The sequence below is a fragment of the Myotis nattereri genome (assembly GCF_964212035.1).
Source record: "Myotis nattereri genome assembly, chromosome: 8".
Taxonomy (NCBI): Eukaryota; Metazoa; Chordata; class Mammalia; order Chiroptera; family Vespertilionidae; genus Myotis; species Myotis nattereri.
In genome coordinates this window covers 69,863,222-70,007,400 of record NC_138083.1, presented here as the reverse complement: position 1 = coordinate 70,007,400, position 144,179 = coordinate 69,863,222, and the positions used below count along the sequence as shown (strand labels likewise).

General features: G+C 42.6%; 4 protein-coding genes across 4 annotated transcripts in view; 3 read left to right on the top strand and 1 right to left on the bottom strand.

Annotated features, from left to right (window-relative positions):
- Nucleotides 1-3,806, top strand: part of YWHAB (tyrosine 3-monooxygenase/tryptophan 5-monooxygenase activation protein beta) — a 21,773-nt gene extending 17,967 nt beyond the window's left edge. Inside the window, exons 4-6 of the mRNA XM_081097898.1 lie at nucleotides 351-514; nucleotides 1,498-1,593; nucleotides 1,908-3,806. Of these exons, the coding sequence (XP_080954024.1) occupies nucleotides 351-514; nucleotides 1,498-1,593; nucleotides 1,908-1,964 (317 nt within the window). The 3' untranslated portion in view covers nucleotides 1,965-3,806. The remainder of the gene's footprint in view (nucleotides 1-350; nucleotides 515-1,497; nucleotides 1,594-1,907) is intronic.
- Nucleotides 3,807-5,296: 1,490 nt separating this feature from the next.
- On the top strand, nucleotides 5,297-27,116 carry PABPC1L (poly(A) binding protein cytoplasmic 1 like; the record flags this gene model as incomplete). Its single annotated transcript, XM_081096569.1, has 14 exons — nucleotides 5,297-5,489; nucleotides 7,814-8,007; nucleotides 11,715-11,830; nucleotides 13,880-14,019; nucleotides 14,169-14,263; nucleotides 17,207-17,353; nucleotides 17,596-17,691; nucleotides 20,820-21,089; nucleotides 22,072-22,156; nucleotides 23,089-23,226; nucleotides 23,737-23,843; nucleotides 24,914-25,007; nucleotides 26,512-26,642; nucleotides 27,039-27,116. 14 exons carry the CDS (start codon nucleotides 5,297-5,299, stop codon nucleotides 27,114-27,116), a joined length of 1,884 nt encoding a protein of 627 aa, XP_080952695.1.
- Nucleotides 27,117-29,452: 2,336 nt separating this feature from the next.
- TOMM34 (translocase of outer mitochondrial membrane 34) lies at nucleotides 29,453-47,351 on the bottom strand. Its single transcript, XM_081096923.1, has 7 exons — nucleotides 46,185-47,351; nucleotides 41,701-41,800; nucleotides 40,437-40,589; nucleotides 36,545-36,705; nucleotides 33,397-33,541; nucleotides 30,651-30,777; nucleotides 29,453-30,389 (listed from the first exon to the last, which is right to left on the bottom strand). Exons 1-7 carry the CDS (start codon nucleotides 46,309-46,311, stop codon nucleotides 30,285-30,287), a joined length of 918 nt encoding a protein of 305 aa, XP_080953049.1. The 5' UTR covers nucleotides 46,312-47,351; the 3' UTR covers nucleotides 29,453-30,284.
- A 3,668-nt stretch (nucleotides 47,352-51,019) lies between these two features.
- On the top strand, nucleotides 51,020-138,001 carry STK4 (serine/threonine kinase 4). The gene is made up of 11 exons (XM_081097892.1): nucleotides 51,020-51,135; nucleotides 57,454-57,534; nucleotides 63,803-63,931; nucleotides 66,280-66,394; nucleotides 69,638-69,802; nucleotides 70,951-71,118; nucleotides 73,436-73,573; nucleotides 76,205-76,333; nucleotides 76,941-77,127; nucleotides 96,782-96,939; nucleotides 133,982-138,001. Exons 1-11 carry the CDS (start codon nucleotides 51,101-51,103, stop codon nucleotides 134,138-134,140), a joined length of 1,464 nt encoding a protein of 487 aa, XP_080954018.1. The 5' UTR covers nucleotides 51,020-51,100; the 3' UTR covers nucleotides 134,141-138,001.
- The last annotated feature ends 6,178 nt before the right edge of the window (nucleotides 138,002-144,179 follow it).

Sequence of the window (144,179 nt, the reverse complement as noted above, 5' to 3'; positions counted from 1 at the left end):
ACTTCAAGCCACACACCTACTGAATAAGAGCTGGTAATTCAAGTTTGGGTTCAAAGTCCATGACCTTTCCACTAGAGCATATTTTTTATGTTCTATCTTGTTAAAGGTTATTTCTGTATTTCTTACTGCCTTAGTGGGCTTTGTCATGCTTGTTTTTGTTTCCCCCCAAAGCATTTCATGTAGTACTTAACTTAGAACAAACATTTAGCAAATGATGGTTAATCAAATGGTGGCGTCACTGACCATTTAATCCAGCCTAGTTTGGTAAAATAATTTGATAGTTGTCCAGTATGTGATGCAGCCTCTGAAAGAACCCAACCTTTTAATATTTTTTTTTATCTTTCTTTTAGCCACTGTGTCGAACTCTCAGCAGGCTTACCAGGAAGCATTTGAAATTAGTAAGAAAGAAATGCAGCCTACACACCCCATTCGACTTGGCCTGGCACTGAATTTCTCAGTGTTTTACTACGAGATTCTGAACTCTCCTGAAAAGGCTTGCAGCCTGGCGAAAACGGTGAGAAGGGCCCTCTGGTTTCTGATCATAGTAAAACAGTGCTGTTCTTACTTATTTCCTGAATATAACTCATTGTCTTGGACTATTTTCATAAAATACATACTTAAGTATATATTTTATGAAATAAATTCAGACCTACTTTTTGATTTCTTCTTAACACCTGCTATTTTGTGTTTTATTTTTGTTGTTTAATTAGTATTTGAGGGTGGGGTTATGGAAAAGTCAGAGTGAAGGTAGTTTGTTTTTCTTGCCAAGCTTTGGGTTGTAGAATTTGGAAAAGTGCGTGAAGTGAATTCTCAAAGTTCCATTGCATAATTGAATCAAAGTTCGTGGTGTGAATTTCTGTTCTCCCTTGATCCCTTGTATCCAGACCTTTTGAGTTGTAGTGTTTTTTGTTTTGTTTTTGGTTTGGGGTTTTTTTTTTGTTGTTGTTTTGTTTGTTTTCTTAAAGGATTACTAGAAATGTCTTTGGTAATTAAAAAATTACATGAATTTGGCCCTGGCCGGTTTGGCTCAGTGGATAGAGCGTTGACCTGCAGACTGAAGGGTCCCAGGTTCGATTCCGGTCAAGGGCATGTACCTTGGTTGCGGGCACATCCCCAGTGGGGGTTGTGCAGGAGGCAGCTGATCGATGTTTCTCTCGCATCGATGTTTCTAGCTCTCTATCCCTCTCCCTTCCTCTCTGTAAAAAATCAATAAAATATATAAAAATAAATAAATAAAAAATTACTTGAATTTGCCTAGAATGAATTCTGTATTAACAGTGATACCTGCTGACTTATCTAAGAATTTTTGTCATTGTTGGTGCTTTATAAGCATTCATTATATGTTTGCTGAAACCGTTAGCAAACAAGGTAATAATGGCCTAGGTTCTCCCAAAGTGCTGGACAGGCTAAATTATATTCCTTTGTTAGCAGGAAAAAATTGGACTAAATGTGCTCCAGAGAACCTGTGATTTCGTTGCTAAAGACTCTTTGTTGTAGGCATTTGATGAAGCAATTGCTGAATTGGATACACTGAATGAAGAGTCGTACAAAGACAGCACGCTGATCATGCAGTTGCTTAGGGACAATCTCACTGTAAGTACTACTGGTTTCAGTGACTGCTTTTGGAGGGTTCATGGTCTACTCACCCACCTCATAATTCACTATTGCCCAAGACCCAAGAGAGTTTTGTACCTTGTAAGTATAGTTAATATTTTAAAGTGTTAAATTGGTTCAATTTAAGTGTTGAATGAGTACTAAAGTTTTGACCTTTTTAGTCATCACTGTTGGCACTCATACAGGAAGAATTTTAAACAGTCGAGGGAAAGATAAGGTGCTACAGATGGGAAACCGCTGAGAGTACATTTTAGTAGCCCTGCTTTGATCATAACTCTGTTTTTCTCTTGCAGCTGTGGACGTCGGAAAACCAGGGAGATGAAGGAGATGCTGGGGAGGGAGAGAACTAATGTGTGTTGTGCTCCGTGATCTGTTCAGTGTCACTCTGTACCCTCCAAATATATCCCTTTGTGCGATAAAAAAAAAAAAAAAGAATCGTACATTGACTTTTCGATTTTTCACAGCCTCAGCCTAGCAAAAATGGTCCATGGGATAAACAGCTGGTATTTGTATCTTAAACTCAAATTGGTCACGTAAATGCCACGGCATTCTGAAGTTTTGATTTTTAACATTGACAGGATTACTGTGTGTTTAATTTTTTAAAAAACTGAACACTGTGATTATGGGGTTTTGTAACTAAGCAGAACTCTTACTGGTAGAAAAAATAGACCTGAATTATCTGTAACTTTTGGGAAAGTTTAAACAGTCACTGAAATACTGCTCCATTGTACAGTTGTACAGAAAGTTGTAGTGATTATATTGTGATGCTGGGACTTGGAGTGAGATACCTGCCATTTCGCATTCGAGTTTAATGGCAATTCACAGTAATTAGCCTGTTCAGGGCTTATAGACACTTGACCAGTTGGGGCTCTTGCCACTCAAAAGTTCATGACCAGTGTCTTCCTCTGAGGAAACTCGAAGTCGAAAATTGAAATTCTTTGTGGCAGTTAACTGGGTTATGACACCATGAGAAGGTCCAGTGCTCATACAACACACCTGACTAAAACCCCTGTCCTACAACAATGTGACTGATTTGCAACTTGTGCTTCAGTCGTGGAATCTTATTTTCCTTGTAACCATGAGCTAAAGAAGAAAGCAAGCCGTGTATCTTATGAATGGCCTTATCTGTCTCCTGGGTAATAACTTTATGAATAATGTTCTGCAGAGATTGCCTTTCACATGAGGAGTGCTCAGTCTTTGGGTTCTTCCTAGCTCCGGGCTTTTAAATTTTGAAATCTAAGCGTTCTTTCCCACTGTCTTTTTGACTGTTGACTTCTTTTTTTTCCTCTTCCTTTTTAAGTTTCTGTCCTGCTGCTTTACCTTTTCTTTTCTTTTTGAAGTTTATCTTTATTTTTCTTTTGTTCACAGTTTAATACTATATGGACAGGGATAGGAGGCCTGGAGGGGGTGAGAAGGGAAATTGGTGAGCACTTTGGTGAGCAGACCTTGTTTCAGTCAAGAAGAGCTTCCAGCACCGTAGCTCTGTCTTCCTCCAGTTTTCAGCACAGTTGTTCTTCCGTCACACCAAGATCTGAATCAAAAAGTATTTTTAAATATCCATGACTCCTCCCTGTATTGACAGCCAGCCCTGATAATGCTTGTTGGTACCTGATCTCCCAACTGTACTCATCCAGCCAAGTTCACAGACGTGTTTAAACAAGACCCTCTGATGCAGGAAAGTTGCATGGTCACTGCATTGGGGAGAATCCAGAATACCCAGGCCTACCAGTCTCACAGTATCCCCCCTCTCTTTAACATTCCACATAGCTGTAGTATCCATCTGTTTGTCCATCTGCTGAAATGAGAAAAGAAACCTTCATGCACTGATGAAAACAAACCAAAAAAAAAAAAAAAATCCCTCCTTTCTAGCTGAACAAAAATGTGCAGTTAAATACTTGGCGCTTGAAAATGCAGTAGTGAACGTGGAACGAGCCTGTCTGTATATCTGGTAGCTCTTTCTTGCTTTGTTTTTCCTTACCAGTATTCTGCCTCACGTTTGCTTCTGTGATGGTTATATTGCCTAGCAAGCACACCCGTGGTTGTGAAAATAGTATAGTAAAAAAAGAAAAATCCCCGGTTATTGATGTACTAGATTTGTGTATGTCTTCTAAACAGTTCTAGTTTCCACCTTACACGGAATAATCAGGAAACGTGTAAAAATTCAAAAGTGAAATAAAAAATTTTATCAGTTAGTTGCCTGTGTATTGATGTGTGGCACCATTTCTATCACTACCAGAATTAGCTAACTTTTTTTTATCACGCTCATTGTAGGCTCTACTCTTTCTTTAAAAGTAGGCAACAGCTTTATGTCATCCTTTAGAACTTGAAGTCAAGGTGTTGTCAAAGGAAAGAAATTACCATTAATACAAAGCCTACCCACCTTATATAAACCACTTTAGGTCTTTGGGAGCTTCTAAAATTTGGTGATGCCAGTGGATTTTGCATCCCATTCAAGTCTCTTCCCCCCTTCTCCCCCCTCCCCCTCCTTTTTTTTTTTTAAACCCTGAGATGTAACCAAGACAGTGAGACGGTTACATAAGGCCTGGTCATCTCCAAAGTAATAGTCTGTCATCTGTCTCAACACTATGGTAGCCAGCAGCTCTGTGTATCCTTATGGGGTTTCCCACAAGGAGAGGAAAATGATTGGGAGGAGGGAGTAATTTCTAGCCCAAGATTAGAATTGATTGGTGCCTTCTTGCTGCTGTTGGCTGGGCAGTCAGACCAGCTCCTGCCCCTGGTTCTGGAGCTGTTCCACCCACCTTTCAGAGACACACCCAGCCAAAGGTCAGTGGGACCTGCTTTGTTGCAGCAGGGAAATCTGAAGGGTCCGCCCCTCCTAGAGGCCAGGTGAAGTACTGTCCCACATGGATTGGAATTCTTCCGAAATGACTACCGCACAGATCGAATCTGCAAACTCAAGATTGCTGGAAGGGTCTTGCTGCTCCGCTTGGGACCACCGCCCTAACTGCATCGGGACCTCACTGCTCCTTAGAGTAACTTGGTGAGCCTTCCTAGCGGTGTGCAGGTGGAATGGATCCTTAATGAGAAAGAGGTGGGCAGGGAATATCCCAGGGAAAGGTCTATGCAAACTACATAGGAGGCAATGTCGAAGAACGCCTTAGTGGTCTCGAATTCCCACATGGAGCCTTCAGGCCCAAGTCACAAAGCTGGTTCCAGAGGGTGGGGCTAGATTGGGCTGCCTTGAGAAAAAGACTTTCAGCTGGCTAGGTACACGCCTTTGAAAATAGCCGGGCATCCCGCTCCAAAATGCTCTTGTTTGTAATGCAAACAGGATGTACGGTCTCCTTTAATCCTTACGAAGCGGGAGTTTACAAAGACAGGAATCGGGCCCAAAAAGGCAATAACATTGGGGATTACAACTCAGGTTCAGGCCCTCCCAGAGAGCTCAGCTCCACCGCGTCTACAGCCCCACCCCAGGCCAGGTGAGGGCTCTCCCGCCTCCGGAGGCTTCTAGAACGCTGAGGGGTCCCAGGTGGGGCCCTAAGAGGGGAGGGGCCGGAGCGTGGGTGATTGGCACGCGGGCGCCGAAGGGTGGTAAAAGAAGGGGCGGCCGCGCAGGGACGGAGAGTCCCTTGCTTCCTGCGCGCCCGCCGCCGCCGAGGTTCCCGCCCGAGAGACGCACGCGGGGCGCGGGGGCCGGCACCTCGTCCCCCCGCCCACCATGAGCGCCAGCGGCCCGGGCTTCCCGCTGGCCTCGCTCTACGTGGGCGACCTGCACCCTGACGTGACCGAGGCTATGCTGTACGAGAAGTTCTCGCTTGCCGGGCCCATCCTGTCCATCCGCGTGTGCCGCGACGTGGCCACCCGCCGCTCGCTGGGCTATGCCTACATCAACTTCCAGCAGCCGGCCGACGGTGAGCCGGGGGATGGGGACGGACGGACTGGCGCACGGTGCACCCACGGCATCTCGGCCGTCCGCTCTGCCATCTCTGCTCCTGCAGCTTCAGTTTTGCAGCCAGGGAAACGGGTCCAGAGAGCCCCCTGAGGCCCTGAGCAGGAGCTAGCGATTAGTGTGTGCCTACTGTGTGTTTTCCTGGTGCTCCAGTTTGTAGAGGGGAGACATTAAGGCCGAGTGGAAACATCCAAGGGCTTTAGGGCCAGGCAACCGTAGGATTAGGAAGCCAGCAGCTGTGTGACTTTGAGCAAATTACTCAACCATTCTGATCTTCCCTTGCCTTTCTGAAAAATGGGGAGCGGACCTGCTTGATAGAGGGGTTGGGAGGAGGAGAAAATTCAAAGCACCTGGTGAGGACGATGTGGGAGGCGACATAGGTAACGAGTAGGGAAGCCAGGGGAGCTGGGTGGGGCTCGGGCTCTCCCGGCTGCTGACACCAGGTCTGCACCAGGCGCTTTTCCCTTGGCAAGCCCAGAAAAACCGCCTCCACCTTAGGCTCCACAACCCGTTTCTCAGAGCTGATGGGATTGATTAGCGCTTGCGGGGTGGGTGTGCCCACACCTCTGGTGAGAGTTTAAGAGCCCCGGTTTTGTTCAAGTTTTTCCACTAGGGTGTGAGCTTGAGCAAAAGTTCACACTTGACACTTCATCTGTGAAATGGGAGCTAAGGCTTGGAAGGAAAACTGTCTATGAAGGCTCTCCAGTTACAGCGGTTCTCAATCTGTGGGTCGCGACCCCTTTGGCGGTTGAACGACCCTTTCACAGGGGTCGCCTAAGACCATCCTGCATATCAGATATTTACATGACGATTCATAACAGTAGCAACATTACAGTTATGAAGTAGCAACGAAAATTATTTTATGGTTGGGTCACAACATGAGGAACTGTATTTAAAGGGCCAGAAGGTTTGAGAACCACTGCATGGGCTCAATAAGTGTAACCTAAGAAAAAAAAAAGTAACCAGCATTCAGGTGCAAGACTCCAGAAACAACCCAAAAAGGCTTACTCTGCGTCTGCTGGGTGGATGGGGAGGTTCCCCTCCAGCTGGGGGTTTGCTGGGGTGGTTCAGCCTGTTTCCCAGGGGATGACTGAGCTGGATTCCCAGGGGACTTCTCCTTTGCTCTGCTTTCCCCACCCACTGCCATTTCCAGCTTTCTCCAAGTTCTGCACACCTGACCTTTGGCCAGACTTCATAGATGGGGGAGCTGAGCTCCAGAGAGAAGGGGTTTAGCCCTGGGTGTTCATTGGTAGAACTCGATGGAAAAACCAGACTCCACTGAGTTCTGCACAGTTCCTGTCCATGCCTCTGAAGGTAGAGGAATCCTTTAAGGAGGGGACAGCATGTTACCGGGCAGAGGTAAAGGCCATAGCAGTCCAAGAGGACAGGCATAGGCTGCTGTTTTCAGACACACTGCCTTTTGCCAACCATCTGTTTTGTGCCAGGTGCTAAGGACAAGGCACCTCGCATACCTTTTTAAAAATATATATATATTTCTTTATTGATTTCAGAGAAGAAGGGAGAGGGAGAGATAGAAACATCAATGATGAGAGAGAATCACTGATTGGCTTCCTCCTGCACGCCCCCTAGTGGGGATCGAGCCCACAACCCTGGCATGTGCCTTTTGCCGGAATCAAACCCAGGACCTCCCAGTCCGCAGGCTGACGCTGTGTCCACTGAGCCAACCCGGCTAGGGCGGCACCTTGCATACCTTATTTAATTTTCAGCCTGTCCAACAACCTAGAGGTAGGTGTGAAAGGGTGGTTAATATCATCATCATCATCATCATCATCACTACTTTTTGAGGCAGAAACCAGCTCAGAGAGGTGATGTTTGCTTCCCCCAACATCCTACTACTTGGGATCAAATCTCAACTCTGCTGCTCAGCACCTCTGAGCTTGAATTTCCTCTGAGTGCTGCCGCCACCGTTTGTCACAGAGGCCCTCCTTTACATTTTTATCTACTCGGTGTGCTTTAGAGACCACAGTAGACCTGGCTCTGCCACTGATCTTTCCCCTTTCTGAATCTCAGTTTTCCCTTCTGTAAAATGGGGGTAGAAATCCATGCTCACAGGGCTATAGTGAGGAGTTGAATGAGATGCTAAAAAGTGGGAGGAGTTCCATACACTAACTCTTATCCCTCCTGAGCCTTCAGGCTCTATCTCCAGTGAGACCCAGACACTGGCTCTTTTTTTTTTTTTTTGGAAGGAGGCTCCCAATTACCAGTAAGCATCTGAGGGCTCAGGGAGTCCCTTAACTTGCTCCTTTCTCTTCTCCTTCTGTCCAGCGGAGCTGGCACTGGATACAATGAACTTTGAGGTTATCAAAGGCCAACCCATTCGCATCATGTGGTCCCAGCGAGACCCAGGACTTCGAAAGTCGGGTGTGGGCAACATCTTCATCAAGAACCTGGAGGAGTCCATTGACAACAAGGCCTTATATGATACCTTCTCCACCTTTGGAAACATCCTGTCTTGCAAGGTTGGTGTGCCCTCTTGAGGGGGTCTGGGTCGAGTACCTGTGTGGTAGAGGTATTCCAAGCAGCACCTCACTTTATAGTATATGAGGTCTTTTCAGTTAAGCTCTAAGTTCAGCAAGGACCGGAATGGAAGTAATGCTTTCAGTTTCATCTTCACATACCTATCAGAGGCCGCCTGTGTTTCAGTCTGCTCTTGCTGTGTAACCACCCCAAAGCTGAGTCACTGTCAGCAGCCATTACTTAGCTTATAATTCTGCAGGTGGTGATTTGGGCTGAGCTCAGCTGAACAGGTCTGGCCTTGGCTGGGCTCCTTCACGTGCCTACGGAGAGCTGGGTGGCTCTGCTTCTAGGCAGTGGTTGGCTGTTCGCTGGCACACCTCAGCTTTCCTCCCTATGGTCTTTCATCCTCCAGCAGGCTAGCCCGTGGCAATGGCGGGGGCCTGGAAGACAGAGTGGAAGCTCACCAGGCCTCTTGCGATCTAAGCTTGGAACTGGCACACAGTCACTTCCAATGCATTCTATTTGCCAAGCAAGTCACAAGACCCGATTCAGAGAGGACATAGAAATTATAGGACAACGAGTGTGGCTATAGGAAGGCCGTTAATTGAGGTCATCATTGCAATCAATGGCCACATCTTGTTTTTAAGATTTCTCTTATAATAGAGTGGAAGTTCCATAAGAGTAATGGTCTTGTTTTTATTTACCTTTGTATCCTGGTACCTAGAATAAGATTGGCACATAGTAGATGGCTCAATAAATATTTAGTTCCATTTTCCCCAGTCAGCTGACACTTTAAGAGTTTAAGAATTTCCTGAAAGAGTCAAATGGGAGTTCCATTTTTAACTTTAATAGGAAACGCCATACTGTTTTCCACAGTGGCTGCACCAGTCTGCATTCCCACCAGCAGTGGACTAGGGTTCCCTTTTCTCTACATCGCCAACACTGTTGATTTGTTGTTGATAGCCATTCTGACAGGTGTGAGGTGATACCTCATTGTTGTTTTAATTTGCATCTCTCAGATGATTAGTGACTTGGAGCATTTTTTCATATGTCTCTTGCCTTCTGTATGTCCACTTTGGAGAAGTATCTATTTAGGTCCTTTGCCCATTTTTGAATTGGGTTGTTTGTCTTCCTTTGGTTAAGTTGTATGAGTTCCTTATATATTTTGGAAATTAACTCTTTAATCAGATGTATCCTTGGCAAATATATTCTCCCATGCAATGGACTCTCTTTTCATTTTGTTGATGTTTCTTTTGCTGTGCAGAAACTTTTTATTTTGATGTAGTACCATTTGTTTATTTTCTCCTTGGTTTCCTTTGTCCTAGGAGATGTATTGGTAAATATATTGCTACAAGAGATGTCTGAGATTTTACTGCCTATGGTTTCTTCTTCTAGGATTTTTATGGTTTCATGACTTACAGTTAAGTCCTTTATCCGTTTTGAGTTTATTCTTGTGTATGGTGTAAGTTGGTGGTCTAGTTTCATTTTTTCTTTTTTGCATGTACCTGTCCATTTCCCAACACCATTTATTGAAGAGACAGTCTTGACTCCATTGCATGCTCTTGCCTCCTTTGTCAAATATTAATTGAGCATAATGGCTTGCATCAATATCTGGAGTCTCTGTTCTGTTCCACTGATCTATATGCCTGTTCTTGTGCCAGTATAGGCTGTTTTGAATACAGTAGCCTTGTAGTATAACTTGATATCTGGTATTGTGATTCTTCCAACACCAATCAGAAAGAATGTATGCACCCCATGTTCATAGCAGCATAATTTACAATAGCCAAGATTTGGAAACAGCCTAAGTGCCCATCAGCAGATGAGTGAATAAAAAAGCTGTGGTACATCTACACAATGGAATACTACACGGCGGTAAGAAAGAAGGAACTCTTACCATTTGCAACAGCATGGATGGACCTGGAGAGTATTATGCTAAGGGAAATAACTCAGTCAGAGAAAGATAAGTGTCACATGGTCTCACTCATATGTGGAATCTAATGAAGAAAATAAACTGATGAACAAAATAGATCTAGAGACATAGAAACAGGGAACAGACTGATGAATTTCAGCGGGAAGGCAGAGATGGGTGGGCAGAGGTTAACCAGGGGGAATTTATATGCATATATGCATAGCCGATGGACACAGACAATAGTGTGGTGAAGGCCTGGGAGGGGTGGGTTCAGGGAGGAGGGGATCAATGGGGGGGAAAAAACACAAAGGGGACATCTGTAATACTTTCAACAATAAAGATAAATTTTTAAAAATTGATCATAAATAATAATACCAAAAAAAAAGAATTTCTTGAAAGGGTTCTTATGGTTACTACAACAAGGTAAGTATGCAATACCCTTAGCAGGTATTTGGCCCCAAAACGGGGACCCAGTCAACGTGGTTGAATTTGAAAGGAAGCTGGGGCTTGAATTGAAAGTGGGGGACCCTGTTTGGGGCTGGAGAGTGGAGGAGGGTATGCTGGGCCTAGATTTGGACGAATACTAGTGCAGGGCCAATTAACACATTGTATGCGGGAAACGTATTTATACGTTTTTTATAGACTAGCGGTAGAATGCGGGTAACGTATAAATACGTAAACTAAAGTTATCATAATTTTACTGAATGTTGCCATTTGCGCGAAAAATTAGCAAAAATGGCCTGTGCCACCTGTTAGCACGCGATGAAAACTACTCGCAAACAATGTGTTAAAGAGCCTCAAATGTCAAGTTGATCTAGTTCTGTGGACAGCTGGAGCTACTGGAAGTGAGGTCCCAATGGGACACCGTCACAGTTCCATTTTAGAGAAAGCATCCCAGGGGTCAGCATGCAAGTTGGGTTGGGAGGCTGGGGTGGTCATCTAGGCAAAGGCCACTTCATTGAGCTGGGGCACCGGCTGCAGGGTGGGTGGAGCTAGGGACACCCTGAAATGGGCATTAGTGGCCTTCGTGCAAGTTCAACCAGAGGGATGGGAACTACATGACCTGAGGATTTTTCCCATTCTCAAGCTCTGTCCTTCTCATTTGAGTCAGGGGGCTCACGAAATAGAGGTAGGATGTTTGTGGGTCTTTTACAAAATTAAAACAAGTCTGTTGTTGAAACAGTACATAATTGATGAAGTTTAAACAATGTGAAAAGGAATGAAGTGGAAAAGAAGGCTCCATCCCTTTCAACCCTAGTCCCCAGAAATAACCATTATTAACAGTTTTCTGTGTTTCTGTTTAAAATTTTCCCTGTGTAGATGCTCACTTTCACCCAATTGGGCTTGATTTCCTCCCTGCTTAATGATATACCCTCCACATCACTCTGCGGCAGCCATATAATCTACCATGTTCTCCTCAGCTGCACACTAGCACGAATGTACTGTAACTTATGTAGCCAATCGCCTCTTGATGGATACTCAAGAGGTTTTTCTAAGTTGCTGTTAGAAACAGGGATGCAGGAATAGGAGATTGAATCTGATCCTCTTGCCCATTACCTTAGGAAGATAATTAAAAACTTGTCTGTGGTATAGAAGACCTGCGTTCAATTTGAGGACGGTACTGTGTGAGCTTAAGCAAGTGGATCAACCCCTCTGAGCTTTAGTTTCCCACCTCTAGAATGGAGTTGTTGTGTGACATAGAACTGTCTGTCACAGTCACAGAGCGAGCGCTCAGATATTAGCTGTTCTACCGGAACCCCCTGTTGGATGCTCTTCTTGTTCTTTTTCTCTGTGGCCCAGGTGGTGTGTGATGACCACGGCTCCCGAGGCTTTGGCTTTGTCCATTTTGAGACCCGTGAGGCTGCGCAGCAGGCCATCAGCACCATGAATGGGATGCTGCTGAATAACCGCAAAGTGTGAGTGGCTGGCAGAGGGGTGGACCGAAGCCGGAGGGACAGAGTCATAGCATCACCAACTGGGGACCCATGCTCCCCACCACCATCTAAGGCAGCGGTTCTCAACCTGTGGGTCGCGACCCCTTTGGCGGTCGAACGACCCATTCACAGGGGTCGCCCAAGACCATCCTGCATATCAGATATTTACATTACGATTCATAACAGTAGCAACATTACAGTTATGAAGTAGCAACGAAAATAATTTTATGGTTGGGTCGCAACATGAGGAACTGTATTGAAAGGGCCAGAAGGTTGAGAACCACTGATCTAAGGGCACCAGGCACTGAGCAGCAGCCGGTATTCTTCCTGGCAGTGTGACCTCGGAAGAGGGGCTTAAGCTCTCAAGGACTCCCTTTCCTCCAGTAAGAATGGGACTGCTGATACGTGCTTAGAGGATTTTTCTGAGGAGTCAATGAAGTGATGACTCTGAAGGAATGGCCAGATCATCAATGGACTCGGCCTTCTCAGCATGCCTGTGCATTTTTTTCTTAAGCCTTTTGTGTTATTTCATGGGATTTTGGGATGGGTGGGAAAGTAGGCATATGCTTAGCCGGCCATCTTCATACATATCAGTTTGGCATCATCCCCACTTCACAGATGGGAAAATTGAGATGCAGATGCTGGAGAGAATCTCTTCTGGCAGTGCCCCTCCCCCAGTTTTGCTTCTGTGCTTCTGAAGGCTCAGCCCCATGCTCAGTACTATGGAGCGATGGTGGCTTTGAGCTGGGAGATGCCTGGAGAGTCACTCTGTCCAGGGTTTCCCAGGGGAAGCTTCTGTCAACTGAACAGTGGTGGGCTTTTCCCAGAAGGATGTTATTCTGTTAGCTACCATGTGTCCAGGTTTACCTTTGCCACTCAGTTTTCTTCAAGTGTTAGTGCCAGCTACAACTTGTTTGTGCTAAACGTGCTATAGATACTATCAAATTTTCTTATGCTTGGTTTTGTTTTGTATTTTTCTTTTATTAAAGAATATGCTTTGCCCTAACCGGCTTGGCTCAGTGGATAGAGCGTCAGCCTGCAGACTCAAGGGTCCCAGGTTCGATTCCGGTCAAGGGCATGTACCTGGGTTGCGGGCACATCCCCAGTAGGGGGCGTGCAGGAGGCAGCTGGTTGGTGTTTCTCGCTGATCGATGTTTCTAACTCTCTGTCCCTCTCCCTTCCTCTCTGTGGAAAATCAATAAAATATATTTTTTAAAAAAGAATATGGTTTCATTGATTTTAGAGAGAGAGGAAGGGGGGAGAGAGAGAGAAACATTAATCAGCTGCCTCCTGCATGCCCCCTACTGGAGCCTGCAACCTGGGCATGTACCCTGACCGGGTAATTGAACGGTTGACCTCTTGGTGCATGGGACAAACGCTCACCCAACTGAGCCAACTGGCCACAGCAGTTTTTGTTGGTTTGTTTGTTTTCTTAATCTACGATACTTTCCTAGGTGTGTTGACATGAACTTGGAGATTACAATTTTTAAAGTGAATATTGTATTTAAGTTATTTCAGTTTCCCCACAGCAGCACTAGCATGGATTATGTCTGGTTCTCCCACTACTGTTTCCCCAGTGTACGTGGTAAATGAATGAGCAAATCCCTGTGGTGTGAGTTTGATCCCCAGTTTTACAGGAATGAGCACTGAGACTCAGAGAGGTTAAGGAACTTGCCCAGGGTCGCACAGCTAGGCAGCTGCAGAGTGAGGATTCAAGTGTGACTCCCAAGTTCATGCTCTTATCTCCTGTACACTCAGCTGCCTGGTGTCTGGTAGGACTTCCCTGTGCATTTGCCACAAGAATTAAGTCTTCTTAACCTTATGCTGGAACATGGAATCTCAGCTGCAGAAGGTGGTCAGGCCTTGGGTATATTCTAAGTAGTATTGCCCTGCCCAGTCTTCTGATGAGGGGATCAGAGGCCAGAAGCTGGTAGCAATTGGCTCCAGTGACCCAGGGTTGTGGGATGGGCTGGGATGGAGGTGGGGGTGGCTGGTGGCTGGCAGCTGCCTACCCTGTGGGTGTGTCCACAGCTTCGTCAGCCACTTCAAGTCCCGACAGGAGCGGGAGGCTGAGCTGGGGGTTCGGGCCATGGAGTTCACCAACGTCTATGTGAAGAACCTGCAAATGGACATAGATGAGCAGGGCCTGGAGGAGCTCTTCTCCCAGTTTGGTGAGTGTGTTTCCCGAGGGAGTTTGGGGTCCCTTTCTCTTCAGGCTGGGAGGAAAGGCCCTCCTGGGCTTTCTGGAGACTTGTGGGAGGAAAGGGGAACACCTTGGGGCTTCCGAAACTCCCCTTTGAGCCAGGTTGGTCCTTCCCAGGGAAGACGCTGAGTGTGAAGGTGATGAGGGATGACAGCGGCCACTCCCGAGGCTTTGGCTTTGTCAACTTTGAGAAGCATGAGGAAGCCCAGAAGGTAGGAGCCTGCCTCCCCATCGCCCTGCTTCATGGAGAAGGTGCTGGGCCAGGACTAGGAAGAAGGGAGGTCGGGAGCAGAGGGCTCCGGCTGCCTGTGGAAGGAAAGGTCACATGAGCCAGGGCCCTTCCTGCCTGCGCTGAAGGCAGAAGGCTTCAGCCTCCTCCGGGACTTCCAAGCCATGTGGCTGCTTATTTTATAGGTTCTTGCTGCACAAGAGGTAGAAGGGGCCTTCGAGACAGCCACTACCCTCTTCTTGAATTGATTGGGGGATTGAGGCAGGGAGGGAAGTGCTATGCTATTTCTTGCTTCCAGGCCTTCGTAAATGCTGTTTTCTCACACTTGCCTTTTCCTGCAATTTAGACCAGTGCTGTCCAATAAAAATGTAACGTGAGCCATATATGCAATTTAAAATTCTCCGGTAGATTAAAAAAAACAATTTCCAATAGCCACATTAAAAAGGGTAAAAAAAGAAACTGTGAAATTAGTAATATATTTTATTCAACATAAACATTTTCAAATGATCACCACGTCAATGAGCATTTAATATAAAAACTGAGATTTTTTTTTTATATCCCCTTTTTTGTACTTAATTCTTTGAAATCTGGTACCTCCAGCACAATTCAGACCAGCCATATTTCAAGTGCTTAGTAGCTGCATGTGGCTACTGAGTACCTTATGGGACAGCATAGCTTTAGGCGATTTAGTGCCTGTCCTTTGGGTCTCATACTTTCCCTCCTTCACGAAGCTGCCTCTTCCTGTTATTGCTTGTGATACCTTCTGTCTCTCTCCATTAGTAGTACATGAACAGAACGGAGAGTGTAGTCCTAGCTGGTTTGGCTCAGTGAATAGAGCATCAGCCTGCGGACTGAAGGTCCCGGATTCGATTCAAGTACATGCCCGGGTTGCTGGCTCGATCCCTATTAGGGAGCATGCAGGAGACAGCCAATCAATGATTCTCTCTCATCATTGATGTTTCTGTCTCTCTCTCCCTCTCTGAAATCAATAAACATATATTAAAAAAAGAAGAAAAAAAGAATGGAGAGCAGAGGCTGGCTCTGATTTCACCATTAAATCTCTAGTATTGTAGCTGTCAGTAGCTACCAGATACATATTTGCTGAGTGAATGAATGGTACAAGGTCATACAATGACAAAGCTGGAATAACAATGTTATATTTGGCCTCCCAAAAAGCTCTTTATGACCAACCATAAAGCTCTTCCCATGGTTGCTGCCCCTTTAAGATTACCGGACATGGAAGAGCTCAGCTCAGGGTGGATTCTGGCTGGAGACCTGGACCCTGGTGCCATCTCGATAACAGCCTCCTCTCACTGAGCACTTAGCACGGGCCAGGCACTGTGCGAGGGGTTTTGCATACATTCTCATCTCCCCCCACTAATATGGGCTCTGCTGTTATTATTAGGTTTCATGGGTTGTATTAGGTTCCACTGGGTTAGAATAAACTCTTTCTGACTCTGAAGTTTTGTTCTTAAGTAAATGGTTCCTTTGAAAGGTAACTTCTTGTGTGTCCTTGGACAAGTCCCACCCTCTCTCTAGGTTTTGTTTTCCCCAATTGTAAAATGACAAGTGGGAGTAGATGGATGAAGCTGCAGGGGTCCATTAACTCCAAGGTCTTAGAGAGTTTGGTAATGACTTTTAAGACTGCTGTAGAACAGATAGTTCCTGGGTCCACCATGTATATTTACATATATTTGCACATTTAGGCAGGAAAGCAAAAGTCATCATTATGTGGAAGTATTTACTAATGAACGGACCACTGCAAAAGTCAGTTCCCTTCAACATTTCTCTTCACTAACACCATTATCTCATCCTAACTATTGAGCCAGTACACACATAAGTCTGCCTTTTGCAGATTTTTGCAGATAAGTCCATGCAAATTCAGGTCAGTATAAATGGATTGCAGAGAGAAGTTGCATATCTCACAAAAGATGTAGAGCTTCATGCAATCAAAGCCACTAACAAGTTAGGGTCTGGTAAGCTTAGGCCAGTTAACTGAAGAAAAGCAAAATCAACAGGGCTAAGACACCAGTGTTTCTATTTATTTATTTTTTAATATATTTTATTGATTTTTTTACAGAGAGGAAGTGAGAGGGATAGAGAGTTAGAAACATCGATGAGAGAGAAGCATCGATCAGCTGCCTCCTGCACATCCCCCACTGGGGGTGTGCCTGCAACCAAGGTACATGCCCTTGACCGGAATCGAACCTGGGACCATTCAGTCTGCAGGCCGACGCTCTATCCAGTGAGCCAAACCAGCCATGCTCACTTGATTTTTAGATTCACTTGTTGATAGATGTGTATTTGTTGTTCATAATTTTTATCTTTACCTTTTTCTTCTTCCTCTTCTTAAAGAATACCTTTCAGCATTTCATATAATACTGGTTTGGTGGTGATGAACTCCTTTAGTTTTTTCTTATCTGTGAAGCTCTTTATCTGACCTTCAATTCTGAATGATAGCTTTGCTGGGTAAAGTAATCTCGGTTGTAACCAGTGTTTCTAAAACAAAAGTTCTCATAATTAGCAAAAGGATTCTTTATGCTGCGAAATCCAACATGAAGTAAAAGATATTGATTATGCTCTCATGCCATTTTGAAAGAATTATGCTTGCTGCTTTGCTTTTAAAAAATCCGTGTGTAGGTAGTTATAAACTGATTGTCAAATATGGGAAACTGCAAATTTCCCTTTTTAAAATAGAGTCAGAAGAAAATTTTAAAAAATCTACAGTTTACTCTGAAATTTTGTCCCATGTTTTTAAAAAGTGGATGGCCTTTATCCTGGTACTAATGATTCTCAGCTGACAAGGCCAGCCTGGTTGGCAGGTGGTCCCTTCTAAACCCGGGAGGTGGGACTAGAGGCCATGGCTAAGGCCAGGGCCTCATCGGGGGTGGTTCCCAAGCACTGTCGCTCCATCTTCTCTGCACAGGCTGTGATGGACATGAACGGGAAGGAGGTGAGAGGACAGCTGCTCTATGTGGGCCGTGCCCAGAAGTGGGCGGAGCGGCAGAATGAGCTTAAGCGAAAGTTCCAGCAGATGAAGCAGATGAAGCAGGACCGGCTGAGCCATTACCAGGTGAGGGCCCTGAATGTGAGTCCTTCCTCTAGCAACCCCACCCACGTCCAGGAACTAGGCTTTAGGGATTGTGGGGGCTCCAGCTTCCAGGTGAGGGGCATGCTGTGTGATTGGTGGGGTACGTGGGTATTGTGCGGGGCTGGGAACAGGAGGCTTGGAGACCAGGGCTTCCACTGCCCCCCACACAAGTCAATCAGGAGCGTGGGGAGGAAGGCATATCTAGCAGTGTCCTTTCCTCCCAGGGCGTGAACCTGTATGTGAAGAACCTGGATGACTCCATTGATAATGAGAGGCTGAGGAAAGAGTTCTCTCCCTACGGCGTGATCACCAGTGCCAAGGTGAGGGCTGTGGGTGCCCACAGTGGACAGATAGCCTCCCCCTCCCAGGCTCTCACTCCCCACACACCCCTTCTTCCTCCCATGGCCTTCAGGGAGTTGGTACGGAGCCACACCTTTTGGATTTTGGGGCCATGTCTGACCCCATTGGAGCTTGTCTGCACTGGAGGGAAAGAGGATGATAACACAGTCCCAGTCACACAGCTGGTCTTATTGGGGCCCACTGAAACCTTGGTTCATTCAACAAGCATTTATTGAGTGCCTACTATATGCCAGATTCCAGAAATTCATGTCTTAGCATTTCCATTGACTTTGTTGTCTGGTCTTGAACAGTGATATACCCCTTCTGAGCCTCAGTTTCTCCATCTGAAAAATGAGAGGGTTGGGCTGCTATATCATTCTTTATCTATTCTTCATTAATTAAACATTATTAGCACCTGAGGTGTGATGATTGGCTGTTCTACTCAGTAGCTCTGTGACCTTGAGCAAATGTCTTCTGAGTCTCATCTATAAGATGAAGGAGTTGGGCTCACTGGATGCTTCTTCAATGCTGACGGCTCATTAAAATCCCCTAGGGCAGTGGTTCTCAACCTTGGCTGCACATTAGAATCACCTGGGAATCTTTTTAAAATCCTGATTTCTGGGCCTCATCCTCCGGAAATTCTATTTCTTTGTTACTAATGTTGTGGCCCCACCCCATAACAAAGAAACAATTTCCGGAGGATGAGGCCCAGAAATCAGGATTTTAAAAAGATTCCCAGGTGATTCTAATGTGTAGCCAAGGTTGAGAACCACTGCCCTAGGGAGCTCCTAAATACAGACACCTAAGAGAAATTGCATGTAGATTCTGAGGGTAGGGGCTGGGCATTTTATTTATTTTCTTTAAATATGTTTATTGATTTTAGAGAGGAAGGGAGAGGGATAGAGAGATAGAAACATTGATAAGAGAGTAACATGGATCAGCTGCCTTCTGCACACGCCCCCCTACTGGGGATCGAGCCTACCACTCGGGCATGTACCCTGACCAGGAATTGAACCGTGACCTCTTGGTTCCTAGGTTGATGCTCAACCACTGAGCAACACCAGCCAGGCTCTGAGAGTAATTTTAAATGCATAAAGGAAAATTCATAGGATTACAAAAACAATTATATTGAAATAATTATCAAAATACTAAGGTGACAGCAGTATGTGCTTCTTTATGAATGTATCAAACTATAAGATCTAGTGGAGTAGCAATTAGCATAAAAGATATTTGAGATCAGCAATAACGAAAATGAAAATATTTTTTCTTCCCACAAAAGTCACATTTTTTGTTCTTACATTCAAAATAGAAGGAAAGGCTAATATGAAAATACAGATGCCATTTTTCCCCCGTTCGAGTTTACAGACCCCCTGAATCCCATCCATTCACCTCCCTGTGGATCTGTGAACTCTCAGGTCAAGGCAGGTAGCAAAGTACAGTTGGAAAATCACTGATGTAGAGAATGGGCTCTAATAGAGCAGATTCAAAAAATTATCTCAATTCTGTTGCTCATGGAGTAGGTGAGCAGGGCCAGTGTCTTGACCCTAAAAAAGATTAAGAACCCTAAATGTAATGTGGATTGGATCCTGGAAGAGGAAAAGAATATTAGCAGTAAAACTAGTGAAATCCAAATGAAATGTCCAGTTTAGTTAATAGCATTGTAGCTTATGTAGTTGATAGTATTGCACCAATGTTACTATGGTAGTTTTGACGAATGTGACATGTTAACATGGGGAGGCAAGCTCAGTGAAAGAATTACAGCAACTCTGTACTATTTTTGAGACTTTTCTATAAATATAAAGATATTCCAAAATAGAAAGTTATTTTAGTTAAAAGGTTAAGAACCTCTTCCCCAGATGTTGAAAGAACTTGGCTCAGGGCCTTGTGGAGGCAATGGGGTTTTACTGGATGGTACATTGGCTGAATGTGTGACCCATTGGCTGGGTGACCCTGGACAAGTCACTCTCTCTCTTTTTTTTTAATGGTAAAAAGGGCTTTTATTTCTACTAAAAAGATAATTAACAGGTTAAAGCACCAGAAGTAGAAATTCAAATTATTTTCATGTTCCTTACAATTCTCTTTATTGGAGTCTCTAGGAAATATAGCTGTTAAGAGCACCCTTTTGATGTCCATAATTCACAAGTGAAGTTGTATGAGTAGTTAGGAAAACCCAGCCCTAGCCAATTTTGCTCAGTGGATAGAACATTGGCCTGCAGACTGAAAGGTCCCGGGTTCGATTCTGGTCAAGGGCACATGCCTGGGTTGTGGGCTCAATCCCCAGTAGGGAGTGTGCAGGAGGCAGCTGATCAATGATTCTCATCATTGATGTTTCTATCTCTTTTTCTCCATCTCCCTTCCTCTCTGAAATCAATAAAAATATATTTAAAAAAGAAAGAAAGAAGAAAAACCCAAGAAGTGGTCGAAATGCAGATTGTTTTCATCATAGTGACCTCAATGGAAATATTTAAGATGGTGGCCCTGGCTGAAGAACCAGCCCTAGTCTTAGATTCTTAGCAAACTCTAGACCCGTGGTCGGCAAACCGTGGCTTGCGAGCCACATGCGGCTCTTTGGCCCCTTCAGTGTGGCCACAAAGTTTCAATCACACTGTACGTGGTATTTTGTGGAAGAGCCATACTCAAGGGGCCGCAGTTTGCCCACCACTGCCCTAGACTATCATCTCACTTCATGATAGCCCCTCTGAGGATGGTATATACATTTAATTAAGCCAGCTTCCCACCACAGCCTAAGAAAATCTTTCAGAAAGAAAATTGAGAGAGAGGAATATATTCTGAAATGCAGCTCTTCTCCCTAATTCTGTGAATGGTCTGTGCACTATGAGTAGCTGTCAGTCAGCAAGTAGACTGGTCTCACATCTGTCACTCTTGAGCCCCACTTTCCTCACCTATAAAGTGGGAGTCATAGTGAAGTGAGGAGTGTCAAGTATCTGGCATGTGGTGGGCCTCAGTGAATGTGGGGTGACAGGACACCCCGATAGTAAGTTTCTGCTGGCCCTGCTCAGGCCAGGCTGGGCCCCAGGGGAGGAGGGGAACTGGCCCTAGGAGTCTTCCTTCCCCTCCCCCAGCAGCCCTTGTCTTGTCTTGCTTTTAGGTGATGACAGAGGGTGGCCACAGCAAAGGGTTTGGCTTTGTGTGTTTTTCCTCTCCAGAAGAGGCAACGAAGGCCGTGACAGAGATGAACGGGTGCATCCTGGGTACCAAGCCACTGTACGTGGCGCTGGCTCAGCGCAAAGATGAGCGGAAGGCTATCTTGACCAACCAGTTCATGCAGCAGCGCCTCTCCAACGTGTGGGCCCTGGGTGGCCCCCTCTTGGGCTCTTTCCAGCAGCCCGTGAGCTACTTCCTGCCCACCGTGCCCCAGGTGAGGGCCTGCCTGCAACCTGACAGCCAGGAGGAGCAGGAAGAGAGCTTCAAGGCAAACATAGTTCCCCGCCTGCTTCTGCCTGAAACAACAGGTGGTTTTCACCCCATTTCTAAAAGGGCTGATGAAAACCCTTCTCTAAGAGTGCCGCTGTCAAACAGAGCTTCCATGTGGGGGAGAGATTTGTGAATGGTATGCTAAAAAGATCCTTTGGTCCAATTTAAGTTTGGGAACTACTGCAGTAAACAAAGGAAGCATAGGTTTCTTTACACATGCATTGCTTTTCCCTACTGTGCCCTTCTGACTTCCCAAACTGACAGAGTGGGTAGCCCTCCCCCACCTTGAGTGGCTGTTTTTGCAGCGTGCCTGCTACCATCTCTGAGGGGCCTGGTTTGGGAAAGGAGCTCAAAGGAAGTAGAAGGTTTTAGCCACTAGAGCAGGGGTGGGCAAACTTTTTGACTCGAGGGCCACAATGGGTTCTTAAACTGGACCGGAGGGCCGGAACAAAAGCATGGATGGAGTGTTTGTGTGAACTAATATAAATTCAAAGTAAACATCATTACATAAAAGGGTACGGTCTTTTATTTCAATAGTTTTATTCATTTCAAACGGGCCAGATCCGGCCAGCGGGCCGTAGTTTGCCCACGGCTGCACTAGAGGCTCCTAGAATGGGGACATTCCTGCTCCTGTTAGCAACTGCTTAAGCCGGCACAAGTTTCAGCAGGACGTGTCACCATTTTATCCAGGTCATTGGGCCAGTGTCTCTGATAAGAGGAGGACTGAACGTGAGATCTTGCCCCAAAGAGTTGAGGGATAATGGCCATCCCAAAATGGGAAGCAGGCCTTCATCCCAGCTTTGTGGGTCTTTACTAACCAGCCCCCTGGGGGGACAGTGGAGCTCCTGCGGTGACATCCTTGGGGGGATGCAGTTTCTCACTCTCCTGCTGCAGCCCCCTCACCTGGGTCTTCTTCTCCCACACAGCCTCCAGCCCAGGCTGCGTGCTATGGCTCTGGCCCACCTGTCCAGCCTGCCCCCAGGTGGACGGCCCAGCCACCTAGACCCTTGAGTGAGTGATCCAGCCCCTCCCAACCATGAGTGTGGGACCCGTGGGGTAGTGTGTAACATAGTGGTTAAAGAACACGAGTTTGGGGGTCAAGCCTGGCTCTGTCACTTCCTAGAGTGTTCTTCGGGGTGAGTAACTTCCCCCGGAGCCTCAGTTTCCGCTTCCGAATGTGGGCCTGCATGAGATACGTGTGTGCGCACCAAGCACAGGGCTGACCCCGTGAAAGGCTCGCATTCTCTTCAGTCAGTTCGCACTATCTACAGTCTGGTTTGTGGCCGAAAATTCTTGCGAAGCTGAGAAATGAAACTCCTTTGGCCGCGTGGCTGATGAATGGCTCTTCTCTAAGAGTAAAGGTCACCTGATTTGAAACTGCCTAGGGCAGTGGTTCTCAACCTTCCTAATGCTGCGACCCTTTAATACAGTTCCTCATGTTGTGGTGACCCCCAACCATAAAATTATTGTCGTTGCTACTTCATAACTGTCATTTTGCTACTGTTATGAATCGTAATGTAAATATCTGATATGCAGGATGTATTTTCATTGTTACAAATTGAACATAAAGCAGTGATTAATCACAAAAACAATATGTAATTATATATGTGTTTTTCGATGGTCTTAGGCGACCCCTGTGAAAGGGTCGTTCGACCCCCAAAGGGGTCGCAACCCACAGGTTGAGAACGGCTGGCCTAGGGGGATGAAGAGTGTGATCATGATGCCTGTGCCTCTGAGGGCTCTGGGGAGATGGGAATTGAGTTGTAATAGGAAATTGCCACACACCCTCCCTGGAGTTCGGGGTCTGCCTGAGGCGAATTCACTCATCTTTCTGCTGTGAATGTTCTGGTTCCCCTTCCTCACCCTGGCACCGTCAGGGGGTGGTGTGCTGCTCTGATGAATAATCCCCCTTCCTGCCAACCTTTCTCTTTCCATGTTCTCAGTACCACAAGCCCCCTGCTCTCCAGCTGCCTCAGTGGCCTGGCCACCAGCCACGTCTCAGCACTCCCCGACCCACATCAGCAGTGTCAAGAAGGCCTCTACCCAGGAGCCACCCCAGGTGTCCTACACCCAAACAGTGGGTGAGTGTGGGCGGGGCCAGAGGAGTGGGTGTGCAGGGGGCTGGGGCTGGGGCAGGAGCTTGGTGCTGGGTTGGCACTAGTGGGGGTTGGAACCAGCCTCCACGGTGACCTTGCCCTTCACCCTTGGAGAGCAGGGCTGACTGAGGCTGTATAGCACAGTAGTGAGTGTGGACTCCAGAGTGGTGCAGGCCCAGTTCCCGGGGTTCACGTACTCTGTGGCCTTGCTAACTATTATCGGATTGCCTCATCTTTAAAATGGGGATGAAGACAGTTTTCCCCTTTTGTTGTGTGAGTGAATGAGATCCTAAGTGCCGGGGCTTAGCACCAGATCTGAACTTAGTAGGTTCACAGCAACAGCTATGAACAAGGGCACAGATTTTGACTATAGGCAAGCACCTGTGGCAGATGTTTGTGTGTCTGTGTGCTGGGGGTTCTACATGAACGCTCGTCTTTAGGCCTTATCGCTGCAGGTTGCTGCCAGGCCCTAAGGTCCCTGCTTATTTCTTACAGCCAACATTGGTACCCAGACCTCTGGCCTTGGTGAGGCAGGATGCTCTATGCCAAGTGGGCCTCTCCTGACACAGAGATATTCCTTGGAGACACCCAACACCCATGAGGTAAGGCTGACCCAGTTGCTCTCTGAATCTGGGCTCCGGGGTCGGGTGGGGGTGGGGGAGGGGCTGCTAGAACCTTGGCTAAGACATTGACCCTCTCTGGACCTTTTCTTGGCTTATAAAGTTTCGTTTATTAGCAATGTACGATCAAAAAGTGATTACCCTTACTAACAGGAGGGAAAGGGCCAGGACTGCATTTTATTAGTTATGATTTGCTTTGCCTGGGTTATTACCAAAATTAATTTGGATTCCCCTAGTACTTATGTGTTGAGCAGCAAGGATGTGATTAATCAAAACAGAACTGAAGCCCTGACTGGTTTGGCTCAGTGGATAGAGCATTGGCCTGCGGACTGAAGGGTCCCAGGTTCGATTCCGGTCAAGGGCATGTACCTGGGTTGCAGGCAAATCCCCAGTTGGGGGTGTGCAGAAGGCAGCTGATCGATGTTTCTCTCTCATCGATGTTTCTAACTCTCTATCCCTCTCCCTTCCTCTCTGTAAAAAATCAATAAAACATATTAAAAAAAAAAACAGAACTGAAAATATCTCCTGTCATTATAAGTTTAAAGGCTGTTTATTTATCTCCCTGTACCCCCCCCCCCCAAAAAAAGTCTCAAACTCAGCATTTTCTTCTATCTAGAATTTCACTGTGTATGCTTGGAACTGTTTCTTGCAAAGTGAACACGAGTAGTCTTTAAAGAGCAAATGCTTTTAATGTGGTCAAGATGTGAAAGGTCAGAAGTATGGTAGAAATACGGCCATAAAAGCTACTGGGTCCAAAGTTCTTTTATTGGGCACAAAGTGATTAGTAAGGTGTGGCTTCGTTTGGCAACATGGACTAGGGGCCTTTAGAGGTTCCTAGCACAGTGGAAAACATCTGCGTCAGAGTGTAACTTTGCCGTTCAGTCCACCATGCCCTTGTTGGGGACTCTGTCCCACCCAATTGTCCATGCCTTGCCCCTGCTCCCCTCTTCCAGAGCCTTCCTGGAGGCCTGTGCTCGCCTGACAGGGTGAAATATTTTGAGGCCTTGCCCATCCGTGGTAGTTAAGGCATGTGTCCCCGGCACCGTGTGCAGGTCCAGGAGCCTGCTGTGTGCATCCCCGGACAGGAACCCCTGACCGTGTCCATGCTGGCCGCAGCACCACTGCACAAGCAAAAGCAGATGATAGGTGAGTGGCTGGTTCCCCTGCTCTGGGGCAGAGGAGGGGGGCTGGGATCTGGCTAGCCTGGTGGGGAACACCGAGTGGAGGTCAGACATGAGGACAGCATCTAGCTTTGTCGCTGACCAACCTGCTGGGTGACCTTGCCCGAGTTGGGTCTGTAATCCAGGCCCCGTTCTCTCATCTTAAAACACTGGTCAAGTGAGATGTTCCTGGGGTGTCTTCAGCTTTGCTGTACTTGACTTTGACTTAGGCTAGGAGAGACCCCAGGTGTGGGGAGGTCAGGGGTCAGGTTTTGGGTTTCTGCTAGGACATGGCCCCTAAGGTGGGTGTTGCAGTTCCTCACGCCTCCCCTGACTGGGAAGAAGTTGTCGCCAGATTTCATCAGCTTCCCCAGCGGCGCCCATGACAGGAGGTGGTAAATAAATGTGCATTGGGAAAATGGACCACCATTCCCTGTCTTCCCCACTGGGTCCTGACTTCCTGGGCAATTCATCCCGTGTCTGTGACAGGCCCTCCTCAAGGGCGCCACGAACTGTTGAATGAACGAACAAGCTTGCTAGTGGTTGGCAGGTTCTTTTCTTCCAGTCCACCAAGCTCTCCTAACTCTTCTCTGTAGGCCCCCACTGCCACCACCCCATTGTTTCCTCAGCTCACTTGGCATTTTGCCACTTTATTACCTATACCTCCAAGAAAAAGTCTCAGTGGGTTTAATGGAGGCAGAAGGCTCTATGAGCAGTTCCTTGTAGACATCTTCGCTTTCATCATGGGAAGATCTCTCCCATTCGCACTCAAGGCACCCCAGCACCCCAGCCTGGCTAGACCCTCCACATATTGCCAAAAGGGCTGACCACCACCACTAGGCCCTGTCACTATAAGTATCTGATGGTGGAAGGTGATTTATCCGGTGTATTTGCCCCCCCTCTCCCTCAAAAAAGTCAGGTTCAACATGACCATATCCTGTCTAGAATCTTAGTGGGGACACTTGGAACTATTTCCTGCAAAGTGAACAAGAGTAGTCTTTAAAGTGCACCCACCTTTGTATCAGACCCCATGCAACTACTTTATATCTAGCGTCGAATATGATGCTGCAGACTGACCTCCAAAGTGGGTTTGCTATGCCCGCTTCATTTGGGAAAGAGGCTGCTGCTCACCAGGTTAAGTAAGAGGACAGTCTGGAACAGGGGTCCTCAAACTTTTTAAACGGGGGGCCAGTTCACTGTCCCTCAGACCGTTGGAGGGCCGGACTATTGTTTAAAAAAAAACTATGAACAAATTCCTATGCACACTGCACATATCTTATTTTGAAGTAAAAAAACAAAATGGGAACAAATACAATATTTGTATTTGCATGTGGCCCGCGGGCCGTAGTTTGAGGACCCCTGGTCTGGAAGGAGCAGTTCAGGGACAGCCACCCAGATGCCTCACTGCTCCATTCCACAATACCGCCCCTGGGATGCTGGGATATCAGCCAGGTGTGTGTTCATAAGCCATCAGAGGCTGTTCCATTCAGGTGAGCGTCTCTACCCCCTTATCTACAATGTCCACACCCAGCTGGCGGGCAAGATCACAGGCATGCTGCTGGAGATCGACAACTCAGAACTGCTGTACATGCTGGAGTCTCCAGAGTCCCTCAATGCCAAGGTGGGCTGGGGCCTGGGTGGCAGAGAGCCCTGAGGGCAGGAGGAGAGCTAAGGTGTCTGCTAGATGAGCCAGCAGGCTGCTGCTTGGACAGATGAAGTTTATCTTCTTGCTAACACCTGTGGAATCTGAGTGGGTTAGAATCATAGATGATTCTCTGCAGCTCCATAGGCAAGGTTTTGGCACAAAGAGCTGTGTTCTGGGTCACGATTTCCCCAGCTGTCCAGCAGTGTACATCTGTCTTGAGAAGGTGACTATGGGTTTCTGTCCTGGAAGCTGGCAAGCAGCAGTCAGATGAGGGCTCTGCAGAAATGCTGGGGAGGGAGGGACCTGGGGAGGTCAGGGCTCTCCTGGGACCCTGCTAGGGCAGCTGCACTAAGTCCCTCCCACTGTCTACAGGTAGAAGAGGCTTTGGCAGTGCTTCATACAGGCTCACCAGACCATGGAGGAAGAGCAGATGAAAGTGAATGTAATTGAAACCAGGTGGGTGGGTGGGGTTGAGAGGAATGGTGACAGACGTAGCTGAACCCAGAAGCACTAAGGAACTGGGCAGGGACTGGCTGGCTTTCACAAAGTCCCTGAGAACCACATTGTGACACTGCTGTCTAGGGGAAGCTGTGAGGATCAAAGGAGAGGACAAGCCGTGTGACTGGAATGGGTGCGGACTATCAAAGGGGAGGAGGTGTTCTCTCGCTAGCTGCCCCGCCTCACCTTACTCATAGTAGGCCTGGCTTCCCCTGGCACTGCCTGGCTCCATTCTGCCTGCCTGAAGGCCTGGCTTGGTATAGCCCCTGTTCTTAGTCGAAGACCAGGTGTCTGCCATACTTGAGAAACATTTAATTTTACTTTTTTGTTCTCAGAAAATGGAATCCTCACTCCCTTGGCTGACAAGAGAACAGCGTTCCTGCTCTTGGCTCTAAGGCCCTGTGAACCATAACTTATTTCCTAGCTGGGCTGTATCTGTACCTGAGCTCTGCATGTGGAACAAAGGCTGGTCACCACGCCAGCCCATTACCTTTTTTTTTTTTTTTAGTTTATTGGGGTGACACTGGTTAACAAAGTTATAGAGGTTTCAGGGGCACAATTCTACAGCACATCATCTGTTCACCACCCCAAGTCTCTGTCCATCACCATTTATCCCCAAAATACCCTGCTACACCTTCCCCAATCCACTACTCCCCCTCCCCGCCCCATTGCCATTGCTTTGTGCATTAAAAGTGCTGCAAACTGGTTTGTCTCCCAGGAGGCCTTCTTGGGTGAGGGAGGTGGGGCAGAGCAAAGGGGAGGCTTGATTGGGCTGGTTTTGGTTGCAAGGAACAGAAACCGGGACGAGTGCTGAAGTACACCGAGGGTGTGGACAGCAGCACGGAACTGCTGGGCATGGGGCAGCAGCTACCACCCACCACTGTGCAGTGGATGGATAATCGGTTGTCATCACGCAGCACTGAGAAGTTAAAGCTACAGGTGCCCACACCTGGATGCCTGGCTTGAATACCTGCAATGCAGGGAAACGCCCTGAAAGCAGCAACTGCTTCTAGGCTCTGGACCAAGGGATGGTGTAACATAGAGAACCCTTGTGGAAATGCCTTAGGCTACCTTCTGGTCACCATTTTCCTCCTCTGGTCACCATTTTCCTCCCCTGTAGGGAGGGAAAAGCTTCTTGAGGTTGTAATGGTCTCAGCTGCTATGTTTTCATTAGTAAATCCAGATACTTGCCTTCTAGACCTCAAGAAGAGAAAGTCAGTCAGTCATGACTGGATGTCACCACTAAACCTGCCTCAAATCAGGTAAGAGGCATGCCTGCTTAAGAGGGGGCAGTAAGAGGGTACAGCTCCCCACTTTGAAATGGTCCCCTGGCCATGGCGTTGGTGAACTCTAAAACCCGCTTCGGCTCGAAGGCCGGTTGCTCAGCAGACGCCTCCCAGAGGTTGGAAGCAGCGTGCTCACACTGCTCAGCACTGAGTGACGGGCGAAGGGATGAGGAAAACCCTGTCTGCTCTGTTTTATGGAATCATCAAACTGCTACTCCGTTAAGAGGGAGACAATTGAACTAAGTAAGACACAGGCCAGGAAAGGGAGGCAGCCTAGTTCTGGCTGGCTGCTGGAGCACTCTCCACCCTCCTATCCCGGCTGTGCTTTGTGAACCGGAGTGGCACTGTCTGGTCTCTGTGCTCCCAATGAGGACCTTAACCCTCCCCTCTTCACCAGCTAAACTCCCACCTTAGAACTCAATTCAAACTTACTTCCCCAGGGATCCCTTTCCCTGAGGTCCCATCTCCCTTCAGGCAGGGAAAGTACTGTGTAATGACTTCTCTAAAATGTGTAAGTTGGCCGTAGTTTTACACTTGTTCCTGGGATCTGATTAATTTCTCACTGTCCCACTAGACCAGTGGTTCTCAACCTTCTGGCCCTTTAAATGCAGTTCCTCATGTTGTGACCCAACCATAAAATTATTTTCGTTGCTACTTCATAACTGTCATGTTGCTACTATTATGAATCGTCATGTAAATATCTGATATGCAGGATGGTCTTAGGCGACCCCTGTGAAAGGGTCGTTCGACCGCCAAAGGGGTCGCGACCACAGGTTGAGAACCGCTGCACTAGACTGTCAGCCCTCTGAGACCAGGGACCGTGTCTACTCATTCATGGTTTCCCCAGTAATATGGGGCCTGGTCCAGGCAGACATTTCAGTGAATGATTTGTTCAATGATTAGCTGAATGCTAATCGAACAGTGGTAGCTTTTATTGTTGTTATTGCAAAATTTTCAGCACAAAGCTGAAAAAGCATAAATGAAAGTACAACAGACATTTTTGTAGAAGAAAAATGTTTAATGTAATCGTTTAAACGCACAGTTCAACAAAACCGAGTCAGTTCAGTTCAAATTAACTTCGTATAACAAAGAAATAAGAAGCCTGGAGAGCCACTGTTGGGGTCAAAAGTCCCTGCTCAGAACAGGAGGACACTGACTTCAAGGAGGCCTTTCTTCCCATCCACCTTTAGGAGGGCTGGCCACCTCTGGGCTCTTGACACAACTTAGGCACCTCCATGCAAGCAGCAGCACAGCGCCCCAGACAGAGCCACCCAAGGGTCAGGCTTCTGCCTCCCTACCAAAGTGGGGCCTGGCCAAAAAGGGCTGGAACTCCAAACACAGAGGGCTATGTTAGGACAGGGCAGGCTGGCAGCCCTGGAGAACCAGCTCAACAGGCTGCTTTAGGTGTTTCTAGTCCTGTGGCCAAGGTTTTTTAGTCCCATGGCCCCCTTCCATACCCGAGGCTTAGTTTGCTCTTGAGCCACAGTGAGGTGGGCTGGTGACGCGCATAGGGCAGCACTCAGTCTGGAGCATGCTCGGGGCAGGGCCAGGCCCAGTAGTTTGCTGATGAGGACCTGTTACGATCCGCTAGCTGTCCAGGCAGGGGATGGAGAACAGGGCTTCGGCACAGCAGGGGACCTTTCCAGCAAAACAATGTCTGGTTTTTGCTACACTGAGCTTAATTTGAACAAAGCCTCTTAAGGGGTCGGAGGCTACTACTGCTTTGTAGGGCAGAGGGAGGGCGCTTCAGAGCTCACTTGGGGGCATGCTGGGTCCCAGAAGCAGACACAGAGGAAGGCATCCGGTGGAGGTTTCCTGCTGCCCTTTTGGAATTTTAGTTTAACTTCTGGTTAACTTCTTGCTGCAACTTCTGTGCAGGGACATTCTTAGGCTCAATTTTCAGGAGACTGTTGATGTCTGCAAAGCTGGATTTATAGTCCTAATAAAAGAGAGAAGGAAGGGTGTGGGGATGGCGCCATGACTGAGGTGAGATCAAGCGGGGGGAGGGGGGAGGCGCGGGAGGGACGGGACAGCTGCTGAGACAGAGAGGCTTTTCAAACCCCAGCACACAGGTCTGACAGGAGCTGCCTGGGCCCCCGGATGAGCAGGGACGTAGCAGATACCAACTCGCCTTGACCACAATCGGGAAGGTCCACCGCAGGCACAGATGCCCGTAGCTTAGCTGAGGAGGACTTCTTACCTTGAGCGCCTTATAGGCTTGAGCCCGCCTGTAAAATGCCTTCACGTTCTTCCCATCCAGCTTGAGGGCTTCCGTGCAGTCCTTCACCGCTTCCTTGTACTGCTTCAGGGCCAAATGGCAGAGCGCTCTGACAGGGAAGACCGTTCCGAGGTGTCAGTCACTTCCAGGGGCCACCCAGCCCGGAGGTAGTTTGAGGAGTGATCTTGATTCACTGAACACCTACTCTGTGCTGCTTAGTTTACATGTTCTTCAATCCTCACACCAACCCAGCCCCTTCCACAGGTGACAACGCTGGCTCAGCGGTGAAGCGCCTGCTCAAGGTTCTCCCACTACTGAGGGGCAGACCTGGGACTCAACCTGGGTTCCCCGGCCTCCAGACCCCAGCCTCTCTGAGCTCTAGCATTTTGTCTACCTCACATTCCCATACTGTGCTCTTTTAAGCAAAGAAAAGGTTTCCCGAAACCTTCCCCCTGACAGACTAAAAAGTTACCTGCCTTAAAACAAAAATACTGGGTTTTAATTAATGATACGTATGCTGATGTGTTAGGGGCGAGACAGAAAGGTGTCTGCGACTTTGAAATGCGTCAAAAATAACATGGGTCAGTAGATGGCTAAATAGTGATAAAGCAAATATAACAAAATGTTAATTTAGATGACAGGAATATGGGTGTTCAATGAAAAATCCTTCAACTGATACTTAGAAAATGTTCAAAATAAAGGGAAAAAGTCATGTGCATCCATCCAAGTCACTCTGCACCTATGGGGGGAAAGTGTGTTTATCTTTCTCACTCAATTCTAGTCCTTTTCTCCAAAGACAGTCACTGAAAACGGATGTCTGGGAGCTCAGTGTGGAAGTCCATCCATTCCACCATTGGTCTGAATGGGTACAAAGTAGTCACTTAGTTGGTATACCTAATTTTTTTTCCCATTACAAAGCAGTCTTGAAGATAACATGAGTGAGTGAAAAGGAACCCAAGCTTTGGAGTTACAAAGACCTGGCTTCAGTCACAACTCTACCATGGATGAGTTGTTTAACTTTGTGCTTGTTAATTCATCTTTCCACACTTGTTTTCTCAGATAAAATGGGACCACGACCTAAGCTGAAGAATTGTTGTGAGGAGGAAATGAGTCTCTGGAGGTCCATGCAGGGGTTGGCCAGCGGTTGGGGCCAGGTACCTGAGTGGTGATATCCACTTAGGTATCAACTGTGCTAAGAGAACTGAAGTGAACCAAACAGCACTTAGGTGATGCACACAGGGCATATGCATGAGGTGGGGCATTGAAATGATGTCCAGGATGTGGTATAATTTCAGTCACAATGGATGGAAAATTCAATTTTGTATAGTTATCAGTCCTCTAAGTTAAATCGATAGATTAAATGTAATCCCAAACAAAAACACAAGATACTCTTGGGAATTTGTCAAAATGATCCTATGGTTTAGCTAGAAGAACAAATCTGGGAAAATAGCCAGGGCTGCTCGGATTGAGAAGGATGAGGAAGAGACCAGCCTACAAGATATTACAAAGCAACAGTAATTAAAACTGTGACACAGACACATGTGCATGAAAATGGGTTGCTAGAGGTCTCCAGCAACATGAGGTGAGCAAGGCCAGAGAAAGAGGAGTTAGGAGATGCTGCAGCCCTCTTTTTCAGGTTGGCCTGGCGGACTGAGGCACCCTTGTTCCAATCAGCCAGAAAAACCACAGGTCCAAAATTTAAGCTTTCAGTTTTAAAGTTCTTTTTTCAATTCATTAGGCAGTAAACCCTGGCCTGAACCGACATGAGGCTAATCTTTTTTTTTTTTTGGTTAATCCTCACCCGAGGATATTTTTTCCATTGATCTTTTAGAGAGAGTGGAAGAAAGAGGGAAAGACAGAGAAACACATCTATTAGTTGCTTCCTGCACAAGCCCCGACCAGGGCCTGGCCGGGGAGGAGCCTGCAGCCAAGGTACATGTCCTTGACTGGAATTGAACCCGGGACCCTTTGGTCCTCAGGCCGATGCTGTATCCACTGAGCCAAACTGGTTAGGGCAAGGCTAGTCTTTCTTTATACCACCACATGTGAATGTGGAATTTCCTTATGTTTCACTGCAGAAATGCTAACAATTAACTTCACAAGCTGCCCCTGACCCTAAATGGTATGTGATTCAGTATATGGACCACATTACCTTACTAAGTCTGAAGCACAGATTTGGATAAGGAAGGGTGAGCCTATAGTAGATACAAGATCTTTGAACTGAAGAGTAACATGTGGTACAGTTGCAGGATCTTCTTCAGCACTAGAGTCTCACCCCTCAGGTTAGCCTGGACCTGTCTCTCACTCCCAGGCCAGGCAATAATTACTCCATATCCTGGGTTCTGCCTTGTGCTCTCAGGGCCAAAGTTTCTAATAGGAGGGCTTTGGAGAAGCCATGGGGTGGGAGCAGGGAAGGTGGAAAGGCTACATGACTAGCGTTGAGGTTGTCTGTGTAGCAAGATATCGTAAATGAAAATCCTGGGGAGGGAGGTTAACAAAGCCCACGTTCCCCTTTGGCATCACTCAGTTTCTATCCTTTCAAGAGAGTGAATGCCACTAACAATGCCTGCCTCATGGTGACCAAAATGAGTGTGAATGCATCTTCTGAGCTGTGACATACTGACTAAACGCCAGGGAAGAAGAGCCCCCCCCACAGTCCAAGAGAAGATTGTGGAACGGAATAGCCAATGTCCTGAAATCCCCAGGCCAGCAGCTGTGGGGAAGGTACCTGTTGCTGTACGTGGTGGTCTCCAGGTTACTATACGAGAGGCTTTCACTGTACTTCTCAATAGCTTTCTTATGGTTTCCCTTCTTTACAAGCTCATTGCCTTCTTCCTTCAGAACTCTGGCTCTCTCCACATCCCCAGAAGGCACTAGGTAAAAATTCAGAAGAGGGAAAAACCATGGAGCAGGTGCCAGACTGAGATCAGCGAGGTCTCTTCGGCATCGTCTCTTCTAGGTCGTCCACAACCCTCCCAGAGGTTTCCTAGGCTGCTGTAAAGCGTCCTTCCTGAGCAATGATTCCCCCCGTCAATGGCTTCTGGGAAATTAGTTTTTCATTCAGAAAAGGTTGAGGACTCCTGATATAAACATACTTATACAAGCACATGATAAAAGCACCTTGGGTTCTAGCCTTGGCACTGCCACTTGGCAGCTGGAAGATCTTGTGTGACCTACCATCTCTGTTGGATCTAAATTTCCTCAGCAATATGATGGGGGCAACACCTACTCTACACGGGACTACTGTCGGGAGGAAATCTGAGACTACACGAGAAAGTGCAGAACCCCCTAGAACTTAAAGCAGGAGAATAATTAAAAATTTAAACAAGCATCTGGTAAAGAAAGGGTGTAGCTCCCAGGCTTTCAGAAAGAGGAAGAGGAGTGCTATTCCTCATTGTTTTGGTCTGAGCCTCACGTAACATCTGCCCCAGCTTTCAAGGAGAAATAGGAGAAAGTGAAACCCATGCTGCTCAGCCTGGCCTCCAGGCCTGAATTAACTGTTCCAGCCCCAACTACTATATCACCTGCTTTTTTAATTTTTAAAAACTATCTTTATAAAATAATATATATGACAAGGGTAACGTTTTGGGAGTAAAACCAATACCCTCACCTTAATTAAGAAACAGCATTTACGGGGACCTTTGAAGCCCTATGGGCCCTTCCTCAAGACAGTTCACCCCTGGAGAAAACCATTATCCCCACTTCTGTGTGTCCTTCCCTTTTTTAGTTTTTGGTAGTTTACTATATACAATAGTATTTATAAACTATTTGTTGTTTGTTTTTAAATTTATGTAAAAGAACAAATAATTGTATGTATTCTTCTATAACCTTGTTTTCTTTTTCCCCTTTTCAAAATTATATTCTTTAAAAATATATATATTTCATTGATTTCTTTTTTTTACACAGAGGAAGGGAGAGGGATAGAGAGTTAGAAACATCGATGAGAGAGAAATATCGATCAGCTGCCTCCTACACACCTCCTACTGGGGATGTGCCCGCAACCAAGGTACACGCCCTTGACCGGAATCGAACCTGGGACCTTTCAGAACACAGGCCGACGCTGAGCCAAACTGTTAGGGCCAAAATTATATTCTTGAGATTGATCTGTGCTGATGCATATACCTATAGTAGTTTATCAATTCTCACTGTTGCAATACAATTGGTTTTCCATTTTCCTATTTATGGAGACCTGTGTTATTTCCAGTTTGTTTTTTGCTATTACAAACATTCTGCTGTGAACATTCTTAAACATGTCTCCTTGTGCATATGTGCTTGAGTTTCTCTAAAAGTAGAGCCTGTAGGCTGCAATGTACACACAGCTTCAGCTTTCTCCCAGCTCTGCAACACACTACATGCTAGTCTTGCTTACTCCCGCTGTTCACAGTTACACCGCATGCATTCCTCTCTAACTCTCCACTGTCTCTGCCAAGAATTCCTGTCCCTTCTCCCTTTCCCACCTGAAGAACTCACCCTTTAAGGCCTGGCTCAACCTGTCACCTCCTACTGCCACCTCCTCCATGAGCCTTTTCCCAACCCTCCTCCAAACACAGGTCAATTCCGATTTTTAACTCCCCGAATACTAAAGACTCTTAAGTACTTGTTCTTACTCTTATATTTTAAAATGCTATCTCAGTCTCATTACACTGAGAGCTTCTGAGGGCCAATGCTGCCATCCTGTGTCACACTGCTGAGCACAGGGCCTGGGACACACATGGCTCAGTGACTCTGAAAGAATGAAACAAATGGTAGGTGCACTGAAGCCACCTAGTTCACTAGCACCCCACACTTTCATCCTAGGGAAGAGTGGGGAACAGTGAACAGGCTCCCACAAAACAGACCAAATGCTGCCTATGGCCACATAGGTTTCCTCCTGGAAGGCGACAACTGCTACCATCCACGCAAGGCTCCAGCCTGACCCCTTCTGCACGGCTTCTCCTCCACACCCAGCTGCTGAGCTGGGATGATTCCCGTGGAGCATTATCAGAGCGCCCGTGAGCCCCGCCTGAAGCAAGGCCTCTTCCTTTATAGTCGAGGTGGACACTCTCCCGTGCAGGGATACCTGCCTTTGGCCTCCCTCCTCTTACTTCTTCTCCCCACAGACTCACACAGTGCTCATGTTCCTGGGGAAGCAGAGCCCTCTAGCTGTGGCGGTGGGGCCCTCTAGCTTACGGCTGAGCTCATCTCAAAATCTCAGCCCTCAGTCACAGACACTAGTTCAGGGAATGGCCTGTACCAAACAGGCTGGAATAAACAGAGAAAATGTGAGTTAGAGATTCGGGGGGAAAGAAACTCTCCCAGAAAAAAAGTTTTTCTCTCCCTCTGGGTCGTGAGGCGTGGTATAAGGATGTGAGACCAGGAGCTGTCATAGCTATTTTATTGTGAAGTGGGAAGCCCATCCGAAGACAAACCTGACTACACCAAAGAAGAAAGTTGAGAGAAGTACAGAGAAATGGGATCAGAGCCCGATAATGTAGTGAGCTGCTGGGCGAACCTTGCCTGAACCTGAACTCTGGATTTTTCAATTATATGAGCCAGTAAAATCTGTTATTTTTACCATGGTACGTTTTCTATTCTTGTAACCAAAGCATCCAATATGATACATCCCAACTGCTGCCAGAATAGAGAAGGGAACCAACGCTGTATACCTATGTGCCAGGCTAGGAGCTCAACATGCCTTCTATCACTTAATCCCTGCAACGGGAGAGGTTTTCTCACAACCCTCCTTGAAGAGTTGAGACAGCCTCTAAGAGGTTAATACTTTTTTGTTTTAATATTATTTTTATAACTCAGCTTAAACAAGGCCAATTTTTATAGGATTACTCTAAAGAAAGTGGCTACAGGAAAATTGCAAAATTGAGCAGAAAGTCACAGCTTACCTCTGCTCTTGGCAGCTGTGGTTTCTTTGGATTTGCCTTTAGGTGTCTCTTTGTGATATTCTGAATCCCACCTCTTCTGAGCTGAAATAGGCACCAAGGGGATAGAGGGCAGTTTCAGGCGCCACTCCGGCCCAAGTGAGTCCATGAGAGCTCTGGTCATTCTGGAAACAAAAGCAGGATTACAGGGAGGTTTCCGGCTGGGTTAGATGTTCCTCCTCTCCTAAACCCAGAGGAGGGGTATGAGAGTCAGAGTTATCATCTTCCCTCGATAACTCTTTATACCCTGACATGCAGCAGGAGAGGAACATGAGTGCCACCCACAAAAGTCGTCTCAGTTTAGCCACCATGACGTTCCCTCCCTGCCTGGCCCTCGTTTGGTCAGACCAAAGTGGTGACCTTTTGTTGCCTGGTAAGGGTACTTAAACGTACCTTAACCCAAAAGCACCACACATTCCCTAAGGAAGGAGCATGTTTTATATTTTTTAACGGATTATAAAGTGATGCAAGCACCTGATTTTGGATTTATGCTCAGAGATTTTTTAAAATGAAAATCTTATGTCATTCTCAAATTTTAAAATCCTTCTGTCTTTTTCATTTCCCTAGGGCAGTGGTCGGCAAACTGCGGCTCGTGAGCCACATGCGGCTCTTTGGCCCCTTGAGTGTGGCTCTTCCACAAAATACCGACTTCTGTGCATGGGCCACGAAGTTTCAATCGCACTGTATGTGCAGGCCTGCACGTGGTATTTTGTAGAAGAGCCACACTCAAGAGGCCAAAGAGCCGCATGTGGCTCGCCAGCTGCAGTTTGCTAACCACTGCCCTAGGGTAGTGGTTCTCAACCTTCTGGCCCTTTAAATACAGTTCCTCATGTTGTGACCCAACCATAAAATTATTTTCATTGCTACTTCATAACTGTAATGTTGCTACTGTTATGAATCGTAATGTAAATATCTGACATGCAGGATGGTCTTAGGCGATCCCTGTGAAAGGGTCGCTCGACCGCCAAAGGGGTCGCAACCCACAGGTTGAGAACCGCTGCCCTAGGGCCTGATATCTGGTCCCCTCTCACCTCTCCCTCTTTATTAGTTGCCACATTCACTCTTTAAAAAAAAATATATATATATATATTTTTATTGATTTTAGAGAGGGAGTGGGAGAAACATCAATGATGAGAGAGAATCATTGATTGGCTATCTCCTGTACGCCCCCTACTGAGCATCGACCTGCCCTTTATGGGAACTGAACCTGGGACCCTTCAGTTGGCAGGCCAAGGCTCTATCCACTGAGCCAAACCAACTAGGGTGCCACATTCCCTCTTATGTTTAAGCTTCTGCACACGGCTGTCCTCTTCCTGGAACAATCTCTTCCACTTCCCAGTCCCGTACCCACCTTCTAGGCCAGTTAACTTGCTCAAAATGCTGCTCAGTGACCATGTCCAATTTGTCAACTGTACTGTAGCACCTAGCATATCATTACCTGGCACCCATCAAGATTTAAGAAGTGTGTGTTCAATGAGTGAATACAGCCAACTGTATGCCTTTTCTGCTTTTACAACCACATTCCTGTAATACTACGATGAAAACAATACAATGATATCACTGCAAATTCATGGTCTCTATTTTTTTGTTCAGCAGCTATTTTAATCCTCTCATCTCTTCCACTCTGCTCCCTAACCCTCCCCCTCCAAATACAAACATACCTGCCCGGTACCCAACCTTCCTATGTCTCTCTTGTCACAACAGAAGAGCTGACAAGGCCAACCCCTCCACCTAAGCTCTGGACCCCATTTCTTCCTGCCACACTCAGCCAGCATCTCCCTCTTCTGATCTTCATGTTTCTTTCTGCTGACTCCAACTACCAGCATTTAACTCTTTCCTCACTTAATACAACCCCCCTGGACAGCCCTCTGCCATTGCAGCTACACTCCTCTGCCGCCTCACAGCCAGACTTCTTGAACCCACTGCCATCTGATCCCTTTGAAACGCTTCTACCAGAATCACCAGTGACTTCATTCCTCAGCCCTTCGTCTACTTGAGCTCACCGAAACACCTGACACGAGTGACAGCTTCATCCTCTGGAAATACTCTTTCCCTTGTGACACTTAATGCTTCAAGTTTCCCCCCACTGCTCCAGCTGCTACTCTTCTGTAAGTCCCTGAAACGCAAGAATTTCTCAAAGCTCCAACCTCTTCTTCCTACATACTTGCTGTGTTCTTTTCCCCGACAACCTCAATTCACCTCTACACTGGCCTCAAACCTGAAGGTGTGTGGTCTGTATTTTTCTCCTTTGCTCCAAATCCATATAAACACCCACTGCCTTCCTTACCTCTCTAGTCTCATGTCCCACAATCATCTCCAACTCAACTTGTCAACCCCCTAGGGCAGTGATGGCGAACCTTTTGAGCTCGGCGTGTCAGCATTTTGAAAAACCCTAACTTAACTCTGGTGCCGTGTCACATACAGAAATTTTTTGATATTTGCAACCATAGTAAAACAAAGATTTATTTTTTTGATATTTATTTTATATATTTAAATGCCATTTAACAAAGAAAAATCAACCAAAAAAATGAGTTCGCGTGTCACCTCTGATACGCGTGTCATAGGTTCACCACCACTGCCCTAGTGTCTCTTCTATTTTTCCCTTCTCACCACCCCAACCACCAAAACTTGGTGAAATACTCCCTAAATGTCCTCTGAATGGTCCCACTGCCTCCACCATCTCTTCTGCATTAGTGCATGCCCCTTCCCAGGCTGTTCTTCCATGTAATCCTTCCACATGACAGCCAGTGAGCTTCTCTCTCAAACCTGCTCATTTTGCTCCCCTGCTTAAGGCCCTTTCACGATGCCTCACTGTGCTCGGGTTATGCCCAAGCTCCTGAACACCAAGCTCTTTGTGACCTGGCCTCATCACCCATCCACGCAGCACCATGTGAAATGGACTTCTCACGGGTTCTGTAGGACATCAGACTCACCCACTCTTGCATAGGCTGCCCTTTCTCCTTGCTGGCCTTTGGCCCCAGAGCTCTACTCATCTCTGCCTCAGCTCACCTCCTCTGGAAACCCACTCTGGCCTCCCCCTGGCTGGCTAGGGGCCTCATTTCTGCTCCTACCGCACCTGTGCTGCCTCGTCCCGTGTAGTGTGCTGGCCTATTACTGATAGGTTTTCTCCATGAGACCAGGAGCTCTCACCGGGCAGGAAGAGGTATGTCTTGGGCATCAGCCCAGGCCCTAATGCAAAGTCTGGCACACAAGTGGCAGAATTTGTTGAATGATAGAAATAAGAAAAGGTAGAGAGAAAACAAGTCAAGCCAGACATGACACCCAGATATACACCATGAAGTCCTAAAAAGGGTTTTCTCTGAGTGTGGTATCTGGCTTTCTAGCAGCCCATGCAAAGAAGGGCAACGTGATCAATCACGCCAATGAGGACATCCATGAAATGTCAATGGCTGAGAGGCCTTGTGAAGGGGCCGTAGTACAATATATTGAACCATATCCGCAAGCAATATCCCTATAGCCTTGTGTCTGAGCTGCCTGTGCTTGGGTCTTACTTTCCCCACTCTAGTTAGCTCTTTGAAGCAAGTGGTGTTTGTATCTCTTTTTCCTGCGGAACCTGGCACAACACCTTCAATAGAGCTCAACAAATTACTACTATGTGAATGAACTGAAGCACCTAGGCAAAAACAAACAAAACAAAATCCAATTCATCAATCCTGACTCCTTAACACCTGCCAAATATGATAGCAAATTCTCCTTCCACACTTCCCAATAAGGTCATTAGGAATTTCTAAGCCTATCCCAAAGGGATCCTGTAAGATGAGCAAAGTGACAGTTCCAAGCTAATGACAGAGGGCCCGCAGTTCCAGAGGAAATGCCTGAGGTGACCCAGGCTCACCTGTTGACGCCTTCCAAGGCTGACATCACGCTGTCATCAATTTGCAGCACAGTCTTGTAGTCCACGTAGGCCAGGGGATACTTCTCCAGAGCCTCATAGGCCGAAGCTCGCCGCAGCAACGGCTTCATGCTGAAGGGAACCAAGGCCAGTGCTCTAGAGCAGGAGGCAGAGATGTCATCTGGCTGCTAAGTCACCAGGGCTCCCCCCACAGCCCGCCCAGGCAGGCTCAGCTACAGTATTCTGTAATATAGGGGGTCATTTCTGGCAGAGACACTACTAAAAATGTCAAACCTTACAAGAGGGACTTTCCAACTTAGACTGAAGTAGGGAAAGGAAAGTGAGCAGACTGCCACTGATACTGTGAAAGCTGTATGCACGTGCATCAATTTTCATAGCTGCAATCCTCCCAAAATCAAGAACAAGAACAAGTACTTTGTACCTTTCATGCTTCTATGTGTTTCCAAAGAATGGTGGCCTGATGGGAATACCACAGAGGCTTTGGAGTCAGATGGAGTGGTGTTTGAATTCTACCTCTACCATTAACCATGTGATCCCAGGCAAATCACTTTACCACCTCAATTCTCTGCAGCCCAGTTCTAGCCTGGGAAGGATGGTAAATTTAACCCACAGAATGACCGTAAGTGCTCTAAGAAGGAAACTTAGCACAGGCTACATGAGCACGCTCACCTCTCTCATCTATCACCCAGGCATGGATCTAAGGCAATGTCACAGGATATCAGATCTAAGAACACATTAAGGTATGCATCCTAGTTTAGCGATGGTGAAAGAGGCAACACCAGATTTGCCTGAAGAAGAAAGAAGTATGAAAAATTGTTTCATGTCCTCTACACCTGGTCATTGATGAATACCATTTTCTCCTTTCTTCTTGCTTCTTTCCCAGCTATCTATTAACCTCTCTCTATCTCTCTCTACCTTCCTCTCTCACATATATCCATCCCAGAATAAACCTGGGCAAGCCACTAACTAGTCTACAACTCTGCCTCAACTCCAGATCCCAAATCTCACAAAGGCCCACCTGGAAGTGCCCACCCTACTCCTTTCAGAGCAGCAGAGCCAAGATTTCAAAGATACAAGACAGGGGCCACAGAGATCAAATATTCTCAGTGACCTGGGGACAGTGACACTTCCTAGTATCTATCACAGATGTAACTGGCAGGATCAGTCAAAGAAGAAATAGGCCAGAAAAACCCCGCTTCCTCTTCTGAGCCCCTCAGGCACCCCAAAGTTTCCCTGGACTGCTTACGAAGTGCAATCTTTGATGCAATCTCTGCAGTTCCCATCCTTCAAGTGGCATGCTGCTCGGTTGGAGTAGAGAACACTTTCTTCTTTATAGTCCAAAGAACCTGCCCAGGTGGAAACAGAAAACATGAGATTAACCATTTGGGAAATGGATGCCTAGGGACACAAGGTGCATTTCACACACTGAGCTCTCTGGGCTTTGGTAAAAGGGAGCAGAAATGACTGTAACCTGATCAGGCTTGCTGGTCTGATAGGCTGGCAAGTTCACCATTAGCACTTGGCAGCGAGAACGCCAAGCATCTTATTCACTCATGCCAGCACTAAACTTGGTACCAGGCAAAAAATGAACATGAGATAGCTAGCTTCTGCCTCAGAGAAATCTATACTGGTGTGTGTGTGTGTGTTAATTTTATTATAAAAGACATGTAAACATACAGATCTTACAACATGGAAATCCACACCTGAAACCTGTATGTTCATGTTGACCAATGCCACCCCAATAAATTTAATAAAGCCATGGTTCCCCTACCCAAAAAAGAAAACATGTAAATCATACGAAGAAAAATAAAAGGAAAAGATAAAAGACAGACTAATTCTACCTGCTCAAATCAGACAGGACTTTGCTAGGGGAAAATCCCCTGGGTCTGGAGGACTAGGGAGAACTTAATCGGGGAAGGACTCAAGCTCCCCATGGGGAGGAGATTTATCAGACATTTCTCTACGGGCAGTCCTCACCTTCAGGAATCTCAGAAGCTCATGTCCTTTACTGTGGCCACAATAATTTTCAGTTTTAAAAGTAGTTTTTCATCCACTGCATACCCACTAACTAGCATGGGCCGTAGTGAAAAAAAAAAAATAAAAAGGAAACTATTACGTGTTGACCCAGTAATTCCACTCCCAGGTATATACCCAAAATAACTGAAAACAAGTTCTCTTTTAAAAATTGTAAAACATACAGAAAACAGTATAACAGATACTCAGTATCCATCACTAGACCCAGCATATATATTTGTTTCCAACCTTAAAAAATTTTTTATATGGTTAACGCTCCACTCATCCCCATCCCTTCCCCTTTGTTCTGTCCCCAGAACCCTAGGTGTCAGCACAATCCTGAAGTTGGTATGTAACATTCTCATCCATGTTTGTCTATCTTTATGATCTATGTAATAACAGCTAAGTTATTTTATATCTCTCAAAGCTTTTCCTAAGTGGCACTCTATTGTCTATCCTTATGCAGCTTGCTTTTTTCTCTAAGTATGCTACCATATTGATGCATATCTTCCACTCAATACCAACAATAACAAATAACATAATAACTTTTTTTCTTATTTTTCCAGGCCCTGAATGAGACAGCAGTGTACAGAGATAAGTAAAATATATCCTTGCCCTTAAGACCGTACAAGCACTCAAGACCTGTAATCCATCTCAAGTCCCCAGAACATGGGTGCTCAGAAGCAGCAGTGGTGTGGTGGCAAGGGCATCAGAACCTGCAATCCAGCCTGTGATACTGCACAAGTCACTCCCTCCCTCTGATATGTGCTCACCTATCACATGAAGATGTCACTTCACACGCTTACTGGAAGGGTTCACTGTGTTAGGTTGATCCCTGGTTTTCTTTTCAAACAGAAAAACTAGTTAGAGAAATCAAGGGATTTGCCCATAGATTACCTAGAAATGGGTAAGAACCAGACTTTGATCTCCTACTAAATCTAGATACCATGCCAGCTCTTCTAGGGACCCAGAATGAAGCCATACAAAAGCACATGCTATTCCAGGCAGGGTAGGGTAGGGTAGAATGAAAGAAAATGGCAGAAGTATCAATATCTCAGATTATTCAGCGACCTCAAGTGAGGCTGAGAGGAGCAGGTGGGTCTAAAAAGGAGTGTTCTAGAACAAAAGAAGGGGGCAAGAGTGGTTTGAAACTGCAAAAGTTCAAACAAAAAAAAAGACTACAATTTGCACAGGATTTGGGGAGAAGTCTAGCAAAATGATTAAAAACTTGGACTTGGGAATCAGATAGACCCATATTAAAATCCTGCCTATGACATGTCTTCATTGTATAATCCTGGGTCAGGCAATTTAACTCTTCTGGGCTCCTCATCTATGACGTGTCTTTTTTTAAATTTTTTATTGCCAGATGGCAGAATTGTATGGTTTTATTAACACAAATACAATGTGTACACATCTGTCTATTCATTTTCTTTGCTGAGCAGTCTGGCATGGGGATTGGCAGCTGGGCTGCTTTCCCACAATGGGTTTACGGTTCTTTGAGGAGACACTGTGAGCAATCTCAGCGCAGTAAGATTTGTTGCACATCAGCAGCACTTTAAGCTCCTTGACATTGTGGACCAGAAATTCCAAAATCCACTGGGCAGCACGTGCCTTGATTTCTTGTTGCTTCCATAACCAATGCTGGGCATCAAGGTCTGGCCCTTGAACCTTCTGCACACTCTGTTGTCCATTAGTGCCTCTGGGTTTCTGCCAGTTCTGCTTAATTTTGACATAATTGGTCTGACTGGTGTCGGATTAACTTCGTGATCCTCTTTTTGACGGTCCTGGGTTTCACAGGGGGTCTGTGCGGAGTAGGAGATGGCTGTAACCTCCATAGGTGCCGAGGAAGAATATAAAGTGTCTTAGTCATAGGTTAGTATAAAGATATAAAGGGATAATGTCTACAATGTCTACCACACAGTAAATCACTCAACAATGCCAGCCAAAAAAATGAGAAAGAGAAAAGGCAAAGGGAAATGGGTACACAGAAAAGGGATTCCAATGAGGGCTCCTTGGTAAGATACTTGGAAGAAGAGGTTTTGGGCAAAGGGCTGTTGACATGAGCTGGAGTCTAGGAGAACTCCTAAGAATACGCTACTCCTCTGTTTAAAACTCTCTGAATAAAACCCAAACTCCTTACCATGACCTATTGCGTAAAATGTCTACACAATAAGGTTCTGCCTGTCCAACTGACCTCACCTTACTTCTCCCTCCACCAGCTCAGTAGGCTTTGGCTCCTGGGACACACACCATGCTTCTTCGCCTAGGTGCTTTTGTACAGGCATACCTCAGCGAAATTGTGGGTTCAGCTCCAGACCACCACAATAAAGCAAGGAGTAATCTTTTTGTTGGTGGAGGATCTTGTCTGCCACTTGTAAAAAATCACAACATCTGTGAAATACAATATGACGGTGCATGCCTTAATTACAGTTCCTTCCACCTGAAATGCTCAGCACCCAAAACTTTGCACCTGGCTTCTCATCCTTCAGATGTCCCCTCAAATGTCACCTCTTCAAAGCTGTCCTTGGTCCCCCATTGTAATGGAGCTCCCTACTCAACTCTATCACATCACCATATTTGTCTTCTACGTACCCCTACTTGTTACTGGACAAGTCTTATTTACTAGCTTGCGATCCACCCCTCCCCCCAAAACAGGAATGTATGATGGTTGAGAGAAAGGGCCTTGTCTGTCTTATTAGACACTCAGTACATACAGGTGCTCAACAAGTAAGAATTTAATTGAAGAATAAATGGTGAAGGAGAAGGAGAGTTGAGCTATATACCTGCAGGGGTCAGAATGAGGCCTGAATAACAGGATGGGAGCCAATAGGACACTTAAAAAGCAGGCAACTCACACCTATCAGGATGGCCACTATCATCAAAAGAACAGAAAGGAAGTGCTGGTTAGGATGCTGACGGTTGGAACCATTACGCACTGTTGATGGGAATGTAAATGGTGCAGAAAGTATGGGAAACAAAACTACTATATGTGATCCAGCAATCTCACTTCTGGGTATATATGCAAAAGAATTCAAAGCAGGATCTTGAAGATTCAAACAAACAAAAAAGTGGGATAGCCTTACCATGGAATATTATGCAGCTTCAAAAAAAGAAGGAAATCCTGCCACAGACTACAAATGGATTATAATGTCCTTGAGGACGTTATGCTAAGGGAAATGAGAGTCCTAAAAGACAAATACCGTATGATCTCACTTTTCCAAATATCTGAAGTAGTTAAAATCAGAGATACAGAAAGTGGAAAGGTATACCAAGGGCTGAGGGAGGGGGATTAGCGTTCAGTGGGTATTGAGTTGCGGTGCTGCAAGATGAGAAAGTCCTGGCGATCTGTTGCACAACCATGTGAATAATATTCCACTTCACAGTATTCTTAAAAGTGACTAAGACGGTAAACTTAATGTTTTTACCATAACCAAAAAGTGGTAAAAGAACCTATTGCTATGAAAATATGTTTCTGACCTGTCATCAAGTGGAAAAGAACCAGTAATAAAACCACGTGACTTTTTTTCCCCCGCGGAGGAAGGGCCAAGGAAGTTTCTCGCAGGACGCCCACGCGGGGAACGGGCGGGGGGCTGGTGGGCGGTCGGCCTCGGGGAATGGAAGCCCCAGGGCGGCAGGGACGGAGCGGGCTCTGGGTAGCGGGGGCCGGGGGGCCGGGCGAGCAGCAGCCCCGGCGGAGGAAGCGGGGCCAGCGTGTACCTTGCTCCTGCATCACCCGCAGCGCGCGGCTGTAGAGCGAGGCGGCCTCGGAGAACTGGCCGTTGCGGAAGCTCTGGTTGCCGGCGGCGCGCAGCCGCTCCGCAGAGTCTGAGAGTTTGGGGGCCATCCTGGGGTCCCGCGGCAAGTGGCTGGCGCCTCCGTTCCCGCCGCCGAGGCTTGCGGAACGGCGTCCGGGGGAAACACCGGCTGCGAGCGCTGGGTCCACGGGTAACCTGGCCGGGAGGGGGCGGGCCCGAGCGGGCGGAGGCGCGGCCTGCGCGAACCGGTGGCCCGCGGAGCCGCCCTCTGCGCAGGCGCATGCTCAGTGCGGGGCTAACGTTGCCGAAGCGCGCTCCGCCTCGAGCTGTGCGGGGCCCCTGGGTTGCTAGGACGCCACGCGTGAAACCGTGCAAGAGGCCAGGTCCCTGCTCACACGCGCTTACACGCTAGGGGGCCCTGACAGGCAGTTAATCCAGGAGCGAACGAAGAGGAAAATCCCACGGTATTATTAGTGCTGGAAGGAAAACACGAATGCATAGAAAGGGGCCAGGTGGAAACTGTCTTCCATAGGGGGTAGGTAGGGGAAGGCATCTCAGGGACTAGTAATGGAGCTGAGACCTGAGAATATGCAGGCAGGCAGAGGGATAGCGAGAGTAAAGGCCCTGAGGCTGGAAGCTAACTGGCACCTGGTGCTTTAGGGACACAATAAATAAATGCACCGAGAAGTTGATAAGATCTTCCGCTGAGGGAAACCAGCTTATCTTCAGCCTCGTCTGACCTAATGTCCCACTTACTACTCAGAAAATGTTGAACTGCTTGTTGCTACCTGCACACAGTAAGCTGTTCCGCTTGCGCCCTAACCTTTGGGTATGCTCTCTTCTCCTGGAATTTTTCCCCCACTTTTTCTTTTGCTTTATCCTGACTCAACCTATAATCAACTCAAATACTAGTATCTCCTCTGAAACCCTTTCCTGAATACTCCTCCCCTCTTCCATTATGTCCCTCCTCTGCTCCTCTTCCTCCTGAGGTGTACCCCTAATTTAGCACTTGGTACTCCGATTGCCCGCTTACAGGTTTTTTGGTGTTTTTTTTTTCAAAGACTTTGAATTCTTTAAAGGTAGGAAGTCTTTGTCTCCCCAACCTAATAGAACCTGGCACCCAACATGCACTTAGGAAGTTTGTTGACAAAGACCTGGTCTCTGTCCTCAGGAATCTAGTTATAATTATTTGTTTAAATTCTTAACCCACACCAGACTGTGAACTTTCTGAGGGTTAGGTGGCTGTTCCAGCTGAATCCTCAGCCCAGCTGAGGCCCATAAAAGAGGAAAGAATGAGCACATAATGTGGAGGGGAAACCAGATGAGACACATACAGCTGGCCATCTACTCAACATACCCATTTTTGTTTCCGGAGTCTAAATTTTGCCAGAGATTCTCCTGTCCCAGGAAATGATTCAAGATTTCTCTAAACTGTTAACCAAAGGTCATCACTGCCAATTGAACACCAACAGAAGTCCCCAATTTGAGGGGTGGTAAAGGGGGAGGGGGGACCCACGGAACATCTTCAGTGAAAACTGCTCAGTTGTGAAACATCTCAATGGTGAGGTGGGCTGGGCATGAGGCAGCTCTGGTGCTATGGCTCTGGCCAAGTAAATGCAGCACTCACGAGAAACCAAAAGCCATCCTCAGGGTGGAAGCTGGATTTTTATAGAGAAGAGTGGCCACCCTCAGCCACTGATTGGCCCATTTCTATGCAAATAAGGACTCCAAATCCTCACTGTATGAGTGGTCCCAATAGCACTATCCTAACTGGTCAGAATGGAGCTACTCTGATTAGTCAATAAAGATACAAATGAGTACAGAGCTGTGCAGCTCCTATTGGTAGAAATTCGATCCCAGGAATTCCTTTATAAGGGTCAGCTCAGCTAGAACACAGTGCAGTAGGCAGGCAGTTCATGCGTTCTCTGAAGCATGGCATGAGAGACCCCTATTTAGCACCAGCTGCTAGGCTCTATAAATTTGAGCCCAATTAGCCACCAGGAGCCCTTCTTAACAGGCACAGAATTAACATTACCAACAACAATAATCTCATTCTCTTTTGCCAGTGATTGAGAATGTGATCTGACCTGACCAATGTGAGGTAAGAGGATGTCTGCTGGGTGCTCATGGGACAGTTTTGTATTTTTTCTTGAAGAGAGAGACAGGACTTCGATATAGCCTTTTTGCTCTTTTTTCTGCTTTGGGTAGTGTTGATGTGGTTGCCATTCTGAGGTTTTTCTGTGTGTGTTTTTTAACTCCTTGTGGGAGTTTTTATTTATTTATTTTTGTTGTTAATCCTCACTCGAGGATATTTTTCCATTGATTTTTAGAGAGTGGAAGGGAGGGGAAGAGACAGAGAGAGAAAAACATCCATGTTAAAGAGACACATCCATTGGTTGCCTCCCGCACACATCTGACCCGGGCCAGGGATGGAGCCTGCAACCAAGGTACCGGAATTGAACCCGGGCTCTTCAGTTCACTAAGCCAAACTGGCTAGGGCTGTGGTAGCCATTTTGTAAGCAATAAATGCACAAATAGGAAAAGCCAAGGTGCTATGTAGGACGAATTTGACATTGTTGAGCCACTGAATCAACCCAGAATTAATAAACAACAAATGCCATGGTTCCTTACGTCACCATTTTGATGATTGGTGTTGTGTTTTGGTTTCTTTTTAAGTTGCTTGTAGCTGGATATATTCTAAATGGTATACTACACAAATACACTTGTGGCAAATTGTAGTTTTCAAAAATGGACAAAACAGTATTTCCACTCCTCCTTGCCCTTCCATAAACTTGCAACTCCCCCATCAAGAGATAGAATCTGTGTCTGCTCTCCTTGAAATTGGGTGGGCCTTTGGGGTCCCATCAACAGTGGAAAAGACATTCTGTACCTTCCAAAGCTAATGTCTATCTTCTGGAAAAATCCTGGGGAGGGGCCAAAGGAGGGATGTTTGGTATTATGTATTGATAAATTTACTTTATTTTTAAACATGTTTACTGAGTACCTATGCATCTAGAGCAGCGGTTCTCAACCTGTGGGTCGAGGCCCCTTTGGGGGTCAAACGACCCTTTCACAGGGGTCGCCTAAAACCATCGGGAAACACATATATAATTACATATTGTTTTTGTGATTAATCACTATGCTTTAATTATGTTCAATTTGTAACAATGAGATTGGGGGTCACCACAACATGAGGAACTGTATTAAAGGGTCGCGGCATTAGGAAGGTTGAGAACCGCTGATCTAGAGGGATGAGTATGTAGGCAGAATGGAAGATTAGATCTTTCAAGGAGGAAAAACCCCAGTGGGCAGCAGGGTCTGAACATAAGGTAAAGTCAAGCCGTATAGGAAAAGTGCTAGGGGATTTCAGAGGACTGAAAATTGGCTTCTTGCAGGAGGGACCTGTGAAGGCTTCCTGAACTTTGTAGGAACTCTCCTTGATCTCAACTTCCTCAGGGCTCCCACTGCCATTTGTACAGATTTCTAACAGACCAAACTGACAAATAAAATGTGAATTTTCTGGAGTCAGGATAGTCTTGGGTTAAAATCTTTGCTCTCACTAGCTTCCTAACCTATAAACTGGGGATAATAACTCTTACTTCATAGTATTGTTTTAAGGATCAAGTGACAATCTAGGATTATAGACGGTCCTCTGTAAATGTTTTCCTCCTGTGTCAGGATAATGGCTCCATTATCCCATTTTTAGAATATGGGGTGCCATATCTGGGTAGCCCTCAAAGTGGTTTGCTCAGGTGTTAAGTTTCATAGATGGCATAGGGGAAAAACAGGACAATTAGCAACAACGAAAGGTTACTCTGGGTAAGCTGCTCCTGTAACTATCCCCATGGTAAATTGGGTGGCATCTGTCTTTTTCCTAACACTCATTGATGGTGGTGGCAACTGAAGATGTACCCATGGCAATAGTTTAAACTGGAGTTCAGAGAGGAAAGGAAGCTTTCTGACTCTGATGTTCAATTAGTGGGTACATATCAGTGGTTGTCAGTTTGGTGGTGCAGGCTCCAGAATCAGACTTTACATCCCTAAACCTGCATTATTAGCTCTCTGCTCTTCATCTCTGTGGCCTTGGGAGAGTAATATTACCATACTTACAGAGTTGATCGGAGTGTTAAATGAGTTAATATTAATAAAGCACTGAGAAGGTAGTAAGCACTGTGTTAAATAACACAAAAAACTGAGGATAACGTCACAGGCTTGATATAACGATTAAAGGAGGTAATACATGAAAGCGAGTACATAGCAAGCGCTTCATAAACATTAGGTATTTTTATGTCTGCCAAGTGACTCGAAGGTGAGGCAGTTGAAAGGGGTAGGACAGTTTGCAGGCTGCGGCTCGGTGGCATGCAAGGACTGGGTATGCAGGCCCAGCCTCCATCTGGAAGAACGCAACCCGGCAAGAAAGCTAGAAAGCCACCAATACCTCCAGGAGTCCCTGGAGCAGCGCTTCCCGGGAATCGCGTACGACGTGGCTTGTTAAGAATCCGCAGTTCCTATCAAGCCGGCGCTTCGCAGGAAGTCCCGGCATGTCCGTCTGAGAAAAGAGGGGTCGCGATTGAGGCAGAGATGGGTTCCAGGCCCGGGGACCCACTGTCTTGGGCAAACAGCGTCGCAACGAGACATCTTCGAGTCCCGAGCCAGGCTTAAGCCGCTCAGGACAAGCGCCTCTACTGTTCTGGGTCCACGCCCCTGCGCACCACGTGACGCCGGCCGTCCTCGCGGCCCCGCCCAGCTCCCCCGCGCCGCGCACCGCTTCCGGTGTGGGCGGAAAGCGGAAGTGTGGGAGGGTCTGCGGGGCGGGCTCTGGGAGGTCCTGGGGGAGGATGGAGCACTGAGCGGGTCAGGGCGGCTGCCGGCAGCGCCATGGAGACGGTGCAGCTGAGGAACCCGCCGCGCCGGTGAGGGGCCGCTGGCTGAGAGGGAGGGGGTGGGGGAGGGAGAAGCGGGGGCTGGCGGAGGAGAGACAGCCGTGTGCGAGCCCCCGGGGGCCGGGACCCGCGGGGCGTGGCGACCCGATGGGGCACCTGCTGAATGGGGGACCTCCGGCGGATGGGGCTCCCGAGGGCAGCACGCAAGGAGGGGATCAACGTGGGGCTGGTTAGGGAGAGCACTTGCTGAGGGGACGTTCTGGGGCGATGCTAAAGGGAGCAACTGCTGAGGGACCTGGAGACAAGTTAGGGAGAACACCTGCTCAGGGGGTGGGGGTGGAGGAGGTGCTATCGGGGAGGCCAGCTTAGCAGGGACTCGCCGGGATGCGGGGAATGCTGGAGGAAGATGAGGTCTTATGAGGGGTCCGTCCAAGGGGGATCCGGACGAGCAGAGAGGAGGGCGGGGTGGACTCCGCGGGAGGGAGTCCCACCCGAGAGGCGCCGTGCGGGGCGGATCTGGTGAGGGGGAAGCTTTGCTCCGAAGGGGTACCGTGAAGGGGTGAAGGGGTGAAGGTCTGGCCAGGGAAGGCTTCGAGGAGGATGGCATTTAGGAAGACGATCCTGGTAGGGTCCTCACTCTGTCATGGTGATGGCATCTTTCATTCCTGATATCCAGTGTTTTATTCGCCTCACGCCCCCCACAGCCCCTCAGAACCCAGTGTTGGGAGGTAGATAAGGAAACAGAATATTTTCAAGATGGGGGCACGTGGAGGCCTAGATTAAGATCTGAGGCACAGTCCTGTGAGTTTCCTTCTTTGCTCGAGGTCTGGGTCACTGGGCCCTGTCCGGGCCTCTATTGTGTTGTGAGTTTCAGCTCCAGATCCCACAGCTACCTGGAATTGTTTTAGGCCAGGCTCAGGAAGGTGGCGGAGCCTGGGAAAGCTGCCCTCCGGGTTGGCTGCAGTGGTAGCATGGATTTGCTCTGTGGACCCCAGGGTCTTAAGTCAGTCACTCTGCCGCGTCTGGAGAAAAGGAGACGGTAGCGACGGAGGGAGTCGTGCTTCTCTGAGGTGCAGCATAGCTCGCGGCTGCTTCACAGCGACTCTGACTTCCTGCGGCCGAGTGAGCACTGCAGTAGGAAGTGTTGAGTGTGTGGGAGTGTGGGGCAATGGAGAGGTGAAGGGAGGGGGTTGGCAGCCCGGGCTGCGCACTCGGGGTTTGTTTTTGAAGTGCACAAACTGCAGGAGGCAAATAGCCGGTTCGTAATTCGCCCCGCTGCGATGTGCCGAGACCGAAATAATAATGGTTATGACACGCATAGAGCACTTACTGAATGCCAGACCCTGTTTTTTGGGCGCTTTCTTGGTCTCCTGTTGAACCATATGAAATTGCTGACCTCTGGCCATTTTTGACCTATAAAAATGGTAATTCTGTGTTACTCAATTTATTATGGACCCATGTGGCCCTCACCACAGTTCTCTGTGGTGGCTATTTCTGTGTCTGTTTTACAGGTGATAACACCGAGGCACAGAGAGGTTAGTCCTGTGTTGGAGGTCCCACAGTTAGTACGTGGCGGAGCGGGAGTGTTAATCCAGGCGGTGTGGTCCAGAGCCCGTGCTCGGACTGCCTCACTCCGATGCCTCTCTGGAAATACCCCTGTTTCACAGGGCCTCCCGGGTATCAGCAAGATCTGCAGTCGCACGTAGTGATTTGGTTATAAAGGTACACTGGTTACATTTTTTTTTCCTGAAACATGTTCCAAGTCTTCGGTTTAATTGAAAGACGATTAGGTATCTGAGTTTTTTTTCTACCTTTGCCTTATGCTGTGTAATCTTGGGCAAAAGAGTAAGCCTTTTTGTTTTTTGACACTCCTGCACCTTTTGGATTTTAAAAAATGTATGAAATGTGCAAGAAAAGAGCATCGAAGGGCTGAATTTTCACATGACTGGTGCTTTCCTGCTCTCATAACTAGTGAAGTGCCTTCTTTGCAGCAGATTAACTTTATCATCATTTGTACTAGTTTGTTAGGGCTGCCATGTCAGTTTCACAGACTGGGTGACTTCGACAACAGAAATTCATTTTCTCATAGTTTTAGAGGCTGGAAGCCTGAGATCAAGGCATCTGCAGGGTTGTTCCTTTTGAGGCCTGTCTCCTTGGTTTGTCGATCGCTGTCTCCCTTCTATGGCTTCATATCGTCTTCCCTTTGTGCCCATCTGTGTCCTCATCTACTCTCATAAGGACACTAGGCATGTTGTATTAGGGCCCACCCAGATGACCTGATTTTACATTAATTACCTCTTTAAAGGCCCTGTCTCCAAACACAGGTACTTCAACATATGAATTTGAGGGGTGGGGGAACACATTACTTTTATTATCATTAAAAACTTCATCAATTTATCTTATTTATTTGTTGCAACCCATCCACATTGAATACTGTGTGGAAAGAGGCATGGGTGTACATAAATAAAATGAACCTTATTGGAGTTCTAAGATGGGAGAAAGAAGTTTGAGATTTAGCCAGACCTGTAAGTAACTACTTCATAAACACCCTTATTTGGGTTGGAAAGGTGCAGGGGTCTTTTCAGAGGTTCAGTCTGTATGTGTTTCTAGCAATCCCAATGTAGGAAATGCTCTTTGTGCTCGTGAGTTAGACATTTGTGTGTGACTGAGTGATGATAGATTAAAGCTGATGGTTTTATGTAGGAGGTTGATTGGTAAAGTGAGTTGCCATTAGGGAATAGTGTGGCGGAAGGTGTAGAGTGCATTTCTGGGATGCTTGCCATGCACGTGGCTATGTGACTTAGGAGAAGAGCATCTGCTGGTATTTGGTCCATGGAGGCTGTGTTGGCCACGCCTGTTGGTTTCTGAGTAAGCTGTGAAACTACCTAAGACCTGGGCAAATCCCAGCTGAGAGAGCTGAATCATCAGAGTTGGGCTATTATGGTTATGGTACTTCTTCCATGAAGACGCATGGTGTAAAATATCATTAAGTCACTTGTCAAAAGATGTTTCATAGAAATCCTATTTGTTAATAATCCAGTAATACTTCTCGGGGTGAAATTCTGTGTGGGTGTTTTTGCTGTTGTAAATCCTCACCTGAGGATATTTTTCCCATTGATTTTTAGAGAGAGTGGAAGGGAGGGGGAGCCAGAAGGGGGGGGGGGGGGGAGAAACACCAATGTGATGTGAAACATATTGATTGGTTAGGGCTGGGGATAGATTTAAACAGTGTTCTCAACCTTCTGGCCCTTTAAATACAGTTCCTCATGTTGTGACCCAACCATAAAATTATTTTCATTGCTACTTCATAACTGTAATGTTGCTACTGTTATGAATCGTCATGTAAATATCTGATATGCAGGATGGTCTTAGGCGACCCTGTGAAAGGGTCGTTCGACCCCCAAAGGGGTCGCGACCCACAGGTTGAGAACCGCTGGGACAGAGCCTGCAACCCTTCTGTGTGTGGGCCAATGCTGTAACCACTGAACAGCACTAGCCAGGACGTGAAATTCTATTTTATTTTGAAAACTCACAAAGACTGCTGATAAAGGGTTATGATTCCCATCATTACATTCGTTAATCCATTTAGCAAGTGTTTGTTGACCACCTCTGGGTTATCAGGCATCAGTGATATAAAGAACCCTTAAGCCGGAACCAAAAACAAACAGAAGAGCACTTAGATTGTTTTTAAAAAGTATCTGAGCAGTCATGTAAAGTTTGACTTGTCAAAGTATTATCAGAGGCTTGCAGCTGTCTCTCTCGTGGCCGCAGCAGTTTCCTTTGTTATGCCGTGGTCTCCCTGTAGTTGAAATAGTGAGTTTAGTTTTTTGTTAACCACAAAGTCAACTTCCAAGGAACACATTTGATCTTCCTTTATATAAGCTGTTTATAAAACTTTAATTATACTTGAGGAATGAGGTATTGTCCATTGTTTATATAGTTACAAAAAAGTCCCCTGATTTATGAGATGTCATTCTAACTTCTGAGTTCATAGGATTTCACTTCTGCCCTGGCCAGTGTGGCTCAGTTGCTTTAGCCTTGTCCCATGTACCGAAGGACCTCGGGTTGGATTCCCAGTCAGGGCGCATACTCGGGTTGCGGGTTCCATCCCCAGTTGGGGTGCATACAGAAGGCCGATCGATGTTTCTCAAATCGATGTTTCTCTCTCAAATCAATAAAAAACATTTAAGAAAAAGAAATTTTACTTCTGAAGTTTAAGAGGAGTTTCACTTCAGCCCTTGATGTTTGGAAGCTGGGAGTTTTTAATGATGTCATTGGAATTTAATTTTTAGGAACTTTTGTTTTTCAAAGGTCACCATGGTCATTTTGTTATGTTAACTTTCAAGTTATGATAATTATTGACTTGGAGTAAAACTCCATTTCTCTAGTACATAGTCTTTGATATTTAGAAAATCCTATTAGATTTTTCTTTTTAGATCAGTGTTTATTGGTAGATCCACTTGATATGTCTATAGTTTTGTTATCTTCTGGTTTTGCTATTTTTCTCTAGGAAGTTACACATTTGTGTGTGTGTGTGTGTGTGTGTGTTTAAAATTCAAGTTTTTTTTTTGTGTGTGTGTGTGAGTGTAAAAATTGGTATTGTTCAGCTAGTTTAAACCTTTTCTTTACAAAGAAATCACCAGTGTGACTACTTCTATATTTCACCATTTCCTGAGCTCTCTTTTCTTTGTTGTCTTTTGTAGTTTCAGGAAGTCATTGTGTAGAAGATATACACAGGCACACAGATATTCCTTAGCAAGCTCCTTCTTTAAGCCTGTTAATACTTTTCAGAGGTCTCGGAGTTTAAAATAATATTATTAATTTATAACCTCCCTTGTGTGTTATGGTTGTTTGGCATAGACAGAAAAATCTGAATTATCTGGAAGTTGTAAGCAACCATATCTCTTTGATTTTTGGGGACTAGTCAGAGGTACATGACTACTTGTGGGAGAGTTTTTATGATACTGTTTGACACTCTCAGCTGCCTAGGTATATTTTATATTTCACTTTTGATCATGTCTAAGCATATACTTTCTACTTCCTGTTCCTGTGATACCTGTAAAATCTTTGTGTTTCAACAAAATTATCAACAACTTGTTAATGGTGGGCAAGGATCTTCTATGTATTCCTTAGTCTCCAATTTTAAGACCATGTTTCAATTCATAGTTAACTTTACATTAAACCTCTTTTCTGAAGAGATAGTTATACCATTTTAATTCATGGGATATTCAGATTTAAATGAGTTAATTATAAAGGTTACATCCAATGCTTGAATCTACTCTATAGCATTTCAGCCACATGATTTATTTTCTGTTTAAAGCTTCCAGTGATGCGGATCTAGGAATTACTTAAGGCCGTCTAAACCACTTTAGAACTACTGTGTTTTTTTTTTTTAATCCTCACTGAAGGAGTGAGGATATTTTTTAGAGAGAGTGGAAGGGAGGTGGGAAGGGTGAGGTGGGAGAGAGAGAGAGAGAGAGAGAGAGAGAGAGAGAGAGAGAGACTGACTCCTGTACGCACCCCGACTGGGGCTGGGAATCAAACCTGTAACCCAGGTATGTGACCTTGACTGGGAATCACGCCAGTGACCCTTCAATGTGTGGGCCGATGTTCTAACCCATGGGCAACACGGGCCAGGGCTATAACTACTCTTGTTACAAAATTCTTACACCTGTTGGACTGAAGTTAGCCTCTTGGTAGCTCTCCACCACCTTGTCCTGCTTTTGCTCATCAGGATGACCCAGGACACATGTTATACTTCCGTAGGACAGTCCTTCGGCTTCCCTTAAAAGTCTCTTAGTTTACTTTTGTTGTTGTTTACTAGTGAAGACTTAATAGAGGAATTCCTAAGATGCTAATTTTGTATTTCTTTTTTTAAAAAATGTATTTTTATTGATTTCAGAGAGGAAGGGAAGGAGAGATAGAAACATCAATGATGAGATAGAATCATTGATTGGCTGCCCTCTTCACGCCCCACACTGGGGATCAAGCCCACAACCCGGGCATGTGCCCTGACCCGGAATCAAACCAGGCACATTGTTTATTTTAAAATTAGCATCTTAGCCCCAGCTGGCGTGGCTCAGTGGTTGAGCCTCGACGTATGAGCCAGGAGGTCACAGTTCAATTCCTGGTCGGGGCACATCCTTGGGTTGTGGGCTCAATCCCCAGTAGGGGCTGTGCAGGAGGCAGCTGATCAATGATTATCTCTCAGCATTGATGTTTCTATCTCTCCCTCTCCTTCCCTCTCTGAAATCAATAAAAATATATTAAAAAAATAAAAAAATGTATTTTGTGTTCTAGTTGCTAACAAGTAAAATGTGTTTTGTGTTTATATTTCTTCAATCACAGGCAGCTGAAAAAGTTGGATGAAGATAGTTTAACTAAACAGCCAGAAGAAGTGTTTGATGTCTTAGAGAAACTTGGAGAAGGGTGAGTATATAGAAAATACAGGTAGATGCCAGTCATTTTCTTCCCCCAGCAACAAAAGGATATGAACCTTTCTTATGGCAATATTTTGCAAACCTAAGGAGTAGAAAGGGGGATGATGCATATTGGCACTGCTCTGGGTGGGGTGGGAGGTAAATTTACATCTTGAAATGCCCTTTCTCTCTTTCCTCAGTCACTTTTCTAGAAAGATTTAGTGATTCTGGTCTTTTTAACACCAAGGACATGTATTGGTTTTTTTGTTTTGTTTTTGTTTTTTACTTTTGTAGAATCCATGGTTTGCATGATTTTTATCTATTTAACAGCACTAATTAGTTTATACTTTATTTAAAATTTTTTGTCAGACATTTTAATTTGTAGTTCATGACTTCTAATTGATATGTAGTAATTTGTTTCAATTTAAAAAAGGAATTCAGCATTATAGTTAGTGCAACATTGTGAAATATAGTAACTAGATCAAGAACTATTACTAGTTTTATGACTTCCTAAGAGATCCAAAATCCCAGGTTTGGTACCAGTGGACTTCCTGAAACACAGATTTTTGAATGAGTTTATAATATACTGGTGACATGATATTTAGTAATAGTAGTGGCCATTATTGACTTTCATGATACATAAAGGCTACATCATAATTTTTTTGTACTTTTACATATCCTTTTCATTCTTGTGTGTGTGCTTATTTATTCTCCTGTAATTAAAGAACATTAAAATATTAGGGATACCCTTTCTTAAGTTTTTGTTGTTAATTTTTAAATAGGTAAGTAATTCTTATTCAAAAATCAAAAAGCATAAAAGTGTACACAGTGAAAAAAATTTGCCCCCTACCTCTATCTCTCCACATCCCAGAAGCAACCAGTGTAACAGTATTTTATGTATACTTCAGAAATAGTTTGTATATATAAGCAAATAAGTGTGTGTGTGTGTGTGTGTGTGTGTGTGTGTGTGTGTTTTAAGTCTCTTACAAGTACTGGTTTAAGAGAAGAACTGAAATGTTAACTTTAAAAAATGTCTATTGTCTATTTACTGTAGATTCTGATTTTAAGTGTCTGTTGTTTAATTACTATATACTCTTTAAAATCAGGTCTTATATGTCATTAAATTATTTTGGGGTTTAGTGTCATTTATGCCTAATAGAGTTCAAGTAGAGACCCGGTGCATGAAAACTCATATGCTGGAGAGGGGGGGTCCCTCAGCCCTACCTGCCCCCTCTCACAGTCCAGGAGCCCTCAGGGGCAGGAGGCGACCTGGTGATCAGGGGAAGGCGATGCCCCATCACATCTCTGCTGCTGCCAATGCCTGCAGCACAAGTGTCTGCCGGCCCTGGGGGGCTGAGGGGACTGGGGGACTCCGGAGGCAGGGGCCCCGGCAGGGCTGAGGGGACTGGGTGCCGCCATCTTGTGGCTGTGGACACCACCATCTTTGAGGGTGGGGCAGTAATTAGCATATTCCCTCCTTATTGGCTGTGGGCGCCATTATCTTTATCTTTGAGATGGCATGATGGTCAATTAGCATATTCCTCTTTATTATATAGATAGGATAATCACGTTAAACCCTATCCTGGATTACATGGAATAGGTTTTTCATGGATTACCTCCTTGTAAAAAGCATTAGTCATCATCTTTTTGTAAGTTGGAAAAATACTCTTTGGAATCCAGCACGAAATTCAGCAGAGAAGGAAAGCAAAAGATGATACCATCTGTGCTGCTAAAGACAAGTTGCAAGATAAATCTGAAGACTGCAAGTTGACTTTGCAGCATGAAAGGTATGGGAAACAACTGCCCTCTACATCTCCTGCCTGCCTTTTTCAGCTTTAGCTTGGCGTCCTTGCTATTTTCCTCAAAGAAATGAATCTGAGGCCCTTAATCTAACAACGATCACAGGTTATGCTTTGAATAAGATAAAGCGTGCTAGGCATAACTGACTATGTAACTAACTTGTTTCTTTCATTTTTTAATAGAAGTGTGTTACAGCAATAAGGGTATAGACTTTGAAGTCAGACAGACCTGTGTTAAAACCCTTGCTCTGCTGTTTATTAGTCATAATAAACGAATGAGCTTGGGAAAATTGCTTAATATTTTGAAGCTTCACAAGCCTCAGCTATAATATGGGGATATTAGTATCTCTCTCTTAGGGTTGAATATTACATGAGATAATGGGGGTAAAGTACTTAGTACAGTGCTTGTAACATAGTAAGTGCTCAGTAAGTGGGCAACTAGTATTTTATTTTTAACTGTATCAACTGAAGCATTTTCAAATTTTCTCATGTCAAATTAAAATTAAATCTTAGGTCTTCAAGTATATTTAGGTGTTCTTTAAGGGAGCTGTGTCTGGATTGATTTGGTTTGGAGAATATGAAAAGAAAACTACAGACAGAAGATAATGTAAGGGAAAACTAAGCTAATTATGATTATTTTTAATTGTGTTTTAGACCCATGAACATCCTCATCGATGGAAATTTTCCTATAAAAATATTACCAGGGATAAAACAAATAATGCTTCAAGTCTTTCTTCCCACATTATTCTTCCCACAAATGCTTGAATTTCTGTCATTATGGCTGAAAGAACCTGATCAAGCCTCATTTAATCAGCAAAATCCTGAAGGAAGATCTTAACTGCACTGTCTTCTCAACACAAACTGCCATGCCATCCTTAAACTGTTCTGGAAAACGAATGGATTGCAAAGTCGCACTGACATGTGCCTTGTGAAATGAACTCTGGCTAAAGGACAGCTTTGTATTCTATGGCCTGCAGTCAGTCTGCATTTTAAGGAAATTGTGTGGATCTGTGGACAGTGGAGCCAAAGCTCCAGACCAGGATGCCTGGACAGCACTTGGAAAGTGCTTTGAATTAGAGCCTAGTGTTTTTCCCCTCCTATTTTACTTAATGGTGTATAGAGTGATTCATAAAAACATCTTGCCTGTGGTTTCATAGCTAGTGAGTGGTAATGTTAAGACTTGCACCTGGTTAATTTGCCCTCAAATATTTCTGTTTTTCTACATTGATCCTTGCCTTGTATGGCTTATGGGAAACGCGTGCTTCCCACCATCATTGCCAGTTAAAATTCACTTAGTTTCTGTTGGAGGCAATCAGGTCTTAAGGGCCTTGCCTGTAAGTGAGCATGATTGCTTACTGGTAAGCCTTCTAAATCCTCTTTAGATCACTGTAAGTGCAGTATGTAGAATTAGGTATCTTAATTGCTCATGTGAACTGTCAGAGTTTTCTTTGCTATCAAGATGGCATAGGGAAGCATGGAGAGTATTTTGGTCAACATTACTGAATGAGTATGTGGAGCTCTCCTTTTCATTTTAAATACATAAGAATAATGAGTGAAAATTGATTTTTTAAATATTAGGATACATAGACAGCTATGGATCTGTGATAGAAAAGGTATCTGAAACAGTAAGAAAGGGATAAAGCATGTCTGTCCTTGACAGAGATTGCAGGTGGGCTTTCTACATGAAGTTATGGGCTGTGACAAGCTCTGCATCTATGAACTAAATCTGAAATAAATTTGTGTATCATATGTGGACTAGAGAAAAAGGGGAGATGCTGGTCTGATGATAGGAACTGGGCCTGGACTGCATTCAGGTCTGGTCTCTTCAGGGGAAAAACCCTCAAACTTCTAATATGAGATCTGGTTTAAATTGTACAGCCTGGATGACTGGCTGAGGGAACTATGAAACCATCATGGAGTGCTCATGACAGTGAGCATTATATAGAGAAAAATCATTCAAGATAAAAGGAAACTCATACAAAGAAATCCACTGCCATGATATAATCAGCAGACCTAACAAATGGGAGAATTCACACCCAAAGAAGTAGAAATAATGGAGCAGTCTGGAAAGAGATTTAACATGTTTGTTTATGATTTTCAAAAAGATAAAAGGAGGGAATGACATCCTTAAAAGAATACCAGATTATTAATATGAACAGTAAGCCAGCCCCATGAATAATAAGAAGTTGGGAATCTTGACAATGAAAACTACAATTATTGAAGTTCTAAAGGCCTAATAAATTGGATAAACAGTAAACTAGAGAAGCTGAAAAGAGAATTTGTGAATTGGAAGAGAGAAGTGGGACCAATCACAAAATGCAGGACAGAGAAATACAGTGTTAGAAATCAAGAGGACAGCATGGATTGAGGAAGTCTAATACAGGTCCAAGAGGAATTCTAGAAGGATATATAAGAAGAGATAAAGAGGAAATAAAGAGATAATGCTGAGAATTCTCCAGACTTGAAGAAAGATATGTGCTTTCAGATTGAAGAAGTTTATGAGATGCCAAATAAATCAACTGCTAGTAAAATTGTAGAATGGTAAAGATGAAGAGGAAATCTTAAAAGCTACAAAGAGATTACTTGTGAAAAAAACGATAATCTGGTGATAGCTGACTTCTGAACAACAATAGAAACTGGAAAATTGCAGTAAAAATGCTGAGGGAAAGCTATTATAAAAGAAGAATTCTGTGTCCAGCAAAAGTCATTCCAGAATGAAGGTGAAATAAAGGCATTTTCACACAGATGGGAATTAGCATATCAAGAATAACTTTGGCTGAAAGTAACAGAATACCCCACTAACAGTGGCTAACCAATAAGGGCATTTAATAACTAAGTATAATAAATCTGGGAGTGAAAGATTCCAGAATGGTTAATTGGCTTGAATAATGGTTTAGCATTTGTGTAATTCTCATAATCTCAAGATGACCACATTAGTTTCAAGCATCATGCCTCACATGACAGTAACCAAAGCAGAAAGGAAATAGCAAGTAAAAATGGGCCTTGGGTGCTTCTCTCTTACCTGGGAAGAAAGTCTTAACCCAGAAACCCTTCAGCAGAATTCCCCTCAAATTTCATTGGTTAGCCCTAGGTCATTGGCTGAGGAAATAGGATTACTGTGACTGGCTTTATCCCCTGGGAAAAGGAGTGCACCACCCTAACAAATCAGAGGATTACCTTAGCAAGGAAGAAGGGTCTTCTCCACATGGTCAGTGGTTGCTTTACTCTTGAGGGGAAAAAAAAGCTTATGTAACATTTAAGGATCACTATAGTAGTTTTGTCAATGTAAAGGTTTCTGATGGAGTAGAAATTTTTTATATGCTCCGCATAGATTTTTAAAAACAAACACATTGAAATGAATATTGAGTACCATTTTGGCAACTTAGAGCACTCAGCTATTTTGACCTTTTCTCACCAAGACATTATGAAGAAGCAGGTATATTTGGGAAATGGGAAAGACAGTTTACTCACTATTTCACTTACAGCCATCAGAATTTCAATGAAGCTATAATCTATTTAAGGTGATGATGGCATGTAATTTAACCATTACAATTGTCTTGTAAAGTAGTTGGTGTTGTCATTTTACAGATGAGAAAATTGAGGCACAACAGGATGAAAAATTAAAACTATGTCTGTAAATGTGGTGGTGGTAGGACTAGGTCTTTAGATTCTAAATCTAATACTCTTAGCCTCCAAATTGAATGGATATACATATATATACTTTTTATTTTCATAATAAGCTCTTAAGAAATGATAGAGTAAAAGGCAAAAAGAATAGTTATGTGCTCTGTTCACCTGATACTAGCATTTAAAGAGACTTAGACCTTTAATTCATTTCCATAGTGTTTTAAGTTTTATTGCAAGTAAGAGGAACAAGGAATGAAAAACTCAGTACTAGAGTGAGCACAAGGAAACAAAGACCTCCAGTTTGTGACCCAGTATAATAGATGTAGAGCGTAGAGCGAGCTAAGGCTTTGTATTCAGTCACAACTGGATTCAAATTCTGGACTGACCAGTTAATTATCACTTATGTGTGACCTTGGCCTAGTCATGTAGTACCTCTGAGCCTTTTCACATTTACCTGTGTAATAGGGATAATGTGTGTGTGTGTGTGTGTGTGTGTGTGTGTGTGTGGATGAACTGAGATGATTCACAGTTTTCGCCAGACATCAGACATGAAATGGTAGATACTATAATAATTTCATACTAACACATTTAGTACAATTTAAATGTCAAGTTTTAAGATGCCATTTTATGCATTTTATGGTAGTTTTCTTAATGGCAATGCCCCCCCCCCCCCCGCCCTGTCTTCCCCCCTCCCCCAAACATACTTTAGCTATCTCAATTTTGCAGGTAGAGCTAAGTATACATATATTAGGTACTTCGGCATATAAATTAGAACTGAAAGTTGCTTATGATTTACCACATTTATCTCTTGGCTTGTGACTTTAATAAATGTTCTCCTTCCTCCAATTATAGGTCCTATGGCAGCGTATACAAAGCTATTCATAAAGAGACAGGCCAGATCGTGGCTATTAAGCAAGTTCCTGTGGAATCCGACCTGCAGGAGATAATCAAAGAAATCTCTATAATGCAGCAATGTGACAGGTAAAGAAAGACATGTGGTATTAACTCTGGAGAGAATATGGTTTTGAATTTGCTGTGATCGTTTAAATAGTTTGATGCCTAGAGTTGCATTTACTTAGATGTTTTACAGAAGGGAGCGCTTAATGGAATTACTATGCATGTGTTTGTTTGTTTTCCAGAAAAAAAATATAATGAAAAAGTTTGTGTTTTTGTAGCTAAACTTTTATAGTTTCTATTTCGGCATAGTTTTCTGTTTTGTTTTTTCAGTAAGCCCTTTTCAAAACTAGGAAGAAGAGGCGAAGCGGGAGAAGGTGGTGCTAGCTTTTTTTTTTTTTTTTTTTTAATAATCTCTTACTTCCTATTGAGAAAACATTTCTCCAGAGACAGTTAAGAAGAGATAATTCAATGCTTTTTAGCTTTAGAAACCTTAGGATATACATATAGATATGTTAAAAGAGAGTACTTATTTCTGTCTTATTGGTCCTTTCTTTATATCTTTAAGAAATTATTCAAGCTAAGAGTAGCTAAATTTGTTATTTTTGAGGAACTAAGATTTGTCAAATGCTATAGCAGGAAGTCAAGCCAACAGGCGACCGCAGAAAAGCACGTGGTTTGCTCTGAAATTCCGTGACAACATGGGTGTTCACAGTGATGGAGCAGGCTTCCCCAGTACTGCTTAGATTTGAGAGAAACCCAAACTTAGGGGCAATGCCAGCTCTAGGGAGGTAAAAGGGGAAAGAGAAAGTCTTGCACTTGAAGCTGCATTCATTCTTCCAAAGCTCTTTTGGTCAACAGATCAACTTGGTACTCCTCCCCGCCCCCCCCCCCCTTTTTTTTTTTTGGTAAAGCTTCAACATTAGGACAGGGGGAGCTACCTGCGAGGAAATTTGCCCTGGAGCCCTCAAGTCTCACAGACTTGTGAATGCAGTCATATCTCTTCTCCCTCCCTCTCTTTCTTTTATTCTTTATACACTGGTGGTTACATGAGATAAAAACCTCATATTTCTTGATTGTCTTGACCAGAGTAAGTTAGCAGGGTTGCTTTTCCTCCTCCATAAGATATATTATGGGAGCTCTTTCCAGTTGACAAATTGACACTTTGCCACTTTTGAGCGACTACGCAGCTGTGTTCCAAACAGGGTATACAAATGTCTGTAATTAGAGAAGTGGTATTTTGAAGAGCCTGCTCTGTGCTAAGTACTGTAAGGAATACAAAGAAATACAGGGCCAAGTTCTCACCCTCTGGGAGTAGACTGGACAGGCCAGGCATATAAATGTACAGAAAATCTAGCTGAAAATACAAGATGTATAGAACATATTCCAACAGGAAGTACCTGACAGTAATTGCCTCGTAGAGGCTGTAAATACCATAGGAATTTAGGGAGGTGTGAGCAAGTGTGGTTATATGTACCTTAACAGACTTATTCATCCATGTCTTCATTAATATTCACTTATGTGGGGGTTTTCCTGCTGTCCTTGTCATTGGCATATTTCCCAAGGATGAAGGGCTTGAAATCCTGAGAGTTAATGAAGCCCAGTTGGTTTTAGCATCTTCAGTTATTATGCAACATTACTTAACCCTGATAATAATCTAGCCAGTTAAAGCTGGTAGCTCTCAGATGGCAAATTATTTCGTTGTAATGGAATGTTTGATTTTTCTCTGAAATTCCTTGTTTGGAATCTCTCTTCAGACTTGAAACTCCAAATTTGTTCTTTAAAATAGATTGTAGTGGGTTTTTGTTTTTTCCCCCCAAACTACATGTGACATCTAGGAAAATTTCAAATAAAAAGAAGAAGATAAAATCACTTTTTCCTTTGGAGAAATAATCATTGTTAAATACTACTTGGTATACATATCCTTCCATATCTCTTTTTGGAGTTTCACTATACTTATTATCATGTAATTGCCCGTGTGTGTGTGTGTGTGTGTGTGTGTGTGTGTGTGTGTGAGAGAGAGAGAGAGAGAGAGAGAGAGAGAGAGAGAGAGAACAGGAAATCTCATATTATCAAGTATTCTGTAACTAAACTCCCTAATGTTGGACATTTAGATGGTATCTAAATTATCAGTTTTATAAACAGTACTACGATGGTAATCATTTCTTTTGTAATATCAGTAATATTTTTTTAGAATGAATTATAGACTTAGAAATGCTGGGTTAAAGGACCCATACATTTTTTTCCACTTTTGTTACTTATTGCCCTCCAAAAAAGTTATACTAGTTTACATTCTTATCAGGAGGGTGCCCATTTTAACCATAAATATGAATACTTGCTCTTTTGAGCAGAGAAATTTTCAGGTGTTTAACAGCATGAATTAATAGAGATGTTTGAAGGTTTTCCACTAACCTATATTGTCTCTCTCTCTCTAGCCCTCATGTAGTCAAATATTATGGCAGTTATTTTAAGAACACAGACTTGTGGATCGTTATGGAGTACTGTGGGGCTGGTTCTGTATCTGATATCATTCGATTACGAAATAAAACAGTAAGTTTTCTTCTAGAATAATGCCACTGAGCTAGTCTCTTATGCCATCTTCGTTTTTCTGCCTTTTGGTGTGCTCTCCTACTACCATATCTAGAGAGATGACTGTTAGATTTTTCCCCTTTCCATGTTTTCCCCCCCTCTTTGCTCTTTAATGTCTCTTAAATGTGGCAGTTTTGACAACATTCCAATCCAGTGATATTTACATGCTTTGCTTATTTCATACTGAGATAAAACTGACTAGTGCTTAAACAATAAATTTTAAATGTTTCAATTTGGAGTTAGTTTTCTTCTCCTACCCATAATGTTCACAGATTAACTTCCTTTGCATCCTATTAATAAGAGAATACTTTCTGTGAAAGATTATTTGCTATTACTGTGATTACATGATACTCACTAGGCACAAATGGTTATTGAGGACTTGAAATATGGCTTGTCTGATTTGAAATGTGTTGTAAGTATTAAATACACACCAGATTTGGAAGAATTATTACAAAAAATAATGTAAAAAGTATATAATTTTTTATATTGAACTAATGTTGGAATGATAATATTTTGGACATGTATGGTTAAGTAAAATGTATTATCAAAATTAATTTTGCTTGTTCTTTTCTTTTTTTTTTTAAATATGTATTTTATTGATTTTTTACAGAGAGGAAGGTAGAGGGATAGAGAGTTAGAAACATCGATGAGAGAGAAACATCGATCAGCTGCCTCCTGCACATCTCCTAATGGGGATGTGCCCGCAACCCAGGTACACGCCCTTGACCGGAATCGAACCTGGGACCCTTCAGTCCGCAGGCCGACGCTCTATCCACTGAGCCAAACCGGTTTCGGCAGTTATTTTCTTTTTTAAATGTGGCTACTCGAAAATTAAAAGTTGTATTTGTGGCTCACATATATTTTTTTGGGGCAGCGCTACCATAGTGATTAGTTCAGCTGTTTAGAGTAAGGGGTCAGGAAACAAATGACAAGCTTTGTCCTCTGGCCACAGAAGGTACCCCAAACTCCAGCTTGCTTCCTTGCCAATAGTGTTTGCTTGGACATTAGTGCAAGCTCTATCATTTACTAGCTCTGTGACCTTTGGCACAAATTACTTAATTTGTGCTTCAGCTTCATCATCTATAAAATGGTGATGATAATAATAGTACACACTTCATTTGTTAATTGTAAGGATTAAATGAGATTACAAAAATAGTGGCTAGTATAGAATAAATGCTTAGTAATTGTTAGCTATTTTTAATGTTATTAGCATAGTGCCTGGCTCATAATAGATGCTCCTTAAATATTTATTGATGGGTTGATAGTGTAGTAGTTACTGGATTCTAACATACCTTATATCATTTCATTTTCATGACACTCTTGAAGAAAGGTGATATTTTTATTTCAGCATTATCACCATCTGACATATTATGCATTCTTTGTATATCTATTTATGTGATGTCTTCCCTATTGGAAACATACCCTGCATTTAGATTGAGAAACAGAGACTTAGAGAAGCTTGGTAACTAGATTAAGTCACAGCTAAAAAAGTAGAGCCAAGACTGAAAGTTAGGTCTTTCTATTCCAAAGTCCCATATTTTTTGCACCACCGTATACTCCCTTCTGAATGTGAGTTGTTTGTCATAAGGGGAACTGAGTGAGAACTTGTGGGTTGATTTTGTTTAGAACTCAGACTGATCAGATAAGTGTTTATCATTCAAGAAATACTTTTTTCAGGACCCTACTGTGTGTCAGGTAGCTTTCTTGGTGCTGGGGATATAGTAGTAAACAGATCAAAGGCATTTTTAAATGCAGAGTACGTTTCCAATAGGGAAGACATTACATAAATAGGTATGCAAACAATGTATAATGTGTCAGATGGTGACAATGCTGCATTGACCAATAAGGCAGGATAAAGGAATAGAGAATGAATCATCTAGGAATGGAGGGAGCTAGGGAAGGCCTCTCTGGTTTTCTGATGAGGTGACATCAGAGACAGAGAGTGCAGTAAGGGAGCAAGTCATACAGAAATCTAGATGAAGAGCATTGTAGACAGAGAGAGCAGCAGGTCAGAAAGCCCAGAAGTGGGAGTGTGCTCAGAGCGTTTGAGGAACATCAAGGTAGCCTGGATGGCTTAGACAGAATGAGCAAGGTAGAGAGAGTGGTAGAAGATGAAGGTAGCTGGGAACCAGCTCATGTAAGACCTTGGTGAGGACTGGCTTTGGAGTGACTGAGGAAGCCATTGGGGTTTTGAGCAGATCTGGCTTACATCTTCATTCTCTATTCCTTTATCCTGCCTTATTGGTCAATGCAGCATTATCACCATCTGACATATTATGCATTCTTTGTATATCTATTTATGTGATGTCTTCCCTATTGGAAACATACCTTGCATTTAAAAATGTCTTTGATCTGTTTACTACTGTATCCCCAGCACCAAGAAAGTCACCTGACACACAGTAGGGTCCTGAAAAAAGTATTTCTTGAATGATGAACACTTATCTGATCAGTCCGAGTTCTAAACAAAATCAACCCACAAGTTCTCACTTAGTTCCCCTTATGACAAACAACTCACTCAGAAGGGAGTATACTGTGGCACAGAAAATATGGGATTTTGGAATAGAAAGACCTAGCTTTTAGTCTTGGCTCTACTTATTTTGAAGTGTGACTTAACCTAATTATCAGACTTTCTGGCTTCTGTGTGGAAAGTACATTGCAGAGGGTCAAGGGCAGAAGCAATGAGACTGGTTAGGAAATTATTAGAATACTTCAGGTAGGACTTGATGGTGGCTTGGACCAGGATGATTACAGAGGATACGTTTGGATATATTTTGAAGACAGAGAAAAGCCAAGAATGGCCTTAAGGTTTTGGGGCAGAACAACTGAAAGAATGAAATTGCCTTTTACTGAGAGAGAGGAGACTGGGAAGAGTAGAATAGGTTGGGTGAGTGGTAAGGAGAGGGGTAGGGTAGTGGCAGAAATAAAGAATTTGAGTTTGATATATTATGCTTATGATACTTGTTAGGTATTCATTGGACATGTTGTGTAGGCAGATATATGAATCGTATTTGGGAAGAGATCTGGGCTGGAAATACAACTTTGGGAGTTGTTAGTGTAGCAGTGGCATTGCTGTCAAATGCTGTTTGCAGGCTGAATAAGATCTTATATTTGTATTCTAGGAAAGGAGTTTGGATCTTTTTTTTTTTTCCTTTTTCAAATGTCCTGATGTAAACTAAAGGATTTTGATTTCTCATTCTTTTTTAGTTAACAGAAGATGAAATAGCTACAATATTACAATCAACGCTTAAGGGACTGGAATACCTTCATTTTATGAGAAAAATACACCGAGATATAAAGGCAGGAAATATTTTGCTAAATACAGAAGGACATGCAAAACTTGCAGATTTTGGGGTAGCAGGTCAACTTACAGTAAGTAAAACTGTTACTTGTTGCTCTGGCCAGTGTTGCTGAGTGGTTAGAGTGTTGGCCTATGCACCAAAGGATTGCGGGTTCAATTCCTGATCAAGGGCATGACCTGGATTGCAGATTCAACCCCCAGCCCAGGTGTGGGGCGAGTACAGGAGGCAACCAATCTATGTATCTCTTTCACATTAATGCTGGCAGGGGAGGGTTGTTAGAGGCGATCAGGCCAGCAGGGCAGGGCAGTTGGGGGCGATCAGGCCAGCAGGGGAGGGCAGTTGGATGTGACTAGGCCAGCAGGGGAGAGCAGTTGGGGGCCATCAGGCCGGCAGGGGAGGGCAGCTATTGTCAACATTAGTTTTTAGTAATCTTTAATTTTTGTCTATCTTATTTTAGGGTTTTTATTGATTGACTGGAGGCCTGGTGCATGAAATTCATGCACTGGGGGCAGGGGTTTCCCTCAGCCCAGCCTGCACCCTCTCCAATCTGGGACCCCTTGGGGGATGCCCGACTGCCGGTTTAGGCCTAAACCGGCAGTCTGACATCCCTTTCACAATCCGGGACTACTGTTTCCCAACCACTCGCCCACCTGCCTTCCTGATTGCCCCTAACCGCTTCTGCCTGCCAGCCTGATCACCCCCTAACCACACCCCTGCCAGCCTGATCGATGCCTAACTGCTCCCCTGCCGGCCCGGTTGCCCCCTACTGCCCTCCCCTGCCTGCCTGGTCTCCCCTAACTGCCATCCCCTGCAGGCCTGGTCCTCCTCAACTGCCCTCCCTACCATGAAAGCCTGGCCATCCCCAACTGCCATCCCTGCAGGCCTGGTCCCCCCCCCCCCCAACTGCCCTCCCCTGCAGGCCTGATTGCCCACAACTGCCCTCCCCTGCTGGCCATCTTGTGGCAGCCATCTTGTGCAATGGTGTGACTGCCTATTTGCATATTACCTCTTTATTACAAAGGATTATTTTTTGTGTTTTAGTAACTGAGGATCTATTATGTCTCTAGGCCATTTGAATTCTTTTGTGACTTGCTTGGTCATGCCTTGAGTGTGGTTTTTATATGTATTTCAGGTGTAAGACAGTCCTTATTGCTGGAAAAGTCTTTTTTTCTTCATAGTTTTGATGCTTAGTGTTGATCTCTCTCCTTGCTATTTTAGGATACTATGGCCAAGCGAAATACAGTCATAGGAACACCATTTTGGATGGCTCCAGAAGTGATTCAGGAAATTGGGTACAACTGTGTGGCAGACATCTGGTCATTGGGAATAACTGCCATAGAAATGGCTGAAGGGAAGCCCCCATATGCCGATATCCATCCAATGAGGGTAAGGAAATGGATGGGAAACCAGTGGAGTGGTTAGTTACTGGTCATCATTAGAAAGTTTGTTAAATGACTTACTTGGTTAGGTACCAAATGACAAATGAATTAATGATATGTTATTAAATGTTAGTCTGGACTCCAGATGATACACTTCCACTAGTTGTAGTCTCTAATTACTTAAAGTATAATTTATCCCTCTTCATTCCAGAGGCCGTATCGATAGCCTTAGGCAGGACATAGGCCATGGAAATGCGTGGTGTGACTTGTGCAATGTATATTTTTTTATTTTAGCTGCTCACATTTTAATATAACATTAACTGGCACTTCTCTGTTATACAGGGCATGGGCTTTCCACTTCATCAGTCTCCACAGTTCCCTGTCTACCACGTATCAGTTGTCACATACTGCAGTGTTTTCTCTAACGTTTGTCTTTAGTACAGTTTGTCTTATAGTAAGATTTGTTGGATAGAAATGGTAAGAGGAAAGCAAACTATTTTTTTTGAACGCCTGTCACTAATACCCAGCCTGGTTCATGTGTTGTCTTATTCCTGCCTGGCTCTTGCAGGTATTTAAATTTGTAAGTTTTGGTTTGTAGATCACCACCCTCCTTCATCTGGAGCAGTGGTTCTCAACCTTCCTAATGCCGCGACCCTGTAATACAGTTCCTCATGCTGTGGTGACCCCAACCGTAAAATTATTTTCGTTCCTACTTCATAACTGTAATGTTGCTACTGTTATGAATTGTAATGTAAATATCTGATATGCAGGATGTATTTGCATTGTTACAAATTGAACATAATTAAAGCATAGTGATTAATCACAAAAACAATATGTAATTATATATTCAATATGTGTTTTCCGATGGTTTTCGGTGACCCTTGTGGAAGGGTTGTTCGACCCCCAAAGGGGTCGCGACCCACAGGTTGAGAACCGCTGATCTGGAGGCTCTGTACTCGCCACCCTCCATCTACTTCCAGAGCAGTGATGGCGAACCTTTTGAGCTCGGCGTGTCAGCATTTTGAAAAACCCTAACTTAACTCTGGTGCCGTGTCACATGTAGAAATTGTTTGATATTTGCAACCATAGTAAAACAAAAATTTATATTTTTGATATTTATTTTATATATTTAAATGGCATTTAACAAAGAAAAATCAACCAAAACAATGAGTGTCCTAGGTTCGCCATCACTGTTCTAGTGTGTTAAGGACCCATAGATTTACTCTCCACCAAAACACCCTGAGGGGCTTCTGGGCTTTACCACCACCACCCACAGGACCCCTCACCACAGCACTGTTATCAGACCATCACCCTTCCTCGGGCTTTATAGTCTTTATACCTCCCAACCCAGCTCCTTCTCCTCTCTGATTAATTAGTTCGTCTATTGAAAGACTTAACAGTTTTTAAAAAAGTATTCATGGGCCCCAAGATAAGTTCCCCTCTCTTTGGGAGGTGCAGACGTGGGGAAGGGTAGGATTATTTACTGGTTATATTTTTAGATTTAAAGACTATAATTTAAGCTGATTATTGCAAAGAGTTTTTTTTTTGTGTGTGTGTGTTTTTAACTGTGGCTCTTTTAGTGGAAACTCAATTAACTGCAATGTAGTAAGCCAATTTTTTGTTGTTGTTGTTAAGTCTGTTGAATTGGTTTGGTTTGAAAGGGAATGACTCCCTTATGATTTTGGAGACTTCTGAGTTTATGGTCTCCTTGCAGTAACTAGTTATAGCCAGTGATGGTGGTACCTTTAGGAAGGAGGGAAATTTGACAGCTCTGCAGAGGCTTTATCTTTAGGCTATTGATGCTCTTAGGTCTTGCCTTTTCACTTTGAAAGGCAATGTACTGTGGTTAACAAAAATTTTAAAAAGCTTGGTTCGGACTGGCCAGCGTAACTCAGTTGGTTAGGAGTCGTCCTGTGCACCAAAAGGTTGCTGGCTCATTTCCTGGTCAGGACACATGCCTGGGTTGCAGGCTCGATCCCCAGTACATCAGTGTTTCTCTCTCTGCCTTTCCCTTGCTCTCTCTCTAAAAATCAATTTTTTAAAAAATATATTTTAAAAAAGTTTGGTGGATATTGTGAGGTTTGGGGGACAAGGATAATATGAAAGAGGGAGAAGGTGAGGGCAGGAAGGGGGAAGGAGAGAGTGATTTATATCAAGTTCTTTAATTGTCAGACTTCTTACTTTGAATACTTAGACTTTTGTTGGAATTTGGGTGGGCTCTTTAGTGGATAAAAGAAAAATCATTTTATCAAACTTCAAATGTATTTCCAGTTACATTTTAATTGAAGCATCACTTTTATTTTACTTTTTTTTTTTTTAACCAGGCAATCTTTATGATTCCTACCAACCCTCCTCCCACATTCCGAAAGCCAGAACTATGGTCAGATAGCTTCATGGATTTTGTGAAGCAGTGTCTTGTAAAGAGCCCTGAACATAGAGCCACAGCCACTCAACTCCTACAGGTATGAATCACCCTGAGGTGCTCCCTCTGTATTTCATTCTCATGCTAACCAAAAGATGCTTTTAACCCACCTACACCTGTGTGGAGATGGTCACAAAATATAAGACATTTCCTGCTTGTCAGTAGGTTTGGTCCTAACTGAGTCAAAAAGACATAGAAAAGAATGTTAAGTCATTGAACAAGACAATATGGCAAGAAAATATAGGGCTCTATGGGATTAGAGAATGGGAATTGACATTTAGTGAGCACCTGAAGATTACATGACATAATATGTATAACTTTGAACAATGCTTTACACATATTACAGATAGTACGATATGGATTTGACAAATACTTGCTGTTATTATTAGCTGGGCCAATAGTTTTCAACCATATCAGTCCCCATATATACAGGGTATTCAAAAAATGTATACACACTTTAACAGCTGATAGCTTAATTTTGAAAATGGAATGGTTTTTAATAAACACTGCCTTTATAATTATTCAAAGTGTATACATTTTTTGGGACAACCTATATATATGTACTTTTTTAACACTCATTACTCTTCTGGAATGAAACTCATAGATAATAAACCTGTTTATGCCCATAATTTTAAAAGAATCAATATAATGTTTATGATATAATGGAGACATATAAAGATAATAATTTATAATAAAATAACATAGTTATCAATATAGAAATGCTCCAGCCTTTCTCAGCTTACAGGCATAATGAAATAGTTAGAGACCTGTACCTAACATCATGAAAGAATTTAGATGTAAGAGCAGTAATAAGAACAGAAACCATTCCATTCACGATATACAGGAATATGAATGGGTGGGCACTTGCATAAAACAATGGTAAGTAATAGCAGGCCAGACTTATTTGTATATGATACGAGGCGGGAAATTATCTTATAAGCTTTCCAATTGGAAAGAACAGCAAATATGATATTCTTGCAAATGAGCTGGGTCTTGTTTCTAAGTGTAGTGGCAAATTCTTCTCCTGCCTGGCTGGGGTTCTGATAAAGTTTTATGGAAAAGATATCTCCTGTGTTATGAGCCCACCACATGTTGAGGCATACTTTCAATCTATAGAGTACTTGGAGACCATATCCTTTCATGGGTGGTGGGGAATAGAGAAGGGATTAAAAAGAGAAACATTGGGGACAATATCAGAGTAAGTTTGGAAAAACAACAGACAACCCCCCCCCCCCCAAAAAAAAGAATTTCCACATGTAACTTTCACATGTAGAAAGATAGATTTCACATAGATTTCTTTTTTTAAAAAAACCTTTATTATTGAAAGTATGTCCCCGTTTATCCCCCATGGATCCCTTCTAGCCCCACCTTCACCACCCTATTGTCTGTGTCCATGGGTTATGCATATATGCATATAAGTTCTTTGCTTGATCTCTTCCCACCCATCCACCCACCTTTCACAGAGATTTCTTACAATTGTACTATAAACAACAAATATGTAAGATGGTATTAATATTTATTTGTTTTATTTTTTAAAAATTAAATGCATTGGGTGGCATTGATTAATAGGATCATATAGGTTTCAAGTGTACATTTCTATGATATAAGATCTGTATACTGTGTGTCCACTACCCAAAGTCAAACCATCTTCTGTCACCATATATTAGACCCCGTTCACCCCCTCTCTATTCTCTTCCCTCTGGTAACCACCACACTGTTGTCTGTGTCCATGAGTTCCAGTTTTATATCCTACATATGAATGAAATCATATGTTTTTTAGCTTTTTCTGACTGACTTATTTCACTTAGAATAATACTCTCAAGGTCTGTCCATGTTGTTGCAAATGGCAGTATTTTGTCTTTTCTTATGGCTGAGTTTTCCGTAGTAGATATGTACTACACCTTCTTTATCCAATCCTCTATCGAAGGACACTTTGGTTGTTGATATTAATATTAAAAAACTTCATTTTTATAAATGGAATTCAGCAATATCCCTGTGTTTCAAGTGTCTTTGTGACGAATTTTAGTATTTCTGCAGTAACTACACTTTTACATTAAATTTGTTTTTACCTAAATAAATAGTTGGAAATGCTGTAGTACACTGAATAGGAAGAACAAGCAGGATGAGTAAATTATTCAGTAATTTCTAAACAATGTCTTTATTCCATTTAAACCTCTACTCCAAACTTACCTCCCAAATTACTAGACCTTTTGCTTATCTCTGGAAAAAGTTTTCAGTATTATTTATCAGGGTGTACATGTACTCGGAGACATTGAAAGGTGTGCAGAATGTGCTACAGTGTGTTGTGCCAGAGGTTCCACTTTGCAGGATTGTGGTGTCCCTGTCCTCCCGTGCTGTTTGTGTTCTTCAGACATTGTAACTAGAAGCTCCCAACATTACAAAATTTTCTCCAGGAGGTTGAGAATCTCTAGATCTGACAGAGAGAGGGCGGCGCAGTTTTAGCCAGGCCAAAAAGTGGGGGCAAAGCCTGACTATGCATTTGCTCGGTTATAAAGTGAGTGTGGGCTAGCTGTTGTCCAAAGCAAAAAGAGAAAGATTAGATTCAGCGACTGATTCAACAAATACTATCAAGTACCTGCTGTGTGCCAGGCACTGTTTTGGCACTGGTGCTTATAAACTGTCCCCAGCGTTTGTCACTTTCTTGCTTAAGCACCCATTTGTCAAGAGCGCCAAAGGAGTGTCGATACTACGGGACTTAATTAATGAAGCCATGGATGTGAAACTGAAACGCCAGGAAGCCCAGCAGCGGGAGGTGGACCACGAGGATGAAGAAAACTCGGTGAGTGGCAGGCCTGGCTTTGGGCCTCGGGCATTAATGCTCGTTATTTCATGACTGCTAAGCCAGGTAAGACGTGTAGATGTTGGATCAGCCTGGAGCTGGAGACTCTTCTTACAGGACTCTGTCCTGTCCTGGACCAAGGCTTGCTTCATCTGTGCGTGCTCTTCTCATAGTGCTTCCTAAGACACTTACACATTTCATCTGTTATTCAGCGCACCTTTTTATTCTGCAAAGAGAATGCTCAGGTCTGAGGCTTGGTTTTTCTGTGTCCTTTTGGGGAACCTAGGATTCATACTAAATATGTAGATTTTACACTTATAGACTCCCTCACAACCCTGAGATTCCAAGGGTGTGCATAGATCTTTAGATATATGTTGCAAAACTCTATTAAGAAGGGGAGAAGAAGGGAGTCCTTTAGATACACTACTCTCACTTGGGTAAATTTATGTTCTTTGGTTAAATAAGAGTGTTCCCAGTTCTACAAAGTGGGTTTAGAATCTGAGTAAGTGTCAAATCCAGAAATATTTGCACCAAGATGAGTAATAGTAATTCAGAAAACTCACTTTTGCTCAAATTAGCTCCAATTTGAGAGTCTGTTCTTTTACAGGAGGAGGATGAATTGGATTCTGGCACCATGGTTCGAGCAGCAGGTGATGAGATGGGCACTGTCCGAGTAGCCAGCACCATGAGTGATGGAGCCAATACTATGATTGAGCACGACGGAACATTGCTGTCACAGCTGGGCACCATGGTGATCAATGCAGAGGATGAGGAAGAGGAAGGAACTATGAAAAGTAAGGCTCTGATCAGATACAGTAACTTCTCGGGCAGACCGCATACATTCCCGAGAAGACAGGCTCACGTGGTCCACTCAGGCTCAGCCTTGAGGCCTCATATTGCTGCAGCCAAAGGAGTAGGAACATGGGGGTTGTGGTGAGGGCACGGGTTGGGGAAGGGGAAAGCTGGCATGTGAGTCAGAGGCAAGAAAGCATCAGTGGCCATTCTCTCATTGAATGATGTCATTTCCCTCCTTTTCCTGAATCTGTGGAGGCAAGCACATGCATTGATCTGATGCATAATTCTGAGCTATTGAAATTCTGAGCTGTAGACTGTATATATCTTATCTTTTTTTTCATTATACTCTGTGTGTCTAACCCAGGTTTACCAATACTCAGCCAATCTATTCCGAATGACTGTACACACTTAAAAGTCCTGTCAAATCCCTTTGAGTTTAAGCCCATCTCTACTTCTTATCCCACTGATCCTTTTTTGCCTGAGGCTTGACACCTGAGCTCAGCTCCCATCAGAATGCCATCCTCTCCTACCTTCTTTAGTTATTTCCTTCTCCTTACTCTGCATTACAGACCAAGTCACAGAAGAAAGGAATTTGAGAGTGTAAAATGCTAGTAATTTAGTTATGTAAGTACAATTTAGCCTAAACTTTGCATAGGTTTAAAGCAGTAAGTCTCTTCATCTTTTCTTCATCATCTTTTTTTTTTTTTATTCCTCTAAATCAGGGATTAGCAAACTATGGTCCACATCCAAAATGTGGCATGCCACCTGGTTTTGATAAAGTTTTATTGGAACATAGCCATGTCCATTCACTTACATAGTGTCTATGACTGCTTTCGTGCTATAGAAGCAGAGTTGAGTATTGGTGACTAAGACCACGGGGCTCCCAAATCCTGTAATTTTTGCTGTCCGGCTCTTTACAGACCGAAAAAGTTCTCTAACCCCTCCCCTAGACCTTCTGTTTGTGATTGATTAATTCATTTAATAAATTTTTCTCCAGTGCCTATCGTATCCCAGGTACTTTGTAGATGCTAAAAATGCAACAGGAAATGAAGAAACAGACCCTGCCCTGAAGGAACTCATTGTCTAGTGTGGGGGACAGACCGTTAATTATACTTCAGTCCATGAAATGAGTTCTAAAATAGAGGTAATATAGGGTGTTGTCGAAGCAGAGTGGGAGAATATTTAGTATAGACTGCGGATTACTGAAGAATTCCTGGAGGAAAAAGGCAAGCTGGTTGGCAAGTGAGTAGTGTGGGTTGGAGATGGTCCAGCGAAGGGAACAATGCTCACAAATTCGAGGAGGCAAGAGAAAGGCTAGTGAGTTCAGGGGAACTGCAGCTGGTCTATTGTGGCTGAGACAGTTGCAGGGCTGTGTGGTTCTTAGGGATTTCTCTCTATGTTTCACCTTTCAGGTATTTGTATTTATAACCAACCCCTTGGGGTTTTCTTTCTTTCTTTTTTTATTTCAGAGAGGAAGGGAGAGGGATAGAGAGATAGAAACATAAATGATGAGAGAGAATCATTGATTGGCTGCCTCTTACATGCCCCCCACTGGGGATCAAGTCTGCAGCTGGGCATGTGCCCTGACTGGGAATCGAATCGTGACCTCCAGGTGATGCTCAACCACTGAGCCATGCTGGCCGGGCAACCCTTTGTTTTTGAAGGGAAAAGGTTTTCTGTTTGTGTGTTTGTTTTGTTTTGGGGCCACGGCTTGCTCATCATCTGTGTTTGACCTCTGACCAGAACCACACAGATAGGAAAGAGTAGTAAAACTATTAGTGGATATGTAACTCATATAACTTTTCTGGAATGTAGTATGTATCGAGAATTTGAAAAGTTCAAACCTTTGACTCAGTAAATTTCACTTCTAGGACTCTGGTCCAAGAAAATAATTGAAGATATAAGCAAATTATATTCAAGAACTTTTTCAAATATGTTACTTAAAGTTGTAAAAAAAAAAAAAGGCTAGATTAATTTAAATGTTTAGTAGAAAATGGTTAGTCAAATAAACTATGATACAACCATAGGATGGAATACTACACCATACAAAAATATTAAAAATCCTGTTTTGGGGGAAATATTTAGAAGGAATCGCCCAGACAGTGTGGCTCAGTGGTTGAGTGTTGACCTATGAACCAGGAGGTCATGGTTCAATTCCCTGTCAGGTCACATGCCCAGGTTTTAGGCTCACTCCCCAGTAAGGGGGCTTGCTGGAGGCAGCTGATCAATGATTCTCTTTCATCATTGCTGTTTCTATCTCTCCCTCTTTCTCTCTGAAATCAATAAAAATATATTTAAAAAGGAAAAAGAAGGTAACAAAATTTTAGCATGACCCAGTTTTACCAGAGTAAAAAAAAATAAATTAACATGTTAATATGTGCATAGAAAAATGACTGAAAAAAACCCCTGACTGAATAAAAAAGCTGGAGAGAAATAAACCAAATATTAAAAGTACTGTTGCTCAGTGTTTGAGCGTTAAGTCACGGTTTGATCCCCAGTAGGGAGTGTGTAGGAGGCAGCCAATCGATTCTCTCTCATAATTGATGTTCCTATCTGTCTCTCCCTTTCCCTTCCTCTTGCTGAAATCAATAAAAACATATATTTTTAAAGTAGCTATGATTGGTAATAGGATTATAGGTCTTTAAATTTTTCTTCCAAAATTTTTTCTAGCATTTATCAGAAAAATAAAAAACCATCAAAAATACTTCTGATATCATGGTGTCCTCTAAATTAGGACTTTGAACTATGATTGCCTTAAGAATCCTTATCCTCCCTTCTTCCTCCCCTCACTGCTTTTTATGGCCTTAAAATGGATATTTACAGAGTGACATTTGTCACTCCCTGCTAGTCTCTTTAATGTTTTATCCCCTAAACTCAAGGTAGAAGCACTCTAGATATATTGTGCGTGGCGTTACATAGATTGTCAAGTGAATGCTATGAACTAAATTTAGTTTTTTCTTTTTTCTAAGTAGCCATGTGACTTGTTAGGAAGGTGGTTTTTTTGTAGTAATAAGCTGCTGACTCTCTAGTTCTTTTCTTTGACTCTGAGTGCCATATCTTCTTCTTGTTAGAAGGGCTTTAATTATGCACATGATTATAATCACTGTGTAATATATCCAGGCTGACCCATTAATATGTGTTGTGCATGCACGGGTTATGGAAAATCTGCCTTTTTTAATGTAAAGAATTAATTTTGTTCCAAATGTAATTTTCATATTTCAAGTGCTAATTAATTCAGTGGGTTGTTGTGCAGTTTCTGAGCTTGGATAGTTTCAGCATGCCTAATGAGAAAATGCATCTTTATTATAGTCATGATGAAAAAAACATTAAAGCCTCAACAGCACAGCTGAGTGATATTAAATATACTTAGTTCACAAACAATCTGCTGCAGGCTTTATAATACAGTTTTTGAGTCACAAGTTTGACAGATTTACCAATTATTTTGAGATCTTTGCCTCTTACTATTTTAGGAGTTATTTAAACTTTCATTATGGAAAATTGAAAACATGCACAATTACATAGAATAATATCATGACTCCAATGGACCTGTTGCCCCGTTTCAAAAATGATTAACTCATTGTCCATCATATTTTAGGCTCCCTTTCCCAAGGAAAATAACAAGCTGAATTAACTTACAGCAAATCTCAAGCATCATATCATACCTTCAGAACTGATTTTTAAACATTTAAATGAGTCTTTTTGACTAAGCCTGACCCAGATACTATCTGTGTTATGTTGGATAATTCACTTTCCTTGTATGAACTTCAGTGCCCTAATCAATAAAATTTTAATTTTATTATTATTATTTTATTCATTTTAAAATTTTTATTGAACTTATTGGGGTGACATTGGTAATAAAATTATATAGGTTTTAGGTGTGCACTAATACCTATTGTAGATTGTGTATTGTATTGTGTGTTAGAAACATCGATGAGAGAGAAACATTGATCAGCTGCCTCCTGCACACCCCCAATTGGGGATGTGCCCACAACCAAGGTACATGCCCTTGACCAGAACCGAACCCGGACCCTTCAGTCTGCAGGCTGACACTCTATCCACTGAGCCAAACCGGTCAGGGCTTTCCTTGTCTTTTATAGCTCTAATAGTCCACATGTTTATAAAAATCATATCACTCATGGCTAATAGGTAGCATCCTTGTTGGGGCCCTTAGGGGTAGTTTTCTCCAGAGCAGTCTTTAGATTATTTCTCATTTCTGCAGTATGCTTGTGGTACAGCCCAGGAATTATATTTCTAGAAGTTGACTCTTTCCATCCCTAAGCCATTCCTAAGCCATGTCCTTGAGTCTTGGCTCCTACTTTTATGCTGGGAATTGAGTTCTACCTCGATGTGTTTTGGCTCCTGTCTTTATCCCAATTCTTATTCTCACATCAGTATTCAAACTAGTTGGTTTGGCTTTACCAATGGGCCACCTTGCTTGTGCCATCTGCAGACTTTCCTGTCTTGGGTTTAAACATTACTGTGGTTTTTTTTGTTGTTGTTTTTAAATCTTGAGTTTCTATGTGTTTGGAGCAGGAGGGTAGGCCTCTCACGCTTCAGCTCTTTCAGTCATCTTGACCTGTCTACAGCAATATTTCTGTAGTTTCTCTATAAGGGAACAGGTTCAGAGAGGTTATTTGCTCATGGTCACATGGCAGGAAGTGGTAGAGCTGGGAACTGAAAGAACTCCAGAGTGTATGCTTCTTTCTGCTAAACTCCTGATTTGTTTTGGAAGCCTACTCTAACATTAATGGGCATTAGACCCGTAATATACAACTCACCAAAATTCATGGTCAGACTGTTGCTGGCTTCTGGATTCCAGAAATACTTATTTTTAGAAAGAATTATTATACATAAATTATTTATTATACTCAGGAGGATAGACATTATAACTTAATAATAATCTGTAATACCTTGGCATGTGATATATATCAGGCTCTGTGCTTAATTCTTTATAAGCATTTCACATTTATTTTAATCATTACAACCGTGCTGTGTGGTAAATATAGCCATCTAGCATCCCCACCATCACCACCCCTGATTTTGTGGTAACAGAAACTAAATTGCAGAGTGGTTAAGTTACTTGCTCATGATTACATAGTGAGTAATAGAAGAGCCAAGACTTCATGCGAGATGTGTTTGATTTCAAAATTCATACTCTTAATCATTATATTATACTGCTTCTCAGCAGAGCCCCTTAAGCTGTTGAGGGGCAGGACTAAGACTCATGTTATAGGTCCTAAGTTGGGAAGCCTCAGCCTACATGAATATATGTCTCTTGCTGGGTATTTGAATAACAGGCTACTCTACATGTTTCCCCAGGATTTCCAGAAGCAAAAGGTGGATGATTTTCAAAGGGGGTCTGCCTCTGTTGATAGGTTAATGATATTGTTACATGAGGGAGTATATTTGGTTGTAGAGATCTGAGTCTATAGTAAAGAATCAGAATGTAGTTGGAAGGAAGAAATTAGAGTGAGGTGAGATTTGATTGCTTTATAAGATACCTCCAGAGCACCTGTAATAACCATATTGGTAAACCATGGCCCACACTACTTTTGAAAACACATGTCTGGATAAAATATCAGTTTGGGGATTTTGGGAGGCTTCTGCTATTTGTTTATGTAACTGGGTTTTTTTCATAAGGGCTATAGAAGAAATTTGTCCCTAAGAACCCAGGGACATATTCCTGAAGTGACATGAGAGGTTCTGTGAGTGTTGGGATTCTTGTACTTCCTTTGACCATCAGAGGGAGCTCTGTAATAGGTTATGAGTTTATAACGTGTTCCCATTTGTGTTCATACGTCTCCTTTCTATGGTAGGGTTTCTTCAAGATTAGCACCATTATTTATTTTAAATAACCACAGCAACGCTAGGGCAATGTCTTTTATTTAGGTAGGAGTTTGGATACCTCCCTCATACATGGCAAAGTTCAAATAAGACTGAAACCAGCCTAAATCTGTCAAAATAGTTTAAACTTTTCTTCTCTCTTCCCGGATTTCTCAGAATTCTTAACCAGAATTGATGTCCTCTATATGTATCATGTTACCATGCGTATAGTTTTGAAACTATTATCAGCTAAAATGGCCCTAACCAAGTAATTGAATACATTTTAAAAATAAAATTTCAAATTCTTGTGCAGAACTGACTGATATGTATCAAAATAAATATTAATAATGACAACTTATAGCTTTTGTTTCCTAGCCTCTTTGGTTTTCATCTAATTTACTTCTGTGTTGCCTATACAACAATCTAATGAGTTCTTTGAGAATAGCCTTTTTTTTTAACTGATTTGCCATAGTTCTTTATGTTAGATATTAATTTTTTATTCTAGAGCAATTGCCACATTAATCTCTTTGAGATAGAATTTTAAAGCATAGTGGCATAATTAAGTTAGGATAGTTCAGAAGCATGTTTTAGGCAAGTTACTGTGATGATATTATGTGGTAAAAACATTCTATATTGATAGTTCTGCAGAAAGTCCTACGTCTCATGAAGACTCCTATTGTTGCTCTGAGTCTCCTCATGTTAAAACCAAAGTCCAGGCTCTTGTTGAAGTGATTTTATTTCACCACCATCCATCAGATACTAATTTTGGAGCTGCATAAAATGGAAATTCTTGAATCACAGCCTATTTTCTTTCCACCTGCAGTTGTTTGAAGGGGATTGTTATAACATTGCCTCCCTTGTGTGTTATCTGTCTCTTTCTCTCAGACTCAGATGATAGCATTTTGCAAGGATGAAAAATAGAACATACAGGACTACAGGTATTTTAACACTTCTTTTACCACAATAGGCTTACTGTCCAATTTCTGATCCCCAGGATGTTTAAAACTATCATCAGAATATTAAGTGTTCATGTATCCTTGCCACTCACAGTCAGCATCATAGGGGAGTTTCAGATAGCAATAGTGTAGTTGTACCTACCAAAGCTTAACTTAAAACATTTAGTTTTGTTAGAATCATATCTGTGAGTAAGAGCAAGAGAAAGACAAAGGAGTAGTGGAAAGGACAGTAATTTGTGGAATTAGTAATTTAGTTTGAAACTTGGCCCAGAGCCTGATGGACTAGGTCAGCTTGGGCAAGTTATTTCCCTTTCTTGAGCCTCAGTTTCCCAGTCTGAAAAAGTGGGTCATAAGAGTTCCTACTTTGTAGGGTTGTGAAGATGATACAAGATAATATATGTAACATATTTAGCATGTAAATGCTTAAAAATGGTCGGTACTTTATTAATTATATGAATCTTTTCATGTTTGACAGTGGTGTTTTTATTGGACCCAGATTTTCCTTCAACCAGTGCTACTTTTCAGCATCCTGATTCCTTTCTTCTTGCTAGTTAGGCTTTTAGTTTTCACTCTTGGTATTATTGATGTTTTGTAAATGCTACCTCTGTGTCTGAACTCTGGCATGAAAATGTGTGATCTAAACGAAGGTCACTTGTCAGTTTCAGTAATGTTTTAAAAAATGTGCTGAGAAGGGAGAGGGAAAGACAGTGTGTGTGTGTGTGTGTGTGTAATTTCTTGTAAATAAGATGATAGGTGTTCTGAGGATCTGTTAAATTACTCAAAATACAAGATGGTAGATTTTAAAGAAGGCTAGACTTTGGATCCACAAGAACCTTTCTTTGTAGAGTTTCAAATTCTTATCTTAATACTGTGGAATGTATTAGTGACTGGAATTTTTTCCATTCCTGAAAGATAGTCACTGTGGTTCACTGGACATTTACCGAAAGCTCCCTCCTGGGTGAGAGTTACAATAGAAGAGCAGACATCTTGGTCCTTAGGCTTTTCTCACAGTTGCACAAATAACTCAGGGTCATTGTGCCAGAGTGACTAGATCCTAATTGTTTGTGCAGTTTTCCTAATTGTGTCCAGATGTTGGGCCCACTTTTTATCTTTGGAAACCATTCACATACTTGATTCTTTTGGAATGAGCCAAAAAGCACAGACTCTTGGTGCCTGAAAATTCATTCAAAACACCCTGCCAGACCACATGTTAGGATATGAAAGTACCAGATTTCAGGGTAACATGGGCGAAAAGCTTAAGACCTATATTTGGGGGACGATAAGGTGTTCCATCATAGTAGTTAAGTTGGTGAAAGGCGAACCAAGAGAGGGCAGTAGTGTGATAGTAATGAAGAGCAAAGGAAAATGAGTGCCAAAAAATATACTTTGACTCTTATGCCTAATAGGCAGATAAATCAATTTCATTCAGTTAGGGCAGTGGTCGGCAAACTGCGGCCCCTTGAGTGTGGCTCTTCCACAAAATGCCACGTGCAGGCGCGCATGCACAGTGCGATTGAAACTTCGTGGCCACACTCAAGGGGCCAAAGAGCCGCATGTGGCTTGCGAGCCACAGTTTGCCAACCACTTAGTTAGGGGAATATATTTCTTTGCTCTAAGCTCTTTTGACCTGCTTACTCCTTATTGAGCTGGAAAATGGAGATGCATTTTGATAAATTTAAATTAATTTATAAACAGAAAGTAGATGATTCTCTTAAGTGTTTATGTTCTAAAAAATATCGCTTGAAATCAGTATTTGTTAAAAATAATTACTTAATACCAAGCAAGAAGTGTTTATTAGGTAGTCACTGTGTGTCACTACTGTATACTGTACAAATACCAAATGAGACATTTACTGCTAATGAGGAATTTATAGGTACAAGGGGAAGATGGCAGTTGTTATAACCATTATCTAATATTTATGGAGAGCCTACTGTACTATACCTGTTCTAATTCCTTGTGTGGATGAAGTCCCATCTAGATCAGTGGTTCTCAACCTGCCTAATGCCGCGACCCTTTAATACAGTTCCTCATGTTGTGGTGACCCCCAACCATAAAATTATTGTCGTTGCTACTTCATAACTGTAATTTTGCTACTGTTATGAATCATAATGTAAATATCTGATATGCAGGATGTATTTTCATTGTTACAAATTGAACATAATTAAAGCATAGTGATTAATCACAAAAACAATATGTAATTATATATGTGTTTTCCGATGGTCTTAGGTGACCCCTGTGAAAGGGTTGTTTGACCCCCAAAGGGGTTGTGACCCACAGGTTGAGAACCACTGATCTAGATGTTTCAAATAGTGCTCTTTGATGATGATACATCTTAGTTAAGGCTGGAGGACCCTACATATGAAGGTAATATAATCTTGGGCCAAATGCTGGGTAGGTAGAATAGCAAAGTGTTAAAGGAGTTGTAAGAAGGAAAGTAAAGACTTGGATATACAGAAAGGTTAAGGGAGGATATTCCAGGCAGGCGCAATATCAGAAAGGTAGAAAAAAAATTGAATATTTTGTGGGGCTGAAGTGGATGTTGGCTGGATATTGGAGAACATTGAATGCCACGGTAAGGAGTTCAAACTTGATTCTGTTAGTAATAGTGTAGTATAAGGACATTTTGATTAGAAAAGTGATATTAAAAAAAGAAAAAGAGAAGTGATGTAACAAAGCCATTGGTTTTTTTTTAGAAGAGTTGGATGATTTGGAACTTGAAAAGACCAGAAAAGGCAAGACAAACTAGGAAATTGTTAAAATAACAATGATATGGATTATTCTCACCTGTAAGCCTTTTGTATGTTTTCAGATGTGCTGCCTCTATCCCTTTAGTTAGTGACAGTTTGAAATTTGGATTTAGATCTCTAAATACATATATGACAGCTTACCAGACTTAACCATAATAGCACCATTATCCAGAAGTCAAGTCAGATTACAGAAGGGCACTTCCCAAAGCTGGTTAACTGGAAGAGTTATTTCAGTTGGGCTCCAGATAATTTTATAACTTGTGATTCCAGTAATTCTTCGTGGTTTCAAAGAACATTCAAAGGAACATTTATGGCCACACACAGAAACTTGAAGAATAACTTGTATAATTAAATGAGTTAATAAATGTAGGTTCCCAGTAACAAAACCAAAACCGAAAACCACACACATATAATAAATGTTAGATGAAAAACAAAACAAGTGACCTTATTATAAGGCATATTATTCCAAGAAAGAAAAAAAAGTTTTGAGGGATTACTCAAGTTTTTTTTCTTGCAAATATTCATGTGTGAAACTGAGGAGAAAATGTGGACTCTGTCCAGTTTTCTAGTTTAAAACATTTAATTACTATTAAGATAGAAGAAGAGTTATTACTGTAGAAATTAAGGAGAGAGTAGGTTGACCATTGTGGTTTTCTTAGTGACAGTCTTAAAAATGAATGTTCAAAGTGGAAGGGCATAAAGTTTAATGTCTAGCAGATGGTTGTTCCAAAGGAAAAGATGGGCTTCAGACTTTGGCCAACCTCCCTCCCAGTTATGATGAACTTGGCACTGTGTTCAGATGAATCCAGAAATAAAAGTGGTGGTAGAGGAAAGAGGTCTTCTACTATATATCAATTGAGCCATCCTATCCTATATAATAAAAGCCTAATATGCTAAGTGTCCGGTCGGCCATTTAACCAGTCAAAGTGTAATATGCTAATGATATGCTAAGGCCACTCAACTGCTCGCTATGATGTGCATTGACCACTAGGGGGCAGACAGTTGACTGGTTGACAAGTCACTATGACGTGCACAGACCACCAGGGGGCAGAGGCTCCAACCGGTAGGTTAGCTTGCTGCTGGGGTCCGGCCAATCGGGACTGAGCAAGATGGGCCAGATATGCCCTGGAACCCTCCCGCGGTCCCTCCCCAGCTGGCCAACCTCCTGCGGCCCTCCCTGGCCCTGATTGTGCACCAGTGGGGTCCCTTGGCCTGGCCTACGCCCTCTTGCAATCTGGGCTAAGGGACACCCCCCCTCCCCCCCAGAGTGCACCAATTTCATGTGCCGGGCCTCTAGTTGATATATAATTTGCATACTATATACTTTACTCATTTAAAGTGTGCAATTCAGGGACTGTTTATGCCATTGCTTTTAATTTAGAATTTTGTTTAAAATGAAGAGAATATACTTTCACTAATTTCTCCTACTGAGCCAACAGAAGGTCTTAAATAAATACACATCTTCACAATCATGAGGTTGCTGATGTAGCATTCAGGACTTTCTTTTAAGTCAGTGAGTATAAGGAGATCTGCAATATTAAAAGTGTTATAAATGGTTACTCAGTACAGTGTGTAGCCTCAGTCCATCCAGGATGACTCTACCCAATTTTGACATCATGCTATGGATAAATATACACTGGAAAATAAACTAAAGAACCACAGTTTATCTTATACTTTTGTAAACAATATTTTATAGATAACTGTTCAGTTTTTCCCAAAAGGCTGATACATTTCAATATTTTGATTACATCCATGTTATTTTTGAGTTGGCAGAGGTAACCTAACCAACTACCATTATGTTTTGGTATTAGGGGATATACATTACAGTAAAGTTATTGAAATGCAAAAATGAAAGAAAATAAAACATGCAATTCAGTAGTTTTCAGTGTATTTAAAGCGTTGTGCAACCAATACCATAATCTAGTTTTAAAATTTTTATTATTTTCAAATTGAGACGTAATTCACATATCATAGAATTCACCATTTTAAAGTTACAATTCTGTGGATTTTAGTGTATTAACAAGGTTGTGCAACCATAACCACTGTTGAATTCCAGACATTTTCATCACCCCCAAAAGAAACCACAATCCTGTTAGCAGTCACCCCCCACCCCCTCCTCTATCCTCAAGCAACCATTAATTTGCTTTCTGTGTCTATGGCTTTGCCTGTTCTGGCATTTTATATAAATGAAATCACACAAAATATGGCCTTTGTGTCTGGCCTCTTTCACTAAGTTTAATGTTTTCAAGGTACATCATTCCTTTTTATGACTGAATGATATTCCATTGTATGTCCAGATACTCTATTTTGTTTGCAATCTAATTTTAGAACATTTTGATCACTCCAAAAAGGAAATTCATATCCCACCTACTCACCCCAACCTCATAGCGATAGGTAACCACTAACCTTCTTTCTGTCTCTACAGATTTGCTTATTCTGAACATTTGACAAAAAATAGAATTATAGAATATGTGATCTTTTGTGTCTGGCTTCTTTCTGAACATTTTACCATAATGTTTTTGAGGTTCATCCATGTTGTATCATGTATCAGTATTTCATTTCATTTTATTGCTGAATAATATTCCATTGTGTGGATATACCACATTTTATTTATTCATTCATCAGTTGATTCATCTGGGTCTTTCTGCTTTTACATAGCATTTTTTTCAAAGGAAAATAAATATAGCCTACAGTTACTTATGAATTCACCCCTTTGTCTGTGAGCTTAGACAGATCGTCCATTTAGCTCGACAGAAGCTGCTTACAAAGAAACATGGGCCAGTCCTAATATAGGAATTCATGCATTTCCTGCATCAGATAAAAGAATCCCAGCAAGACATGGCTATTTTCAAAGCTTGACTTTTCTGCTCTCCCTATGGCTTCAGGTTTCTGGTATTATCATTCAACCGAACGTCTTCATTTCCTGGGATACACCTGAAAAAATGCCCCGGCTCACATTGGAGCACAAAGCCCAGCAGCCAGCTGAAGCCCTGGGGACAGCATTGCCTTTAACCAGCTTGGAATGATTCGCTTGCGCTTGCAGTACTGACAGGCTGTTGTCTAGCACATTTGATCTTCTAGCTCAGAAGTGCTGAAAGAAAAGTTCAAAGATAAGGTTACTGGGAAAATTCCACTCCCCTGCTCTTTCTACACTCAATTTAATGGCAGTTCTGACAGGTCAGGAATTTTCATTTTGGTTTTAGAGAACTTACAATATGAGAGGGAGTGAACTAGGCTTAAAACCTGATGATGAGGGTTTAAGGATATTCTATCCTCGATGGCAAATTTCTCACCTATAAGGTGGCAATAACAATATATACCTCAAAAGACTTGAGAATTAAGTGAAATAGTACATTGTCTAGCACTCGGTAGGTGCCTAATAAGTGCACATTTTCTTTCCTCCTATTTACTTACATGGTGGTCATGAAGTTATGATGAGACCATCATGTGAAAGCAAATGTCCCCATATTCTCATGTAAACAGTGATAGAAATTAGACAAATGATTATACTCTAGCTTAATAGACACATTCCTTTTATTTTTAAGCCAAGTTTTATTTATTTAATTTTAAAGATTTTTTAAAATTGATTTTTGACAGAAAGAGAGAGAGAGAAAGAGGGAGAGAGAGAAACATCGATGTGAGAGTGAAACAGTGGCCTTCTGCACTCTCCCTGCCAGGGATCAAACTGGTAACCCATGCATGTGCCCTGACCAGGAATCAAACTGGCAACCTTTTGGTGCATGGGACAACGCCCAGTCAATTGAGCCATACTGGCCAGAGCATTTATACCATGTTTTAGAATTGAACCACAGAAAAACTATCTTTAGTGTTTCATCCTGGTTTAAAGATCTGAATTTCTAAATCCACCAGTATTGTGACTGAAAGGTATTAATGAAGCATCATAGAAGTACATAGTAATAATTATACGATTTTTATTGTTAGATATGGTGCTTTCTTAATAAAGTGTTTTTATGGGTTTTTTTGTAATAGTTTCACAAAACATATTTAAATTACCTGTTATTTCTACCCAGAAGTTGTCATTTTTATTGATGAACTTTTATCAGTTATTTGGGTGCATATGTAAAGATGGGTGGATAAACAGACATGAAATGACAGAAGTAATGAGGAGAGGTTGGTGTGCGATATATGCAACTTACTCTTAAACATCGAGCTGTATTTTCTAAGGAAGGAGATAATTATGTGTGTGTGAATTTCCTAAAAAAGAGAATATTCTCTCTCTCTTTTTTTTGTTGTTAATCCTCACTTCAGGATATTTTTTCCTTTGATTTTTAGAGAGAGTGGATGGGAGGGAGGATGGGAGGACAGGAGCAGGGAGAGAGAGAGAGAAGGTAGGAGGGAGGGAGGGAGGGAGGGAGGGAGAGAGAGACATCAATGTGAAAAAGATTGGGACTGGGATGGAACCTGCAATCCAGGTACATGCTCTTGACTGGGAGTTGAACCTGAGACCCTTTCAGTTCATGGGCTGATGCTCTAACCATTGAGCACACTGTCCAAGCAGGATATTCTCTGTTGTTACCATTATGCAGTTGTTGAGTGGCCATTTTTCTAAAGAGCTCTCTCTTCTCCCCTTAAACTTCTTCACTTTCAGATTATTATTCTGAGCTCATGAATTCTTTTTTTTTATTGTTTAAAGTATTACATGTCTCCTTTTCCCCCTGATTAACACCCCCCCCCGGCCACTCCCACCCCTGAGGGCAAGCCCCCACCATCCCAGTGTCTGTGTCCATTGGTCATGCTAATATGCATGCATACAAGTCCTTTGGTTCATCTCTAACCCCCCCCCCCCCCCCAGCCTTCTCCCTGAGGTTGGACGGTCTGCTCAGTGCCACCTTGTCTCTGGATCCATTTTAATTCATCAGTTTATGTTGATCATTATATCCCACATATGAGTGAGATCATGTGATATTTATCTTTCTCCGACTGGCTTATTTCGCTTAGCATAATGCTCTCTAGTTCCATCCATGCTGTTGCAAATGGTAAAAAATTCCTTCTTTTTTATAGCAGCGTAGTATTCCACTGTGTAGATGTACCACAGTTTTTTAATCTACTCATCTGCTGATGGGCACTTAGCCTGTTTCCAAATTTTAGCTATGGTAAATTGTGCTGCTATGAACATTGGGGTGCATATATCCTTTCTGATTGGTGTTTCTGGTTTCTTGGGATATAGTCCTAGAAGTGGGATCACTGAGTCAAATGGGAGTTCCATTTTTAACTTTTTGAGGAAACTCCATACTGTTTTCCACAGTGGCTGCACCAGTCTGCATTCCCACCAGCAGTGAAGGAGGGTTCCTTTTTCTCCACATACTAGCCAGCACTTGTCGTTTGTTGATTTGTTGATGATAGCCATCCTGACAGGTGTGAGATGGTAACTCATTATCATTTTGGTTTGCATCTTTCTGATGATTAGTGACTTTGAGCATGTTTTCATATGCTTTTTGGTCCTCTGAATGTCCTCTTTTGAAAAGTGTCTACTTAGGTCCTTTGCCCATTTTTTGATTGGATTGTTTATCTTCCTTTTGTTAAGTTGTGTGAGTTCCCTATAAATTTTGGAGATTAAACCCTTATCTGAAATAGCATTGGCAAATATGTTCTCCCATGCAGTGGGCTTTCTTGTTGTTTTGTTGATGGTTTCTTTTGCTGTGCAGAGCTTTTTATTTTGATGTAGTCCCATTTGTTTATTTTCTCCTTAGTTTCCATTGCCCTAGGAGCTGTATCGGTAAAGATATTGCTACGACATATGTCTGCTATTTGGCTGCTACGGAGTCTTATAGGATTTTTATGGTATCCCGTCCTACATTTAAGTCCTTTAACCATTTTGAGTTTGTTTTTGTGTATGGTATAAGTTGGTGATCTAGTTTCATTTTTTTGCATGTATCTGCCAATTTTCCCAACACCATTTATTGAAGAGACTGTCTTGACTCCATTGTATGCTCTCACTCCTTTGTCAAATATTAATTGAGCATAATGGCTTGGGTCTATTTTTGGTTCTCTGTTCTGTTCCATTAATCTATATATCTGTTCTTGTGCCAGTACCAGGCAGTTTTGAGAACCGTGGCTTTGTAATATAGCTTGATATCTGGTGTTTCATGAATTCTTTTTATTCAGTTTAATCTTTTTGATGCTTACTCAAAGTGTCCCAAAATTTACCAGTTGAGCCTCTGAAGGTGGGTCCTGTCTTCTGTTGATATGTCCCCATCAGTTTTTTAATATTTGCTTGTTTTTCTTGACACAAAAAAATGTCCAGGCCCATTTTATATTTTTTCTGCCCTAAACCTGGAATTAGCTATTTCTCTTAAGTAGCCTTAGTTCCTTAGAGTGGGGAATGGTCTTTAGAAACCCAGATCTGAGCCGTAGGTTTGCTCATTGGTAGCAGGGTGTTGTTGCTTCAAAGCCTTTAATGAAAAAAGCACAGTATATACTTTTTAAAGTAAATTATGAGTTTATGTTAATATTTGCAGTTCAAATATAACACCAAAGGATTCTTCTGTACCTTCCCCTGTTTCATATTTAGATGTTTAGATATTGCCTGATCTCCTTTGTAGGGCTTATACTATTTTGCACTAATTCAGCAGTATGGGAAAGTGGGTATCCCTGAACCCTTACCAATAAATAGACAGTTGTCAAACTTTTGAATTTTTTAAATCTGAAATGTAAGCAATTGCATCTCTAAGTAGTTTTGATTTGTGTTTTTTTTTAAATATTTTTTTATTGATTTTTTTTTACAGAGAGGAAGGGAGAGGGATAGAGAGTTAGAAACATCGATGAGAGAGAAACATCGATCAGCTGCCTCCTGCACACCCCCTACTGGGGATGTGCCCGCAACCAAGGTATAAGCCCTTGACCAGAATCGAACCTGGGACCCTTCAGTCCGCCAGCCGACGCTCTATCCACTGAGCCAAACCGGTTAGGGCTTGATTTGTTTTTCTTATTATGAGTGAACCTAAGAATTTTTTTTTCATGTTTAAGGACTAATGTGTACACACTATCTTTTTAGGTCTTCAGCACCCCCACCTCCACCCCCACCACCTGACCCCACCCCCCCTTTTTTGTCTTCTCTTTCTTGATTTTTCAGAATTCTTTATGTATTTAAGAGCTTATCTGCCTAATATATAAATACCTCTTAAATAAAAATTAAAAAAAGAAAATTCTTTTAAAAAAGTATGATGTTTGTTGCAAATATTTTCTTCTATTTACCATTTGTCTTGGCTTACCGTGTATGTGTGCTTATTCATTTTTTAATTTGTGATGTTTTCTTAACACACAAGATTTTCATCTATCCAGTTTTTATTGCATCTATGTTTCTGCCATAGTTAGAAAGCCTTTCCCACACCCAGATTTTAAGTGTACTCATATGTGCTTTCTTCTAGTTCTTATGGTTTCCATTTTTACAATTAGAGCTCTTCTCCATTTGGAGTTTTCCTAGTTTAAGGCATGAGGTGTAGATCCAATTTAATCTTTTTTTCCAAATAACTATCCCGTTGCATGGATAGCTTTGTGGGCTTTCTATTTTGTTTCCAGACTTTCTGTTCTCTTCAGCTGGTCAAGTATCTAGGAAGGAGAGTAAACTGAATACCTCATATGTCAGCAGTTGCTTGGCTTAGGGAGCCTCTATAAACACTCCTTTTTGATGTGTAAGGGTTATGTGTAGGCTTGCTGCAGAGTTAGTGCTCCCAGAGGAAGGGGACCTATCAGAAGGACTTAGCTTCCTGACTTGTCAGCAAATCCCAAACACCCCAATTTTTACATGTTTTATTTTGTTATAGTTCCTTCAGAACTATCTTATGAAGTAATACATTAAATTTAACTTAAAAATTAAACTTTAAGCATGAAAACCCTTAACACCATACCTAGAGCAAACAAAACACACACTTAGCACATAATCATTGACTGGTCTTAGCAAATATTGTGTTTAATTCCTAATAAGTGAGGAGGCAACAAACAGTGAAGTAAGCTATTGGCAACATCTGGAAGTGGGCAAATCTGGGATTGGCTGCTGTTCAATTTAGCAATGGATATAGTGAGTAAGTGACAAATGTCTGAGAGGTAGTCAGGGTGCTGGCTTGAAACTGGACTAGACAAGGTCCGGAGATAAGATTGCAGGATTGCAGAGAAGGAAGGTGCCAGAAGAGAAACACTTGCTGTTCTTTGTTTTCTAGATGCCTCCTCCATCATCATCTTCTCCTTCTCCTTCTCCTTCTCCTTCTCCTTCCCCTTCCCCTTCCCCTTCCCCTCCTCCTCCTCCTCCTTCTCCTTCTCCTTTACCTCCTTCTCCTTTACCTTCCCCTCCTCCTCCTCCTCCTCCTCCTCCTCCTCCTCCTCCTCCTCCTCCTCCTCCTCCTCCTCCTCCTGTAAATGTTAATTTATTGGAATGCTATTTGGATATTACAGAACCATGATAGGAAATAGGATAAAACCAAGATATCTTTTCTTTAAATTGTATTTTTCAATTGTAGTTTATATTCAATATTAGTTTCAGGTGTACAGCAACAGGGGTGGGCAAACTTTTTGACTCGAGGGCAATGGGTTCTTAAACTGGACCGGAGGGCCGGAACAAAAGCATGGATGGAGTGTTTGTGTGAACTAATATAAATTCAAAGTAAACATCATTACATAAAAGGGTACGGTCTTTTTTTTTTTTTTAGTTTTATTCATTTCAAACGGGCCGGATCCGGCCCGCGGGCTGTAGTTTGCCCACGGCTGGCATAGTAGTTAGACATTTATGTAACTTAAGGAGTGCTCCCCCAATATTTCTAGTGCCCATCTGGCACCATACATAGCCCATCCACTTCTTAAAGCTCTGAACCTTCTGCTCTTTCTTTCTGGTTACTGGGGAGAGGGCTATATGTTCATGGAAAGCACTAAAGAAAAACTGCACAAAGCCACTTCAACATATGAAATAGGTACATTGAGCTAGCTAGGTTTTTAAGTCATGCCAAGTAAGATTATTCTTTTTGCTATTGTCACTTATTGTAACTAGTAACTGCTGTCTGCTGCTGCTCTCATACATAACTGTCCTGATCTGTAACTGCTGATGCTTTTCTTAGGGATAGTTTGAGGCCCAACCTAAGAATGTCCTCCCTCACCAGCCCAACTTGCGAGATTTCCCCATCTTCTGGGCAGATGTAACTCTTATGAGCCGTTCTATCTATTTAATACGTAATAGTACGTATCCTGTATTATTTTCTTAAAAAAAAAAAAAAGGTTTAAAAGAACTTGTATGGTGTCAGATACTAGATTTATCAGGGATTTAACTTATCACTTCATAAGTTATATAAATGTATAATCACTGGGTTATATACTTGAAGCTAATATAATATATGTAACCTGTAATTGAGAAATAAAAAATTATTTAAAATAAAATAAAAATGTTTAAAAGAAGTAAATAAAATCACCTACAATCCTATCAGAGACAAATCTTATTAACATTTTGGTATATTTTCTTTCAGTCTTTTTATTTTCTCTCCTGTGTATGTGATTTTACAGAATTTATATCATACTGTAATATAATATTGTATCTCATTTTCACCCTTAACTTTATCATAAACCATTTGTAAATGGTATTTTAAAAGTTACATAATATTTCATGGTGTGGATTGTGATTTATTTATACTTTCTTTTTCAGGCATATTTTTCTCATTAGTCCAGTTGGGATTATGAAGGGAAGTCACCCTACTGAATCACTCCCCCTTTCCTACTGTAGTGCTTGTAGAGAATATTGTGTATGTAGGTGATTCATAAATATTTTGCTTGCTCCTCTGTTTTCAGTCTAATATTACGGTGAATATTTGCTATAGGGGACCCAAAAATATTATATGCAGCTTACTCAAAGTTATTGTATCACCCAAGTCTTTCCACCTAGAAAAAGGGACACTGATGAGATCTTTGCATGTATTTTAAGGGCCTGTGAATCTTTTGCAATTGTATGAGAAATATTTTCAGTGAACATTTGTGCACTTTCCTGCAGTTTTCATTAGACTGTTAAAGAAGTCTTTAACCAGAAACCACAGATCCAGAAGCTGGAACCCATCTGGATGGAGATAGATCTATTTATTAAACTTATCTGAACTCTAAGACATATTTCACCTTTTCTTTTTCTTGGTTTTCAGGAAGGGATGAGACCATGCAGCCTGCAAAACCATCTTTCCTTGAATACTTTGAACAAAAAGAAAAGGAAAATCAGATCAACAGCTTTGGCAAGAGTGTGCCTGGCCCACTGAAGAACTCTTCAGATTGGAAAGTACCACAGGATGGAGACTATGAGTTTGTAAGTAGTGTTAGAAGTAAGTGGTTATGCTTGCTGGAGAAAGCAGTTTGAAGTATCACACATCCAGTTCTGTCATTTCACTGAAAGAGCCTGAGCATTTCCCTGTGCGATCCAAGTCTCCTCTAACCACCCCTGGAAGCAGCTCTGGGCCTCATGAGTTTGAGACAACAACATTTTGACTGACATTTGAGTAGTTCTGGCTCTCCCAGTTAGCGGCATCTTTTTCACTTTAAAAATCCTTTATTCACTTGCCATTTTTCTTTTGTTGAGTTTGAAATTGGTAATGGTAAGAGAAACATTCAGCCATCAAATGAAAATGCGCAGTCTTTAATAGTTTACTTGAGATTGTGAGGTTTTATTTAAGGATTAGCCTAGAGGGCAGTTAATGCTGCTTGTAATGTCTTTGTTGTTTTGCTAACCATTATCCTAATTTTAGGCTCTCTGAGAGGATTATTCTGAATTTTGCCCATGGATGATTATTAAGTTGTTCCGAAGTTTCTTATGAAAAACTGGGTGTGTTTTATTCTTTCTCTGCTGTGGAACATTCTCCTGCAGCCACAGACACTTGTTAAAGTTCACAGAGATTTAATGAGTAGAGGCAATAAAAAAATTGGGGGAAGGAGGAAAAGCAAACTAAGGAATGTGCATTCCTTTTCTGAATATTTGTAGAAAACAATTTTTTCTTTAAGAATATTTAATTTTTACTTTTTAAAATTTTTACATTCTTAAATTCTGTTGTTGATTATAAGAGCTTAGCTTAAGCGTGCTATTTGGATTCTGAGAGACCTTTCTAGTCCTGGCTTTCCACTGTCCTACTCACTGGCTTAGAGGAAATGATGTCATTCTTCCATAACATAATTTCTACTTTTGTGGAGTAGAAATGTCATAGTTGTATAGCTAATGATAGAGATCTTTTGAGGACCAGAATAACCCACCTGAGGTTATTCAACTGATTAGTTACTGAGCCCATGTTAGAACCCAGCTTCATTTGTTTTATAATCTGTGTTCATTTATTCATCATCTACTATGCATTATCATCTGTCATTTTTTTGTTCACTCATTTATTTATTAGTTTTTTGAGTATCAATGTATGCTTGACACTTTTTTAGGAATATAGTAATGCTAGAACAGCCAAAAATCCATCCCTCATAAAGGTTTCATTATAGAAGATGGGAAATAAGGAAGTAAAATATTTAGTGTGTTAGATAGTGGTAAATGTAAAAAAAAAAAAAAAATACAGGGTGTCCCCAAAAATGAAATCAATATATATTTCAAAGAGGAAGAGAGGTAGAAACTTCAGTGATGAGAGAGAATCATTGACCGGCTGCCTCCTGCACTCCCCACACTGGGGATCGAGCCTGCAACCCAGGCATGTGCTCTGAACGGGAATCAAACCGTGACCTCTTGGTTCATAGGTCCGCGCTCAACCACTGAACTATGCCGGCTGGGCATGTTTACATACACTAACAGCTCAATTGATGTTTCTTTCTTTTCAAAATTTGAATTAATAATTATTCAAAATGTGTATCTATTCTTTTGGGACACCCTGTTTAAAGCAGGAAAGGGAGATTAGTGGGGTAGGGTGTGAAGAGAGAAAGAGGGAGAATAGCAATTTAAAATAAAGAGTTAAGGAAGTTCTCAGGCCGAACCCCCAACACAATGAATCAAAATCTCTGGAGACAGGTAGTACCCAGTAATCTGTTTCAACCTGACTTATGCATGATTCTGATCCACTAAATTCATATGGGGTTTTCTTTCTTTCTAATTAGGTGCTTTAGACATTCAAAGATAAGATTGTTTATATTTTATTAATATTGCATGATTTTAAAATTTTCTTTTTACTGCCCTATTGAGCTTCCTGTACTCTTAGTAGAGGTATCAAATAGGAAAATGCGGATTTGTAAGTGACATCTGGCAAAGAAAGAACAAGCCCATTGAGTGAGGAAAGTATTCTGAATAATCTCACTATGTTTAGAGAAGGGCATCTGTCAGACTAGCTGACATGTTTCCCTCAACAGTCTCTACAGAGACTCTCAGTTTCCTGGCAGGCACTATTTAATTATGGAAAAGATATTCTCTTTCTTCCTGGGAAGGCAATTGCTATTTTGAATTGAACTTTTTGCCCAAAATGGCAAACAAGGAATAATCCAATCAAGAATGGCAGGATGTAATGCTGACAGAAATCTTTATATTTTCATCTGAAACTCAATACTTGTTGCAGTTCTAAAATGAAATTGCCTCATTTGCCAAGTTAAAAATGCAGCATAGATTTCCTTTAATGTTTAAAGGTCCCGGGTTCGATTCCGGTCAAGGGCACATGCCCAGGTTGTGGGCTTGATCCCCAGTAGGGGACGTGCGGGAGGCAGCCAATCAGTGATTCTCTCTTGTCATTAATGTTTCTATCTCTCTCTCCCTCTCCCTTTTTATTGATTGAAATCAATAAAAATATTTTTTTAAAAAAGACATGTAAAATTAAGAGTCATTATCTTTGAGGAGAGGAATTTTAGTTGTTTTTACAGCAAGAATGTATGACTGTATTAGCATATTACTTGCTTAAATTTTTAAAAAAGAGTGACACATGTTTTTTAAATTCTTAGATTTTCCTCGTTTTAGTCTAGAGTTAGTCAGAGTGTCTGCAGATCTAGATGAACCACAGTACTTTTCCGTGTTATTAACTTTGCGAGTATTGTTGATTATTAGTTCTTGGTATCCTCGGATTTTGGAGTAAGTTTCCTATTTATTCAAATGAAGTTGTTTCCAGTTTTCTTATGACTTATTCTCTAATAAGAGTTGCTAGTAGCTAGCCCCCACATATTAATTCAGTTTAGTCACTGAAGTCCTCATGTGTGCTTTGTATGAATAGGCAGGATTGCAAGGTCCTTGACAGCTGGGATTTTATTATATTCATCTTTGTGTTCCTAACACCTAGTAGCAATTGCCTAGCTTAAGGTCAGCACACTGTTTTCACTTAAACTCAGACAGTAAATCTCTGAAGTAAATCAACAAATGCAATCACTGCTCTGAGAGAGTTCATGATGTAGCAGAAAATGTAATAAATTAGTTTTGGTACACTGTGCTAATAACAATAGCTTATATTTATTGAGCATTTACAATGTGCGAGGCATTGGTCTAAGTCCTTTATGCATATAACTCAATCCTCACAACTATCCCACGAAGAAAGTAATGTTATTATTGCCATTTTAGGATGAGAAAACTTGAGGGTTAAAGGGAGTAGGTAATGATTAAGTTTATACAGATAATAAGTGGCGCAGCAGGGATCTGAACCAAAGCAGTTGGCTCCAGAGCCCATCCTCTTAACCACCTATGACCTCTCTCTAGGCCAGCGGTTCTCAACCTGTGGGTCGTGAACAATGAAAATACATCCTGCATATCAGATATTTACATTACGATTCATAACAGTAGCAAAATTACAGTTATGAAGTAGCAACGAAAATAATTTTATGGTTGGGGGTCACCACAACATGAGGAACTGTATTAAAGGGAGTCTAGGCTATTCTGGCAGATTCTGTTCATAAAGTGCATATAAAAAGTGCAGTAGGAGGCCAGAAGAGGGAACAAGAACCCCAGGGAAAGCATCAGGAAGTCTCATTTGAAGGGTATTTTGAAAGATGACTAGAAATTCTCGAGCTAGAGAAGGAGGGAAAGGGCATTCTGGGCAGAGAGGGAAGTGTGACTGTGGAGGCGTTGAAGAATGTGGAATGCCAGGAATTACTGAGAAACTATATTTGGAGCATGTGGGCGTGGGTAGGTGTGTGAGGAAGGGGGGCAGAGGGACTGAGGGAGAGACCTTCAGGTGAAATAAGTGAGTGCCCCAGTGTGCCCTTATTTTTACTGGAAACATACAGGACTTGTTTTAGATTTTTTCTTGGTGAGTCAGAGAAATTAAAAATAGAATTCTAATGAAGCACAAAGGGCTAATAACCTAAAGATCTCTCTGAAGTTGTGTGATAATGGCCCATGAGGCTATAAAACCATTAAAATGTTAATTCAAAATTAATTTGATAAAAGAACCTGAACAAGATTGATTGATTGGATTCCCTGGGTAGTTATAAAGTTATAAACCACTTATAGCTTTTTGTGGTAAGGAAGGATAAATTTTATCCCTGAGTTTTCCCCAGGAGGCTGATAGTCCCTGATTTTATGTAACTTTATCTTAACCATCCTTTTCTAGATTGGGGCTCCAAATATGATGGTGATGTAGAGATTCCTTTGGGTTTTTATAAAGAAGTTTTACTGAATTATTAGGACATAAGTCAATTACTTTTTTTTTTAGGTTGTACTTTTTGCTTTTGATTATACACTTTAGAAATTAGACATTTGGTGGGAGGTGAGATTATTATTAACTTATTTATAAATTAAAATCATGATTGCTGCAGGTGCAGAGATTCTTCATTTATTCATGTTTAAATTAAATATTCTTAAGGATGCAACTTTATGTTTTGTGGGAACCCAGGTATCTATAACTTGAAATTTTTACCATCCATCTTTTAGAAACAAAAGAAACATTCCCAAACATTGTCTTTGAATTTATGGTCCACATTTTTCAAAATGAATTTTTAAAAATTAGTGTATATCCTTAAATATCCCAGCCTCCATTGGTCAGGTAGAACTTAATGAAGTTTCCACTACTCAACAATAACAATCATCAACTCATGACTAATCCTCCACTTCTAATATTCCCACCACTTGATTATTCTGGAAAAAAAATCTCTGGCATATTTCACTTTTAAGTAATTCCATATGTATCTGTAAAGATCTCTTTAAAAACCATAACCACAATATCTCTATTAGACCTTTAAAAATGAAGAATAATGATTCTTGCCCAGTTGGTGTGGCTCAGGGATTGAGCGTCGATCCATGAACCAAGAGGTCATTGGTTTGATTCCCTGTCAGGGCACATGCTTGGGTTTCTAACTCAATCCCTGGTAGAAGGGAGCTGATCCGTGATGTTTCTCTCTCATCAGTGTTTCCATCTCTCTACCTCTCTTCCTTCCTCTCTCTCAAAATCAATTAAAAAAAAACAAAAGAATGATTCTTTAATGCCATAAAATACCTACAATGTCAGTGTTCAATTTTCCCCAGTCATCTCATACTTTTTTTTTTTTACAGTTTGTTTGAATTAGCTCTATGCTGTAACCAACTGAGCTAACCAGCCAACCTAGTTTGTTTGAATTAGGGTCCAAGTAAAATTCATACATTCAGCCAATAGATAGATCTCTTAAATTGCTTTTGATGTGTAGGTCTCACACTTCATGCCCTGCACACATACCCACTTTTTGATATCATTGAAGAAATCAGTTCTCCCCTAATGTTTCCCACACTCTGGATACTGCTAATTGCATCTAAGTGGTCTGTTTAATATGTTTTTTAAAATTTCTTTTAGATTTACAATTTGATCTAGAATAGAAGTTCTCAGGACCCCTTCACGCTTTTAAATGTTATTAAGGACCCCAGCAATTTTTGTGTATGTAGGTTATATCTATTGATATCTACTGCATTAGAAATTAAAACAGAAATTTTTAGAATTTTATTAATTCATTTAAAAATAATAAACTTGTTATACACTAATATATAGAACATATTTTAAGAATAACCATATCTCCCCAAATAAAAAGAAATAAGTGTGAAAAATGACATTATTTACATTTTTTTTCAATTTGTATTTTTTAACACATGACAGCTAGATTGTCATATCGCATTTTACATTTGATCTATTGTAACACATTTTGGTTGAAGTATATGTAGAAAGTCTGACCTAAGAAATATAATTGGCCCTAGCCAGTTTGGCTCAGTGGATAGAGCGTCGGCCTGCAGACTGAAGGGTCCCAGGTTCAATTCTGGCCAAGGGCACATGCCCGGGTTGCGGGGCTCGATCCCCAGTAAGGGGGCATGCAGGAGGCAGCCAATCAATGATTCTCTGTCCTCATTGATGTTTCTATCTCTCTATCCCTCTCCCTTCTTCTCTGAAACCAATAAAAATATATTTTTTAAAAAAGAAATGTAATTGGGTAAGGGAGGAGTATTTTAATAGCCTTTTCAGATAATTGTGGATATTCTTCTTTGAGGCTACACTGAACTTGAACTGGTAGTTTCCTAAAGATTAGTTGCAATCTAGAATCTAAAACTACATCAATGAGCTTTTCTTATTCTTAATATTAAAATCTATTCATCTGTCTTGAAATTTTTTTAATTTAAATATAGTTGGTGCCGAAACCGGTTTGGCTCAGTGGATAGAGTGTCGGCCTGCGGACTGAAGAGTCCCAGGTTCGATTCTGGTCAGGGGCATGTACCTGGGTTGCGGGCACATCCCCAGTAGGAGATGTGCAGGAGGCAGCTGATCGATGTTTCTCTCTCATCGATGTTTCTAATTCTCTATCTCTCTCCCTTCCTCTCTGTAAAAAATCAATAAATTATATTTTTTTAAAAATAAATAAATATAGTTGGTATACTATATTATGTTATATTATTTTCATGTGTACAATATAGTGATTAGACATTTTTATACCTTACAGTGTGATCACCCCACTAATTCTAGTAATCATCTGTCACCATGCAACATTGTCATAATAATATTAACTCTATTATTATATTATTATGTTACATTAAATCACATCTTCTTTATCCATTTATCGATGGACATTTAGGTTGTTTCCATATGTTGGCTATCCTGTATAATAAAACTCTAATAATTCAAATTGACCGAATGGTGGAACTACCACGAGAATGACTGGTCGCTATCATGCGCACTGACCAACAGGGGGCAGACATTCAACACAGGAGCTGCCCCCTGGTGGTCAGTGCGCTCCCACAGGGGGAGTGCCACTCAGCCAGAAGCTGGGCTCACGGCCGGCAAGTGCAGCGGTGGTGGCAGGAGCCTCTCCCGCCTCTGCTGCAGGCAGGCAGTAAGGAGTGAGGGCGCCCAGGCTGTGAGAACCCCGGACTGCGAGAGGGCACAGGCCGGTCTGAGGGACCTCCTCCCACAAATGCATGAATTTTGTGCACCGGACCTCTAGTTGTAAATAATGTGGCAATGAACATAGGACTGCATATATCTTTTTGAATTTGTGTTTTCATTTTCTTTGAATTAATACCCAGAAGTGGAATTACTGGGTCATATGGTGCATCTATTTTTAGTTTTTTGAGGGATCTCCACTCTACTTTCTATAGTGGCTCCACCAATTTGCAGTCCCACCAACAGTGCACAAGGATTCCCTTTTCTAAACATCCTTACCAACACATTTCTTGTTGACTTTTTGATAATAGCCTTTCTGGTTAGTGTGAAGTAGTACCTCATTGTGGTTTTGATTTTCATGTCTTACACTTTGAATGAACTTTTACTCAAACATGATTTTGTAATATTATGCATTGGCCATTTGGAAAATATTGGTTCTCTAAGTTACCTAGATCTTCTAAATGTTGGCCTACTTTATTGTACAATACTAGAGGCCCAGTGCACGAATTTGTGCATGGGTGGGGTCCAGCCCATCCTAATGGGGGGGAGGGGGGAGGAGGCGAGGCCAGCCAGGGCCAGCCAGGGGGAGGGGCTGCGGGTGGTTGGCCAACCGGCCCCATCCCCTGGTCCAACTCCCCGTTGAACTCCTGGTTGAACTCCGATTCAAGGGAGGGGACAATTTGAATATTAGCCTTTTATTATATAGGATTAAAAACAATCACATTCCTTGAAATTACCACCAATCTTATCAGAAAATTTTCTAAGTGTCTGAGTGAAGCTCAAGCTCATAAAAGTGGAATTCCAAAATTCTAATTTTTGTTTGAAAGTTTGAATTTTATCACTGGCAACTCAGTTGTTTTTCTTGAAGTGACAGCTCACCTCAATTAGTTCATTTTTGTGAAAATGCCTGCCAAATACTCAAGTGTGAATAACCACAATCTGCCAGTCATTCTTTCAAGTAAAAATGGTGTTCCATGAAAAAAGTGGCTAGTTTATCTTACAGCTCATTTGCACAAGGGCTTTGTCTTAAGACAGCCTTCGTATTTCAGTTTGCAGCAGAAGCACTTTATGCAGACTTCCTATTTCATCACAGATACTGTTAAAAAGACATATACTCAAAGGTCGAACTTGAATAAAATTAATACTTTTTTACTACTTCATCAAGAACATTTCTAAGGGAATTTGTTGTTGTTATTATTATTTTTTAAATATATTTTATTGATTTTTTACAGAGAAGAAGGTAGAGGGGTAGAGAGTTAGAAACATTGATGAGAGAGAAACATCAATCAGCTGCCTCCTGCAGGGAGGGATGGTTCCCTACCATCCCCACTGGGGATGTGCCCGCAACCAAGATACAGGCCCTTGACCAGAATCGAACCTGGGACCCTTCAGTCCGCAGACCAACACTCTATCCACTGAGCCAAACCGGTTAGGGCTGTTGTTATTATTTTTAATGGAGCCTGTGGTCGTGAGGAATGAAGTAGCTGCAAGTACCTTGGTGCCACTTCTTGGTTCATACTGAGGGGCTACCCACTATTGCTTTTGTGCCATCAAGGTAAATGTCAGCACAATAGAAAAAGCAAGTAAAGTCTTAGTAATAATGTGAAAATAGTTGGATCTCATGAGTTCTTTAAGAAGGCATCAAGGATTTCCCAGGGGTTCGTAGGCCACACCTTGAGAATTGCTGATTTAGAAGCTTGATCAGACTCAGGTTCAACTCTTTGGCAAGAATATTTCATAGGTGGTATGTGTACTTTCATCAGGAGTTTCAAAATATCTGGATACATACTCATCTCTTTTTCTGTAATGAGGATCATTGCCTACATGCATTATTTTGTTAGAGGTTATAAAATGGTGATGTTTGATCACTCTCCATTTACCAACTGAAATACTTTAATAGTGAAGCACTTCATTAATTATGTAGATATCACATGTAATATATAGGGAAAACAGAGTATACATATTTAATTTTTCCCCTTTATTTACCAGTTAAAATAATGGGTTGGTTCCCTACCATCCTCCAAGGATAACCACTGATTTTGTTTTTATCATTAGGAATTAATGGATTTAAAAATATTTGGTGCATTTCGATCCTTGCAGTTAGATTTAACTCCAGAAGTTTTTTTATAACTTCTTCTTCTTCTTCTTTTTTTTAATATATATATAATGAGATGCTCCCGGCTCATCTTGCTCATTTCCTGTTTCAAACCCGGAAACAGCCTTTTTTTTTCTTTCTCTCTCTTTTTTTTTTTTTTAAGCATTATTGAGATAGCATTGACATATAACATACAAGTTTAAGGTGTGCAACATGATGACTTGATACATGTATATTCTGAGAAATGATTACCACAGTAAGGTTAGTTAATACCTCCATCCCCTCACATAATTACCTTTTGTGTGTGGTGATAACTTTTAAGATCTGCTCTCTTAACAACTTTGAAGTATGTAATACAGTGTTGTTAATTATAGTCATCATGCTAACATTAGATCCCCATAAGTTATTTATCTTATAGCTGGGAATGTGTACCCTTTGTCTACCATCTCTCCATTTCCCCACCCCCAGTGTCTGGCAACCACCATTTTACTCTGTATTACTTTGAGGTTGTAGAAACAGCCCTTTTTTTATTTTTTTTTTATTTTTTTTTTAAATATATTTTATTGATTTTTTACAGAGAGGAAGGGAGAAAGATAGAGAGTTAGAAACATCGATGAGAGAGAAACATCGATCAGCTGCCTCCTGCACATCCCCCACTGGGGATATGCCTGCAACCCAGGCACACGCCCTTGACCGGAATCGAACCCGGGACCCTTCAGTCCGCAGGCCGACGCTCTATCCACTGAGCCAAACCGGTTTCTGCCCTTTTTTTATTTTTAGAGGAATTCTGGTTCTTTTATGGGAAATGGTACTTAGAGACCACAGTCTGGGTACAAGGTGTACTCACAATAGTTAGGTCATTTTTTTAGGCCTTTTCAATGTATGTTTATGACAGAAACTTAGGTTTATTACGAACTCATGAGTTCTGATGCTATTTCTAGTACAGGTTGAATATCATAGGGTTTCTACTTAACCACATTGATCCTACATTCATAACTCCTTTCCCTCATAACTCCTTTCCCTCATAAGTCACTTTCCAGGAACACCAGTATAATTATTCATTTGCTTTATATCCCACAATAAAAATGTTAGCATCATAATCACAATACCAACACTTCCACCAACAAAAATTACTAAAAACAATTTCAGATTTGTATTGCAATTCTCTTCATCCTTAGGCCATATCCCAGTTGAGATGTACAGTCCAATTACTGTATGTTAAAGTCACTTGAAATAATTTCTATGTATGTGGTTATGCCAAAGACATAATATGCACATAATTTTTTTGTTTCACTTGCTGTTTTTAGTTATTGCTTTTATTACTCTACTTTATAATTCTATAAACTATGTATGGTTCCAAGGCAGACTTAGCTTCTGTCCCTATTCTTTCTACTCTATCTCCTCCCTCTTTTTTTTGTTGTTACATTTTGGTTTTATTCACACACACCAACATACAAATACATGTATATTCGTACTCCCATTTTTAACTAAGGAACAGTATACCAGTACTATACTCACTTCACTCTACCTTTCTGTTTTCACTTAACTTTATATCCTAGAAATCTCTCCGTAGCAGTACAAAGAGATAGTCCTCATCGTGTACGGTAGTTTATTCAGCTAGTCCTCTGATGATATGTTGTTTGTAGTGGTTTTAAAGTTGATCTCTTCATAAACTTATTTGTAACTAGAGAGTGAAACTTTTATAGTTGTTACCTTTGCTTTTTAAGGTTATGCTTCAGCTTTTTAGTTTTGAGAAGCAAGTTAAGCCTGTAGAGCTTTTTAATCTTTCTTTTTTTGTTGTAGTTAATGCTGCTGATGGTGATGATGATGAGCAATGAGTAGATTTAGTCAGCGGTATCTCTCTGCCACAGGCTGGTGGTGTTTATATAAACTAAATAGACTAATTTAGTCCTAACACCTGTGTCACAGAAGCGTGACTCATCACTCTCCCTGTTAGATGCCCCAGGTACCAAAATGCTGCCAGGACAGGATTAAGGAGGAAGGACTTCCCTGCAGGCCCGGAATTCCTAATTGCTGTAATCAGAACCCAAAATTTCTTAAGTTTGAATCTCATTTCCACTAAGGCAAGAATTGCTTCAGTTACTTTAATTTTGCTAAATTTGAAGTCAGGAAAGAAAAATGACTTTTAAGTTTTATATTATTTACTCTTCATCAGTCAGAAGGCTCCAAAGGCTCAAAGATATTTTAATGTAAATTAATTAATCTAGAAAGCAGTTTTACATTTTCTGCTGAGAGATGAATGTAAATGATTTTTCTTATTGTTGAATCAACAGCCACAACTTTGAATTGTAATCATTCACCCAGACATATCTTTTACCCTTTTTCCTTTTGAGCTGTCAAATATACTTGCTTCAGTCTTTCTTCTCACCTTCACCTCCCGTTTTTTTTCTCATATGGACTCTTTTTTTTTAATATATTTTTTATTGATTTCTTACAGAGAGGAAGGGAGAAGGATAGAGAGTCAGAAACATCAATGAGAGAGAAACATCGATCAGCTGCCTCCTGCACACTCCCTACTGGGTATGTGCCCGCAACCAAAGTACATGCCCTTGACCGGAATTGAACCCGGGACCCTTGAGTCCGCAGGCCTACGCTCTATCCATTGAGCCAAATCAGTCAGGGCTTATATGGACTCTTGATAGTTCAGTATGTTCCTGGACATGAAATGTTAACACAGAGAAAAGATTTATGCCAGTTTTCTCTCCCCACCTCCACCAAAGGAAGAATCTCTATTAGAATTCTGAAAGTAGTATTTGCTTTTGTAGCTTCATGCCTTTGAAAGAAAAAACATGATGTGGAACTTTTCTCATTATCTGAGATACTAGAGGCCCTGTGCATGGATTTGTTCAGGGCATGTCCAGCCCTTCTCACTCAGTCCCGATCGGGCTGATCTGGGCGGCTGGCTGGGGAGAGACCACGGGGGGGTGAGGGTGGGGGGCTCCAAGGCATGTCCGGCCTGTCTCACCCAGTTCCAATCAGCTGGACCCCAGCAGCAAGCTTACCTACTGGTCAGAGCGTCTGCCCCCTGGTGGTCAGTGTGCATCATAGAACTGGTTGAACAGTCTAACGAACGGTCGGACTCTTAGCATATTAAGCTTTTATTATATAGGATATTGCATATATCATTTTCTCCCAAATCCTGATGCTCTACCACTCAAGTGAAATATAACAGAGCTGAGCTTCTCTTGTCTTTGACAGCATTTGCTCCAAGCACCTATAATTCTGAATGGGAGGCATGTCTCTTGTCCTTTCTTCTCACTATTGGAGTTTGATGCTGATATTACTGAGACTTTGAGCTGACAGTGGAAGAAAGAGAAATATTGAGAAGATGATTCAGACAGAAAAAGGCTAATTGATGGTATTCCCACTGAGAAAAAGACACAGCTCAGAGTGTTGGTTGTTTTTAGACAGGAACGTGTTAGGTTTTACATTTGTTTGTTTTTTTGTTTGTTTTAATTTATTTTTTAAAAAATATATTTTATTGATTTTTTTATAGAGAGGAAGGGAGAGAGATAGAGAGTTAGAAACATCGATGAGAGAGAAACATCGATCAGCTGCCTCCTGCACATCTCCCACTGGGAATGTGCCTGCAACCAAGGTACATGCCCCTGACCGGAATCGAACCTGGGACCCTTCAGTCCGCAGGCCGACGCTCCATCCACCGAGCCAAACCGGTTTTGGCTAGGTTTTACATTTGTTTAGAAGTTCTTATAAAGTTGCAGCTGGGTCAGCTTGTAAGGAAATATATTGTGCCTCTGAGTAGCTAAGTGATTGCTGTTTTGGTTGAGGCAATAGTATGCCTGGTAGTTAAGATCACTACAGTCAGGCTTTTAAGGTCCAATCTGAGTATATTTGGGCCACTTTGTTCTCCTCCCTGTGCCTCAGTTTCTTCATCTGTAAAATGGAAGTAATACTGATTCCTATAGGAAAGATTCTGTGTGTATGAGCATTAATGTAGCAATGCATCCAAAGTGCCTTAAACATATCACAGGCACTTCACAATGTTCACTTCCTCCTCTTTCCCTCCACTCTCCCCTTCTTTCTTGAAACATTGTCCTTGGAGCAGATTTCAATAACTTAAACCACTGCCCCAGTGATTGCCATTCACTTAACCAGAGATCCATTCCCAAAGGAAACTTGTTCCCTGGACTGCTTTACAAACTGTCCTTAAAAAAAAAAGGAACTAGAACCCAGAGTGGTCGTGGGTATCATTTTTAGAACTTCCCAGTGCTTGCTTGATCTCCCTTACATCTCTTTTCCATCGAGTTTTTTCTTCCTACCCACCTCTCATGACATAAATTTAATGTTACTGATAGTTTTCACATCTTGAAGCTATCACACTACTCCCATTGCAATGCATACTTTTTGCCAGTAGATGCCACCCTCTCACTTCTTGTGAGCACAGTCTCTGGTGTGGCATTTCTTTAGGTGAAGGAGAGGTTGCCGCTATGCAAAATGAGTAGTAAAATTACTTCATCTGCCTGAAAGTTGGACATCACATGAAGTGAATTTCATTGAAAATAGGGGGGTACCTTGTAACATGGACCAGTAGAGTGAACATTAAATTATGCCAGGAGAGGGGTGAATGGCCTTGCACGAGTCACTCTCCTCTTTGAGTTTCATGTTTGTAGTCCGTGAAAATTAAGCATAATATACCACTGTCCTACTTTTCCCAAAGGGTTTGAGGAAAGATCAAATGAAATGGAGGTTGGGGTTATTTTGAACCAAGTTTGTTCTAAATCCTACCATTTAGAATTATGGTAGAATTCTACTAGCAGGGAATTATAAAACTGCTTCTGTTTGTTTTTGCTTTTTTGGTTCATTGTGTATTAAGTATTATTATTTATTGTGTTATTATTATTTCATGCTTAATTGCACCTTTGTAAAAAATTATTAGATCTTTTAGCAATAACAAATAATTCAGAAACAGGAGAAGGCCAAAGGAGCAGTTAAACCTTAACTTCTGCTATGCTTTTTGCTGCTGATGGTAATACTATCATCACATTAGGGTGATATAACATTTAATATTGTTAAAGGTACATACATGTTTTGCTCCTTTATTTGGTGATGCTTACAGTGTTCCTGTGAGGGAAGCAAAGTGAGGTTGCTTATCCTTTATATGGTTTGAGGATCTGAAGTCCAGAGACATTAAAAATCAACTTCCTGCTTAGTGTCAGAGTCAGTTCTGGGACCCAAATCCTCAGGTTGCTTCCTGCCTCTGGTAACTGTTGGGTGTTTTGTCACTAGGAACAAAGCAAAATAAACTGATCTTGAGCTCCAGGCACATACTAGGCACTTAATTAATGTTACAAAGCAGGTTAAAAAAAAATCATCTATATAATATGTCATGGGGACTACAGTGACCAGGAAGAATGGTGTCAAATGTATTGCATCTTACTGGGAATTTTGTAATATTAGAGGAGTATTTATTGTTGACTTAAATTTTTTTTTCATGCTTGATACATAAGGCAGATTGACATGCTTTATGTTTCATTAATTAATTACATGAATTATTCCCCTTGTTGGAACAATTGAGTTGACACCCTCTTTTGATGTTCTTTATTATTTACTTTGCAACTATGGGTTTCATAGTTATTATGCTGTTGTTCAGGAAATGTCATGCTAACTAAAAAGGCATTATTGGTTTAAGAACACTTTTGGTTTTGTCCAGGTATAACTTCTGTGGAAACAAAGGTGTCTGTTAGAGAGTAGTCTTAATGGCTGAAGCAAACATTTGCTATACGCTCAGGTGAAATCTGTCACAGGGCGCCTGGCAGTCTCTTGCAGGCTCTTATTCCAGAATGTTCCCCTTTCCTACCCTGTTATCTGTTCAACAGTAGCTTTTCTTTAAGTTTACTTTTCTTACCATTATAATAAGTATTGCATACTTTTAGCAATCTTCATATTATTTGCTTATTATTTTGTGTGTGTTTTCTCCCCCTACCCTTTATTTTTATTATTATTTTTCTGATTAAAACACCTACCATCAGGTCTACCCTCATGGCAAATTTTTAAGTATACAATGAAAGATTGTCACCTATAGGCACCTGCTGTGATGTAGATCTCTAGGACTTGCTCCTCTTGTGTACCTGAAACTTTGTACCCTTTCACTAGTAGCGCCCTGCTTCCCCTTTCTCTTGTCTTTTTTTACATATTATTGGCAGGGATACTTGCTTTCTTAAGGTTACAGAATTTGAGAAGAAGATGGTGAAAATAGCAATTACTGAAATGTGTACATGGTGGGAACCCATGTGCATTCTTTGGAAAATTTTTCAAATCTTTATTTTCTTTTTGTGATATCCATTCATCTGAGTGTGTAGGAGCATGTTAATTAGTTTATAAATTTGGAAGATGTGAAGTTTAAGTCTTTTTCCCATTCTTTGGTTAAATGTTAGCAGAAAGCATTGGTTGGACCTGTAATGTTGGGAATCCCCTCGGTCAGAGTTGGGTGCAGCGTGTAACGCATTTAGCAAAGTGCCTGGCAGTCCTACGCTGTTATTAATGTCCGTTCCTTTCACAGTGACAGCTCACGTAAAGTTGAAGAGAGCAGCAGATTGGGAAACAGACTCAGCTCTGACAGTAGCTAGCTTTGTGTCCTGCAGCAGGCCACCTGATCTTCCCGGGGCTCTTCATTCTTCATCTGCTAAATAAAGGGCAGCTTAAAAAGTCTTAAGAGCCCTCAAACTCTCAGTCTTTGTTTGCTAATCTTTAAAATGGAGATAATACATACCTGTCACAGTGGTTATTTGAGCTTGAAAGAGATAGCCTGTGTAAAGCATATAAAAAGACTCAGTACATGTCAGGTTTTTCCCCATTCTTTTAAAATGCATTGAGGTACTTTGGACACCCTGGAGACCAAAATGAGTGCAGGAGGCCGTATAACATACTGACCCAGAACCAGATAGACCTGGATTCAATCCTGGCTTCACTATTTATGAGATCTGTAACTCTAGGCAAGTCACTTACCCTAGAATGAAGATAATCATATTTACTTCAGGGTTATTGAGAAGATTAAATTAGAAAATACTGCTAAAGTGCTTAGCAGGGCACCTGACACATAGTAGGCATTCACTAAATTTTATTTACGTGTATAATACTTAGGTGGGAAAGATGAATGGTCAGAGGGGAAGAGTTGAAGATAATGAGATGGACTGCCCAAAACAAGAGAAGTTGGAGGCAAGCCCAAAACTTATCTCACGGTTTATTGAGGGCCCTACTGAGGCAGCTCCCTCTTCCTAGTTAAATGTTGTTTGCTTTGAAGTATTCAATACCTAAAATGAGCTTAAAACCCTTCTTTATTCACAGGGTTTACATATCAAACCTACTTATTCAAATGGATCTTTTGTGTTTTCTCATATCAGATTGGCTTCCCTTACATCTGCCTGGGAGCTGTAAGACCTGGAAATTTCCCATATTGATATTCTGATCTGATGATGTTGTTGTTACTATAAAAGTGTGTGTGTGTGTGTGTGTGTGTGTGTGTGTGTGTGTGTGTAAGAGAGAGAGACAGAGAGAGAGAGAGAGAGAGAGAGAGAGAGAGAGAGAGAGAGAGAAGAGAGAGAATGAGAATGAATGAGAGGAAGAAAGAGACAGACCAACAGAGACACACACAGCCGCACTGGGAGCCATCACCTGTGTGCGCCCCTGTTTGCATAGCTGAGCCTGCATTGCACACACATTGGATGGGAAGGTGGCCGGCTGCTGGAGGAAGGGCAGACTCAGACCCATCAGTCACTGCCACTTGCTTTTTAAAAATTTTATTTACATTCCTTTTTTAAAAACTAAACTTTATTTTGAGATAGTCATAGATTCACATGCAGTTGTAAGAAATAATAGACCCTGTGTACTCTTTACCCAGTTTCCCCAATGGTAACATCTTGCAGAACTATAGTACCGTGGCATAGCCTGGATATTGACATTACTTCCTCAACACAGAGAACGCTTCCATCACCACAGCGCCCCTCTGTTGACTTGTTAAGTACACGCTCCCCACCCCATTCCCAACTCTTAGCAGTCTGTTCTCCATTAATGTATCTTTTGAAGTTTAAAAAATCTTCAGGGCATGGGGTTTAAGATGAGGTAAAGTCAGGAAATTTAGCGAAGGGCCTGTGTTCTCCCAAGTGCTCTTGTTCCCAGATACGGCAGGAAGTTATTTTCACACGCTGGGAAGAAGCATAACCATTCCAGATTCAAGTGGAGGTTTCCTACGTTTGAAGTGCTGCTGAGACTGTAATTATAAACGAGGATGAGTTAACATGTGATTAAATACCATACACCGTCTGTCTCATCATCGGAGGCAATTCTCTGCCAGCTTGGTGAATGAGGCAACAGCTGTCCAGAAGTTGATTGCTCAAGGAATGTGCTTAACAATTGGTACTATGAATTCAGCCCTTTGTGTGAGAATTTTAAGAAATCGAGTTCCTGGTATTTAGTCAATATGTGTAGTTTTACGTACAGTTATATAAAGGTTTGTGATGTAGAGGAGTTCTCCTTTTTTTTTTATTTTCATCTATCTCTGGCTTCCTATCTTAGTTTTGTTATTACAGAAAATGAAAATCCCACAGGTAAGCCTCGTCCCTAGTCCCTGACTACTGGCCTTCCACCACAACACTCTCCTCCCTCCCCTCCCCCCCACCCCAACCCCACCCCACGGGGCCCCTACGTTCTGTACCTGGGCCTATTAAACAAGGTTCAGTGATGTAGCTTCAAGGGACACTCACTGTCGCATTGGATGACCTCAAAGGTTTCATCCAATCTTGAGCCAGTGATGCTGCATCAGTGAGCTCATGTAGCTACTCAAATGTGATAGATGAGCATTCAGCATTCACAGTAAGGAGATGCTCCTGGGCTGGCCACAGAGACCAGGCAACAGTACTTTTTTCATGGCTATGGATTGTATATCTAAGTGTGTGTGGCTGGAGGGGGGGAGGGGGAGGACACTTGGCCCTGGCACATACCATTTTTGCAATTTAAATTACTGAAATGGGTGTGAGCTCTCCAGTTTACCACAGATCACCCCACTTCCTGTTTATTGTTTTATAACTGGCCTGTTGAGCTCATTTGTACTTTCTCTGCCACTCCTGGAAACATTTGCACTGTGACCTCTGATTTAACTAATCCCCAAAATCTTGGACATTTAGGTGGCCTTCAGCCTTTTAATATTAAACATTGTTTTAATGACCATCTTTGCATGATCTGAATTAATTCCTACAAGTAAAATGCGTGGGTTAAGCTTTACAAGTTTGAAATTGTGATATGTATTATTAGATTTCCCTATTGTTTTTGCTGTTTGAATTGCCAGTTTGTGTGATTTATCTAAAATAAGGGAATTCTTATTTTCCTTATAGATTGACACTATATATGGTGTCTTAACTGTTCAGATATTTTAAATTTTTATGTACTTTGATTTTGCAGTTTTTTCTTTGTGGTTTATAGAAATTTATGCCTGTTTAGAAGATTTTTCCCATCCCACAATTATAAAAATATTAAACTTTTGTTTTTTCTCTCCAATATTTATTCTGCCTGGAATTTGTCTTGGTGTAAAGAGTAAGGTAGTGCCTGGCTGGCATGGCTCAGTGGTTGAGCGCCAGCCCATGAACCTGGAGGTTGCGGTTCGATTCCTGGTCAGGGCACATGCCCAGGTTGCAGGCTTGGAGGCAGAAAATCATCTCTCTCAACATTGATGTTTCTGTTTCTCTCTCCCTCTCCCTTCCTCTCCCTAAAATTAATAAAAACATTTTTTAAAATCTTCATGATCATAATTTGGAATTGAAAAAGGAACAAACCCAAAACCAATAGAAATAATTTAATATAAAAAAATTATAAGGTAGTGATCCAACTTCATATTTTTCTAAACAGTTAGCCAATTTTCCTAAAAACCAACAATTTTTAATATGCATGGTGAATTTAGAATTACCAAACCTTGATGGCTTCTAGTATCTAAAAGTGGCTTGTTTTTATAGAAAGTTTCCACTTTAAATTCTGAGTTTCAGTATTTTTCTGCTTTTAATACTTCTAGAAAGGAGCTGTGAACAGAACACCATATTGGTTTTGGCATTAACTTTAATGCATCTCAAATAGGCTGATTCTACAGAATTTGATCCAAAGTACTTCTGTGTCTTAATGCCTTTTTGCCAAGCAAAATTGATTATTTCTAACCAAAGGCCTTCAGTGCTGGACTGAAAAAAGTGTGAGGGGTCCTCCTAGGCTGTGGCAGATTATGTAATTTGGCATCAGGTACAATGCTTTTTATTTTTCCTCTTAAAAGTTTCTTTCTATTCTCTAGCCTTCAGTGGTCAGTGCCTCCTGTTGTTGGGGACTTTTAGAGGTGTGGCAGGGAGAAGGCAGATTCAGAAACTTTCTGTCCAAGTCCTAGTATTGTAGCTCTAAAATATTTTCTTTTTTTCTTGGCAGTTTAATGAACAGCTATGAGAAGTCTTTCTTTGACAGTTATTCCTAGCCTTCTCTGTATTGTAGAATTTAGCCGGTATATTTTCACCTGTAGTGCTGTGTGATCACAGAGATTCTCTCTATAACTTTAATTAGAGATGCTTTTAGTTCTCCTAATTTAAAAATTTACCTGAGTAGCTTAGTACCTTGGCAGATTCCTCTTGTCATATTCTCCTAAATTATTATAGTGTCATTTCAACTAGATTTTATTATTGAGATTTGTTTTTAGGTCAAGTTTGTAGACAAGAAGGCAGATTCTACCATTGTCGTTGAGAAGAGATATACATAATGGTTAAAACCACTAGAGTCATTCTGTTGGGGTTCATAACCCACCTTCTCCACCTATATGTCACTTGGCTAGTCCTCAGTTTCCTTACCTATCAAATATGGATAAAAGTCACATCTGTCTCATCGGACTGTTGTAAATGTCAAGTGAGATAATGCACGTAAAACACTTGGGACAGTGCCTGGCCTGCAGTAAGCATTTAATAAGTGTTAGCTTTCGTCCTCTTTCTTAGTGTTGATTTGCTCTTCTAGGATGTTGCAATGCTGGTTTCCCCTCTTAATTGTAAAAAGAATACATGTCCATTGTAGAAAGTTTAGAAATCGAAGAAAGCTTAGAGAAGAACATTTCTCCTACAGTTCCACCACCCCCAGCAATAATCGCAGTTTACATTTTAACATATTTGCTTCCAGTGTTTTATACTTATATATTATTGTACATGTATATCTTGTAATATATTTAGATATTACCATTTGAGGTCATTCTACATGTGTAATATGGTGTCTTGACTTTTTCACTTAACATATCCTAAACATTTTGTCATGCCATTAAAAACATTATACAATCATTAGTTTTCATGGTTACATAATAATAATCCATCACATTATATTATTTTGATTGACTTAGTCATTCTTTTATTTGGCAATTAGTGTTTGGAACTTTTTGGGTTGGTGTTAGGTTGCTTTTAGATCATTCTAACTTATTAGGCCTGGTTTTTTTTAGGAGTTGAGCCTTGTGTCTGCTTTTGAGATTGGTTTTTTTGTGTTGACTGTGTGACTTAAGCTGGGATTTTAAATGTCTGACCCTGTATTCTCAGACTTTTGCCTTCTGTTCTGGACTATCTCCATGCTTGTTTGCTTTTCAATCTTTCTTTGGCAAGTTTCTTTTCATAATCCTGTGCTGGAAGAAAGATGAATGGAGACCAGGATTAGTATTTTGGTCTCTGACCCTGCAGTGCCACGTGAATGCCCAGGAACTAGCCAGAGTAAACACCAGTTGCATGTTAATGGATCTTTACTGAGTAACCATGCCGAGAAGTTTCTAGTGAGAAGACTGTCCTAAATTGTTCTTGACAAGGTATACTATTTTTGTTTAAAATTTCTTGCTTTTCCTGTAAAGCTGGGTTTCAAGTATGTTAAAGCTGAATTCATTTGTACTTGGGATATAATGAGATCTTGTGCTTTTTACTTTCAGAAAACCAGCCAAGAACAGCAGTCTGAAAAAGACATACATATCCAAAATTGCCAGGGAAACCTGCTGTTTACATATGCTTTCTGAGAAACCGCATGGCAAGTGAATGTCGTCTTTGTCTGAACTCACAGCAGCCTGGCTCTGCTGGTGGATCGTGCTAGCTGGTTTGGGCTTGGTTTTTAACTCAGTTATTGAAATGGCAATTAGAGCAAGACTTAAATGCCAGTGGTTTGTGACCCAGGAGGTTGCTTACAATGGCATCAGTCTGTGTGAGCTTGACACTGTTTTTCATTTCCTTTGTTTGGTTCTGGAACTGCTTGGCAGCTGTCTTCTTTAAAGTTCACTCTTCATGGCCAATTATTGTCTGCTGTTAAAATGCAGGATGATTTTATCTTAGCCACATGGTGAACCAAAGAGCTAAATCCAGACATTGGGTTTTGTGAATTTGGGTAGAGAGAGTATGACTAGTGATAAGAAATCATTTAGATCTACATGGCTTAGAACAGAAGATCAGATATGGATCCTAAGATCTGCAGATAGTATCTTGGCACCTTGGGCCCTAGGAAGTGCTGTCCTGAGGTCATTTTCATGTGGCTTCACTGGAATCACAGGTGCCAAATGGCGTATATCTTACATTCCTAGAAGCCATTGTCTTGCTCAATAAGCTGTTCCAACACTATCATTCAGAGAAATAGGAGCTTCCAGCTTCTCTTACATCTCTAACAAGAGCTGTCATCCAGTGTTTTCCTGACCACTTCTGGTCATTTCTGAGAAGAAGGTTGGATCCCACAAGTTGGGACGTAATCCATATCACTGTTTAAAGGTTCTGCCTGAAAATACTGTGTTTTTTTAATTTCAGCCAAAATTTTCCCCAGGGAACTTATACTCATGTGTTTGGTTGTTTCTCACAGAAGCTCTGCAGAAAGTTGGCATCATCTGCCTTTTCCATTTTACAGATAGAGAGAGCCAGTCTTTGGCCTTCAGCCAGTACTTAGTATCATGGTAACTTGGCTTGAGTACACCTTGCCAGCCTTATGCTAGCTCTTTGTTACAGAGGCCAGATTATATAAGTGTGAAAGCACCTGACCAACTGTAGATGTTCGGTGATGTTTCATTAAAAGTACCAACTAGGCAGAGCCAGATTCAGTTTTCAGCCTTTTATTTTTATATTATTATTATTGTTACTATTATTATTATTAAAATCCTCACCCGAGGATATGTGTTTTTTTTAATTAATTTAGAGAGAGAGAGGAGGGGAGACAGTGAGAGAGAAACATCAATCGGTTGCCTCCTGTATGTGCCCCTACCAGGGATCAAACTCATAACCTAGGTATGTGCTCTGACCGAGGATCAAACCCACAACCATTTAGTGCACTGGACGGCGCTTCAATCAATGGAGCCACTTGGCCAGGGCCAGATTCAGTTTTGATCTCTGCCACTTGATAACCTCAGGCAGATTAATTCTGTAAACCTAAAATGTTCCATCTATGCATCTCTAGAATCAAGTTAATAATTATAGCTGTAAGATTTAATGAAGAGCAAATGAGGTAATACAAGAAAGTGCTTAACATAGTGACTGGCTAATAATGGTTAATAAGTGATTTTAAATGTGGGCTTATTGTTATTATGTAATCATTATACAGTGGACTTTTAAATCCTGCTCCCTGTGCACTACCTTTCTTTATGTCTTCTTGATTTACTGGGAAGACCAATGTTAGCATTATAAGAAAACGAGGTGGGCATACAAACAATGTTTCTGTCCCCTGGAGATTTCCCCTTCTTTCTCAGGAGGAAGTTTTGGGAGTGAGCTAAATCATCTGTCACGTTGCCAGAACTGGGAATTGGGAGTTAACTAGTCCTTTTATCCTGCTTACAGGAGAAGCCCTTCTTCCTGCTCAGTAATGTCATGGCTATCTCTATTTTCCAAGATTATTTCCTGCTCTGTGGCTCTGTCATATAAGGACACATTTTAACATTGCATCTCATCCTGCTTTGTCCTTTGGCCCAGAATTCTTAGTTTTATTCCAGATAAATCTAGGGGTCCCCCCAGAAATCTTGATTTTATCTAAGTTTTAAAAACTTTTGGCATAAAATTTTGGATTTTAAAATTTGTAATATCTGTAATTCTAGCTTGCCTTTCATTCCTAATATATTTTTTTCTTGATCAAATTTATGAGTTTTCTCCCTTTCCCCCTGCCAATCATTTCAAAGCACCAGCTTTTGGTTTTGTTGATCCTTGCTTTTGGATTCATGAATTTATGTTTTTTCTGTGGGTTTATTCTGGGTCTTTTCCCCTCCAATTGGACAATTAAGTGTATTAATTTTCAGTCATCTCTCTTTTCTGATATATGCATGTAAAGCTGTTCCCTTTAAGTCTTACTTGAACTACCTTCTACAATTTCTGATATGTACTTTTTTGTTTTGTGAAGTCAGGTTTGTCGAGGTTTAATTTATATATTTGTATATATTTTATATTTGTTCCGTTGAAGTGTAAGGTTCAATACCACCATAATCAAAATATAGAATGTTTCCATCATCCCCAAGAGCTCCCTCATTCCTTGTTTTTGTCCCTATAGTTTTGTCACAAAGCCACGGGCATGGAGTCATACAGTTTACAGTCCTTTGTGTCTGGCTGCTCCGTTTGGCACGCTGTTTTGAGATTCCTGCATATTGTTCCATGTATCTGCTGTTGTTGCTTCTTTTTGCTGAGTAGCTTCAATTTTCTGTCTATGCCACAATTTATTTATCTTTTCATCATTAATATAGTTTTCAGTGGGATCAAATGAGCGCATTTTAATTTTGCACTTGGCCTGTAAATAAACATACCAGAGTATTCTGGATTTGAAATTATTTGGGTATTTTTTTATATTTAAGGTTTTATTTGGGGTGTGCATTTTGGAAGTTTTTCTGTTAGTGGGCAAACAAGTTCTCCTGTGTACTCACTGTGTTCTTTCTCCCTGTAGTAGTCTGGGTCCAGTCTGGAGATAGAAACCACACAGTAGGTTAAACAGAAGTTTAACACAAGGAATTATTAACTGTGAGAAAAGAGTAATAACTAAGATAGAGGGAAACTATATGGTTCCGTAGGACTGCGGGGCATACTCAATGAAGGACAAACTACCTGGGGTTCAGAACTCAGTGGAGAAGGTCGGGTTTAGCCCATGGCATAGCAGAGGAGTTCGCTGATTTGGCTAAACCAGATGTGGCCCAAAAGCTCTGGGCAAGCCATAGGCTACCCTCAGAGTGCCGGCGAGAAGCAGGCAATCAGCAGCCAGAGACATGGGTGTACACTGGGAGTCTGGGCAAGCTATGTGGGGGCTCTGGTGTCCATGTTGACAGGGCTGCCAGACTTAGAAGAAGTGCGGAAAGGGATTCTGTTATTTATCATAGAGAATATATAGAAAGGTGCATTTGGAGCAAAGAGATAATAAATTAATGACTAATATACTCTCTCTGTTCTTAATATTTTTTATTTATTAACATAATTTTCTTTTCTTTTTCCTCCCCTTTCCCTGTCATTGTAGATTCCAAGCCGTCTATCAGACCCCAGATTGGAGTTAGTTTCTTTCTTCATGATGTTAGTTCTTTATAGAAAATAATTAGGATACAAATTTTAAAGAACAGTCTTATATCAGAGAAGCTAAGCATTTTAACTCTGAGCTTAGATGAGCCTACTGCTAGGAAGATGATGATCATCCTTTCTGAACCAAAAAACTAGGTAATGGTTCTTACAGAGAATTTTTTCTGGTGTGAATTTATACACATTTGAAGAGTATTACCATGTCACAAATTAAATCACATTTGTTATTCATACCAATTAAACATTTGTTGAAAAGAATAAAGGACTGTCCCAAAGTATCTGGGGCATATACTTATTAATACTTTTGCAGAATAGGAATACACTTATCTTTTTTAGACAGTCTTAAATCAGAAAAATAAAAAAAAGACAGAAATCCCTATTAGGTAGTTGTGTGTTTCTGGCAGAATAAAAAATCTCGCTCCTCTCTCTCTCTCTCTCTCTCTCTCTCTCTCTCTCTCTCTCTCTCTCTCTCTCACACACACACACACACACACACACACACACACACCCCACACCACCCTATCTAGACCTGATTTCTGTTTTTGACAGGGCTTGATAGCCATTGCAGAAAAATTCTGACATGTCTTGAAGATAGAACTTATCTGCTTCTTTTGCAGAATTCTTTTTTCTCAAAGGCTATTGAGGGGATATTTCTGTGGGGAGTGTTTAGTTGATAAATCTCTGACCGTTCATGGCATGAGTGTTCCCAGCAGTAGGGCTTATTTACAGAGGATTTTATATACTCTCCAGAGATTGAGTGCTTACAAGTTTTCCCAGTTTAAGCAAGTCCAAATTGTAAAAATTTAGGCCTGCAAAATAGCTTACTCAGAGAATTTTATTTGCATTTTTAACTAGTTTTCTGTAAGCAGTTTGTCCTTTTAGTGTATTTAAATTGGATCCTATTTAGTCAGAATCTACCTTTTAAGACTCCCTCTATTACGTAAAGTGGGATCAGTTTGCATTGTAACTTTCAGATTTGCTTGGGATTCTTTGGGTTTCTTCTGTTTGGCAAGATGAGGGGGGAAAGCCTGGCCCTTTTGTTACCTTGGAAATTTCCAGCCCGAGAAAGTACAGAGACACCGCTTGCAGGGATTCTTACGTGATCAGCTAGCTCCTTTCCTGAATTATTAAGCTGTGTTAAAACAGCAGCTCGGTAAGGTTGCTGTTTAGGTATTCCATCTTCTGAAAGATTAATAGCACTGCAAGAATGCTGATACTTTTGACATCACTCTTCAGTCCTTTCAAATATCAGGAACATCATATTCTGCCCTATTCTTGTGCTCTGCCTTCTTTAAACATTTTCAGGTATCCTCAGAGATTTACTTATTCTAAGCTCTGTGTTTGCTAACTTTCTGAAAATTTTCCTCTCACAGTTTGGCTTCCTTCAGTGTGAAATTTATAAACCAATTTAGAGCTACCCTTAAAGTAGAATTTTTCTTTAAAAACAATCATGAGCAACCAAGACTAGAGATATTTTTATGTCCATTTTTCCTTATAGCTTTATTGCAATCATGACACTGGATGAGCTATTCGTTTTGATTTTGGCATGCTTGGGTCAGTTTGGACCAATTGATATAACCTTATTTAACAACTTATATGATACTCTTAGACTTAAGTGTTGATTATAGATTTTCTAGCTTCTTGGAAGTCTAGCATCTTACTAATAATTGAGGGAACCCAGTAAAAGGTCATTTTCAACTAAGGGCTTAAAGCTTAAGGATCTATTTCTTTATTATATATTCATTGAGAACTCTTTTCTGCTGGCCTGACTGAAAATATATTAGACATTGTTCCTACTCTTAAGTAGGCCCCCACTTTATGAAAGAAAACGGCAGTCAGTGAGAAAGAGGAGCTGGGGTTTGAGCTGGGCTGGGAGGTTGGATGGGCATTCCCTAAACCAAAGACAGAATTCTATTTGGCAGAAGCATGGCGGTGTGGGGAAATATGGCACCTGCCATATTTTGAGGAATTTTGAATGGCTATATTATTATTGACATATGCACTCATAAATCCTTTTATTTACAGGGTGGGGCAAAAGTAAGTTTATAGTTGTTTGAATGGAAAATAATACAATAATTACTAAATTATAATACAAGAATAAACTGTTTCACGTACTCACAACTGTAATCCTACTTTTGCCCCACCCTGTATTTAACCTGATTTTATTAGTGCCCTGTATCTCAAGCGTGATCATTACTTGAAATAAGATTTGTGTTTTATTTTTTAAAATTCTACAGTTCAGATTTCCCCTAAGTTAGAGAGTGCATCCATTCTTTGTATTATAAGTGTCTAAAAAGGTAAGCTCTTTCTCTCAGAGACTCTGACCACAGGGATGCTTTCTTCTCTCAGCTCCTATAGCACGTATTGACTTGACACAGAGTCAGCTTGGCTTTAACAGCTGGACATGCTGGGACTCACATCTAACTCAGCCACCTACACTTACTGGCTTTAGGGCTGTGAGCAAATTCCTGTATCTCTGAACCTCAGTATCCACCCCTGTGAGATGGGATTATACTACTTATTTCATAGACTATTCTGAGGATTACATGAGACAATGCATGTACAGTGCTGAGCGCATTGCCAGCACATAGCACTCAGTTAAAGGTAGCTCTCATTAATACTAGCCATCATTAGGCACTTAGCAATGCCAGATTGTAGCTTGTTTTCATAACTTATGTACCTCATTTATCTCCACTTCTAGTGTAAAGGAATCCTGCCATATACTTTGTCCTGTACACACCCTTACTTAACACACCCCTACCTTCCCTACTGATGCCTCCTCCAGGCCTAGCACAAGTATCTGACACGGAGAAGGTACTCGCTACATCTATATAATTAAAGATTTAATGCTGGATAGTAGCAATGCAACACCTTGTGACAACCATTGCTCTTCTGTATTGGTGGTATGAAAGTTCTTTATGGGTTCTTGCTGTGGAAAGCCAGAGTCATGAGGGAAGGAAAAAAATATGGATTTAGTCAAAATTTTATTACTTTTGGCCAAAGGCTCTTCTAAAACTCACAGAACAAAAAGAAAATTACAGTAACAAAAAGCAGGTGCATTGTGATATTCCGAGTAAGTTGTGAAAGTTCATGCCGAGCAGAGATAGAGTAAATTCTAAGCGTGCAAAAGTACTAGTTCAGAAATTAACTCTGCCAGTGTAAACTTGAGGATTGTTCTCAATGAGTCACAAATAAGTAACAGTATGCAAGCAATATATATTACAGTAAAACCTCTTTGTTTCAAGAAAAAAAAAATTTTTGCTTCTTGTCTTTTGGTTTATACCATTTATCAAATCATGTTCTTTATACGCCACACGCACACTGTACATCCGAGCCTCCCTTCGCTAGGTGGGAGGCTCTCTGGATTCAGTCTTTGTGTTGGTTGAAGCCAGTCAGCTGACACTTGTCACTGTGTCAGCAGGCCTGCTTGCAGACAGGTTTCTTTGCTTTTTTTAAAAAAAAATACATATTTTATTGATTTTTTACAGAGAGGAAAGGAGAGGGATAGAGAGTTAGGAACATCGATGAGAGAGAAATATCAATCAGCTGCCTCCTGCACACCTCCTACTAGGGATGTGCCTGCAACCAAGGTACATGCCCTTGGCCAGAATTGAACCTGGGACCTTTCAGTCCACAGGCCGACGCTTTATCCACTGAGCCAAACCGGTTAGGACGGTTTCTTTGCTTTTACCCAGATTTGAGGTCTGAGTTTCATTCCAGTCTTCTTGGTACATATTTTATATACATGCAGTCATGTTTTCTTTGGTTGGAATTCTGATAACAATTCCATGTATTTATTTGAAATCATCATAAACTCAAAATGGAGTTGAAGTAATCTTTAGTTGATATAGTTTTACAACTTTTCTTCCTTATTGGAGAAGCATTAGGAAGATTTTATAAGGGCCTGATGAAGCAAAATTTGGTATGACCACAATTTGAATCAGAGGAAATCACTCATTAAAACTTACACAAGGTTCATTAAAGGAGCAGTATCTTTTGAAATTGAGGGTTCTGGCTTGGTGCGTATTTAGTCTGCACAGTTGTGATCTGACCCGTCAGCTTCCTTGCTTTGTTGTTTGACTATCTTCTTACTCATCCGCTGAAAGATTACTGCCTCACCTGGGAGTCTACTAAAGTCACCTCTCCCCAGGCTGGAGCCCACTCCCAGAGACAAGAGAGGGTATCCTCAGTGGCGGAATCAATGCCCTCGATGCCTTTAGGACAGCCTTCGTGCATTTTCTCTGTTGCTCTTTTGCTAACCTTCAAGGGCTGGTGTTGAAGATATGGGATGGCGTGTTGTGGCTTCGTTTAACTCTTTAGCCTCTATCAAGCTTCCTTACCATCTTGCTAAATTCCCGAGGTGTGTTCTTTCCTTCGGTTGGCCACACCATTACCTGTGACAGGGCATCAGCCTGACTCACCTGTCCAGAGGGGTGATGTGTTTGAGAAATCTTGTTTGTGACACTGGGCACAGAATAGAGAGTGCTCGAGTTCAGTCTGTACAGAATTGAAGTTTGTCCTTAAAGCTTTGGCAAGTCTCTCTTTGGTTGTTTTTTAGGGACAGCTAATGATACTATTTGCATAATAGAGTTCAGAGGTGAGATTTCCTCGCAGCAGAGGAGCTGAACTTTGAAATAGGTCTAAACCCTGTACCTGGGATGAGTACCAGACCTGTTTGTTCATATGGGCGTGTAGCTAAGGCAGGTGAAGCCCTGTTATACATTCTGATGCACTTAGTTTAGCCTGACTCTGCTGATTTCCAGGCCAATAGTGTCATTTCTTTGAGTCCTCACTTGTGATGAAACATCAGCCTGATCTTCTCAGTTGTTCTCCAGGCCAGTTGTGCAACCGACATTGACATGGTGTAATTCATAATTCACTGTTGCAAAGCAGAAATCTGTTCCCATTAGCCTTCTGTATTCGTGCTATTGCTAGAATCTGAGGATTTTGCTATGTCAGAGGACACAAACCAGATTCATCTGATGTGGGATTTCCATACGCAGTTCTTTAGTGACACCTCTATGTATGTTGTGTGTCCTGCACTGTATGTAGAGCACATCAAGCTCAGTTCTTACTGTTTCTGTTACTCACTTGTTTCCCCCATTTTCTAGAAAAGAATTTAAGGAGGCAGCTGCCAGTTTACCCAATTTCATTCTGGTGTGCACCAGACACTACGTTATATATTTCCCAATACCTCTAAGCCTCGCAGCCTCCCTGGTAGGATAAATACTGTTGTCCTGAACTGGACAATGGGGAAGGTGAGGCACATGCTAGATCTGCCCAAGGGCAGAGCTCCCATGAACCAGGTCCATCTGACCTGAAGCCAGTGCTCTTGCCCCTAGACCTGTCTGCTTCTCCAACAGCTGTTGCCCACCAGTGTTCCGGCCTAGTAGAGCTGCCAGTAAAGTCAGTCGATTAGATTTGAATAATGTTCGCCTTGAGTTGAGTCACTGCACTTCAGCAGGCACATGCCAGGCACTGGTATTTTTACATGAGGAAAGGCAGCAAGGAGGCAGATCATTCATCCGTTTCACAGATGGGGAAACCAAATCCAGAGAGTCGCCTAACTTACCGACATCACTAACGTTGCTGAGCAGTGGCATTTTCTAATGTGAAGGTCATCAGATGAATGTAGTGTCAGCCTTCCCACGTTGGCCACTAACATGGACTCATTTCCAGAAACGCTCTGGGACAGGTCTAGGGGCAAGAGCACCGGCTTCGAGTCAGATGGACCTGGGTTCATGGGAGCTCTGCCCTTGGGCAGATCTAGCATGTGTCTCACCTTCCCCATTGTCCAGTACAGGACAACAGTATTTATTTCAGTCAGTGTATGCTTAATATCTAGTTGGTCTTTTTTCATATCCTCCAGTGTCTCACTAATTTATCAGCAATTTCTAGAAAATTCTTGAAAAACCTTAAAAGTGTGGTTTTGAACTCTATATCCAATAGTTTGCTTTCCTCCATTTCTGTCATTTGTGACCTGTTTCTTTGTCTCTGCATTTTTTATGCTTCCCTGTGTTGATAGAGTGGCTTTGTGTGCTAGGTGTCCTATAGGGCCCAGTGGCTCAGCCTCCCCAATTACCTGAGGTGGACACTCTTGGTGCACCCCTTTGTGGGCTGTGTGCACAGTCTTGTTGTAGTTAAGCCTTGATTGTTGTTGGTATCACTGGGAGGAATTGACCTCCAGGCCAACTGGCTGTGAGAATCAGCTGTGTCTGCAGTGGGAGAACTTCTGTGCTGGAGACACCCTTCTGGGGCAAGACATGCTTCAGTGGGGCTTTGGTGCTCACTGAGTCTGCCCCCTGAGTGTGTCCCTTATGGATCTGAGGAGTTGTGATCTGGATGGTCCCACTCTGACCACTGGGTACACTGGCTCTTGGATCTAAGGAGGTGCTAATTTAGCCTCTACCTGAGGCTACCCAGCAGGAGCTATGGAGAGATCTGCAGATTCCCCTTCCTTTTTTAGGGTTTGGAGGTGCCCAGATGAGGCCCAGCTGTGAAGCAATGCAAGCAGCTGTGGGGCCTTGGGCCTTCTCTTGGAAGTTCTGGGTCTGTCTGGCCCAGCTGCAGTTTGTTAGGCACTTTTCAGATTGCAAAGGGCCAGGGCATTCATATTCAGAAGCCTCTGTGCACAGCTTGGGTGGGGCAGGGTTTCAGGGAATCAACAGCGCGGAGCAAGCAGCTATGGCTGATCCTCAGTCCTGCCCTAAGAGGCCCAGGGTCTCAGTGTCCCGGTAATCGCTGCAAGCACCTCTGAGAGAAAGCCGCCCTCAAGTTCCGAGTTCTGCCCACTTCCAGACAGTCCAGTTTCTCCCCATATGAGTCTGGGTCCCCAGAGACTAGCCCGGAACTGGAGTTCAGAGCAGTGGGGAGCTTGTGTCTCCCTCCCGATTAAAAAAGACAACCGAGTTCTCAGTTGCCAGCCCTTTCCGCGCGTGCCTCCAATCCTCTGCACTTTACTTCCGCAGCTCCTCTGAGTCTCAGTGTGCTTTTCTCTTTCCTTCTAGTTGTAGAATTTCCACTCAGCCAGCCTTCCTGTGGTTCTGGATGATGTCCGTTTTGTCTTTTAGTTGTATTTTTGAAGTTGTTGTGGGAGGCAGCAATTTCTGGTTTTTACCTATGCCGCCATCTTGGTTTCTCTCTTCCAATTCTTTGCTGTTTCACTTTGGCGGAATTACTTGCCCACTCTTATCCTCATTGGCCTCATTTGTAAAAGGAGAACAATAATGGTATCTACCTTACAGATGGCTTAAATGAAATAGGGCAGACAGAAAGTGCTTGCTCCACGCCGAACACACAGTATGTGCTCATGTAATTAACCTATTTCTTCCATATTTATGTGTAAAATCAGTAGTAAGACAGTATTGTATCCTGCTGAAACCGAGGAAGGCTGAATTTCGGATTGAAAAAAAAAATGCCTACCTTAGATATAACATTTTCAGAGGCCTCATTGTTTCAGAGAAATCTCATCTGCATATGTGTTACCTTTACTTGCTCAGACATGTGGCAGACATCCGTCAGGGCCACAGGCCATGGTGGGTGCCGTCTAGGCGGTTATTGGACAGGAGTGAGTGAAAGTGACCTCAAACACCAGTGCTTTCTCTCACACTCGGAGCGCCCCCTTGCCATTTTCCCGAGCAGTCAGGGAATTCTAAATGACCACGAGTAAGAGGCATGTTTTACTTTCTCCATCCTTCTGTGACCTCTCCCGGGAAGAGAGCCCAAATCTCCGTGTTTGGTCTGTTCAGCACAACCCACCTTCAGTAATGAGCCTGTGGCTCTGGGCTCGGCATTCATTTTGTCTTGTCCAGAAGGGTAGCGTCTTATTCTTCTGATTATCTCGTTCTTTCCAATGTGTGTTTCTTGTAGTAGTAATTTTTTTTTTTTTAATTTGGGCATGCCCTTTATTGCTGACTAAGCCAAGATTGGACACCTACTTTCTTATCAGTCAGTATAAAACATAGCAATTTTAATCAAGTGAGCAAAGACTTCCTTCAAAAGAATGCTGTGAGGAATGTAAGCTCCTTGAGGGAACGCACTCCTTGTTCCACACCCAGTCCTCTCAGCATCTCGCCCAGAGCCTTGTTGCAGGGGTGGTGCTCAAGGGAAGCCTGCTGCCTTGATTTCTATGGCTTCCTTTATTGTTTGACTGGAAACAAAGGGCACTTTTTTCATTCCTTCAGCCAGTGTCATGCTTAGCATAGCGAACAAAACAAAGCCACTGCCCCCGTGGAACTTTCATCCTGGCAAGAGAGACAAATGAACATGATTACAAGGTGCCATGGCTGTTTTGAAGGAAATAAACTTGGGGCTGAGATAGAGAATAATGGAAAGTAGATGACCTTTCTAGATTAAATGGCCAGAGAATGGGACTTCTGAGCTAAGGCCTAAGGGACAAGGATGAAGTTGAGGGGACGAGGGGACAGGGGAGGTGAGCCATCAAGGCAGAAAGATCATTTCCCTTGAAGCCAGAAAAAGTGTGACCTGTTTGAGGATCTAAAATAAAGTGTGGCAAGAGGGTTCTGAGCAAAGCGATGGGGGTGGGCAGTAGGTGATGAAGTCAGAGAGGCCAGTGGGGCCAGAGATGTGGGCCTTTGTAGCCCTGGTGAGTTGTTGGGTTTTGTTCTACGTGTAGTGGGAAACAAGGGTGAAGTGATCTAACCCATTTCTCTATGTTTAATTATGTTTGTTGCTATGAAATAATGGTGGCCTGATTTGAGGGGTTGGAGAAAAACGTGGTTGGATTTGAGCTGTACCAGTATTTCAGAGATTAGAGTGAAGGATTGGACATGGGCAGAGGGGTGGTGAGGGAAAGGGAAGAATCAGGGATGACTTGAGCACCCTGAGGTGGGGAAGACTGGGCAGTAGGGAGGAGGTTGGGAGTGAGGAAGGGGGAGGACTCCAGAGCGTTGTTGTAGATGTGATAAGCGGCCAAGTTACACAAGATCTTTGGGGACTGAGATGTCCAGTAGGAACTGATCTAGACGTGTGAGCCTGGGGTTCAGAGGAGAATTTTGGTCTAGAGATGTAAATGTGAGAGTCACAGTACAGAGAGGGCTCTAAACCATGGGTGACAGATGACATACTAAATGGTGGCATTTCCATTAATTCGTGACAACAGCTCAAGCTACCCACATGGCCAATTTGAGAATTTGCTGTAGCAAAACTGTAGAACCACGGTTATTTTACTGCAAGAAAAACACTTGAAATTTATTTATGCTACCAATGACCAGGAAGGTGAAATGCTATACTTGGCGCCATAAAACCATTCTCTCAGCTTGTTTTCAGAAAAATCCATATCTGGATGGTGTGACCGAGTCATTAGTAGTGACTGGCTGGCTGTGTTCTAATAGGTCAGGTGTAACTTAAGCCCCAAAGGCCTCTGGGCAGGTCAGTTGGTCTGAAGGTGGCTGAGATAAAGCAGAGGAAGTCATTGTTGCCCCCAGTTAGCATCAAGGGAAAAAAGCTGCATAATCGGAAACCTAGAAGAAGCTTTCCACCAGAGGCCGGCCAATTATTTTGTGAGAACTTTGCTACTGGGAAAACAAGAAGGAAGATGGGAATCATGCTTACCAAACATGAGGATTTATCAGACACACCTGCATAGCTTCCTTAGCATGCAGTCCTGTGCCTCATCTCCTGTGTGATCAAATAGCTCTGGCTTGGGGCTCAGGAGTCTGTATTTTTACCAAGTGATTCTGGTGCAGGTGATCCATGGATCACACTTTGAGAGACGTTGAGTCTAAAAAGAGCTTTGAGGTCTTTTAGGCAGCCCTTCTCACCCAGAGGGAGGCAGGTGTACGGAGGAGAGGGGCTGCCTTGAGTCAAAGAACGAGTTGGAAAGCCAGTGCAGCTCTACTAACCCACATTTCTTCATTCGGCAGTTGATTCTTCATCCTAACAGTGGATAAAAAGCAAGTCGCCCCTCCCAGTTCCCAACTCCTCTTCCTTCACTGTATTTTTTTTCCAAAGTCCATATCACCTTCTAATGTAAGAGGAATTTACTGTGTTTTATTTGTCTGTCTTTCCTCACTAAAGTGTTAGCTTCAGAAGGGCACTGATTTTGTTTTGTTTTTCACTGAAAAAGAAAACACTCCAGCCTTCTTTTCAGGCGTGGGGTGTGAGGGAGTGTGAAGGGCGACAGTGGCCTCCTCAGAAGGGGTTCAGTGACCTGTCACCACAGGATTCTCTCTCCGTCTATCCTATGTGCCCCGGACAGTGCCTGGCTCAGAGTAGGTGTTCAGTGAATATTTGATAAATGGGTGGATGGATGAAAAATATTTCGTTGAACTATAAGTATAAGTTTAATGGGCATTGCGGGAAAGTGCCAACCCTTAGACATGTTAGCTCAAAATAGTGTAGAATATTTTCTTTTTTTACTTGTTTGATGTTGGCTTACATCAGAGGTTACAGAAGCAGTTTGTTTATGGACATTAATAGAGTCTTTTAATAATATTAACAATAATAATAAGAGCAAAGGTAATAGAAATAACAGTGATAACTGCTGTCATTTTTGGAATGCTTACCATCTGCTACGTATGTACTGTATGAAGTTCTGAGAACATCGCACCCTTAACTCATCCAGTCCTCATTACAGCCCAAGGATGGAGGAAATGGTATTGTCTGTTTTCCAGAGGACGAAACTGAGGCTCAAAGAGGTGAAGTTATTTGTCCAGGGTTACACAGCCTGTAGAGATTTAGGATCTGTGATCTGAAAGGGGAAGTCCCTAACTACCAGTCATATTCAGTATCAGCAGTTTAAGCTGGGGTGTTCTCTGCAGAAGGAATTAGAAAAGCTAAAGACTAATAAGCAAGCATCACTTTTTGGGGTATCCCTGGGCCAAGAGCACCAACCTCCTAGATGGTATAAAACTACAGCCTGGAAAGGAAGTTGCATTTTTTCCATCATTTCCCCACACTCTCAGGTCTTTCCATTCTCACATTACAAAGGACCTTTGGTCTTGAACTGTTAGGCTTTTCTCACTTCTCAGACAACCTCCCTGTAGTGGGGCCAAGGGAAATTCCTGTGGTGACAGGTCACTAAACCATTTCTGGGGAGGCCACTGTAGCACTCCACACTCGCTCACACCCCACCCCCTAAAGGAAGGGGGACAGAAAGGCTCCTTCACCCTCCTTCCTGTACCACTTCCCTGTTGGGGCCTCAGGAAGGGGCCGAGGGAGGTGATGATTCCATAAATCTCTCTAAGATTTGAGTGAGCCTTTTGAGTTCTTAAAACCGATACCTATTAAAAGGGTTGTGAGCTCACAGACTTTATCACCACCTGCTGTGGACAATGTTGCATTCATTCCCCCCTGCCAGCCAGGACTGGCCCTGCTTGGTTTCAGTGAAGACTCCATCCATACGCAGCCAAGCCACTCGCCCAGCAGCTGCAGACACAGGCTGAGCACGGCGCGCTCCTGGGCTTCAGTGAGGAGGCTGGGCTGTCGCACGCAGTGCCATCTCTAAGCACACAGTCTACCAGGCGCTGTGCTCGCAGTTCTACTGAGCAACATGAGGCATTGCTGTCCCACTTCTGTAGGTGAGGAAGGCCGGAGAGGTGGGCAGCTTGCCTGAGTCTCACAGCACTTGCGAGAGGCAGAGCCGTGTTTCAGACGCGTGGAGTTGGTTGTGAAGCCTGTGCTTTGGGCGTCTGCTCCTCCTGCGATGCCAGTTTAAGAGCAAGAGCTTGGACTCTGGATTTGAATCTAGACTCTGCCGCTTACTCGCTGTGAGACACTGGCAGGGCACTTAGCCACTCTCTTCGTTCGCTTGTTCATCTGTAACTTGGAGATAATGACGTGCTCAAGTCATAGGGTTTCAAGGATTAGATGAATCAAATGTGGATGTGAAGCATTATATGTGCTAGCCATTGTTATTAACTTATGTATCGACTCCTATTTTCTTCTGTGGGTGATGGATTCTCAGAAGTTTCAGGGTTTCTCCAATCCCCCCACCCCTGGATTGTGTTTATAAGATGCTTATCTAGATAATCCATAGAAAGTGCTTAGAGTGGGGTCTGGCGTATGATTTACCCCCAGTAAATGTTAGCGATGATTAATTAGTATGACCCTGGTGGCGAGGAGAGAGCATCTGCCCCTTAGTCTGCATCGTCTCATTGGTGTGGTGTCCAGATGCCCATCTCCTGGGTCGGACAGAACGAGGAGACAACCATTAGTTTGCATACATCAAGTCGCTGTTATTTTAATGCCTAACAATGAATTTAAAAGGTAGGGGAGATGAAAGTATGATTCATTAAGTTCTTGGTCCAGGCACAAAGAGATTAGCACTTGGAACTCTTACAGGAATAAACTGTCTCAGAGAAGCTTGGTGGCAGGCCGTCATTTGAGCGAACTGTCACTTTTCGACCACCGCCACCCCTACTCGGTGTGGTCATGTGTTCTTTTCTCTCCCTTCCCCCTGGGTGACTGTACTTTCCACTTCTCTTCTAGCTTAAGAGTTGGACAGTGGAGGACCTTCGGAAGAGGCTCTTGGCCCTCGACCCCATGATGGAGCAGGAGATTGAAGAGATCCGGCAGAAGTACCAGTCCAAGCGGCAGCCCATCTTGGATGCCATTGAGGCGAAGAAGCGGCGGCAGCAGAACTTCTGAGCCAGGCCAGCGGAAGGGCCCACGCCCACACGGCCCTCGGGGAGCTCGGACCTCGCTGCTCAGGCTCGTTAGCCACCACTCTGCCGTTGCTTCTCCACGCACCTTTGTGAACTCAGGAATGTGCGCCAGAGGGAAGGGGTGTCTCGCTGGTCAGCGAGCGAGATGTCTTGGTGTGTGTGAGTGTCTCAGCCGGTCAGGTTTATTATCTCAAAGGACTTCTATGGGCACTTTTAAACTCAGAGCTTCAAACCCCAGGCACAGAGACGCCTAGTCCTATGGTAGCTGGGAGAGTTTTACATTGTCTTTGGTTTTTCTTCTCCCAATAGCTTTCAGCTGTTCTCTCTGGAAGACTTTTTAAAAACTATAAATATGCATATATGTGTAAATTGTAACTAGATTCCCCACTCAGTGTGGTGGCATCTCTGTACAGGTACAGTTCTAAGCAGTTTGCCTCTTTTCTGTGAGATTATGGTACTGTGGAACAGAGGACAGGCACACTGGGGCCATGGGGCCACTCCACTCCACTCCCAGGAGCCAACCTCACCCTTTTGCAGGGCTGCTTATTTAAAAATTAGGTCCGGGCCAGTTTTCACCACATTTCAGCCTTGCGTGGGTCATCCCTAGCTCCCGGAGCTGCTGGTGGCGCTCAAGGGAAAGCCTTGAGAGTCCTGTTTACTTTGAGTCCCAGGAGAAGCCTGGCGCCTTCTCTGCAAATTGGCCTTTGTGGTTTCAGCGCCTTTTATCCACCTCCACTCTCCCGACTGCCTGAGTCACAGCACAGATCCTGCCCAGTGCCTTAAGAGGAGACGTGACCCAGTGAGGGGACAGGCCTGCTAGGATCTCCCAGCAAACACGGGGCTATGATCAGTCCACAAAAGGGAAAGGGCTTTGAAGTTCTCATTGTTCATGTGAAGGTCACACGTGTGGCATTTTGCACTGCATTCCTTACAGACGGGTAGCGGGCATTGATTTCGTGATCCACATTCAAATATGTGACTTTTTTATTTTACTGCTAAGGGGTCTGGAAAGGATAGTGAATGTCAGACTAAGATTTGTTCTCCAGGAGGCTCAACCCAGACACGTGGAAGCCAGAGCGGGAGGGGACCCTAGCTGTCATCTGGTATGGCTGAGGCTTGGAGAGGGCAAGCAGCATGGCCCAAATCACAAAGCAGGTGGAAGTGGGAGCTGGGACTACACCTCGGGCTGCTCCCTCCCCCGTTCACTGAACCGAGCAGCCCCTTCTCCAAGGGAAGAGACCTGTGTCACGTTTGGTTAAGTTACTCCAGGCAAGCCTGCTAATGGGAACTTGCTCTTGCTTTGTCCCTTCAATGGGTGAGGCTATGAAAAGATTCCCAGGGGAGCCAGATCCTGTGCCAGCCATTCCATGGCCTCTGCACCATCTACCTGATAGCAGACAGGCCTCGTGCAGACAGATTTAAGGCCAAAAGCAGAGCAGAAGGCTCGCAGAAGACAGCACTGAGCCCTTCTGCAGCGCTGGCTCAGAGCCACCTGTCACTTAGTCACACGGCAAAGAGGAGACAGTTGGGAAGGGCAAATGTGTTTTTATTTTCAAATATGTCTTCCTCTCAGATAGAGGGCTGTGCCTGGGTTGCACCTAAGGACACGGAAATTTGACCCCAGAATTGTTTTTGCTTCCCAAACCTGGGAATCAATGGGAAGGCAGGGAATGTTCCTCTTCTGTGGCCAGATTCTGTTCTTTGCAATTAAAGCAAGTTTTAAAAAATGCAAGAGGCAGTTGTTCTGCAGGGCTTGGCCAGTTGAGCAGCTGTGTGGCAGATACAGAGAACAGAGGGCAATCTGAGGGTCTCCCTGGAATTGTAAATGGCAGCTAGCGTTCGTTGGCCACATGATGTGCCAGGCACACTGCTCAGTAGACTCTGTCAGCTCCAAATTTCACAATAACTCTGTGAGTTAAGGACTTTATCTCCATTTCATAGACAAAGAAACAGGTTCAGAGAAGGCAGTACAGCTAGTAAGTGATAGAACCAGGATTCGTAACATCACTGTATGGGACCAGCATTTACAGGGGAAAGTCTCTTTTTAATAAAGGGACCACCTTTTCTCACTCAGACTAAATAACTCTTAACGGGCATTTTTAAGCTGGGAAGCAGCTGAATTAGTAGTCAAGTCTGACAGCCAAGTGAGTTTTAAAAACCATATCATGGAGCTGGCACTCCCCCACACCGACTGCTGTGCTAATTAGCAGTCCGGCCTCGGCCTCTTGCTTTTTTAAAAAGGACTTTGCACTTGGCCAGACAGGAGGGCAATGCCCTTTTTCTGTCTTCCTAAGCTAGAGCTAAGTAAAACAAGTTTCAGTTTTTCCCCATAAATATTCTTGAATCTTGACCTGGAGTTTATTTTGTTTCAAGCATGTGTGCACCCAACATGCTGGTCCAACAAAGTGCATTGCTCTTCATTCTAGCTGGACATAGTCTTCTGCCAGAAATCAATTTCTTTTGCATAAGATAAACTTCCTGACCAGTTGTATTTGTTTTCTAGTGACAGGAAGGCAGAGGAGCAAAGCCTAGTCATGTTTTTCCTTGAATACTAATGGAGCCCTGAGTGGCAGTCATTGCTCAAGCACCTGTGACTCAGGCTTCCAGGGAACTCGGAGCCCCTACTTGTTCTCTCCTTCTAAGAAACGATGACCCACACCTAATAGTGTCTTTAAAAAATCTCGAATTCTCTAAGAATATCTTTATTGCTTCCTCATCAATAATTTTTAAGCAGATTTCTATTTTTTCCCTCTCCATTATTCCTTCTCCCAACCATTGGGTTGATGGATGAGTGTTTGGGTGGGTGGGTGGATGGATGGATGGATGATTGGTAGACAGACCGACTGACGCAATACTCTGAAGCAACTTAAGAACTGTAACCTTAACTTCTTGAGACTACAGATTTTGATCCAGGGAATGTTTATTTAGCACCTAGCAGGTGCCAGAAATTTATTATACCATTTAAAACTCAGTAGCTCTTAGCAACATCAGGAATGAGAGAGGTCTTTATTGATCCTACAGGCTAATATTATGAACAACTTTATGAACAATTTTATGCTAATAAATTCAACAATTTAAGTGAAATAGACTAATTGAAAGTACAAAGTACTAAACTCACTCAAGAAGAAATAGATAAGCTGAATAATCCTATATTAAAACATAATAGCTCTGGGAGATCTAGGTATTTAAAACATAATAGCTCTGGAAGATACAGGTATATTGTCCTCCTTTACAGATAAGGAAGCAGGCTCAGAGAAATGAAGTCTGTTGCTCAAGGTCACATAGCTAGAATATGGCAGAGCCAGGATTCAAATTCAGTTCTGATTCTTATTCCAGTGCCCTTTCCAGCATACCATGTTGCCTCTAAAGATTGCAGTTCCTTATTTACTAGAAAACTGTTTCTGTCCACTCCACACCCTCCCACCCCATTCTTTCTTAAGCGCTGTGTTTGTGTTTTCATCAGGATTATATTCATTGTCTTTGGAATCCATGTTCTTATTTGTGTTTGGGGGGAGGAAATTCTTCCACCAGCTTGTACTCAGATCAACTTGGAAAAAAATGCATAAATGCTGTTGCAGATGTACAACTTAAAAAATGTGAAGTTTGTAGCTTTAACTTTTTGTAACAAGAACTAATAACACTGGCTTTAGTGTTGACTTGAAATGCTGTTTTATAAGGTTTGGATGTAAATAATCAGTCAAAGTCAGTAGTTTGTATATGTATGAGACATAGCTTCCTTCTTTGCCTTGTTTTTAATTTGAGATGCTTCCTATTTGCTCTTATGTTGGAATTGTCTTCCCTCCTTCCTTCTTCCTATACCTTTGTTTTAAATAAAGGCTGTCCTTTTTCTAAAAATGAGATCCTCCATCTATAGCCCAGATAATGGTGTTGTGAACCTTCATAACATTGACTTTGTATTGTGTTTATTCTAGAATCCAAAGCCAGGGGAGAGGGAGTAAACTTTTGTTGAATACCTACTGTGTGCCAGATCCTGAGCTAGTTAACTGTCAGGGGTATAAAGATGAACCAGACACAGTTCTTGCAGACCAGCTGGAGAGTCGGTCAAACACACAAGAACCACATTGGAAATGCCGTGGCAGAAGGAAGTGTACACAGCCTGTGGACACATGAGGAGGGATGATCAGTTCTGCTGAAGGGTCCGAGGAAGCTTTTCTGGAGAAGGTAATTCATCCTGAATTTACAGGATGAGGAAGTGATGGCCAAGTGGAGAAGAGGGGAAGAGAAGGCATCTTGGGTGGAGAGACCAGCCTATACAAATAGTCTGGTGTGAGAAAATTGTTTATAAAACCTGATGTTAAATCAAACCTCAGTTACATTTAAACACAAAGTCAGTCCTCACTTAACATTGTCAATAGGTTCTATAACCTTAAATGAAATGATGCATAACTAAGCCAATTTTACCACAGGCTAATTGATGTAAATTAGAGTTAGGTTCCTATGGCATCTCATCAATGTCACAGCAAAGCCACATTGAACGAAACGTTATTTTCCTGCAGGTCCTACTCCTCTGCTGTCTGTCCTGGTGGGGCTGTCGGTGGCAGGTCTTCCGTTCTTTCCCCCAGCCACGTGGTGGGCATGCGGCCCAAGCCAGCCCAGTTAGACTTAATCTTCAGGGAATTGCTGTTTTGAGCAGAGTGATACATAAAATGGAGGCAGTTGTCCCTAAGGTGTTTTAATTACAGAGCGCTAAGAGGTGGTTCATGGGTCCTAAATACCATGGTCCCCATATCGCCCTTGTTCCTACCTTTTTCAGAGCCCGGTTGTTTAATCCTAGCGAGTAGCTATCCCATGCACTCACTTTTTGCTTAAGTTTTCCAGAGCTGGCTTCTGTTGTTTGCAACGAATGACTCCTGACTGATACAGAAATCAGAACAGGCAGCATGTCCTCCAGGGAATGTGGGTGTTGAAAATTATTGGGCTGTCATGAGGCAAGACACTCTAGGTTGCTGCTCATGCTCTGGCCCAGGCACCAGGAGACCATGGAGCACAATGGTCAAGGGCGACTTCCTGTGTTTCTTGATATGGTCTGACCACCAGGAGGTGACTCTTCCAGAAGGGGGAGCTTTTGTCACAGTCCAATCTAAGGAAGGAGGAATGTCCAGGCTGTGGGGTCGAATGTTTATTCGAATGATGTAAAGGGACAGTCAGCAAAGCCAGCCCAGAGTAATGTGAGCACAGAATGAACCGGAGAGCACTTCCATGCCGTGGTGAAAGGATCTCATGACTCGGCAGTGGGGCTGAGATCTCCAAAACCAAAGTTGGCAATGCACTGCAAGTTGCCAAGGGCACAGCCCTGCTGCACTTCAGTGAAGTGGGGCAGCGACAGGAAGCGTGGGAGAGTGACAAGTGGAATGGTTCTATGAGAGGACATGGGAGAAATCCAAGGCAATCCAAAACACTGGGTGGAAGCAGTCCCCACCCTTCCCTACTGGAGAAAGCTCCTAAGTGCCTGCTTGCCCCACCCCTCAAGGCTGCCTAACTGGCAGGTGGGAATCAGTTCTGGCCTAGAGAGTGAAAAATAGACTCTGAGTGAGTAGGAAAGAATCTTGGAGCCATACAGAAGTACAGAAACTTGTTAATTGATACCATCAGAAATGTGGGGAATATTCGTGGGAATGGATTTTTGTGCTTGAAGAAGGAAGGGGGAAAGGTAATGTTGGACCAGACTGATCTTCTTGACATGCAGCACGTACCAGGGGTTCTGCATTCTCTGCGCTCAGGCCAGGAGCTGGCTGGGTTCTAACAACTGATGGGTTGGCCAGTGAAAACTTGGACCAATCGCTGGCCCACATGAAATGGAATTTAAAGGCCCCAAATTCCTTGGCATCATAGAAGAAAGGATTCAAATATTTCTGAAGCTGAGAGGCTGGACTGGATCTGATTTATGCCTCCTTCCTGCAAATACCTCTAACTGTGGCCCTCAGTGAACCCAGAGCACTTGACCCTTGCTTTGAGGAGAGTCTAGGTCAGCTGTGGGCAAACTACGGCCCGCGGGCCGGATCCGGCCCATTTGAAATGAATAAAACTAAAAAAAAAAAAAAGACCGTACCCTTTTATGTAATGATGTTTACTTTGAATTTATATTAGTTCACACAAACACTCCATCCATGCTTTTGTTCCGGCCCTCCGGTCCAGTTTAAGAACCCATTGTGGCCCTCGAGTCAAAAAGTTTGCCCACCCCTGGTCTAGGTCAAGAGTACTGGGTGGAGGGGCTCCCAGATATCAGAGGGGAGGGAGTGCAGAGGTGTGGGAGGGCAGGTGTTGGTATCTGACCCTCAGAAATTAAGTGGGAGTGGTCATTGTAGTATTCAGCAGGCTCTGAATGAGGCATGATATCAGGCTAGAGGACTCTAAAAAATTTAATCAGAACTGACACTCAACTCTTACTTGATGGTATAACCAACAAAACGTAAGAAACAAAACAAAACCAAAAAAATAGTCTCTAAAGCAAAACAAACACCCTGACTTAAGCCACCATGACTGGTGCAGAGCATCACCTAATACCAAGTGTTTGGTTATTGATCTAAAGCCCTTTGAATGGAAATACACTATTTGCCCTTGAGGAAGGACTGCTGTACTGGTGTATGTGGATGTATGTGAACATTTTCTGCCTTCTCCAAAAGGGCCTGTGGCCACTGACCAGGGTAACCAGGTGCTGAAGAAAGGCAAATATTAAAATCTTTCAGGGAACCTTGGATGAAGACTTGGAGCTAATATGTTAATACCAATTTCTTGGGCTGAAGAGTACTACTGTAGGTCCACAATCATGTGAAAGATAATGTTTTGACCTTTTTCCATGTCACTGGAGGTCTAGGGGGATCCCAAAGCCGTCCTCTATCTCCAGTTTCTGAGGGAGAGTTTGAAAAGATCCCCACTTGGCTCCCTGGCCCATGGAGGCCGGTAGAATCCGACTGAGCCACTGTCCCGGAAGAGAAACTCAACGGTGGTACCACTTCTCTGAGGAGGCTGCAGAGATCAGGGCCCCCACCAGAGGCCCTGGGGAGTGACGGCTCCTATCAAAACAGTTTCCCCCGTTTGACGAGCGCAAGATTGGCTGGGTCTTGGAAACTGATGGGGAGGGGGGGCGGTATTTTAATCAAGAGGCAATTCCAATTTTAGCTGCTGTATTAAATTTGTGCTCCATATTACAGCCCCTGGAGCTATAGGCATCTCTTGGTTTAATTCTCTCTTCTAAGAAACAGAAACCACTGGAAGCCTTTTGCTGGAATGGATAACAGTTTTCCTTTACTGTTCACTCAGGGACACCTGAGTTCTCTCCCAGCTCTGTATCAGAAAGACTGATTCCCTGATTTCACTATAAGACATCAAACTGATCCACCACATTGATTAAATCACATTAATAGGGCCTGGAGAGCCAAGATCGTTTCCTTATGTTAGAAACATTTATAAAACAAGAGTTGGGAGGTAGTGGAAATCCACTATTTTTGCCTGTTAACATCTCGCCCCTTTATTTTGGTGACACCATAAGGCCTTTTCTTGGGTAACTATCTTTCTTCTATTCTACCTGATCTGTTGTAGATGTTAATCCAGGTACCCTGCCCTCCATCTCCACCAAGGGAGAGGCAATGATGCAAGCTCAGCATATCAACCTCCTGGGACAGGGACTGTGAGCAGAATGATCCAGGGCAAGAAGGTGATTGGAGGAGGGTCATTTGGATGACAGTGTCCTAAACAGAAGGTTCATGAGTCCTGTACTTCAGTCCCTAGAGCTTCCCTCATTCCTGTATTTCTGAGGCGTGGTCAGTCAGCCTTTCCTTTGATTGGGTGAGCTTCACCAATCCTCTTCTATAGTAGGCTGAATGGTGGACCCAGAGTTACATCCACACTGTAATCTCTGGAACCCGTCTATGTTACCATACTTGGGAAAAGGGTCTTCTGGCAGAAATGATTAAGGTAAGGATCTACAGATGAGAACATCTTGTATTATCCAAGTGGGCCCTAAATACCATCACAGATGTCCTTATGAGAGAGGGGCATTGGGAGATTTGACACACACAGGCTGTGATGACAAAGGCAGCGTTTGGAGTGATGCAGCCACGAGTCAAGCAATGCCAGCAGCCACCAGAAGCTGGAAGAGGCAAGGAGAGAATTCTCCCGTAGAGCCTCCGGAGACAGTGTGGCCCTGCTGACACCTTGATTTTTGGATTTCTGGCCTGCAAAATGGTGAAAGAATAATTCTGTTGTTTTAAGCCATCAAATTTGTGGTAATTTGTTATGCAGCCACAGGAAATGAATACATCTTCCAATAAATTCATTTTTCCCTTAAGGTTTCTGTTGCTTGTGTCCAAAGAACTCTAGTTGTAACCATTGTTCATCACTTCAATGATTGAAGCTAGTGAATTACCCTCTTTGACCAAGTTAGTTCCAGCTGGATTCCTGTCACTTGCAACCTGTTCCCAATGTAAGCCTGGAACCAGAGATGGGGATTCTGAGTCACTCCATGTTACTCCACCCTCCCAATCACCCAGAAAACATGCCAGGCAGCCAACTCTATACCGGCACAAACAGGCCCCTGGGCCCAGCCTCTTTATTTGCATAATGGCTACATTGATACATGGGAGTGGGAAGGAGTTGTTGCTTTTCTGCCAGGACCACACACAACCTCATGATAGACTCAGGCCAGACGATTCTCTCCTGAGCTTTCCCCACACCGGCTTTAGGGGCTTGTCTGTGGGGTCAGAAAGTTGAAAGCTAGCTGGGTCCTCGCTGTGTTCAGCAAGACCACGAGGGTGGGTGCATGCAGCCCACCTGTCTCTGTATCTTGACCTGGGCAGAGCTGGGCCTAGATGTCACAAGGTGAGCACGCGGGAGGGCCAGTGGTGTGTGTGTAGTCAATTCATGAGCGACCCCTTGGCTCAGTTCGTCTCTGCTCCAATCTGGAGACAAACCATCTACGTCTGAAAGCCTATGTACCAGGCCCTGTGTATGATATGAGGCCTTCACACATGCTGTTCCCTCTTGGAATACACTGCTTTCCTGGAAAACATCCCGTCCCCTGGCCCCACCCACCCACCCCTGGTAATTTCCATTGATCCACATGTTAAACTGTCCACTTGCTCACGAACGTCTTCTCTGACCTTCTTGGTCAATGGTCCCTGCTATATTATATACCCTTATAGTTCTTGTATTTAGTAGAGCTTATTATTTATTCAAGTGATTATTGGATTAAAATGTCTCCCCACTAGTCTGTAAGCTTCAAGACACAGGGATATATATTTTGCTTGGCATTCTATCTGTTGAATCTGGTAAGACATCAATAAATCACAGCCCACGCGGGTAAAGTAAATCTAAGTGGTGGGGCTAACACAGGAGCTGCTGTGTGTGTGTGGGGGGGGGGGGGGTGCGATGGGGAACGGAGAGTGCCTGCCTCACCCAAGGGCATTCACATTTTTAAAATACACTAAAAATATTGTTCAGCTCAGTGAAACCTGTCTGCAGGCCACATGTGAAGCCCCAACTTACGACCTTTCCAGTGGATATTTGTTGAATGAGCGAGTGAAGCATCTACAAGGAAATCATTGTAAAAGCCTCAAAAAAGCAAGGAGGGAGAGGGGACAGAAGTGAAAGGACCTCCTTGACAGGCTTGTCTACACCCTCTAGGGGGCAAGGTCTCCCTCGGGCTCTTTCTTTCCTCTTCCTCCCTAGTGCTTGGCACACAGTAGCTGTACAAATTGGTTGATCCATTCAGCATTTACTAAATACCTACTGTGCACCAAGCCCAGGTTCAACCGGACAGTGTCCCCCATCTTGAAGCTCAGTGTGGTGGGACAGACAGAGCCACAGCCAGACCATGACAGTACAGTGATGGATGTTCTAGCAACAGTGTGGGAAAGGGCTAGGGGACCCTTGCCTCCCAGCTTCTTTAACAAGTAGAGAGGATTCAGTAGGTGAGTATATAGATATGCCCCCAGCAAGAATGAGGGGCTGGAGCTGGCCAAACGGGCAGGAGCCTCAAGCACTGGCCTGGCTGGTAACTCAAG

Excerpts from the sequence above, each read along its gene's own strand:
- TOMM34 (XM_081096923.1), bottom strand. The coding sequence starts at position 46,311 with ATGGCCCCCAAACTCTCAGACTCTGCGGAGCGGCTGCGCGCCGCCGGC. Across the intron at positions 36,706-40,436 it reads GCCTTGGAAGGCGTCAACAG|AATGACCAGAGCTCTCATGG; the intron begins GTGAGCCTGGGT and ends TTTTGTTTCCAG. Across the intron at positions 33,542-36,544 it reads CACAGCTGCCAAGAGCAGAG|TGCCTTCTGGGGATGTGGAG; the intron begins GTAAGCTGTGAC and ends ATTTTTACCTAG.
- STK4 (XM_081097892.1), top strand. The coding sequence starts at position 51,101 with ATGGAGACGGTGCAGCTGAGGAACCCGCCGCGCCG. Across the intron at positions 63,932-66,279 it reads ATAATGCAGCAATGTGACAG|CCCTCATGTAGTCAAATATT; the intron begins GTAAAGAAAGAC and ends CTCTCTCTCTAG. Across the intron at positions 66,395-69,637 it reads TTCGATTACGAAATAAAACA|TTAACAGAAGATGAAATAGC; the intron begins GTAAGTTTTCTT and ends ATTCTTTTTTAG.